The sequence below is a fragment of the Aythya ferina genome (genome assembly GCF_964211825.1).
Source record: "Aythya ferina genome assembly, chromosome: Z".
Taxonomy (NCBI): Eukaryota; Metazoa; Chordata; class Aves; order Anseriformes; family Anatidae; genus Aythya; species Aythya ferina.
In genome coordinates this window covers 1,912,015-2,051,554 of record NC_140299.1, presented here as the reverse complement: position 1 = coordinate 2,051,554, position 139,540 = coordinate 1,912,015, and the positions used below count along the sequence as shown (strand labels likewise).

Sequence of the window (139,540 nt, the reverse complement as noted above, 5' to 3'; positions counted from 1 at the left end):
GACGTTAGGGTCAGTCCCTATCCTCTTGAGCTCTTTGTCATCAACCTTGCAGAAGCCAAACGTGTCTGCAAGATGTGATTGCAGTCATCTGCGTGTGATTAGCAGTTGGGCAATGCCAGGAGCCATCACGATACCTCATCCAGCACGTGTTTGAGAGCCTTGAACGCTGGTCAGTGTTCCCCAGTTGCCATCAGCCCATGGCGAGGAGATGCAGCAAGGCAGCTCCTGCACCTCGAAGCCTAACCACCTCCTTATGAGCTAATACAAAAAAAAAAAAACAAAAAAAACCCGAAACAAACCTTTTTTATCTTAAATGTAAGTACCTTATCACTGATTACCAGCGCTATCTTCTCAGGCCATTCCCTGGCTTTGATTTGCTGTAATTCACCTGCGAGATAAGTCGGTCAGGGAGCTGAATCAGCTAAAAGGTATTATACACCCATGTGCTTTTGAGAAAAAAACGAAACGCAGGTGTCTCAACCAAGGTCAGGCTTTCCAGCATGCACAGATACCATAAGGCTATCGGGCTCCTGAAGGCAGTGTGCATTGCAGGCTTTCCTAGAAGCCTTCTCCTCGAATTTGGTTGCCGGGCCATGGCTATTTCTGGCTGTTCAATAGGAGACAGATAGAAGCAGGAAAGCGCAGTCTGGATTTCATCCTGATCAAGCACGCCGCGTTACCACAAGCTTTGCCTGCTCGGTTCACTTCAGAGAGGCTGCGAGGGAGCGATGTGCTTCAACACAGGCAGTGGTTTTTTCATAAAAAGCAAGTATTTCAAGGAAACCTTCCAAGGCAGCGAGCTGGACATGCCAAAACATGAGGCGCGCTGGACACCGCTCCCCGCTGCGGCCTGCCAGCTCGCTCCTTCTCCAGCCAGCTGTTTTACGAGATGACAAGTTTTTCCAGGCACCAGGCTCGAATTTAGGAGCAGTGGTCAAGCAGGCAGCGAGACACACAGCTGGTTTCATTGTCAGGATAGCAGCAGACACACATCTTCCTGCCCGCAGAGGCTCGGGACCCACGCTGTCTGGGCCTCAGGTCTCCCCATTGACTCAGACCAATCGGCCTCGTTCCTAGAAAAAATAAAAATACTACTAATAATGAACTTTGATGGGATTCAGAAAGGAAGAGCCCACCCCAGAGCTTGAGAACTGTAAATAAAGGTACAAGAGGGAAGAAATCCTGCTGATCTAGGTGCATTTTTTCTACCAGCCCACCACCGCACAGCAGCTCTGAGGGAACTCCCCTCCGCCTCAGGATGGACCCTTTCATCCCTCCCACCACGTCCACCACCCTAAATATTGACTTGTTCCTCAGGTGTGGCTGACTCCTGGCCTCTCTGGAGAGCCACCACGTGCTCCAAGAGCCGTTGGTGACCGTTGCTTTCCAGTCATTACGCTGGCAATAAAAACGGAGAAAGCCCATAAAAGCTGAGGGGAAAAAAAATCCACCTCGAGTGCTGGCTCAGCCCAGGAAGGGGCAGGAGTTATATCGGGCTCAGATCTCGGCCCAGGCTCGCTGCCAGGCACAAAAAGCTTCCTGCAGACCTAGTGTGGAGATAAAACTTCGTCATGGCTTGGGCCCGGGTCTAAACTACCTCCAAAGGGGCCTCAGGAACCCCTGTGCACTGATAGGGGATCATGGCTGGCGTGAGGTGGGCCAGGCAGCCAAGTGTCTTCAGGCCCCAGAGTTAGGCAGCAGCTTGTGGGGGCTGAAACTTGTAGGATTAGGCTCTGAAGTTCACCCAGATCCCATCACAGATCCCATTGTGGTGGGTCGCTCTCTGGAGCAGGACAACTTCGGGCTGACCAGCGTGTGAGCTACAAAAATCGGTCTCCACCTCCAGCACCCAGCCATTTCCTCACCTCAAGCCAGGGACCTAGGCTGGGTGCCTCAGTTTCCCCGCCTGCTACGGGAGCCCAGAAATCTTCTGGCGAGAGTACTGCCACGCGTGAGAAGCAGGGATCGTCGCAGCGTAAATATAATCAGTGTAAATAAAATCATTTCTCATATCACTCGTGGCTTGCTTCCTCTGGTTGGCAGGAGGTGGAGCCTCACCGCGGGGAGCCCCGCTCACGCCACTGCTGTTCTGGGACACGTCGCTCGATTCGCACCAGCCTCCTACATCGTGTTTCTTTCAGGACTGCAACAAAAAAAGAGCGTGGGAAGCACGGAGGGAGCAACCCACTGATCTACGGCGCTCCGAAAAATCCCGTCGTGCTTGCTCCTTTCTCCCTTGCCTCTGCTCCTTTGTAGTCGTGACCTCCCCCCTGACGAGGCCAAACTTCTCCTTGATGGTATTTCAGAGCTGACCAGGGCACTGCATGAAGAATTAGCCAGAACACAGCATGCTTTGTTAAAACACTGATTTTGACGTCTGTAAATGGGGCAAGGTTCCTGCTCAAACCCCTACACCCATCAGCAGGTACGGACCAAGCGCACGTTCCTGTGTAACCCAGGCTGCATTCCTCCACCCCAGCCTTCCCAGAGAAATTTAATTGTGTAAAGTGAAAAATCAAACCATATTTTGCAGGGCAAGGACTCCTTTCATCCCTTCCAGCAGGCACGGGGTTTTCATGCTGTCTCTTCTTACTGCCAAGGATCCCAAACAAGGCCCAACATCCCACAGCACAAGCTGGCAGTAGCTCCAGACCCCCCAAATCTCATTGCTCTGTTTTCCCTGATGTTCCTTGGTCCCTTACCTTTTCAGAGGTGACACTAGATGGTCTGGATGAAATTTAACTGGAAACCTTCAGGAGAAGGTAGCAGTGACTTGCAGATCACACCACTACTTGGGGGACTTCGGTATCTCCTGTCAGCATCTTGGTTGAGGCACCAAGCTCTTTAGATACCACCTGGTGCATGAGGTGGAGAGAAAAAAAAGGGCAGAGAGGTCTCATTCACCTCTTGCTTTCCTGTCGAGGGTAAAGCACTCTTGAAAAACACTTTTCAGACACTGACTGCTGCTATCAGGGTCATCCTGGGGCTTTGTGTACCAAGAGATGGACATCTTGCATGTCCCATGCTTGGGTCAACCACATCCTCAATGCAAAAAGAAAAATCAAGGTTTGACCTGAGGCAGTAAAGAAGAAAGCAAAGGAAATATAAAAAAAATGAGGGGGAGGGGAGGAGGATCAGAGGCTAAAGGGCAGCCAGAGCCTCGTACAAAGCACTCCTCTTTCTTTTTGATCTTGTTCTTGGTCAAGAAGATCCTCCCCACTTCTGTCCAGTCCCACATCACATTAGGGTCTCCTTTCTTGAGGGGAAGAAACACAACACCAGACATTTGCAGGGGAGCTCTGCTCTCACACAAACCTGAATAAGGGGCACATTTTCAAAGAGGCCAGCCCCTATTATGTCCCGAGCCAAGGATGCGAGAGGGCCCAAAAGATCTGAGGGCTGCCTGCAGCTCTGCAATACGCTTTCCGCGTAAATATAGACGAGCAGTTTAGGGCCCCTCTCGTTCCCACCACGCCCCGGTCTCCCCGATCATATAACAGTGCACATTCCTTCCTCATCAAAGAGGTGTTTGCAAAGTTTGGGACCAGAAGTGTGCTCAGCAAAGCGCCGGGGCCGGTGGGTGAGAAAATCTGAGCACAGCGCACAGGGGTAACGCTCCTACCGTGCCCAGAAAAAGTTTCCCGTATCATGTATCCACCTGACACCTTCGTACAGCTGGGGTCTTACTCTCAGATGGGGTTTTAAGTGCAATACTAATCGAATTTCAGCTGTTTTTTTTAGGGAAGGGAGGCTTGCAGGAGTAACCGAGCACATCTCTGCTTTGGTCTCCTTAGTTTGAGTCTGTAGTCAGCGTTGACATCTCTTTCTTGGGGTTCCTCATCTTATCAAGACTTATAAACGGCAGACATTTACGGTGGACTATGGTTTATGACATTTTTATTTATATTTGTATTTATACCTCACGTCCTGTGCCATCCTTCAGCGCGCTCAAGTCCTAAAAAGATGCTGGCAAGACCAAACACATCTTAAGAGTGGTTAGTAGGTTCAGATGAAAAACGTGAGCCCCTAACAACTGCTAGGAAGCCACGAGGTCCTGCCAACTCCAGTGTTTTCACATCCTATTTCCTTCATTACCTACAGATTTGCATACGTATTTCCTGCATTCCTGCATGAAGAGTGCCCGTTTCCAAGAGCTTTGACGCACGCTTCGTGCCACGGGGTTAAAGACGGCAAGAATTAAGGAGTTTTAGGTCCTAACACTTTGTGCAAGCAACGACGAGATCCAGCTCTGCCCAACGTTGGAGCAAGCTTACTTATTAAAATTCGGATCTGATTAGAAAATGGATCAATGCAGGCCGTGACCTCTTACTTCAGACACAAGACTGCAAGGTGTAACTGTACAGATGGGTAGAAACTGGGGATAATTTTCATTCCTGTGTTATTCACTGTCTTGTTTCCCTCTGTGGTTCATGCCTCAGAGGCAGCAAAGGCGACTAGTACATGGGATTGTTCTTGTTAATGAGTGAACGGGAAAGAACCCGGAACGGCGCTCCGCTTCCAGACAGAGCTGCAGGGATTGGCACTGAGAAAAACCCTCTTTGAATTCGCTTTGGTTGAGAAATCTCGTGTAGACTCAGCTTTTATCTCACCCAACAGTGCATTCGTCATTTTAGCAGGCACACGTACCTGTGAGAACCAAGTAGGGTTGCGAGCACGCCGCCACTAAGGGCCTTATGTCATGTTGTGATGCTCCAACCCGTCCCTTCACACAGAAATACCACGCTGCTGACACACATCTAAGCCCAAGGCATCCAGGATCACTCGGAGATCTTTCCCTTGCAGTTGTGATGCTCCTGGCAAGGCGACTCAATGCTCTGCTCCATACCTCCTGGTTGTGGAGATGTGGTTTGGCTTCCTTTTCCGAGAAGCAGCGACGACGAGAAGCTTGCAGATTTCCTGTTGGGGCATCTATCAAGAAGGAGTGACTTGTTTCCCTTCCGTATTTTCTCATTTATTCACACTGAACACTCCCCTGCGCTCTCTGTCTCTGCTCATTCAAAAAAAGACCATCACGTGCCATCAAAGTGGCAGCCCCGAGTTACATTTGCATCATTTTAAACCAAAATAATCCTGCCTGCTGAGAGGAGAGTTCAATTCTTTATACGACTTCAGGATTTCTTTAGGATCCTATCGTTACCATCGATAGTTTCTGAAATTATTTCTATTTGAAAATAGTACACGTAAGAAATCACAAGTCACACTCCGGGCATTATTAGGAGGTCTCATTTGAAGCACGTACCTATAACAGTCCTAATAAAAAAAACCTTTCATTTCCATGAAGAGATTAATTATTTCTAATTATTCCAATTAATTATTTCAAGTTGAATTCAGTTTCACTTAACACACAGAGTGCTTAGATACTACAAGGCTCGATATTTTTAGCTACCTCTTTCTGTCCTGTCTTCATTCCTTTTTCTCCCAACAACCCTTTTCTGAAGGTCCAGGGCCAGAAAGATTTCTCTTTCCTCTTCGTTTCTTCAAACAAGGCAACTTCGTGCATCATTTGGCAGTTCGGCGCAAGCATTTTGTACTTGGATTTCCAGAAACCGAACGTGTTATTTACATTGCCAGTTGCAACACATTTTCTGTGTAAAAGCTCTTAGGTTTCACCAATCACCGCCCTTTTTTTTTTTTTTTTTTTTGGATAAACAGGCGCTGAAGGCAAAAACACTGCTGGGCAGAAAGAAATCGCAGCTGCTCTTGGAGATGCAGATGGACACCGATGGCTTCAGCTGCTGAACTTGCTGGGATTCTGCGATCAGCCCCAAAATTTCAGCTTCCCGGCGACAATGCACAAATTATCTGTCTCCTGGTGGACCTTCGTGGTATCTTTTAGCATGATGTGTTGATTAACCACCAATTTGGTCGGAGAATTAATTGAATTTGGTCCGTTCTGACCGTAGCATTCGGGTGCCAAACTTAAATAGGGGCTGAAACGAACCCAGGGCATCCTCCAGCCTGAGAGCGTTTTTCTTTTGGGGGCCTCTGCCGTGGATGCACACAAAAAAAAAAATACAAAAGACTCTGCACAAAGCTTCTCCTCCCAACCCAAGCACCCTGCAGGACCCCCCCACCCTCTGTGACTTTTATTTGGGGTCTGAAGCATCACCCGTGGGGCCGGTGCTGCTCAGCACCAGCCTGCAAACAGCAGTGGGAGCCCGCAGGTGCCTGAAAACCTTTCGGGCCAGGAGACAGATCTATGGGGCACTGTGGGGTTAGCACCTGGGAGGGAGAAATCCTGGGAAGGAGCCCCAGCTTTTATTTCTGGAGCCTTGCAGAAGCCAGCGTAACGCTTCAAGTGCTTTGTCCGTGTCGTATTTTTCGCATCCAGCTGTCAGGGGAAAGCAGCACACGAGGAGCAGAGCAGGAGCACGGAGGGGAAGGAGCTCATCTGCTTTTTTTTTTTATTATTCTTTTTGCATTATCATCTCAGATGTTGATTTTCCACGCGCCTCGCCAGCTCCACGCAAGCTTTTTTTTTTTTTCTTTTTTTTTTTTTTCCTTTCCCCTTCCAGCGTTTCATTGAGAAACAAAGCTCAGCCGCGCAACCCTGCCCCTGCTGAAGCGTGGAAAGAGCCCGGGCTGGCCGCTGCTGAGTGCTGCTATTCATCTGACTAAGCAGCGTTTGACATTTCGGGCTTGCTGGGTCTCAAGTTTCCCTCTAGCAAGATATGGGCTGACTCGGCAGCAGCCAATCTCGGGCGGAGGCTGCGGATGATGCCGGAGGGAGGAGAGGTGCACACACATCCCGACAGCAGGGCACGGCCAGGCTCCTCCAGGGAGCTGGGCGAGCGTAAGATCCAGCGAGGCTGCCCTCAGTTGCACCTTTTGGGGAAGTTCTTCAGTTATTCACCCTCATTTTTTTTTTTAATTATTATTTTCTCGCTCGCCTGCGCTGGGTTTTGCTTTCCTTCACCCATTTTACCAGAGCCGTTTCGAGCCGTGTGACAAGGGCAGCGCTTTCCCAACTCGGCCCGAGCTTGGTGCAATCTAAGCGGCAGCATAAAGGGAAATCCTTTATGCGAGCCGCTGTTTCAGAGGGAAAACCATCAGTTAAACGGGACCTGAAGCTGTCCCAAAAGCCACAGCTTGCTGAACTGGCTGAGCAAAGAGGCCGAGTTGAATCCCCGACTCACAACACGATGGAGAAGGTCTGAGCAGACACCAAGACCCCAATTCGAGTCTTTTGGGAGGTGTAAACCACCAAAAAAAAAACTCCTCTCCGTGGATTTCACTACCCAAGCACGATGGAGCCAGCTGGGAGAAGCTGGCTGTGAAGTGCTCATTGCCTAAAGCATTAGGTACAATTTGACAGAGAAACTTGGTGGTATTGGGAAGATCTATAAAAATCCTAAAAGCTTTGCATCCTTTTTCTTAGCCCCGTCCGTTTTCCTTCTCTCTGAACAAGCCCAAACCCCAAACGTGATCCAAAACAAACCAGGGGAGACTCCGCTTCTCCAAGAAACAGTTTGTTCGGGTCACGCCGTTGAAGCCTCGAGCAACGCCTCCCTAACCCAGCATCTCCACCCTCTCAAAGGCTTCGTGCTCACGGGGATCAAGCACACGTCTGAAAGGAGAAGGAAGAGGTTAAACCCGGGAGAAAGAACGTGACACACAAGAGTGAAGTCGATCAGAGCACATCGGGCTCAAAATTTGTGGCTTAAGTGGTCACACACCAGTGAGAGGAGAAAAAAAGGAAATAGGACATTTTTACGTGGCAACGACGCCGAGCTGCTTCTCCTCCATCCCACGGAGTCACCGCCACTCCCCCTTTGATCCCAGGAGAGTCACAGCCAAATCATTCCCACCCCCAAGCCAGGGATTTCGGCTGGAGGTACACAGGTGGGAGCAGCACGCCTCAAACGCTTCGGGTTTGATTGGATCCCAAATGAGTCTCGGGGCATCTCTTTTTAGGCCCGCGCTCGTGGTTTTCCCGGCGCCTCGGGTTTTCACCTTGCCCCAAGCCCCAGAAACTGGGCAGAGCAGAAAGGGCAGCCACTGGGGGCTGTTTTCTTTAAAAAAAAAGCGTAATTTTAGCTTTGCCTACGTGGGAAACTTCAGCCTTGCGACTCCCGGCAGCACGATTTGATTAATGGTCAATTTAATCCAAATATCCCATAAATAGGGCTTCTCGGCGCTCTGCTCTCTCTTATTTCAAGTTTTTTTTCCTCTGTTTAAATTATCTTCTGCTTCACGCTCTCTCTAGACCTTGCAAAGCCCTTCTCAAAACGCCAGAAATTAAAGAATTAATGAATTAAAGAATTAATGAATTCACATGGGTTGTCAGGCAGCAAGAATAAATAAAATCAACAGATTTTTCCCCTTCTTGCTGCTTTTTCCTCCCCCACAGTGGACAGACCAGAGGTACCCCATGCCCCACGGCACCGTGCTCTGCAATAAAAGGGGAAAAAAAGGGTTTTTGGGATGCTGGCTCTTGCTCTACCCATGAGAGGTGCTGAGCGATTGCATCACTTGTTTTCTTTGACTCTTCTTCTGCTTCTCCTTTGCTTGTTAAAGGATTTTTATCTCAACCCACGGATTTATTTTTTTTTTGTTGGTTTTAGCCTTCCGTTTTCTCTTCCCGCATCCCACAGGGGGCAAGAAGGGAGCGAGCGAGCGGCGATGTAGCGCTTAGCTCTCTACCGAGGTTAACCCACACCGCTTCCCTCTACCTCGAGACAGAAATTCAGCCTGCCTGTTGCTGATTTCTAGCTTAGGGACCGCAAAAAACCCACGGGCTGGCACAGAAGCTGTCTTCAGCTTGTCATCTCGAGCTTCCGTGCAACACCTCCCCGCCTCGCTGATCTTCCCGGCGATTAAAGCTGCGGTTTCACAATCCCGAATGCCCCATTTGGGCAACTCCCGATCTCCCAGAAAACAGATCCCGGCCAGCTGGGGTGGGAACACGCAGCCCTGCTTCTGCTGCAGCCGTGTAAAAAGTGTGCCCACCGGAGGATAACCAATAGCTGCTCCGCTGGAACACCTGCCGAGATGAATTATCACGCTGGCATTTTCAGATAGCTGAGGTTTAGCAACCCGAGCTTACACCCGATCCACCCTGCAATTCGTTTGGCTTCGTATTTTCTATTTGTATTTTGACCTGGCGTTGCTAGACTTGCATTTGGATTTGTTCTTATAGCCTTAAGAGGCAACATTTTAAACGTCTTTATCTTTTTAGCTCGCTTTCTACAAGAAATATTTCTCCGTTATAAAATTAAAAACGACGATCACGTGTAATTCACATTTAACTCGCCTTCCCCTGTTATTAAACCCTCAGTTTGTGAACTCAGAAGGATTAATTTCCCCTCAGACCCCTCCTCAGCATCCTCCTAGCCCGGTCAGGCTGGAGAGGTGAGGAAGAGCCCTGCCCAGCATCACACCAGACGGAAAAATGTCTGGATTTAGACTCAGGACAAGATCATGAGGAATACTGTCACAACGAGGTGAGACCTGCCTGAAATCGTGCACTTAAAGAGCCTCGAAAATCGATCTTTAGATCTGTCGTGTCTAAAATGCACCACCCAGCGGCAGAAAGCTGTAGCTACATTCATCAGGAAATCACATTCATCGCAGCTTTCCCGACAAACGCTCCCTTTTCTCACTCATTTCGAGGATAAAAATCAGCGTTTTCGTTACAACTCGCCGCGCAGACTACTCACAAAACCGAAGAATCTCTCTTCATCTCTCTTCAAACCGACACTGAGCTTGAAAATCTTGAAGCTGTGGAAGAAGTTGAAACGGATTAGAAATATACCACACATTAAGTCCCAGGAACTTCATGGGAAAGGATTTCACTTTCACTTCGGTGTGACAAAGCCCCCCGCAGAGGCTCTTCCAGGAAAGGGACGGGATAAAAAAAGAATGATATGGGAATAAACAGCGGGCTTACGCAGCAAGGAAAGGGTTCCAGCAGGATGTACGATGATGATCTGTGCTGGTAACACGCTCGTCTTCTGGAAAATGGAGTGTCGTGAGCCATTTGGGAGGAAAAAAAGACACTGTGTGAAACGAGGATCTGGTTTGCTGCCTTCTAGCAGCCGTTTTTTGGAATCCACGTAAACAGCACGGAGTATTTCTAGTCGTTAAAGAAACTGGATCCGTAAAAAACCTTAGGAATGGGGATCAGCAGACTTTTAACTGGTGCCCACCAATTCTACCACCACTTGCCTTGACCCGAACTTGCTGCTCGTCCAGCCGTTCTGCTTCTGAATGGCCTCAAATCTTTCCCAAGGCAGCGGAGCGGCAGGAAGACGTCGTATTTCAACAGGGGGTTGAGGATGAGATGAGCTAAAATAGTAGCAAAGATTTTAGTTTACGTATCACAGGACGGCGATTTGCTTTTCAAACAAATTCACCAACACACGCTGAGCCCTTTCTCATTACGTTTATTGTTCTTTTAAGAGGCACAGTGACAATTTCAGCTTCCCCTCCTTTTCTTTGACCTTGCAAAATAGCAGGGTACAGCTTAGAGCCATCGATCTACCATCAGGATACGCTTCAGATGGTCTCCAATTAAATTTTCACATGGCCTGATGATAAAAGAGGCACACGTGCCAGACAGCAGCAGCAGCTGAAACAAGAAAAAGTTAAAGCAACACCGGCTTAACAAAGCCGCACTGCTATTTTAAGGCAGGTTTGGTGAAAAGTTTGACAGGCGATTTCCCCAGGAAACGAAAAGAATTTTGCCTACGGAAATCGAATAAACTTGATTGAAAAGTGGCTTTTAGAAAATACTTCATCAGTGCGAAATTACACGGGTACTACACTTTCTTTAGGTACAAAGACACGACTGAGTCTTCTCGTTCCCAATCCAGACTTCTCAGCTGTTCCTCAGTCTTGCAGGAATACGTGAAGGGAGGCAGCGGTGCTTCGCTGTCACAGAAGGCAGAAGTTTTCCACTGAATTCGTAATTTGGGCGACGCCGAAGTCCCCAAAATCCCTCAGGCGGTGTTCTCAATGAGCAGGGCGATGCCTTGTCCACCTCCAATGCAAGCTGAGCCAACCGCGTATTTCCCACCACGACGCCTGGACAGAAAACACGACGGTGAAAATGGCTTCCATTTAGGAAACCACGGTACCTGTGGTCCCCATTTTACAAAGAGAAACCAGCTACCAACTTTTCAAAGGCACTAATAACGAGATTTTCCAACCTTCTTTTTCTAGGGAAATATTACAAAGCCTCAGCTGCTACTGAAATATTTCCGTAGAAAATATTTTCTGCATTTTTTTTCCTGTAGAAAATATTTCTGGGTCTTTTCCACCTAAAAGACAGCAATATTATACTGCTCTTAGGCGATTTTTACTGCGTGTTGAAACCTTAAGTATCCCCTAATGCCATTCCTTTCTGTTTTGTATTCCTAACTCATAATTTTATGGCCGAGGTGGTCTTTGAAAGCTAAGTTTTCTACGGCCAAACTCAAAACGTTTTTTTGCAAGCTGTAAATTAATTCAGGTTTTGTGGTTGAATACTAGTGTAGGTACCAGCGAAAAGATACTGGGATCTCTGCCCTGAAGGGAGGGGAGGAGGAAGGAGAGAAAATAAAGGGAAAATTCAGATTAAAATGGTATTGAGCGTATCAAGCAAGCCAGAAGAGTCAGCATTTCTGAAAAATGGGTTAAAGGAGAAGGAGGGCGATGGCAAAGCCTCTTAAATGTAGCCCGTTAAGAAAGGGACAGGCTTTGATCGAGGCTGTTTCAATAAGGGAAACGTCCCCACTGACTGCTGGAGGCTTTGGATCAGAAGTAGAGGAAGGAAAAAACCAGCTGCAATGATGAGAATGGAATAGGAGGCTGGACTTGGACTGCAGGACACAGGCAACAAAGAGGTACACACTTCAGCGATGACAATTTTAAGCCAGTGGACTGGAAGATTTTAGTCACGCAGTCAGCATCTGTGCTCCAAATCCCTTGCAGGCATGAATACACCAGCCCTGCATTCGTTACCAGTAGCTGTGGGCTACACACGCACCTTAATTCATGCACCAGGTGAGCTGTGATGCGTGCTCCCGAAGCACCCAAAGGATGACCGATAGCGATGGCGCCTCCGTTGACGTTGGTTTTTTCAGGGTCGAGGCCCAGCACTTTCTCGACAGCCAGATACTGAGGTGCAAACGCCTCGTTCACCTAAAAGAGCAGAGGAACGACAAAATCGCTTGGATCTGTTCAACTGGCCACTTGTACGAGGGGAGTGTTCCTGCTGAAAAGATCAGTAACCTCACCGTTCACCTTAAATCCTCTTACCTCTATCAAATCCATGTCCTTCAGGGTCAGCCCTGCTTTCTTCAGCACCTCAGTAATGGCAGGCACAGGGCCTAGTTGGAAAATCAGGTGCATAGTTAATTAAATTAAAAATAAATAAAGCCTCATAAACATGCTGTATGTCAGATAGCTTCACAAAGCCTCATCAGATTCCCTCCCATGAGCTGCTGTGGGGCCAATAAACCCTAGATAAGGCACTCACCTGCTTTATTAGGTGGCAAGAGAACTCCAAAACCTAAAAATTATTTGGCAGCCTCTTCAAGAAACTGCCAAGGAAAGTTAGGAGTGTCACTAGGGCTGCACAGCCACATTGGTGAACGTGTGCTGAAGTTTCAAGTCAAGAGGACAGCATCCCATGACAAATAAAACAACTTTTCCAGGTATTTCTCCTCTCCAGTACTCATGGCTTCAGTTTTTTCCTTCCTCAACACTTCAGTCCCCAAAAAAAGAAAAAGGCAGGCTTTCTGGGGCTTGGTGCTCATGTGTTTAGTGATGCTAGAAGGGAGCTGATCATTAACGAGTAAAACCCATCCTAAAATGCTTTTTTAAGTATCTCACCACCAAGAAATGGCGCTGAAAATTCATAGCTCAGGAATAAAAAAAAAAAATAAAAAAAAAAAGGGGTAAAAATGAGTAAATGTTAAGAGACAGAAAGGTTAAAAAGAAGAAAGGGCCCGGGTCAAAGCTCGGTGGATCATTAGAAAGACTCCGGCTTCATGCTAGACCCTGGATGTGTTTCATGGGTTGATTTCAGGATGCTCATTATGTGTGAGAGAAACGGGAGGGTCTCATGTGGACAACACAAAGATTCTTAATGACAGCCGAGGAGACCAAGCTTCCCACCCCCCAACCTCCCCTTTTTCTTTCTGAAATAATGAATTCTCTCCGAGATTGTAAGGCCGGGCTCCCTAACGCCATCAGTATGTGCAAAGGCAGCCGCTCAGTCTGAGCTCCTCTGTTCTCAGATCCGTCGCTGTCATGGCTGTGAATCTCTTCTGGCCTTTTTTGGGTTGCTGGGGACAAGCCGGGGCGTTAAGCAGCGCAGATACGAGCTGTTTCTCCGTCTGATTTATGAAGTTTTTAAACCGGGCTAAAAGAGTCGCCTGACCTACCAAGAATGGCCCGGTTTCGAAAGCACAATGACAGCATGAAGTCGAGCGAGAGAAACCCTCCCTCTACATTTGCTTTGAAGGTTGGCTTCGTCAGATAGCCCGAGCGAGAAAGCAAACCTGACAATGCTTCATTTGCATCTCTTCTGGCACATGAAACCAGCCAACAATGACTTCTCTGCACAGAAAGGAAAAGCAGTGCTGGGATACAAAGCTGTCTACAAACTGAACAGAAGGGAAGAATCCCGGCGTGTCTGGCTCAGCTTGGAGGGTTTGTTTGCGTTAACAGCGACTTGGTTAGAAAAGAAGCCTTCTTAGGATGCCCAGCGCAAGAAGAGCTTGCTAGATGCTGTAAAAAAAGGAGAAAATGTGTTTTATTACAACTTACCGATGCCCATTATGGAAGGGTCACAGCCAGAGGAGTGATAAGCTACAACTCTCGCCAGAGGAGTGAGACTGTGCTTTTTGAGGGCCGATTCGCTGGCAACGATGACTGCGCCGGCTCCGTCACACACCCCCTTAGAGCGAGGAGAGAAAAGCATTTTTAAGGGAGAAAGCACAAATTAAAAGAAAAAAAAAAAAAACAAACACATTTTAAACTAAATATGCCCCTCAGAGAAAAAACAAAACCCACTTTCCGTCTACAAGGCTATTATTAACACTTAATGCACAATTATTTTAGTGTTTATTCAAAACATACCACAGTCTTTCACTATTCTGCCGACTGTCAAAGCAAAGTTGATTAATTTTATTAAATATAGACGATAATTTTACTATTTCAGACAAGTAAAATACATTTTTGCCACCTCAAGTCTTCCTCATACTGGAAACATCATTCTGTAGATTTGCAGGGACCCTATTAAGATTAGAAAACCTAAATATCATTTCCTATTAATGATACGATGCAGACACCCATCCTTACTGTGGCCACCATCTATTTTGGGCAGGAATTGGGATTATAATCTCACTGTGGCCCAAAGAACATTAATCAGTTGATGAAGGTAATGACTGTAAGAGGAGCTGTTCCTAATGACACGCTGCTAAGTTCTCAGTCTACCCTGAGTAATAAAAAAGTGTGGTTTGGGCTGGAGAGGATCCTAATTGTGGCACGAAGACAAGCAGCAGCGTGCCCTGGAGGATAGTGGCTGGTTTTTAAAGCAGATGTTCAGCAAGCCTCGCCCCGAAAAGAAAATAAAATGGCTAAACCCACACAAACATTGCAAATATAAAAAAAAAAATCAGAAATCCTTTTCACCAGGAGACACTGCTGCGGCTCAGAAAAGACACAACGACAGTGACAACAAATTTGGAGCCCGCTAAAGGTGACACTTCCTTAAGCCAAGGCTTGGACGTACTCACTGAAGCATTCCCAGCCGTGACCGTCCCATCCTTTTTAAAGACGGCCGGGAGTTTTGCCAACTGTTCCAGAGTGGTCTGGGGTTTCGGGTGCTCGTCCTTTTGCATGCTTTCTTTCCCTTTCTTTGTTTTCACTTCCACCGGTGCCATCTCAGCGTTAAAATGACCAGCTTCTTGAGCTGCGACCACACAAAGGAAAATAAAAGACTGATAAAAAAAATGAAGGATATGATTGCCTTTTGCTCTGTTTCAGCCAAGAGCTCAGGGAAGCAGATTTGTGCCTTATTTAGTTTAAATAGGCCAGCTGGGGGGTTATTGCTTCTTTGTATTTCTTGGAAACAGGACAAAAACGGTACAAACACATTCTAAAACCTCTCCAAATAAAACCTCCAATATTAAAATATTATTTCAGGTTTCACAGGTACCTAAGATGCCCATAAGAGCATCTGGCCACATCACCTAAGATTTTATTTGATGCCAATATTCAGGCTACTAAACACTACCTTTTGTTTCCACGGTGTTAATGTGAACTCATGGATTTAAAAACTCTCCAAACTGAGCCACGATTCACTTCGATTCATCCCACAGAGGCAACTCTAAGGGATTTAAATTGCCATTTGGCTACCTCTGATTTTTTTTTTGACAAGTTCTACAAGGTCTTCTTTCCCAACTAGCCACAGGACCTAAAAATCAGCACTATTATCAAAAAAATTGTTAAAAATCAGCACTATTATCAAAAAAAAATCAAAAAAACAAGCGACACCAATCCGCACGAGCTACATAAAACTTACAAACAGGCTGAATTGTTGCTAAAAACTCTCTGAATTTGAGACTGGGATCACAGAAACGCTCCCGTTCCTGAATTTACTAACCAGCTTTGCATCTCTGCTGCGTTTTGAAGGCGTAGCGGTCACAGTCCTCCCGCGTGATGCTGTACTTCGCAGCCAGGTTTTCGGCTGTAACTGCCATGGGTATTTTCACGTGCGTGTCCGTCAGCCCTTCCCACAACGTGTCCTCCAACTGCACGGAACAGCGTTAGAAGACAACCCGAAAGCACAGCAACATTAACATTTATTAATGAGTCTCTTAATTAGCCTGATTTTAAGCTTTTATATTATATAGAGAGCTTTGAGGGGATACACCGAGTGAACTAAGTTTTTGGTCAGAGTTTTATTACGCTTACCTTGGAATAGAAATTCTAATCTTGTTCTGAAAAAGCTACAGAAATGGGATTCTTCACGAAATTATGCAACCCTACTGTTTTAATGATGGAGACTACTGGAGAAATGCTCTGAAGATCTAAATCTGGATAGAATCTCCAGTGATTTCTTTTAGAAGAGTATGGTGTCTGATAACGGCTGATAATTTACATTAATTTAGCTCTAGTGGCTGATAATTTACACTCCTTTTTAAACAAGACTTCATTCACAGGAAAATAAACGAATAAATAAGGTGTTAGACCTTGAGTTCTGCTCCCAATCTGGTTCCGAATCGAATGTTTCGAACTGCGTAAGGAGCCTGGCTCATGTTCTCAGCTCCACCACACAGGACCACTTCGGAGTCATTGAGGCAAATTTCCTGGTAAGAGAAAACCCAAACAGATTTAGGATTTTAAAGTGCCACAAGAAACACCAAACACACACTAATTCACCCCCTGCGTAGCCCATAGAAGCCTTACACTGACCACTAAAAAATTCTGCTTCCTTAAAGTCCTTCACTCAGTTGGACAGTTACAGATATTTCTGTACTGAAACAGAAGCAGGTGAAATTATCCCAATATGCTCTGTAAGTAACTTGTTAATAATTAAGACTAATTGGAGGTAATTTGGGCTGAGATGCTTCCTACAGTTTCTAAACACCCTGTGCACACGTAATCAGTTCTGAAAAGCCTTGTCGTGTGCCAAAAAAACACAGGAACAAGCACCACTGATGAAATACCACCTTGGGTAAAGATCTCACAACCATGCTTGGTCAAAATCTCCAACTGATCTTTTCAGGGTAGCGTGTATAGACCTTCCAGAAAGCCCTAGAAAGAACACTTCGATCGATATTATTGGGAAAAAATCACTCCTCTCGTAATGATTCATTGCTATTCAGACAAAAAAATGTTGCTGCTTTTCTAAAGGAAACTATGAGAAACTTGTGATTAGGTAGAGAGTAAATACTATGATAAAAAAAAAAAAAATGAGCAACACTTCTACGTGGAAAAGGCCTTGTTTGTTAAGCAGAAAAATGTCAAATGAACAATGATGTTTAATTATTTTGGACAACAATCAAGCGTATTTGTTGAAGGAATGGAATAAATAAAGATAAAAAAAATAATCCCCTGGTAAAAGGCATCACGGGAAACATTCAAGGCACACGTTAGGAACTGTGGCAGAGTTTCATGTTTGACAAAGGGTATCGAGTAGTCCAGCAAAAATAAAGAGGAGGTGGATCAGGAGATGTGATTTCAAGCCACTAACGGCTCTCTCATAAATCTCACGCGATGGTCAGCTGCAAATAAGTTGATTTTTTTTGTCTATTTTAGAAAAATGATGCTATAAACTACCTAACCTATGAGATTATGAAGATCTTTGAACACAAACCCAATATGATGCCTCTATCAGTGGTAGCCAGGAGCCCGTAACTCATCTCAAACACACAATAAATGCTTTTACGCATCTCTCAGTTAACAATATGATAAAAGTTACAACTAATACAGAAATACAGGAGAAAACAAAAAAAAAAAAAAACAACACAATTTATACCTGACATCCATTGGCGATGGCTTGGAAACCAGAGCCACAAAGTCTGTTGACGGTGAGGGCTGGAACGGGGACAGGAACTCCCACCCGCAAGCCGACGTGTCGCGCGATGTAAATAGCGTCCGCAGAGCTCTGCAGGCAGAAGAAAATTTAAAAAAATAATTAAAAATTAAAAAAAAATAAGCTAACCTGTGTTATAAACACGTGGTTCTGTGCACAACGCTACCTGATAATGGAAACTGGGGAAAAAACGTGGAACTAAGCCATTTCTGCTGAAGAAGGGGATTGAAAATAGCCCGTTCACAGTTACTTGCACTTAACCAAGTAGAAAATAGACTAAAAATTGAAAATTTACAGGTGAGGGGGAGATGGGGAAAAGAAATATAACTCCAGTGTGAAAAGACTGCTGTTCCTTGTGTGAAAATTAATTACATGATGAAGCAACTTGCCTGTTTTTTGAGGAATAATTCTTACAAAAGCCCAGAAATTTGAGTAAAAGAAACCGAGATGGTAGCCGTGGCTGATAGAGGAATCAAAAGCCACTCTTTTGGCTGCAGATCCTGCAGCCTCCACATCGAAATCTCCTTGTAAAAGCTATGGCAGAGATATTTGGACAGTCAGCCGAGGCGTGCGCCCTTCTAGCTGAAAAGTAAACTCATTCATTTTCCAAAAAATCTCTTCAGAAAGCTCGAGGGAAATGGGCCCAAATCAGTTCCAGCCTCTCGAAAAAATGGGATTTATATAATCGAGTGTAAATTCATCAATGATTTAATGATTTAAGTAATTAAAACAGGAAAAATATAACAGGGATTAGCATCTAGCCATGTAACGAACCTGTATTTTTGGTACAGCCTCACCTGATTTCAACTATTTTTGTGGAACTGAAAGAAATCTAAGCCTTGCTCCCAGTCACGTCACAAAACCATGCAGGGCACGTCCCTAAAACACGCACAGGAAACGCTCCACTACGAGTGCTACTTACCCCTTCCATTTCCACCCCTGTGGTTTATTCTGGGCTGCAAAACAGAGGGAGCTATCTATAGGATCACGCCGAAGAGGACTGAAATAAACCCCGGCTGGCGAGTTTTCCCCGCTACCCACCTGCATGACGCTGCCAACGATGACGCTGTCGATGATCTCAGGGGAGACCTTGCCAGCAGCCAGGGCAGCCCGAGCGGCATGTTCGGTCAGATCGGTGGCCGTGAAGTCCTTGAGCAAGCCCCCGTAGGTCCCGAAAGGAGTTCGCTTCGCCGCAACGATGAAGACACCTGCAAGAGAAGAACGGTCCAGGATCATAAATCCTATCGATATCCTAATCCTACGTTCATCCGGAAAGACAGCATGAAGCCAAGCAGCTCAAGACAAGTAAGATACTGGAGGCAGCAAGACTTTAGACAGGAAAAATATGCCAGAAAAAAAAAAAAAGCTTGAAGACTCCTGGAACACCTCCTTTCCAAGAAGATACTTGGAAAAAGTAAATAATTTGGATATGGGGCAGACAAAGGAGGCTGTCACACTCCACCAGGTATTAGTGACAGGGCACTAAAAGCATAAAAGGAACTTCCATGCAAACCCACGCTGGATACACGTGAAATAATCCGTCCGATGAGGAACTGCTCTTTTACAAATAAAAAAGGCCGTTTCCTGTCTTATAAAAATCAGGAAATTTGGGGCTTGTTGACTGAAACCGTGTCCACAAAGTTGAAAAAAAATAAATAAATTATATTTGTTTTGAATTTGACTCCTTTAACTCCAGAGAAAAAACATTCTCTTACCAAAAACGCAATATTTCCATGATTAATATAGGTCATCTAAGCTGTGTTAGCACCGGCCTTCCAACTTTTAAGTAAATCCAGTTTTAAATGGGAAGGGGAGCCTGTGAAGGAGCACAAACACCTCGGCCAGAAGGAACCTAAGAGGATTTGAGCCCGAGCAAAGCCCTGCACCCTACAGAACGTGGCCTGAGTGCTCGGCACAGCAGCTCTCTGCTTCCACGTGTCGGAACAAGAGGGAGGCAGGCTGTGAACTTTCCCCCAGTTGAACGCCAGAGCTCACGCGCCTTCGCTGCAGCTGCCACGAAACACCCACTGTTATTTTCAGCAGGGCTGGAAGGACACGTGCAGATTTAAGGATGAAGGCAAACAAAAACGTGTGTTCTTTACGTTGCCCGTGACCACCGTCCTGACTGCTTTCAGGTTTTGGTACAGGCTGCACGATCTTTGGCCGGTTTGGTGCTCCCCCATCTCTTGCGTCCGTGGATTATGCAGACCCCAGGCTGCATGATTTCCAGGGAAGGACTTCCAAACTCGTGAAGGTCAAGCTCACTCCACTACAAGGACCTGAATGCAATGCTGGGACCCGAAGCAGGCAGTGCTTATGCTCTGAAAACCAGCTGGGCAATCCCCTGAGCAAGAATTGCAGCTTCAGGGATAAGCATCGATGCCCGTTGACCGAAATCCATTGCCCCCAAGTTTTTTTACTTAGCTTGTACACGTGGGTTTTATTAAAAAAACTACTAACAGATGGAAAATGTGAACTCCCACAGGTGTTTTTGTTCTAAACAAAGATGAGGATGCTTTAACTGATTTATCAGTATGGAAAACAGCCCCATTTGGTATATTAGTGCTTAGCTGCAAGGCTTTGCTGTGAACCAGGTCAAGGACCTGACCAAGCCAAAGAGTTATTCCCCTCCCTTTTGACCAGGAGGTCGGCTGCCCGCTTTATCTGCTGAATCACACACGGACAGCTTTACAAACAGGCCCGGGGTGGGGCAGAACTTTGCCCTTCAACCCTCAGTTGACAACAACAGCGTTTTCTCTTCCAACCCGACCGCTCGCCGCTGCCCACGTTGTCCCCACAGCACCACGGGTCCAAAGCGGGATGGCAAGGGGTAAACGAAGTCCTGTGAGAAAGAGCCCTGCCTTTCATTAGCTCTTCTTAAGTCCCCGTTAATTAGCGCTGTCCTGCATCACCACAGCAAGACTGCCACTCTCTGCTGTTTCCCAAGGTGATAAAAGCGTGATGAAAGCAGAATATTACCAAATCCGTATGGATCTGGAAAGCTTTGGGACTAGGAAGCGAAGGCAGCCAGGAATTCTTATCAAACACTCAGTTCAAGAGACATGTTTTAATCTGGTTTTGTTAACAACCCTCTGCCAAAATCAGACACAGACCTGAAGCCTTCTCTAACCCTCCAGCACTTCTTAAGTGCACGTGGTATGAAAATATTTCTTCTCCAGATCCTATTCTGATGGCCTAAAAAACTTCAGTTTGAGGCTTTCAGCACCAAAACCTCAAACTATGGCTTACCTGTGTGTTATTATATAAATACAGCCACCAAGCAGCAAAGCACTGCCACACAGCCTTATTTCAACACATTTCAATTCTGTTTTTAAGCAAGCTTGGATCCTACAGGCCTCGTTTACCTTATTTGTGGAAGACGTAAAGTTTAAACTACACAGAAATAGTTATTTACACAAAACTCTCGTCAGAGCTGCGGGAGCTTACAACCTGCGCTGTTACTTCATGGACCTCCGTGTATGTTTGTGTGCTGCCTCCACACAAAGTTAAACGTGGTATAATTCTGCCACGGGTCTGCAGATCAGCAGAATTGTGCCAGCTCTCTGGGCTTTATTTGAAATATTAATGTTATTTCCAGGCGTTTATCCACGCTGACACAGGACGGGCAAGACAGCGAGGAGAAAAACTGAAGAAACCATAACAAACCCAAGCAAGACCCACAGAACAACCAACACCCACAACCCCACCACCCCCTCCGCACACAGAAAGGGGCTCAAAAATGCCATTTTCCCTTTTTTTTGCCAACCCCACAACCCACCGAGGGGCTGAGGGACCCAGCCCTTGCTGCACCCCCGCGCTGCCCCCTCGGGCAGGGCAGCGGGGCCAGCCGGTGACACCGACCCCCAGACCCTTTTGGGGAGCCCCCCCAGGTGGCAAGGGGCTTCCCCGGGCCGACACGACCCTGAGGGGACCCCACAAAGACCCCACAAACCCCACTCACCCCTGAGCAGCGCCATGGCCGCCCCGCTCCGCGCCCGCCCTCTGGCAGCGCCGCCCCCCTCGCTCGCACTTTCACCACGCCAAGAGAGGAGGTGCCTGGATGGATTTCCGCGCAGGCGCCGCTTTTTGCTGATTTAATTATTTCTTTAGCTTTATTTGACTTTTCCCCTCCTCATCGTCCCCACGCTTAGGAAAAGGGGAGCGGGGGGTTGCGACCTGAGGCGAATCGGCGGCGGCACAAAATGGCGGGCGGCCCCGTGAGGGGCCCCTAGGGCGCTGCCATCTCTTTTAGCCCATGTTGGTGGCTTTACATGGAGAATAAAGGGTTTTTCCTCTCGGTTTTCTCCCTTTCTGCACCTCGACCTTGCCACTTGGGGTGGGTTATACCCACCGAAGCACCTCACAAATTTCTAGTATTTAGAAAGACACGCTGAGGTGTAAAAAGTGTGGTGGTTGGTGGAACACCTCAGGCTGTCAAAGGGAGGATCAATAAAAAAATGCTTTATTACAAACAAAAACACACCATATGTTCCTTCAGTGAAGGGATTTAAAGCATTTTTCTTCTAGATTTTTCCCATGAAAACTGCGTTTTTTATTCAAAATGTCCTTCTACTGCTTTGCTGATGTAATTCAAATGATTTAATGCACCTGGAGACCAGTGAATGTACCTGTAACCTAACCTTAAAAAAATAAAAATAAAAAAGGGGGAGAAAAGGAAAAAAAAAAAAAAAAAAAAAAAAAAAAAAAAAAAAAAGTTATACTTTACTTTCTGTCTTTGCCATTGATTTGTCTCACTTCACATACAAAAGGGCTGGCACAGCCTCAGCTCCTCTGCATGGGTTTTCAAGGCCATAATACTTCACACTCAATTGGTTTCTAATTACCTCAAAATATATAAACATCTCTAAAGTTGTCACAACTTCTAAACCTTTTGAAGTTGTATGTAAAAGGTTTTAGACTCTTTGTGTTTGTAAATTAGAAATATCAGTTTCCAATGTATGAAGCAAATACCGAAATGTGTATTTAACACAGCCCATTTTTGACCAAGTCACGATTTCTTCAAAAGTGTTTATTTCACATTTTTTTTCTTATCCACAGCTGAATATTACAGTGACTATTACAAGCATTTTTCCTATAAACAAAGGTGTAGTTTACAGATTTGTTCAAAATGGAAAAATATTTTATAAGCAGTAGTATTTCATCGCTCCTGTATATCATTCAACTTCTTTTAGAGCAGCCATACCTTCTGCTTGTTAAGGTAATTAGACTTCACCCCAACCCCCCAGAAATAGATATTGCACTATAATAAGAAGAAATATTTTTTATAATTTGTTTTCTTTTAATTTCAACTTAATTCGAAAGCCTTAGTCCACTGGCATTTACCTTTTGAAATAAATTGTATGCTTGTCGGGGCATAGGTCCTCTGGATTATTTTCATGAACATCTACAGTGCTATAACTTTTTTTTTTTCTGGAAAAAATAATTTATGGCTGTAATAAATATGAATCAATGAAGCTGAAGGAATAGGTTTCATGGCAGTTCATGCAATTCCTTTTAATTAGATTATCATACTTAGATGCAATGGTAAAATGTTAATTTTTCAGTTAAACGGTCTGGAAGAAGGAGTTTGCATAACCTTGCTCATTTATGGTTGAAAAGAGGAAAAGGACCTGCTGTTTCAAGTGCATCCCTGACACTTGCATCTTTTGTAAGCCACAAATTGAGGGGTCAGATATTGCAAAGGCTTTAGACAGGTTGTGATTTCAATGTTCAAGTCACCAGGAAAGGTAGCAGCCACTGCGTATGCTCAAACTCTGCAGCACACCCACATTTTGTTGTTTCACTCGTAGAAGTGCCGTTAGATAAATTATGAACAAAGTATGATAAAGCATGAACAAAAAATGTTTGATTTACACTTGCATAAATTATTTCGAATAACTTAATTCTCATTAAGTTTAATGGTCTTTTCTACAGTCAACTACTACAACAGCCTTACGAGCTGAAAGATAAGCAGCCTCAGCTACAGAACTGCCAGTAAAAGAAAAAGTAAAAAGAATAAAATAAAGTCGAGTTTCAGCTGGAAATGAAATGTGTATTTTGTCCTAGACACTTCACAGGTCAGACAGCACAAAGCTGAACTTGGGTTTGAGGTGTTGGTTCCGTGGTGGTGTGTGTAGTTTGTATTTTGTTTTTAACTTTTTTTTTTTTTTGACTGCCAGTAGTGGTTTTTCTGAGGTACATTATACATGCAAAAAAATCAATACGGTTCAGTATGTCTTTTCTCAGGAACTTTTTAAGTGTTTTTGTCGACCTTCTCAGAGAGATTTTAGAAGTGGACTTCTAAATCCACAGAAAACTGTTTGTGGCAGACTAATAATAATAATAATAATATAAAAAACCTCCCACAGTTTACCAGTGGTTGAGAAGTCAGTTACCTTAGTAACAACTAAAGGCACACAGTAGGGAAAATGCTCGACTTCGGAATCAATATTTCAAAATGAAGGCGGACCTGGAAAGCAGCCAGCTTTCTGAAAGCCGGGCTTTGCATTGGACGTATCCTTTAAATAAAGAAGCGCCCATCCGAAGAAAAGAAAGGCATGCTCGAACACAATGATTTAACAAAAATCAATATTTAAAAATAAATTTTAAAAAGTGCAAACTGAAAAAAAAAGATAAAAAATATATTCAAGATATTTAGCGGAGTCCTCTTCCAGATGGATTTTAATGGGTAAGCTACGTTACTACAGATCAGGACATCAAATCCCAGTTCCTATCTGTACATAATAAGAGTTGTCGTTGTTGTTTGTTGTTTTTTTTAAGAAAATCTTTGTTGTACATATAAATTCTGGTCCTGAAAAAGCCAGTGAAAGACCGCTATCCCCTAGAAGAGCATTAACCATGATTGTGACTGTGCTCGGTAGCAAAATCATTGCAGGAGAGGATGCTGCAGCAACCTGTCATTTAGTCTGAATGATGAACACTGGTTTAATCAGGCTGTTGGGAATCGTACCCTGAATAATTTACAGCAGAGAGAGGTAGAGACCTGAAGAGTCTGAGAGGAAACTGCCGGCCTAAGGTGAATTCTGAGAAATAGCACTGATGGAAAGACTAAATTCTGCTTTGATTTTTTTTTTATATATATATACACCGTGATTCCGAGGATGGAAAAAGGGATAAAACAGCATTAAAAATTAAATTCAGAGCACTGGAAAAAAACAAAACAAAACAAAACAAAACAAAACAAAAAAAAACAAAACAAAACAAAAAAAACACATTCATCTGAAAAACGTGGAAAGAGGTAGGTACAATAAATAAAAATGTTGTAGGGGAGATGAAGGCACTACTGAATAAACGTCGTAGATGCAAATGCTCAAGGGCTGTAGTTTGGAGGTAGTGCTGGTAACTATCCAAGCAATCAATTTTCTTCAGTAATTAGCTGGGTGATGGTTAGACGGAAAGATAACTTCTCCCTAGAGAATGACCTTAAGTCTGTCCTTCACTGGTAACAGGCGTACTAAATCATCATCCATCTGGAACAACACAGGCATAGACCAATGTATTTCTTAACAGCACTCAACTTTTCTTTTTTTTTTCCTTTAAAAATGTGCTTTTTGATAGTCATATACATATATAGTACATACAGCTCTATTACAATTTGTATATACATCGATTATATACACGGTGTTTAAATCAAAACACACACCTTCTCTCAAAAGGTGCCTGCAGCACGGCAGGTTTCGGCGTCGTGAATCTTTAAGAGGCTTTACATTCTATTTTTAATGCTCCCAGCTGATCAGAAATTCGCTGTTTGGATGTGATTTAGACCAACTAAACGCAGTCGGGTGCAGAGAGGCTTTTTGAAAGCTCTTAAATCGGGCAGAAGTGCTGAGACTACAAAAACGGCAACCACGAAAGCAGAGAAGTTAACATCTACGTCGATAGATGGAAGTGGAAAGGCCAAAAATGCTCACGACATGAAGACGAGCAGGGCTTTCGCTGCTTCCAAATCTCCTGGCTGCGTTTTGGCACGCTGAGCTATGGCAGAAGGATCACCCCACAGACCAGTGTAGTCCTAATTTGTGGACTGACTGCAATCAGGATTGCTCTACGGCATCTCTCAGCCCCAGGAACCCAACTTGAACCTTTTTTTTTTTTTTTTTTTTTTTTTTTTTCTGAAAGCCTGGTGGTTTTATGCTTTCTCGTACTGAGAAAAATTCAATTGCTGCTTTTGGGAGTAGCTGTCCCCTCTCAGTGCCTACCTGGGGATGTCAGAGGGTTTGCTTGTTTTAATTTCTAAGCCACACAAACAAAACCTAATGGTTAGAATTCAGATTGCTTGCTGTTTTGATCAGTTTAAGGCTATAGGATCAAAATCTTCTTGTTTAAATAATTGGCTTACATCACTAACGTACCGGTTTACAATTATATATATTTTTTTACATTTTACTCTTTTTTGTGTGTGTTAAAACATTGCTTGAATCACACAGAATTTTCCCATTGACTGCTATGGCTAGGACTAATCCACTGAACATGATTTAGGACCTAATTATCAAACTGGGCTGCATCGGCATGTCTTATCTGTGCAAAAAATGCCACACTGCCCATTTATTTCATTCCTCTGAAGCAGGTAAGTCAGAGATGCACAATACGGAGTCCGACTAACACAATTTCTCAATCTTTGTGACAAATCACACAGCAGTGGAAACACGTGCGACCTCAGCCTGCGTCACTGGTATGTATTTGCACCTTCTGAAATCACTTTTGCCACACAGCTCCAAGCAAGAAGAGACAGAGTTGCGTCTCTCCGTTATTAGCACATCCACCCCAGCTAGTTATTAGGCAAACCACGCGTCCTTGAAGGCAGCCTAAGTGTCTCAGATTTAGTTTTTCACTGTCATTCCTTCACAGACACCTATGAAGAGCAAAATACCTTGTCTCCCCCTCACCGTTCTCTTTCTCAGGGGCTTTTGGAGGTTGTTACGGGCTTCGAACTATGCCAACATAAAATCGAGCAGTAAAAAATAAATCTACATTTCAAGTATCCTCATTCCGAGCTGTAAATTACCCAAGAAATCATACAGATCGGTCTCTTTTTTTTTTTACTGTACACTTTAGCATCCGTTTATTACTCTCTTGGCTCTTCCATAAACCTGTTTGGTCCATATTTAAAGAGCTCCTCGCGTTTCTCCTGCGATTTTTCCTTCTTTGCTGGAGGCCTCTGGGTACGAGCGAAGGCTTTAGGTAGGCTTTCTTCAGACTTTGTTGAGAAACTCCAAGTTGAGAGAAGCCGGAATGTGAATGGTGTCCATCGTTATGGAGGAAGGGTTGAAGGGGAACGAAACGGGGAACATGTGCTTGAAGTCGAGCAGCAGCTGCGGGGGGTCGTTTCGCTCTTGCAAATGTGTCTAGGAGGGGGAAGAAGAAAACAGACGTTTAAAACCTTTAAAATTATAAATAAATTCATAATTTCTAATTTTCTAATTAATTCTAATCGCACTGGCACCTCGCTCTGCCAGTAAAACTTCTCGTGGGCCCGTGCTGTTTGCTACCACGCGTCCCAGCGTGCCCCAAAATTGCCTGAGCTGGGAATTTCGCTGCTTATCTTGGTCTTCAGCCCTTCGTGATTAACAGCCCGGATGACCCTGAAGCTGGGCGTTGCAAGTGAGCAACGCGGCGCTAAGTTCAGGACAACATTCAGCAGGCAGAGCTGTTACAAAACACCCCAGTTATTCCTAACGACACGTATATTAAATCATTCTCGTCTCCTCCATTTCATAGCCTTCTGCTTTACCTGTATGTCTCGTATGAAAGCTACCGTCACCCGTTCTTCAAACTCATTCACAGGAGTGTAGAGATTCAGGATCTTCACAATCTGTCGGAAACAAAATCGGATTACAGGCAATGGTAAGAAGCCGAAATTTTCCACCACTACCATTTTGTCCGGGTATGGCCGGAGCAAACCTCCCGTGACCTCACTGAGGAGCAGAATTGGGAGAAGTCTGCCCAGAAGTGATGAAATACGGTATCCAAATCTGTATGGAGGAGGAAAAATGGTTTTCTCTGCACATTTTCTCTTACAGCATGCCTGTTTGCCTAGGAGGCAGCACAAGTATCATCGTGGTGGCTCGGTAAACAGATGCTTACAATATATTCAGCACGCAGCTTATCTCCACTTGCCAAAAAAACAGAGGGTTAAGGCAGTGTTTACTTCACACTGAGAGTCAGCAGAGCTTTTTTTTTGCCTAAGAATGATCTCCAGGTGTTTTCCCACTACATCCCCAAGCTGCTGGATTATCCCTGTGGTTTCTGCAGCAGATCACTGGCCTCGCCCTGGTTACACCAAACTCTACAAGGCACAAAATGCCCAGCAGGGCGCTCAGAGGTTGCCTCGCAGCATTCCCACACCAAGGGCTCCGTCCTGCTCGCAGGCAGGGTACGAGGAGCAAACTGGAGGCTGGTTTGTTCGGGTTTGCATCTTCCCTGATCCCTGCACCCTCCTGTTCCCCACCTGCTGCGTCGTGAGCGCTGTGCACAGGGAGCAGATGGCCTCGGCGTCCTCCGCCGTTTTCTTTTTCAGCTGCAGGAGCTGGGCGGCCTGAATCAAGGGCTCCAGGGTCTGGAGGGCTCCGCTCTGCTGCAGGTTCTTGCCACGCAGCCACTCCTCCAGCTGGCTGATGTTAAACCTGGGGGAATGCAACAAAGATAAAAATCAAGCTGAAGGATGAGACGCAGCATCTCAGAAATCACTCACAAGGCTTAAGGGTATCTTGCAGTGTTGGCATATCGGGGTTTTGGATGCATGTTTGCGATTCACGTGGCATAAGACAACCAGAGCAAAGCTCAATATCTGTCTGCACCCACTCTCGGGCTGAAAGGCAGCACGCCAAGAATCCCCTGCTGGGTGGGGAAAGGCTGGCGAAGGAAAGGTTTAAATCATTTACAGCGAGGAGGAAGCTTTATTACAGTGAGAAGATTTACGCTAATAAATATTGATGAGCTGTTCCTGGCAGGTTTGCAGGGGTCAGCTTTTAGCTACTCCTGCTTATTCCTTGCACTTCGGCCAACTCCAGAAGCCCCCTGCTGAATGCGAAGTTTCTCCCTTTACCAAATCAAAGAAAAAATCAACAACATTTTCTTGAGCAGAGCCCTCGGCCCACCTTAGCTGCATGCCCGTGCTCCAGGAGCAGACGTCCTTCCGCAGGAGGAGGTTGTTCAAGGCAACGGCGTTGATCATGTAGAAGAGCTGCTTGAAGACCTGCTGGATGATCTCGGGGTCCAGGCCCTGCTCACACACGGTGGTGTGGAAGGTGTTGAGCTGGCGAACGATCGCCTCTAAGCTGTAGGAGTTGTCGCCGTCTTCCATGCTGGACGAGCGGTTGCGGTAGCCCATCGGTTTCACGCCCGAAAGCCCTTGGATGCTCTCATATTCCAGCACCCCAGACACTGAAAAAGGGGGAAAAAAACAGCAGAGATGAGCATTTAATCATAATTTAATCATAATTCAGACCTAGAGGTCTGAAAGGAGAACAGATCCACGTACTGCTAGCCTGGCTAGCTGATACGCGAACACGACAACTTTCTGCAAGGAGCAGGGAATATGCAGATGTTGGAGGGCAAAGAGAAAGAGCCCCAGCTATGGAGGGGTCGAGGCTGTGAGCTCGAGGAAAATACCAGCAGCTGTGAGCTGGAAAGTGCTGAGAACAGCCCCCGCCACGAGCTCAGCGAGGAGGAGGCCAGATTTAGCTGAGGAGATGACTCTTCTCATACTGATTCGCCCTTGCAAAGCAAACCAGATGTTCTTTATCCTCTTCTTTCATTTGTTTTCCTCTCTGCTTTTAAGTATTTCCACCCACAAAAAGCTCAGCCACAAACCTGCAGGGGAAGACCATTCGCAGAGAACCACCAGCGCTACCTCCCCTCTGTCCCTGCCTCCCGAACGGAAAGAAAGGAGCAATTTTCCATCACTGGGGGATAAAAATAACTCCTCCCTAGTGCATATTCTTATTTTCAGGTCTGCTTCTTCCACTCCAGGTCGCTGCAAACACGAGGACCTCCTCCAAACCAAGGCTTTTTTCTTTTCCCCTTCCCTACCATAGGCCTCTGTTGCCTGCTGCAGGCTTTTCCTTTGGGGAGAAGTCTTGCTAGCACCACACAAAGGTCCGCAAAACACTCGTGGGGTATTTAACTGAAGCAAAACAATCAAACAAACAGAAAAAAGTGCTCCTAAAAGCTAACGTTTTGGGGAACTTACCGATCATGGGTTGCAGGATGCCCTCCGCCACCTTGATGAGCTGCTGGTAGATCTGGGTGGAGAGGTGGCTCAGCACCTGGCGGTACTCGGTCAGGTCGAAGTTTTTGAGGCAGTGCTCGTTCTGCTTCGGCGTGTTCTGCGTCATAAAAACCTGAGAAGATGACGAAAACAGCCAGTTTTGTTATTCCAGCCCTCTGCAGTCCAATAAAATAACCGTAAATATTAAAAATTAATGAATACAAAACACCTCAGAGCATAACACGTCCAGATGTGTTACCAGAGGGCATTTCTAAACTCAATTATAGAAAAAAAGTAGAGAGTCATAAATCACGTGTGATTATCTCAGTCATAAATTACAACTAGAAGGGCCAAAAAAGCATCGTTAAATGGTACTTTTTCATTTTACCTTTATCAAAGAAAACCACATCTGGATTAATTTCAATACAGAAATGAAATTAAAAGCGACTCTGCAGTCCCCTGAGAAACATTTTTTCTAATCCATTTGCTTCCTGGGAGTCGCAATTATTTGCGAGAGACTGATTATTTTGAGGTGAAAATTTTGCAAAATAATTCAAGAAAAAGACAACCAGGTGCTGTTGTTTATTGACAGCATTTTCAACTGTTTTGAAGCTCCGAAATCTCCCTCGTAGCTGATTTTTTCCCTGCCTTTTGCCGAAAACACGGCAGATTTCTGATGCCACAAATGGAAGCTGTAGCCTTGAGTTCTGGGCTTCCACGTTAATGCCAACTCTGCTGGCAGAGGCACGTGTGACACAGTTATGCAATTAACACAGCCACTGTAATTGCCTGTTTATGTGCTCTTATCAATTTTGGGGTCAAAGCAAGAGGTATGCAACCGCTTTGTTGCTTGCTGACTGGCAAAATGCAGAAATACAATATGCAAATGCTAAAATCAACTCAAAACACATCAGTTTTCTTCACTAATAAGAGTGCTTTTTTTAAAAAAAATCAGGTGGATTTCAAACTCAGGCTTATACTAAAAGGATTTGTAAATAGCTGCTTCAGCTGACCCAGCAAATCATGGCAAAAATGTGAAATTTAAAGTGTTTTTTTTTTTTTTCCCTGCTGTTTTCTGGAACAGGATTTTGTTTAAATGTCATGTTGTTATCTAGGCAGAAGAGGGCAAACTAGAGCATAAATTGAGTATTAACTAACGAATTTCACTCTTTCATTTAAACCTCAGAGGCCCGGAGGACTCAGAGGTCATCATCATGTGAATGATCTGACTTTTTCATTTGGTTGCATGACAACTTTGCTTTAAATTCTCAATTTATCTTTATTCTTAAAGCTTGACTGCTCAATGCATCATCTAGCACGAGTCACGACTGAATGACAAACTACAGCACTGGGGGATGCTACAAATTTTAACACCAACAGCGCACGGCTATAAGGATGGCGGCGTGTAACGTACCACGAGGCCTGTGATGATCTGATTTTGTCAGAAGGGATCAGGTATGGCTATAAATAAAGGAAAGAACTGAAACGTGAAACACGGCGGTGGCAAGAAATGAGAGGATTTCCTTCTGAAACCTTACGGTGTGATTGAGTGTTGTTATTTTGAACCAGCTGAACAGGAAAAAGCAATAGAAACACTCAAAAAAATATTGCAAGATTGGGAACGTTTTTCCTCGTCTGAAAGTCTTGGTTAAAGAAAAGCTGTGGGACCTACCAAACTGAGGGAAACAGCCTTCAAGAGCAGCCTACCAGAAGGAAACCCTCTGTTCTGACAGATCAAATAGCACAACTGGCTTTGAAATTCAAAGTTTTTTGGGTATCGTCCTGGAAATGCAGGTTACGAGGTTGCTGGTTTCTTCTTCGAAACATCTTGTCCATGAATTTCTGTTAGGAGCAGCCTCGCATCATATCCAAGTAGAAGAAAGGATGGGATGACCCCAAATCGTTGCCAGAGCAAAGCCACAAGAGCCAGGGGACCCGAACGCCACCCCTGGCAGGAATGCCAAAACATTTCAGAGCAGCTACGAGCTCCTTACCGCATCGCCGCTGTACTGCTTCAAACAGTGCAGGAGGCGACACGTGTTCGCCAACCAAAAGGACGTCATCTCGAAGTCATCGTTGTGTTTCTGGGGGAGCAAAACGAAAAACACGTCAGAGCCTTCTTCAACGGGGGCAGCTGGCATGGCAAGCCAAAACAGCTTGGGGTCTCCCCACCTAGATCTTGAAACTATCGTTTCAAGCGTGACTGGATCTCAAAACCACAACGAGAGCTGAATATCCGACATTTTGACGTGGTTTATAACCATTTTAAGACAGAGGAAGCCAACGCCTACCTTCAGCACCTTCTTGATGCCATTGATGGTGGAGGTGAGCAAGGAGTGCACTTTCTGGTCGTCGTTGATGTAATCCGCGTGCCTGATGCACATGTAGAGGATGTAGGCAGGAAGGCAGGGAACGGTAGCAGACACTGCTTGGGGCTTGAGATCTAGAAGGTTTGATAGTGATTTTTAAACCCTCTTAAAATTCGCTGATGCCAGGTGAAGCAGAAACACCTGAGCAGATGATCCCAGGCAAACTCTTCTTCCCCTGCCCCGAGGAGGCTAAGATTTTGGCTCTGCAACTTGCATCCCTCTCTGCTGCTCTCTCAAGCTCACCAGCTGCTGCCCACTCTGAGATCTACAGCCTCCTTTTTTTTCATTTTCCATTTTTTCTACCCCTTAGGATCGTATCCATGCCAGTGTAACTGCTTGGTAAAGCAACACACAGCTTTGCCTGCCAAAACTGTCATCACCATAAACACACAGCCCTGGGAAAGATTAACTGGGGAAAAAACAGGCCAGTTTTGAGATGTCAAATTTACAAATTCTCCCTGGTGAGAGCAGGAGGAGCCAGACAAGAGCAAACTCCTCACCTGTGATGAGGTTTCGGATGAGGAGGGGCTCATCTTCCTTGTAATATTCCAGCATCCCCTGAAAATCTTTCTCCTTCCTCTGGACAGCAACCTGCCTGTTACGCTCGTGTTGTCTCCTCTCCTCCGGGACCATGGCTTGGGACGCTGCAAGGAGAAAGGAGGGTGAAATGAGGGTGAAACATAGCATCTGGTGACCGAGGACTAGTTGTAAAGCATCTTGGCCCAAGTCTCCAAAATTCATTGGCCTTAGAGCAGGCAGCAGCGTGTTTTATAGAAAGCTTCCAATAAAACCTTTAACTCAGACCTATAAAAATTTAGAGAAGCGGGTCCTGACTTACAAAATCTTGAGTTACCAGTCTACCGAGCGAAAGAAAAAGCCCAGAAGTCAGACCTAAAGTGTAAAAGATGAAGTCAGTTGCTATTTTCCAAGGCTGCAGTTAGAAGGTGGTAAGCGGTAACCCCACGGGAAACTTTTTGATGCATCATTTTCATGGAGGGGGAGGAAAAAAAAGGGCAGGCAATGAAAAATACCTAAGCATCTCAGCTTCAGGCTGGCTGTAAAGCCAAACTAAGTGCCACAAAGGCACAATATTAAGCTCTGTGCACCCATAAAATGTTAATAAAACGGAAGAGACCAGCACGCATGTATATGAGGAAACATCAGCCGGCTGCATGCAAAGCACACTGACAAAGAGCAGCTGTGCCAGCTGTGGAAATTTGCCAGTTTTTCAGCTTAATTTCCCTTAATGCCTCGTTTTCAGAGATGAGGGGTTCTGTGATTTATCACAGCATCAACAGAGAGCGGGGGGAAGGAAAGGGAAGCTGCAGCCTCCAAGGAGCCAAAGCAGAGCGCTGTTCCCCCCACCCAATTCACCTTCAAAATCTTGGACCTTCTTCATGTAAATCTTCAGCTGCTTCTTCAGCTTCTTTTCATTCTTTTCCAGCTTCTCCAGCAGCTCTTTAAGATCCTGGAAAACGGAAGACGCAATGGATTTAAAAATAAAAATCAAAAGAACAAGCACAAGTCATCTGAGGTGAGTTTGAGGCTGGAGTCACTAGCAGCCAGGAGCTCACAGGCTGCTCTGTGTATCAGTAACACACGATACGAGTGTTTTGACAGAGGAAAATTGTGTTGCTAGAAGCAAAAGGAAAGGCTGACGTTGCCTTAGTGCCTAATTACAGAGCGGAGGGGCCACCAGCAACTTCAGTGGTGTCTTTTGGTAGGCAGTGCCACACGGAGGCAGGCTCAGAAAAAAAGAATAAAGGACACAGGAGTGACAAAAGCCTTGGACACCAAACAGCTCAAGGGTATGGATGCTCCAAAGAGCACCAACAGCACCAGGGGGAGATGCTGAAGGAGCCTGCAGAGGGTTTAGGAGGGTTGGAAGACCCCCAGGTGCCTCCCCTTCGTGTTTCGTGTCTCTTTTCAGCAGTCTCTTACCAGGTTTTCGTTGGTGAGCCGTGTGATTTCCTGCTGGAGTCCAAACTCCACCTGAGCCTCTGGAGAGAGCTGCAGGGTCTGCAGGAAAGCCTGCTGCTGTTTCTCCAGCTCTTCTTTCATCGCCTCCACCTGGTTTTGCAGAGCTTCCACCTCCTCCTCGTGCTCTCTTCTCTGATCCTGGAGCTGTGCTTCCAGCAACCTGAGAAAAGGACCAAAGCCATCAGGGATTTATTTCGGTATCGTGGCAGTATCCACTGTTTGAGTTAAGATCCTTCAAAAATCAGCCAAGATGGGAGATGTTTCCAGTCAACCTCCCTATAAAAATGACACAAAAGGGGGCGGTATGGCTATAACTCACAGGAATCTGTCATTTACTCGACGGGAGATTAAACAGTTTTGAAAGAAGATGGGAAATGGGGAAAAAAAATCCCAGAACTTCCTTATTAAGCGTGTTTCTTTGTAGGGTTTTATTACACTTGTTGTTTTTTTAAAGCCAGTTGCAACCCCCATTTTCCAGCCAGAGATACAAAAGGATCTTTTCCAACTGTGAAAACAGAGACAATAACGCACCCAGCCTTGCAATCATGTTGTCAGGATTTATGTCCTTAATAGGCTCGGAAAATACAGGCCCGCTATGGAATAAGGATCAAGCATCTAATTTTCATTTTATTTCTTCGTGCGCATTCGGATTAACCATGAGCTACCCTCAGGAACGTGTTCCTTCTATGAACTCGGGCTCCTCCTTTGAAAAGTAAAAAAATCATCGCTTATTTTTCCCGTTATTGCCTGCTTTTACCCCCATCTCTCTAGATGGGACTGCTTTAGATGATATACAAAAGATTATTACGACTTTTCCTCTAAACAGTGTTTTCAATCAGCTCGTTCAATGTTTTTTATGAAAATCATGGATTTGGAGCCCCCTAACTGCCCTACAGACTGATTAACAGCTAATTATTAGCTCTTCGGAGCACCGCATCGAACCAGAAGAAGACCCCATGAGTCCTCCTGCCTTGCTTTAATTACCATTTGTGTTCCCAAACATCCATCAGCTTGGGTATAAGAGATCCTTTGAGAAGCACCAGCATCCCCAGGAGATGTGGAGGTTTCAAGTCATGCCCCAATGAGTCCAACTGAGAGCTCAGCCACCACCAGGAGCTGTGCCCAGCCACAATCTCCTCTTAAAAATTAGAGGAGGGTCTCGGATCCTCCCCCTTTTCATATATTCCCCCTCTAGCTGCTCCCACAGAAGGCAACAGGCAGAGGAAAAGAAAGAAATGAGACGGAAAGAGAAAGGGGGGAGAGGAAGAAGAGGGGAAAAAAAAGAAAGCGGTTGACCTGGCAACTTGCTTTAAACCTTGATAAGCCAAGCCGAGCTCTCCATCTTCATTGAGATAACCCCAGTCCTCAGTCTTGCTAGAAATAAAGGACAGAAAAAAAGGGAACAAGAGGACAGAGAGAGACAAAAGGTCAATTGAAATAGAAGGGGAAGAAGAGCAGAACCCTTGTTTTTTTTTATTATTTTTTAAGGACACAATTTTTTAAGGAGCCAGGTTCAAAATCACCCCAAAATAACACCGGCTGGTACTTCTACACCACTTCAACTCTTGCAGACCTCTCCACGGGTCTGGCAAAGCCAAACCGAGGACTAAAGGGACGGGTTATTTGCTCATGTACCTCCTAACATATTTTGGGGTTTTTCACTCAGCCCTACTCAAAACATCTCACTCATAAGTGGGTACCTCACCCCTTTTCTCTTCCAGACCTTCTGTACCCTAAAATAAATTCTATTCCAGTCAAGGGTTTTCTCAGTCATCAAGCCAAACACATCAGCCTTTCTTCAGGGCAGCCTTGGATCCAAACCTCCTTTGGATATTTGTTTCCCCAGCTTCTCTTACATCCACTTTCCCCACATCCATCTAGGCAGAAAGGCAGGGAACTCATTTCTCTTTTTTTATGAGGCGTCGAACGCATTTCAAATAAGTGTGGTTGGGTGAACCTGTCCAGGTGCACTTCCTACACCAAGATTTTGCTCGGTTTCAACTCCAGTTTGACAATATTTTCTCTTTTTGGAAATAATAATAATAAAAAATTGCTTAACATATCACTGAGATTTCAGAGAAAAAGAGAATTGAGGCAATACACATCTCCTGTTTTGCGAAGAGCTGTGGTAGGTGCCATTCCCTGGCGAGGAAAACTCTGCCTTTAAACCCACACTCACTGATACAAAACTCAATAATGGACATTAATCAGCCCCATATGGGGAATTAGAAAGGTTTTGGGGTGTTGCAGCACTGCCACAAAAGGATTCGGGAGGTGTCTCGCTGCTGCTGTCCTGGAGTGGCAATTCAACACCAGCCAACTCTTCTGGCCAATCCAGCTGGTGAAGCCATATGTATGAATTTTGATTAAAACCCCATTTTTCCCCATACATCGCAGGTTTCCGAAAGGATCTGTGGTCTGACAGATATGGGGGGGAAGTTTTATTGGTCTGGTTTGCATTAATCTATTAGCCAGGTCTTTGGTTGTCCAGATGATCCTAACAGAACATGGATTTAGACACGGAAAACAAGCAAAAACCCAGGAAAAGTCCTCAGATTGCGTTACAAGTCAGCAGCCTGGGAATTCAAGAGAGTGCAATTATACTAAGATAAAGCTGCCCTGGGAAATAAGCTTTGGTTTGTATTCATCAACGTGGCACTGACTTTGACATCCTTGAGATTCCCTTCTCCCAGACGTTCGTATCGACTGAGGCATTAAAAGTCATTAGGGGTCCTTCCTTGCTAACTGGATTAATTAGTGCACGTGCCGTAATTATTTCCTAAAATGCTAAATGCTTCGCTCAGACGAGCCTGAACTGAGTTGAAAGGATGCAATTCACAAAGCCTCATTCCTCCAAAAATTTCACAAAGCCTCTGTGTGGCCTGATGCAAGTAGCTTGAAGGAGATGCGAGTGTACCAAACCCCAGAGATGTTCGTTTTTATCCTCTTCAGATCATGATCACCTTAAGAGGAAGGGGCATTTCACTTGAAAATGCAAATTTGTTTTGGATTGAACAGAAAAATAGTGCACGCTGCGGTTATCTCTAACATCATCGCCTGGCCTTTCGGAGGCTCCCTGTTTCCAGCGAGATCAAACAGCCTTGAAAGAAAGATCCCAAGAACTAAAATGGGGGAACAAAGGGACTACGGAGGTTTGCATTCTGTCATTAAAGCAGAAAATTAGCTGGAAGCTCACTTGGTGCTTTGTTCTTTAGCTGCCGAAAGTCAAAAAAAAAAAAAAAAAAGAGGAAAAAAAAAGCTGAGTTCACTGAATTTACAAAAGGCTGCTTTTAATTCAAGGTTCCCCTTGACCTGGCATCAAAGGGTTTCCCTCGAGAGCAGCAGGGAGAAACAGAACCGCTCCACGGGCTGGGTTAGCAGCACCTGGCAGCTCTTCCCCTTTTCCTCCTGCTGCATTTAAATTCCCAGATTAATCAGGCATTCGGTGAATTCAGTGAAATTTGGCATGCTCCCCAAAATAAAGTGTTTTTCCCAGCCTAAACAGCTGAGATATGATGACTCCAAGCTAGGAGTGACCCACAGGTTTGCCCCAGTGGTGAGAGCATCCCCTTTGGTTAGGGGTGAGAGCAAGAGGTTAAAAAAAAAAAAATATGGAAATACTCACTGAAAAAGTGGCTCTTGCTCATCAGTCCTACTTCAGAATTGCAATCCCACCAGAAAAGCTTCTCCTCAAAATAGTTATTTATTGATAAAGATTAAAGAGAAAGCAGTTGTGTGTTGTTTTTTTTTTTTTTCTTCCAGACTGGTGCTGGGGGGAGGGAATGTTAATTTATATCCCCCCAAAACAACAGCCCGTGCTCCCTGAGCATTTGTTTTCGTCTCTTTTATTGCCATCAGCTCCAGCCTACAGCTTACAAACCTACCCAATATCCAAACAAATGCACAGGGAACCGTACCACGGGGAAGCTGGTGATGATTTACAAGCCGCTGGATAAATCACCACCAAAAACCTCGCTAATCATACCTCGAGCTACTGCTACCATGTTACAGGAGCTGTTTCTCCAGCCCAGCTTCACATTAAAGGCAAACGAGGGTAATAGGAAACTGAGCCTGGAGACTGCAGATTTCCCCTCCGAAACCTCAAGAGATGAAAAATTGCCAAGGTCATCGCATGAATTTTTAAATTGCAGCTCACTCGTGCACTTGCAAGGAAAAGAGATTCTTAGCATCGTGGGAAATCAGATGGTTTGAGCATTTCGGGTGATTTCTGAGCTTGATTCCATCCTCACTGCAGCAGTCAGGTCTGCAAATTAAATCAATCTCACCATCCCGACTCCGCAGGAGGCCTAAAAGATTGCTCAGCAAGTTCACTTTAGGGAAACAAATATTCAGTAGCAACAAAGTGGGGGGAAAAAAAAAGACACAAACGATTCCCCGTCGCACTTTTGTGTCCACCAAGTTCCAAAACCATTACGCAGCTCTTCATAATTGTTCATGTCACGTTCATAGATGGCGCGTCTCGGCTCATATTCATACAGGCACGAATACAATCCTAATTAAGTCACGGCCTTTCCCAGCCTGGTGTGCTAACGACCTACTGCAGCCAGTTTGCAAAGTGGCAAAGCATCCTGCGTTTGTTAAAAGCCATTCATCCACAACGGTTATGTCCCCCAAATACCTTGCTGAATGCAAATTGGGTAGGAAATATCTGCATTTGTCAAAGAAAAGGAGATAAAGATTCAATTCCCATGCAGTAAAATAAACATTTACTTTACGTATGACCTCGCAGTTTAATCTAAGTAATTTGGCTTTCTTGCAGGACGTTATCTTTTTACTTTATATCCTCCTGGATGGTGGCAGGGATTGATTTAATGCCTCGCAGTATGAACCCTCTGGTACCATACAGACAAATGGTGACAAATTCCTTCCCAGCACAGCATGAGGAATTGCTTGAAATGAGTAAATCAAATTTTCCAAATCCTCCTTCTTGCTACTAATTATGCAGTGGAAGAGGAGTTTTGGTTTTTACCTGTTGCTTCCTTGACTTTTTCAGCCACAGAAGCAGAAGAGTGGGAAAGCTCAGCTCTCCCCACATCAGGGCTGAGCCAGAGGGATAGGAAAGAGGCTCAGAGACAGGGAAATTTTCCCTTAAAACACCCACTCAGGAGCTCTTCAAACAGATTCCTAACCTGGCAGCACAATCCCTGCCTTTGTTCTCCCCCTGTACAAGCCCAAATCCAGTTTTGCTCACTTCTACGTTGGCTTTTCCACCCGTCCCACACCTGCCTTCCCCTGGGGAGGCACTGGCCCAAAGATGAGGGCACCTCACCCATGAGGAGACCGGCATCTTCAGTCCCATCTTTACAGCCTGTCCTTGTCCCCAGCCCCAGAACAGAACCCAGAAGCTGCTAACTCTCCAAAATATTTTGGTAATTTAGGACCAGATCCCATCTCTCACGCTTTCCTCAGTCCTCCAAACTGCTGGAAGAGTTTGGGCCGCGCTTACCGGTTCGTCTCGCATATCCCCTGGTAGGCCTCGATCACGTCCTCCTGGTCGATGTGCTTGTCACTGTTGGGCCAGCTGGCAGGGCTGGTGATGGTCTCCTAAATTCAACACGAAAAACACAGCAGTGTGACCTCCTGAACATCCCTCAAGGTCCCCAAAACTGAACAAGTCCCACGAGTAACGGAGCTCCCTCGGGGCATCCCTCGGACTAGAGGGTTCCTACAAATTCGTACGTGCAAGCGGACAACAGCAAGGATCAGAAGATGGAAGGAGGATGAAGAGAACCCAGAAGGGAGATAAGGAGTGCCCGTGTGTGGCCCGAAACACAAAAACACACTAAAACCTCAAGGGAGGATAAAGTGGTGAATTAAAAAACCCAAGTGAGAGTTTCAGAAAATGCACCCTTCGGTCAGAGCAGGCTCTAAACAAAAAAACCTTCATGAGAAGGGTCAAACTCTTCCCTTGCCTACGTGCCAGTAGAGACACCACAACTGCACCAGCATCACATGAGCAGAATCTGGTCCAGAAACCATTTTCCACCATCCCGTTTCCTTGCGGAATAGGTTGGCTGTCACAAAACATCACCGGGATCACCTCAATGTTTCCCGGAATGGGAAAAGGCAAGAGAAATCCCGTTATCCTCTCCTTTACCATATTTTTGCCCGGCTCTTTCTGCTGGGCCGCCTTCATTATCTGCGACCTCAGGATGAGCACTTCTTCCTTCCGCACTTCCAGCTCCTCGTTGGCCGACTTCAGCTGATTCAGCAAGAGATTATAACTGTCCTGAACATCGTTGGAAGAGTTGTTCTGGGTTGCTCGGTCTGCGATAGCTTTCCTCAGCTCGTTAAGTTCATTTTTCAGCTTCTTATTCTCCGACTCCAGCTCTTGCCTCTGGAAAACACCAAACCATCACAAGATTGAGCGAAACTGCCGAGCAATGGGTTGACTGCCTCATCTGCTTCTAAGATGCCTCTCGTGCTGGTGATCCCAGCTGACCCATCAATTCCTGCCCAAATCAGCCTTCAGAAAAGATTTTTGCTGCAATCAATAGCCTGGTGCTATTTAATCTCATGTGGTGACACAGAGGAAAATTGGCATTATTCATTGGCATTATTTCTAAACACAAAATCAACCCAGTAGAGAACCCAAACATATTTTTTCCTCTCTACTCCTTTTCTTTCTTAATCAAGAAACCACCACAAAACCCCACAATGTTTAATTCATTTCTGGCTGTCCTTAGATAAGCCGCAAGGTGCGGTCTTACACGGCCCTTCCCATTGCCAACATCCCCTCGGGTTTGAATTCCCACTGCATCTTCCTCTGTCACCCAGCCCGTAATTTTCCCCATCACATTTGCAGTTAAAGGATTTTCTCTCCCTGCTATCTTGTCAGCTGCTGGCATTTGACAGACGGGGTCGACGCCGTGCAGGTTTTACACCAACCGCTCCCCCCGAATAAAGATGCGTGAGCGCTGATGTTTTGCTGAGACAACTGAAGGGCTCCTTTGCTTTTTGTGTCAGTAGAAGAGAGAGGAATAACAAATTCGGGCAGCTAGACAGCCTCTAGCTCGGTGTCTGGCGTGGATTCCCCTTCCCTAGGGACCAAGCTCCGTGGGGATTCTCCAGCGTCTACAACAGCACAACCTCTCCCCCAGGAGATTCGGGTTCCTCTCTCTCCCCTCTGCCTTCTGGCCCATCCCACAGCTTTCTTGTTAACTATGGGATATCTACCTCATTAGCAGCTTTGGCTAATGAATCTGAAAGCCACTGAGGGGGATGGGGGCAGTTCATGCAATTTATACAGCGTGTAGCTCGCACAGCTGTGCAAACCTTATTTCCATAGGAAACGGGTGTTATAATTATAAATCCTTCCAGATTATAAATAGCAGCAGAGGTGTGAACAGAAGAGCTGATCTGGCATCTGGACAGCCAGCCCTCTCCTGGATGAACAAACACCATCATTAACAGAGCACATTCAGGTACTTAAAGCCATCTGTCATTTAAAAAATTGTAAGAAATGCGTTCGATCCAGCGATTCCTCCACGTCCACATCAACCACGGCTCAAGCTTTTCAGTTAAGTGTTTCTAAAAGAAGTTTGGAGAGCGTGTACACGATGGGAAATCTTCACCAAGAAGGGTTTAACTCTTGCTGGGTAGCTCAAGCTTTGACTCACTTTGAACCCTTTTCTGGTCAGGCCAGATGAAGGGGAAGAAGCAAGGCATCAATTGATTTTTCTACCCAAATGGTTTTTGATTTTTTTGCTGGAGAAGCCTTGCTTGCTTTTCTTGCAGGTCAGCCACACTCCTAACTCCAAAGGCTCGTTGTAGGCATCTAGGAAGATGCCTAGACAGCAGCGCTAGAAGGGTGAACCTCCATAAATCCGAGGTTAGTGCTGCTGTGACAGCAATTCATTCCCTATTCTATTTCTGGTCCTCGATAGAAAAAAAAAAAAAAAAAAAAAAAAACACAACACCATCTATAGAAGCTTATTTAATGATGAGCTTACAAATTCAAGAGCATCCCAGCTATGTGAGGAGAGAGAAATCAAACTAGGCTTTCTGCTCCTGGTAGGAGCACAAAGTCAGTGCAAGGACTTCTCAGTGCTTTTGTTCCCACTCCCCCAGCCCCAGAAAACACATTTTTCACTGATCTTTTTGTTGCATGTGCATAACTCAGAAACACACCTGCCACCAGGATCTCCCCAGGAGAATAAACAAGGAGTTTCCCATCCTCCAGCCCTATCTTACAGCTGGCTGGGCACATTTTAGGACAGCAGCAACTAAAAACTCTCTTTATCCATTATAAAGGACTCCTAATAAGGGGGAATTCACCACGTGCAGCTTTTACACACCAGCTCCTCCACGTAACAACTTTTTAAGCTGGCACAAGGGAAGAATAAATTTGATTACACATGACCCTCGAAGGAGCCATGTATTTCAACTCATCTATAGGGAATGGAAAATCCTCTCCTTTAGGAAGACATTTCCTGCCACAATGTCATTTGAAGGAACTGCTCCTGGCTTTTCTACAGTTTCTCCTAGACCTGAATTCACCCCAAACCCCACGTGCCACTGCTGGTCTGAATTTTTTCGCCAGAAAATCACCCACTTGCCAGAAATTGCCAGAAAAATCACGAGTGGGTCCAGCAGAGTCTCTTTCTCTTGCTGAGCACTGTATGGATTTAAAGCAAGCTCTTAGAGCTGGTTGTTCATTTTTGCCACCTTCAGCTCATTTTCCTACAGCCACAGTGAGAACATCACGATGGAAATCCTTAAAAAACACCGTGCTGGAAATCCCTAAAGAGCTCTTGCAGTGCAACGTCAGGGTTTTCAACCTTCCAACCTTCAACTTCGCTTTGCTTTACAAGGTCAAGTCAAAGATCAGACTTAAAACCTTCACAGCCACGTTTATCCAACAGAAAGACACTTGGGCAATGATCCTAAAGCTCCTGCCATGCTTCTGCTCAAGCGGGCTGTGCAGAGGTACTAATGAAACTCAACAAAAATAGCACGTTTAGAGCCTAAAAATTGGATGGACTAAGTGCCAGAAAAAGCTGCTGCTAGAGGTATGCTCTCGAGTATGAGCCCCTCGCTCACCTTCAGACTGTTGTAGGCAAAATCTTCGTGGTCCGAAGCCATTTCGGTCTTCGTCTCGATTACCTGCAGGGGTTGAAGAGAGAAATTGGTATTAAAGAGGAGCCAGAGGAACTTATCGGGCTGAACCAGCCGGCTCAGCGAGAATAATGTTATTAATTGGCGTTAGATGGAGTCCCAGCTCCACGTAGCTGGGGCTGCTTGGGGAGAAAATGGCTTAATTTCTTGTTAATATCTTGAAAACCGTGGCTTATTGCAGCTTTCCCATTTCACACATCTCCTGCAAGCTGCTAGGGAGGATCAGTGGGAATATCTGGTGAGCCAAGTGAATAATTGCCACTGAGGCTTTTGTTGAGCCTCCTATGTGTTTGTTGACAAATGCAATAGATCTCACACTGAAGATAAATAAAATAATTGCCAAACAAAGCACCAGAAGCCCTGGATGCTTCCATTATGCAACCAAGAGTGAAGGCATTTGCTTAGGGTTTCATATAGTAGCACGTTTATTGCTTCAGGACCCTATAAGCACAGACCCAGCGTGCATCATCTCCCCACACACTGCCCTATAACGAAGCTCGGAGCTCTGGTTACAGATGTCAGGGGAAAACCTACACACAAACTGCCATCAAAAGCTCCCTCCGTGCCATAAATGAGCTCGCTCATTTTCTAGAGAGATGAATTTTCACATTTCAGTGACAAGACAGGGCCGAGTCCTGCCTCTCAGTTACCATCAAGCTGTCCCTAACAGCAATTTTATTTGTTTTAAATGGCTTCCAGGCAAACTACCCAAAATACAGAAAGAGCTTTGGTTCCATAGGGAAGAAAGAACATATCAAAGGCAGCCCCTGTCCTGCAAAACAGAGGAAAGCTGCTATCAGAGTGTATTTTTCCTATCTTGTTATTTCTGATTTATTGTACTGTTTTAGCCTGTGATGAATCCCTGCCAGATGTGGTCACAAAAGCCACAGGAACTGGGATTTGAAATGTGTTTTGGGTTTCCATCGCCTCCCAAAGAACCCTCTTGAACCTTTTCCGTTCTATCTTTAGGCTCACTTGAGATACTGTCCTAAATGTGTTAAAATAAGCATTTTGTCAGAAAAAAAAAAAAATCTGTTCTCTCGTCTAATTGCCATCAGCTGCCAAAAAAAAGTTCCTCTCCGTTTCCTCGATGGATTTTCTGCCTTTTAATGTGACCTTGGTGCTCCTAAAGCTCAGTTCCTATATTGTGTCCTCAGGCAACCAAGGCAAGCCAGTTATAAACCTGAAATATTCCTACCAATTCAAAGGCATCCCTTACCTGGGCTTTCTTGCTTTCTTGCTCCTTCTTCTCCAGCTGGGTTTGCAGCTTCTTCCTCTCCTGCTCGAGGTCCCTCACTCGCTTCTGTAGCTTTAGGAAGAGGCTCATGTCCATGGCTGCTTTATCCGTCCCAACCTCCTGAAGAAGAAACTCTCTTTAAACAATGACTTTTAATGTCCCAGTCGACCCGTTTTAATAAATTATTGATTATTGAACGTCCATTAGATAAGCTGGCTGCTTGAGGCCTAGTTAAAAAGATAAATACTTGGCTAGAAGGGGATCAAGCATTTTTAATTAGTGGGCTTTTTTTGTTTGGTTGGTTTTTAATTGAACATTTAATATTAGAGCATGGCCAATACTGCTTGCCTTGATATTATGCTAAAGCCACGGTTTATAAGATGAAGTTGGCTTCACCAAATGCTCTCAGAGCAGCTCAGAAACACAAAAATAACAGAACAGCAGCCGTACCTCCACCTGCTGCATCACATCCTCGGTGTCTCCGATCTCAGAGGTGGAGATCGATGGATAATTAGAGTCAGACTCCAAGCTGCTCTGGTTGGATGGGTTCCTCCTGTGCCCCGGTGCTTGCTGTCAAGGAGCGACACGGATACACAACGCCTTCAGTGTTTAAGGAAGGATTCCTCACAAAGCACTGGTTCTTAGAGCAAATATTTGTGTACTGTAAGGTTACCTTCACGACAGGCTGGACTGTCTCTATTTTCTAATTTCTGGCTCCTGTGCCCTACCATAACGCTCATATTAACACGTAGGCATACGTTAAAATAAAATATAAAGGGATCCAGAAGCTCGCTTTAAAAATCCTGCATGAATTACAGGCTGCTCATGACACCAGATGCCTGTTAAGTGAGAACATGCAAAGCTGAGCTCAAGATTATTCTGTTCACACAACCCCACGGGGCTCCCTTTACACGCTCAGCCTTCCACCTAACCCAGCAGCACTCTAACCATCAGCTCTTTTTCAGCAGTTCTCCTAAAACTTTAGCAAAGCTGAATCTAAAAACGCTGCCCTTTGAAATTCTCATGCCTTGCTTTTGTTTTTTTTTGTTTTTTTTTTTTTTTTTCCAAATTCAACACCCACTTGGCACGTGAACATCACTGAAACCAAACGGAAAACAAGATGCAGGTGCCAGCTTCTGCTGTGATTCACGGGTTTCTCCAAATTGTTAACAGACAGTGTAAAATATCAGCATCCTTTTGCAAGACACACACATGGTTTGGCTTCAGCAATAACATTTGGTCCTAGAAACCTCAAACCCAAACCACACAACAATATCAGATCTGCCACGTGTTTTGGGGATGAGTAAGCCACGTTATCCAAGCACCAACACGATGGCCAGGACAAAAGAGAATAATTTCAGCTTCATTACCTTTATAATGGTCATTTCATCCCTCAAGTTGTCATATCTTTGCTCCAGCCTCGAATACTCTTTTATCAGGTTCTGGTACCGAGACCTCTCCTCCTCCAGCTCTTTCTTCATCTGGATGTTTTCCTCAGCTGTGCTTCGTGCAAATTCATCTTCAAAATAAGAAACACCAACAGTGAATCGTGCTCTTCATCTCTGAAAGGAACTTCTTGTAAACACGTGCAATAACATTGACTAATTAACAAAGCACTCTCTGCCAAGAACCTTTAAAATACATATGAGCATTTGTTAGTCGTTAAAGGCTTATCATTTAGATCCTACTCCTTGCTATTTGGAACAGCTCTGGCTCTTCTGCAAGGCTCAGGCGTGCCAGCTCCAGCTCCCACAGGCTGGCCATAAACCCACTTGCAAACAGGCTGGCACAGAACAGAAATATATTGATGTTTAAGAATTGTCTTTGATGGTAACTGCATTTAAAGACTTCTCTGCCTGCTTCTTCCCACCACCAGATTGGACATAGGAAGAAATCAGCAGCAGCATCTTTTTTATTTTATCATATAATCATCAACCACTTACCCTGGTAAGGCTGCAGGCTTAAGAGTGTTTTATATTAAAATTAATTTCTTTCTTTAAAAACTCCCCTTTGGAAGGAAATCTGCTCCTCTCCCCTTTTTGAGAAACCAGGCAAGTGTAAGTCCATGAAAACCAGTAAGGAGAGAGCCACCAGCATCTAACAGATGGCACCGTTTTTACTGAACACATAGGAACCCAAAGCTAAATCTAAGCCAGAAGCATCAATGCTCCCTTTCCTGCTCTGCTGGGATCAAGTTCAGGTCCCTAATCATTTTCAATGTTCGTTATCCATTTCAAAACACCCACCCTCCATGAAGCAGAAAGGTCAGGCTTCTCCCTGGGAGCACTTCATTTCATGCACCCGATCGAAACCCCAGGTATTGGGGGTGATGAGGTTCAGCTGTGCCCACGCTTGTCAAAAAAGCACTGGAAAGCTTCAGCCAGCCACTGCCTAACTCTGAAAGGTGCCTTCCACATCCAGAGAAACACACACAGGAACCACCAAGCCATAAACCTTTCTTCTTACCTTCCGATTGGCAGAGGATTCTGCTGTTAAGCTCCTCTTTCTCCTGCTTCAGGAGGGCATTTTCTTCTTCCAGGTCGGAGATACGCTGCGGAACAAAGCAAAAAAAAAATCACTTTACACCCCTGCAGAAGCTCCAGCTCAACGAGGCAAGGTGTGTGCTTTGTATATCCACTATTAACACCCCCAATTGCCTAGCAAAAAGTAACGAAAACTTGAACTGAATCCTGCTAAACAGTTTTTGTGCTTCTTTTACCTTTTTTCTACTACTTCTTTATTTAAAATGAAGAGAAACAATACCACTTGTCACCTAACAGCAACACTGGGCTGAAGCTGACAGTCTCCTATGCTGTAATTTTGTTCGTCCTCATGAATTTTGATCCATTCACTAGTGTCATCCCACTGCCCCTTGCTCTCTGATCCATTCATTTGCTCTGTGACTACGATTTCACGCATCTCTATGTACAGTAGGAGAGCTGGAGACTGAAAATACAACAAGAAAGTGAAGAAAAGATGTTTTAAGGTATGCAAAAATCCTGTTTTTTTAAATGGTGGGAACCGAGGCATGATTTGAATCATGATTTTTGCACCAACAACTTAACTCTATCCCCTCATTCTTGTATCACTTCGAATAAATGCCCTGGCAGACATTAGATCAGCTTTGATGCCTTCAAGTTCAGAAGAATTCTTAAAAGAAATTAAAAAAAAATAATGAGAGGAACCATAACACAAAGGAAAGGAAAACCTATGCTGCAATAGCACAGAGAAGAACTCGATTCATTTATCCCAGCAGGGAAAAGATAAGGGATGATGGGATTATTCTATAAGTGTTCTTTAGTAGGTGCTGATAATGAACTCTCTTACCCAGAAGACAAAGTTATGATGGTTGGAAGACAACACTGGACAAAAAATTGGACCCTTTTTACAGCTTTGCCCCAGAGCCCTGCTGCGACACCGGTGCCTTCTGCACCTCCTGCCCATCTTTCTATGAGAAACCGGTCACTGAAGGTGATAAAATTCCTGAGCAGGTTTAAAACCATCTCTCCTCCAGGGTCTGGACCTCCAGCTGTGAGATCCAGCCTCTGAGCATCACTTTTGAAACTATTCCAGCACAGGACCACAAACCTGCTCGCCCCATCTCCTGCTGCCAGCCATTTCCAGGGCACTTCTGGCACGAAATGCATTTCTTTTATCAAAGCAATCACCACAACGTTTCCCTGGCTTTTTCTCAGGTCTTCCCACTGCTGAGGAACTGAAGGGAGCAATTGGAAGCTCACGTCAAAGCTGGGAGCCTGCACTCCCCGTTAGAAATGGAAACAACCGCTGTGGTTTATAATTAAACCATTTATCAACGTGGTAAGCTACACAGTATTTACTCAGCCATAGGCACTGCTGCAAGAAGGGAAAGCTTTTGCTTTGGTTTTCTGCTTTTTGAAAGCGTTTCTTGGGTTGTTAAAACAACCTTTCTTCTGAGTGCTGGAGGGGGATTTGCAATCAAGAACAGAGAGAAGCCGGTTTTCCCCAGCGCATCACCTTCAAAATAAAACATCCTTTCAGGCTTCTCCTGGTTTCAGCTAGGACAGAGTTAATTTTCCTCCTAGTAGCTGGTAGGGTGCTGTTTTTTGGCTTAGGATGAGAAGAGTGCTGATAACACCCCGATGTTTTAATTGTTGCAGAGCAGTGCTTACACCAAGCCAAGGACGTTTCAGCTTCTTGCTCTGTCCTGCCAGCGGGCAGGCTGGGGGTGCAGCAGGAGCTGGGAGGGGACAGACCCAGGACAGCTGACCCCAAACTGCCCAAAGGGGTATTCCATCCCATCTGGGGTCATGGGAACAATAGATAGGGGTGAGGGGTGGCTGCTCGGGGTTAGGCTGGGCATCGGTCAGCGGGTGGTGAGCGATTGCATTGTGCATCACTTGTTTGTACACATTATTAGTAGTAGTACTATTATCATCATCATTATTATTATTGTTATTATTATTTTTCTGTCTTAATAAACTGTCTTTATCTCAACCCACAGGCTTCACTTTCCCGTTTCTCTCCCCCATCCCAGAGAGGAAGGGGAGAGGGTGAGCAGGCTGGGTTAAACCACAACAAGGCTCTAAAAGCCTGAGCTAACAAACTGAGCCCCGGGACAAAAAGGATCCCTTTGCTTGGGGTCAGAGAGACGAAAACCACCGAGTCCACATCCTCCAACGTGGGGGCAACGCACAAGCACACGTGCAAAAAGTGCCCTCAGACAGAGGGAGGTGATCCCTAATCCCAGATCTTTTTCCCCTACCTCAAAGCGACTCACCTTCAGGTTGTCACAAGAAAAGCATTTGTTCTGGAATTACAATTGCAGAAGGCTCGTTCATTTAAATCGAGCAGTCACAATTATTTCCAGCAGGAAATTAAAGCCACACCTCAGGTGACAAGCATGGGTGTGAAGGTTTTTCAGAAAACCGGTGAAGTAATTCAGGGTAAAATGTGCATTTGGACTTTTTGCTTGAAAAAAAATATATATATATATATTAAAAACTCTCCACACTGAATTCTCTTTCTCCCAGTTGAAGGATTTCTCTCCTATTTGAAGGACAGAAAATTAAGGCTCTCCCCCTTCAGATTTGCAAAGCTTTCACCTGCAAGAGACCTACACGAGATAGGACATGATTAACACACGCACCTTTCTGAGCAGGTCTTTCTCCTTCATGTAGCTGTCTTCCACCACCTTCCTCTCGCCGTGGGCTTTTTCCAGCTCCAGCCGGAGGTGCTCCATCTCCTCCCGCAGGCTGACGAGCTGGTTGCCATCGCCCTGCTGGCTCTGCTGGTACTGCTCCAGCTCCTTCTTCAGCTTCTCCACCTCAGAGGAGTGGGCAGACGTGAGGGTAGAGAGCTGCTCGTTCAGAAGTTTGTATTCCTTGTTCTGCGGCCCAAAAAAGAAGAAAGTAACACCGTAAGCAAGATCCAGCCAAAAAAAATATAACCAGTCTTTTAAAGTTTTGTTTTTGAAAGGTTTCAGTAATTGTAAAGGACTGGGCTCAGGCCACTGTGTGGAAGGCTCGTGCCACGTGGAGGCGAAGTCAGAAGGCAAAACAGTTAAAAATTGCCCATTTGTGACTTTTTTTTCCCCTTTTCCCTCAAAAAAATAAAATAATAAAACTCGATAGACTAGAGAATTCCTGACATACATTTTTTTTTTAACTGGTCAGGCCAAGGAGTAAAGCAGCAAAGACAGATCTTGAGCTACCACTTCGTCCTCTTTCAAGGTGTTCATGGGGTTCAAATAAGCAAGAACACAAACTCAAGTGCAAAAAGCACTCTGCAACAGAGCCAAAGGCCCCCATTAGTCCCAGCACAACAGAGTTTTCCAAGAACTGTGCAGCCTGGTTAAGAAAAACAAATATGAAAGTAGAGAGTTTTATCTTCCAGGTCTACGTAGGGTCTTCTCCTCATCATCCATATGTGCTTCAGTCCCTGTCCCTCTCCTTAAGCAAAGGGGATTCAGCAAAAGCCCCTTGGCCCCTGGAAAACATCCCAATGTACCCCCTCTCGCTGGGATATTCTCTAGGAAAACAGATTTAATCCTTCCTCGTGTGTGCAACAGTCCCTCTCGTGATTTAGAAGCTGAATTAAACAGGCCCAGTGTGCGAGCAGCGGCTGATATATGATAATAGGTTTTAATGTTTGAGAAGAAGGATCTTCTCTTCTTCAGGGACGCACTGAGCACGGCGTATCTCTACCCATGCGTGAGCTAAAGAGGCAGAAATAGAAACGTTTTCTTCCACGGCTAGTCAGATAAAGGTGCAACTACAGCTCTGCGGGTTACCTGCGATGTATTTTCTTAAAAGCTAATGGCTATTTGAAAAGGTCGTGTTTATAGATCAGCAAAGACTGAAATAGGGGAAATTCAGGGAAAACATGCTACAACAAAACTCGCTGCTGCCAGGAAACAAAATCCAGCGCGCTGATGTTAAATCCTGCTGCAACAATGCTCATTAGCACCTCCAAAGCATCGCAGGGAAGCCTGTCATCCCTGAAACGAGGTTAAAATTAGCTCGCTGGACAGGCCGTCGGGAGTAATACTGAGCTTTCCTGCAGAAGTTACGCAGAAAGCATCAAAGTACCTCCTTCAAAACCATCTGCAGAGAGATTGAGGGAGATGGCGAAGAGCCCCAGCCTGTTATTTCTGCCTGCTTAAAAGCCCCCCGTGCCTTCTTCCCTTTCTGCTGCTTTCACAATTTCCCCCCCCCCAGGAAAACCAACCTTAACCAAAGATTAAAAGGTAATTAATTCCACCTATAAATGAAGCAGAGGCATATCAACGAGATTTCTGGTCCATAAGTGTATAGCAAACCCTCTGCCCAAGTTTTTTCCTCTTCTTAGCTACAGTTCTGCAAAGCCTAAGCAAGCAAGCAGGCATTTGAAAATTAAACCCTGCAGTTTAAATGTCAGACTACTGCGGCGCACACGCTGTGGCCAATTAATACAAGCAAGGAAAGCGGCCAGAATCCCCCAAGTGGCTTGACTCTGCAGTATCCGAGCCAACGCACAGTCATTTTTCATCTTCTTCATCGCAGGACCTCAACTGTCATACGGGGATGGGAGAGATTTAAGGCTGCAAGGAAACTGAGCGTGATGGGTGTGGGTTCCTGACACATCCTAATTGTCCGACGTGTTTCCAAGCTGCTGGCTGGGCTTTTCGAGTGATGGTTTTCCAAGTTTCCTGATTTTATCTTCCTTCTGGGCAGCTCACACAACCATTATCGCACAACTTGTGCTCTTCAGACACGAGGTGGAGACCCAAGATCTAAGAGGCATTCGTGGTGGCACCCTACCCTTACAAATATATGGCCAGGAGAAGGCCGCTACCACCACGTTGGCCTCCCCAGACCTTGTCACAAGACAAAATCCTTCCCAGAAATGGAAAAACGGAGAGGCACAAAGTGGAAGCAGGCCCACGCCAGCCCCAACGCGGCTCGGGACCTACCTGCTCGTCGATCTTCCTCTGAAGCTGGACCACTTTGTTCTCCATGCCAATGTTGAGCTTCTTCAGGTGCTGCGCCGAGCGGGCCTCGATCTTCAGCGCCTTCAGCTGCTGCCTGGCCTTCCTGCGCCGGTAATAACACTGCAGGACGATGGTGGCACCTCGGATCCGTCGGAAACGGGTGCGGGCCAGCCAGCCACGGGCGTATTTCTGGAGGATGGTGGCTTTGTGCTCTGCGAGGACCTTTAAAACACAAGCAAGGAGAAATCAGGGGAGAAGGGGCACCCGCAAGGTGGCAGCGGTCCTTGTTTGGCTGCCACGCGGCACCCAGCACTTCCCAAATTCCTTCAAAAGGATTTGTCCTCCAAGTAGGAGCATCCCGGTAGGTGCTAAAGGTGGTGGCTGGAGACAGGAGCTTTTATTTTGCATTTTATTTTATACCCAGGAAGGGATACTTCAATTTCTGTGACACTGAGTCTTAGGAGCCACCCTGCTTGAACGACTCAAGACCCTCTTGGCCTTGAAACAATCATAAATAATCATAAACAAGAGGGTAAATAGGATCCTGGTGGGTGACTAGGGGACATCTGTGTAACCCCATCACCTCCAGGACCAGGCTCTCCCCTCCTGGCTCATCTTGCCTCTGATTTCAAGCATCCCCGTGACCCCCCACTCAGACATAACAAGACTCGGTGACAATCAGCATAAAGCTGGATCTGGAAAGTGGGCAGAGGATTTCCCAAAGCTGTTCTCAGTTTCTGTATAGAGATGGGCTGTCACGGTAACACCAGCTGTCATTAAACTTCTACTGCTGTGCTTCCAGCTCCTGGCTAAACGCAGGAAGCTAATGGAGAGAAACAATTAAAGAGGGATTTCTATCAATAAACGACTTGTCACCTTCGATGACAGACCCCACCAGTCTTCCTGTCGTACTGGAAATGGCACCTGCAGCACGGCTCCGACACAACTTCTGCTTGACAGGGAAGTTTTTGCCGAGCATGGGTTGGACCGAATGACATTTCCAGCTTTCCACAACGCCTTCTGGCATTTGTGTGACTAACTTCATTTAGCTTCTCCTCGGAGGTGCCGCTGCCAAAATCGTTTTCTGCTTTCCCTGCTTTAAATGGCAATGCCATCAACGTGTGCGCTCCAGAAACACCTGAGGCGGTCGGCTTATTAAAACATCAAAACGTTCACTGCAAATGAATCGCTGTGCAGTGCCGTGGAGGTAAATATAAAGGATTTTCCTACTCGTTTCTAACGCAAAGACTGTCTGGGGAGCCCTACCTGGCGATAAATCCTCCTGACAAACATGCCCCGAGCAAAAGCCTGGATGGTGATGGTTGCCTTGCGGACCCTCTGGAAAGCTCGGCGGATGCGCAGCATTCGGTATTGCTTCTGCAAGGTGATGGCAGCTCTCGTCCTCCTCAGGTGCTCTGCAAGCCTGCAAAGCACGGGGAAAAGGTTAGCAATCAAAAATAAACTCCCTGTATTGTCACAACGAGTATTAAACCTTATGGTGAGGAAAACCTTTTGTCCCAAAGTAGCTTGGTAGTGTTCAGGAGAGACCACCCCAGCAGTAAGACTAAGAAAAGAGAAGCTGAGAGCATGTCTTCGTTAGGGTAATGGGAACTTGTATGCAATCAGACAACGTTCATGGCTCCTGGGTGCACCAGAACCAGAAATCACACACCTCTTTATTCCTCAACAGCGTTAAAAACAAACATTTTGCAGCTTTTCCCTGAGTTTAAACTCTCTGCATGAAATACTCGAGCCGATCAATGCCCAGGTTGGCTCCGCCACTTCCAGAACTATAAAACACGCCGGGTATCTACCAGCTCCAGGAAAAGTGCAGCAAATTGATCTGACATTTAAGCCGGTGTGCACTGGTTTGGCGACATTCAAGAGCAGAACCCCAAGCAATTCATACAGAGTAAATAATGAGGGATGTGGTCAGCTCAGCGACACGCTGCTCCCCTTCTCCGACTGAATTCGTGTTCAATTTGCTGTTACACAGCTTAATAAACGCCCATAAAACCTCCGTTTAATCCGATAATTAGCTTGTTTTGCCGAATTTATGATTCATTTACTGCTCTCAGCATGAAGGATTTTATAGGCATTTGAGCCACTTTTTGTGGCTCCCCTTTTTGCCAACCTTCCTCTTACTGCTTGGGACTCAATTGCTTTAACTTCAAAGTTAAGAGCTCTTTAACCAAGAGGTCCACAAGCCTTGAGAAGCACGTGGACTTTTAGGAGCTAGAAACATCTCTGCTCAGCTCTAAATAAAGGTCATCAAACTGCCCAGCTTTGCTCATTTGAGACCTTCTCATCCCCAGATTCTCCAGTCCCTTTCACAAGCACAAATAATAGAGCAAATTTAAATGGCACCTCTGATGTTCTTCCAAAATACAGAGTGACTTATAGGAAATCTTTAAGGTCTCTTCTAACCCAACCCATTCCCTGAATCCAATCTCCCTGTTCCTATCTGAAAAGTGCTGCTCTGGATGTGGGAGAAGAGCAGTGCTTGATGCGAACGAGGGGCACGGATGCCCAGTGACCCATGTGTTGGGATGCTAAAAAAGTGCTTGATTGCCTCCTCACACCCACCCCACGTTTGCTATCAGCACTACTCTCCAACACAGCATTATTTACGGAAACCCAGCACTAGGACGCCTGAAATTCCTGCACACAGAGAGTTAAACTTCCAGCTCTCTCATGCCCTACTGTAAATAGCCCCGTCGCCAGTGATTTGGAGTGATTTTTCTCATTACGAGGAATACAGTAAATCAATTCCGAGAACTCCCCTTGGGTACCAAGGAGGCACAAGCCTGGTCCCTGCAGAAGATGAGCGCATACCAATTAGCAAAGTGCTCGCTACCCAGTCCAAATGCCATTTGCCAGTGGTAGTTCCAGAAAAAAAAAAATATTAGTTCTGTGAAACACTCCCACCTAAATATCTCAGAGTGCTTTAGTCATCCAATTATAACCTAGCTGCCTCCGTTATTACCCTGGCCCAGCACCCAGAAATTAAATTAATACAGTTGGAGGCTGGGAATTTTGATCACTGGCCTTTAATAAGAGCAGAAGAGGTTGAGGCCAGGAGTGTGAATTTGGCACGGCAGCTTTCACCAGAGTGGTACCTCCGCATGCCACACGAGTGCCCAGAAATGTTTTCAAACCCCTCTTTTACCAGGGAAGGTCCCTGGAGGGCTTCCTAGGACTCACCTCCGTGCCAGGTGCCCGCGTGCGTAGCGCTGGATCGCTATTGCAGCCCGCCTCAGCCTTTGGTACTTGATCCTCTGCAGCCAGCCCCGCACCGTCTTCTGAATCATGATGGTGGCAGCTCGGAACTTATCCGCTCGCAGTTTCTCCAGATATGCCACCTGGCCTGCACGGAAAAAGATCTTGGTACGTCCAAACTGGAACTTGTCTGGATCCTTTTCAAAAGCATAAAGGAAACTAAATTTAATTAAGGCAAACATGATTCTTTTTCTTCTTTTTTTTTTTTAGTCTATCTTGCTCATTAGATACAGGTTACAAAATCTGGAGTCAAATTTATCAGCTAATTTCTCTTCTCAGCTGGGTAACAAACATAATATTAGACTCCAAACAATTTCAGCTTCCAAAAAAACCACTGAGAAATGAAGCACTAGGATTCAATCTTAACTTCCATAAATTTTGAATGCGTTTATTTACACAGCAAGGCAAGTGCAGGAGACTTCAAGAAAAGGTTTATTTTACAGAAAAAATTAGGGCTTAAATCTGCAAAATTCTGCACATGCTGCAAATGACTCCACAGCTGAGAAGCCAAGCGCCCGGCGCATAAGGCGAACAACCTCTGCAGAAAGAGGAACCTAAGCGAGTAAATTCCTCAAAATCCTATGAGGAAAGCAGGGGTGAAAAATTAAAACCTGCCAAAGGTCCTACGTGCATTTTGGGCCAACAGTCTGCACGTTTGCAATTTAAAATAATACACGTGAGTCTGAGTAGTAAGGTGTTGGTGAGACGTGACGATAACTTTTTTGGTTAAATATGTAAAGTGAAAAGGTTCCAATTGATAATTATTATTTTTTTCAACATATAAGTGGCTATTAGGAGTCTCCCATGCATCAAGATCAAGAAGTTATTGTGTGGCGAGCCACATACAGGAGGAGAGGTTGGGGGGATGAGATTTCTGGAGATGGGCAGTGGTTCACCTACAGTCATGGCAGACTCTGGACTCCCCCAGCCCAGAAATACCAAAGCCACAAGCTTCTGTGCTTTAAAAATTGCTGCTAAAGACTCAGTCCCAGCTCACCTTAATGAGGTCTTCCAGCAGGGTCTGACAGATCTGCTTCTTGTCATTCTTTGAGAGGTCTCTCTGCTTCATTAGAACACGATACCTATTGAAAAAGTCGTGATAGGTCCACCTGAAAGCAAGAGATAGGCAGGATTAATCTGTGCGACAGGCATCGTTTCCTACAAAATAAAGCATTTGGAGTCAGGGTTGAAACTCACACAACCCCGTGTAATTAGCAATGGAGAAAGAAAATTAATACAGTGAGTTATGGACCTCCAAATTAACACAGTGAGTTATGGACCCCTCAAACCCTGAGTTTTTAATTAAAACGCTAGGTGTTTCCAGCCCTGTCAAGTACACCCATGGTTATTTCCAAAAAAAAACACGCAAATGAACGTTGAAAGGAGATGGGAGAGAACTGCAGAGATCTTGATTTGTGCCCTCACTCAATGAAACCACTCGTGTGCCTGAACCTCACCCTCATGGCCGCAAAAACAGCATCACCAAAATGAGAAGAATACACAGAAACATCTCCTCCTCAGCCCAGCAGCCCTGGCTATGCATTTATTTGGGGGTTATTCCACCTAATTCTATTTTTTTTTTTCCACTTCACCAAAATAAAATATTCTAAGGATTGAGAAAAGGGGGGATACAACACATATTTCAAAACACATAGCCAGTAGTTTCACATTTGTCCAGAAAATTCAGCAGGGAAGGAAAACCAGACTGATAAAAACAATGAATTTCCTGCACAGGGACACTGCAAAAAAAGCCATTTTCAAAGAACATGGCAACAGCAAAAAGCTAGAGTCCTTCGCATCGTACCTAAAGCACAAGGTAAGAGACTGGAGTAAGAGGGGAGTTGTGATGAGCGTCAGAAAAATGAGGATTTCCCAACCTCAGAGTGCTCTGGGTAGCTCTGGCATAGCCAGATTTGGAGGTTTCACCCTATTCTGCATGGGCAAACCCCCAAATGAGGGCAAGTATTGAGTTTTCACTAGCCAGAGACCCATAACCCAAACTCAGACACCTGCAGAAATTCCTCAAAGCCAGTTCATAAATCACCATAGAGAGGATTTGTCTTCAGAGCTGCTCACTCTTGCTTCACGTGGTGATCAAAAGTGATTTTCCACTCCTTTCCATCTGTCACGTTGGCCCTGTAACTCACTTTTTAAGACTGCCTGGTAGCATCCTGCGGTGCCCTACCTCACCCCAGCCACACGTCCCAGAGGTTTGCTGCCACACGCCGTGCCTCCGTGGTGTAAAACTGCTTCTCTCTTGCTGCAGCGAGGCTGCTCCTGCCATCCCAACTGATTTAACAGGAGATGACAGTCCTGAGTTCCACATCATTTTAATTAGTGTCTACAGAATAGCAAGGGAAAAGCTCTTGTGCCGGGCTCAGGTGGTCCATCAGGAGCTGCACCACGGTATCTGCAGTCCCAGTTAATGAGCAGAGGAAAGCTGCAGAGGTTCACAGGAGCTGTTTTGGGCTCTCCCCGCAGAAAGAAACAATGAAAGCACTTAGGTTCGATGCAACGTGGCTGGTTAAACCATTTCTGCTTCAAAGCAGCATAAAATCACCTTACAACTACGTGCTTCAAGGAAAACGAACGTGATCCCCCAATGTTACGAGAGGTTTCTCTTGTGCAGAAGTATTGAAACTTGCTGCTTTGGGTGATGTGGACTTTCTCCATGGTCTTCTGTACATATTTTTACATGTTGATTATTTTTTCCCTCCTCTTTTTTAAAAGGAATGGAAGGACACAGGAAAATAGCTTAAACTTGAGAAAAAAACAACTCTTTGGGGCTCGAGCAGCGAGGAGGCTGTTTGGTTTAGCCAGGAGCTGGAGCCTTGGTCAACAAGCCCAGCAACGTCTTGGAATTAAACAGATGAAATAAAGCATAATGCAAGCCACAAATTAAATCCTGTATCCATTGGCTTGAAGAATGAGACTTGGAGGCTTTACGGTGAATTTCAAGGGGGTGCAAAGCGAATGGGCTGTTCCTGGGAGCAGAGGGGCTGAAGGGGTCAATAGGGGAAGCAGCACAGGAGGTGGCCGATATCTCAATTTCTGTAGGAACTGAAGAGTGTTTGGGGGCACGGGGGTGGAATATTTGAGGCAAGACTGGACTCAAAATTATTTTGGAAACCGATGCAGGGACAAAATTTCTCTTGCCTTGTTTACTGCAGCGGAACAGATTTGCCTTTCAATTAGCTCTAAAGCATGCAGGCTGGCATTGCTTGAAATTATCTGGAAGGTATTCAAAGAGCAGAACGAGGAAGAAAAACACTATAGATATTACCTTTGTTGGGACTGGGGGGAGTGTGCAAACAGAACTGCTGGTGGCCAAAGTCATTTACAGGATTTGTTTCCCTGAAAAGACTATAAAGTGGCTAAAGGCACATTGTAAAAAAAAAAATGATTTTGTGTACAAGGACGCCCGTGAAACATTCCAATTATGGCTGTTTAATGTTTGCAGAGTTTAGCAGCTGTGATTTCCTACCGAGCTCTTACAAAGACGCAGCATCTGACAGGCAGCTCCAGCGACCAAAGGAAGCGGCCAAGCGCCAGGAATCCTTGAGCAATCAAGATCCTACCTAACGAGTACGATACTGGCATCTCCGAGAGGCTGCGATGATTCAATGTTATTCAAAGCAACTCTTTTTCCTGTAGCACTGACGAGAAACCAGCAGGAAGATTGAGAGTTCTGCTAATAAGCAAGTGAAAAACACGTTTAAAGGAGTATTTTGCTCTTCATGGAGATCTGCACCAATTCATTTTCGATAGACTGATCTTTATGTGGCTAGTTTTTCCTACAAAAAGAAGACAAATGGCTTATACTAGAGACATCTTCCATGCTTTGCCCCTGAAAGATGATGACAGATAGACTATCTACACATCCAAGACAGTCCATTCATCAGTGTCCTATCTCTGCATGCTAACAAATGCGTTTCTTAACTGCTGCGTACCATTTCAAGCCAAATAATACATTTGCAATTTACTTGCGATAGCTGCCGAATGCAGCGCACCGTGGAAATGAGAAAAGAAAGCCAGGCGAGCCCAAAGTGGAGAGCACGAGGCTTCGCCTCTCAGAGGAGCTTTGTCACATCTCATGCGGGTTGAGGAAGGCTAAAAACTGTATTAAAATATTGTTGGGTTTGTTTTTCATCAAAGGAACTGGGTAAAAGATGACTGAAGCCTCAAAATATTCAGCTCTTCAACCCATAAATAACAGTGATGGAGAAGTAGGAAGTAATTAAAGGAGGTGGCTTTGTCCAGAGATCTCCAACCCAAAGCCCCATCGATCTCAGAAGTCACCCGTCACTTGGATGTAAATACTCCAAGACAAAAATTAGACGTTTTATCCCATTTCGCCAATAAAACTTCTTTAAAAAAAATATCTCTTGCTCTGAAAGTGATTTACAGACACCTGAGTGAAAGAAAATCTCACAACGGTTTCAAGTTTTGCAGGATTATTTTAAGGAATCTAAATGTATAGCCTTCACAGACAAACATTTCAACGTATAAACTCCTTGTTTGGGCTTTTCAAGGCCAGAATTTGATGAGCAAGCAATTACCAGAGCCCAAAGTGAACATTTTATGTAGCGTAGAGCTGTTTCCGTGTACGATTATGTTGCGGAAACAGGGAAACAAAGAAAAATCTTTCCTTGAGGCATCCCAAACACTGATCTTGAGAAGGTCACGCCAAAAAGCTGAAATAGCTATTTACACCTTTTTTTTTTTTTTTTTTTTTCCCCCCCTGGAGAAAGAACAACAGCTGACAAGTTGCAGTGATGGAAGAGTTTTGTACTCGTAGTGTCCTGGGAAAAAAAAAAAGACCCCATAGCCAAAATCATACAAGCGGACCCAAAAGCACACAAACAGCTCGCACTGGAGGTCCCTTTTGAATTTTTCTTCACAGTGGTCAAGTATTTGTCATAAATAGACCTTGGCTGGTCTCCAGGTGCTGCTGTATTCTCCTTTCCCCCTTTCCAGTTACTAACCACACGTCGAGTTTAGCGCTATAGGGTCTGAGCTACCCGGAGTTTCGTGGCAGAGATGGAGAAATGCTATCAGTCGTTGGGAAAATTAAACCTAAAGACATAAAACTGCCTTCGTGGCCTCTTCTAAAATAAGCCACAGCAGTCTTAGGGCTTTCACCGCAAGAGGACAGCCAGCCAGATTTGGCCCCACAGCTACTTTAACGAAGGATGGAATAAATAAATTAAAAAAAGAAACAGGAGCTCAGAGATCACATTATTTAGGATCATATAAATTAATAGCAACTTCCACAAACACCTGGAGGGTTTCAGGGCTCAAGAGACGATCCCCATTGCTGTGACACTGCGGGAGATGGGAGGCAATAGTCATGCTCCTTCCTAAATCTGGGGGTGGAAATTCTGGTGGCACTCACCATCACACTCAGCTCCTTGCCAGGCGTATTTATAACTCTTTTATTCCACACAAAAGGGCTGATGGCTCTGCTGACATTAACACAAAGCTGCTTGGCACTAAAGTGCTACTGATGCATTTTTAGAATTATTCACCCTTGCCGCTTTCAGGCATTATTTACAGTTTATGTTTTTCTGATTTATTAGGCCCTAAAAACCTCTCTCGAATTTCACATCACAACCAGCAAGAGCCACACTTCCCGTAACCTTTCTTTTTGAAGACGCAAGGCTTTCGAGCCCGATATACTTTGGACGTGCTGTGTGAAACCCTGCAATAATAATTGTCAACCCTTATTTTCTTTCTCTGCAACTCTAATCAATTTTATTTTTCACTTCTTTTTTTTTGGATGAAATGACTATGGTAGCAGATATCTGAAGCCAGAGAAAAATATAAATATTCCTGCAGACGTTTTCTGCTCCCTTTCCCTGGATAAATTCGCTGAGCAAAGCACTCCAACAGCCCAGCACCACGTCGAAATCCCAGCACGGTACCTGGAGGGGAAGCCCGCGGCGCTGATGCGGATGGTCTCCAGCACGCCGCAAGCTCTCAGCTGCTGCACTGCTCTCTTCGGGTCAAACCTGCAAAGATATGAAGGACAGAGATGAGCATGGTGAGAAGGCAATCCAAGCCATCAATCACAAAAACATAAATGTTGAAATACAGAAAAAATAGAGAAAATACTTTGCAATACGTCAAATTTTGAGCACACGGTGCACATTAGGAAATTCAGTCCTTTACAACCCATTGGTGCATTATGCCGGGAGAAAAAACTTACTATTACTTCAATCAGCTTGACACTAACTCTTTAGAGGACATGAATTAGTTTCCAATTTGTGGAAGAAAGCTCTGCTCTCGTCCTCGGTGTAGGGGCTGAAGAAAACCATGCATCTGTGGATAGCTTTTGCTATAAGGACGAGATATTTCCAGAAAGAAAGCCAATTCAACTCTAAAATAAATCGGATATATTAAATTCCAAATGAAAAACAAGTAGGTAACAGGTCCCATGGGTTTGGAGACTGTTAAGTTTTCCAAGAAGAGTGATTTTTATGTTCTAGACTTGGGGCTTTGGTAGGGGTCACCTGAAAATTCAAGATATTTCGGCCCTCAGAGCTGCACTGGGTCTCCAGAAGGAGGGTGAGGATCAGAAACGGGGTTGCTTCAGGATTTATCCAGGCAAGGACTGAAAACTTCAAAGGATGGAGGTTGCACAAGCAATTTTTTTTTGTCTGAACCTCCAATCTCAACCTCTTATTTCAATTTGTGGCCACTGCCTCCTGGCCTTCCACCACAAACCTGGCTGCTGTTAAATGCATTCTCTTCTCCAGGCTCAATTATCTCATTTTAGAAAAAAAAAAAAAAAAACATGTTCCCATGAGCTCAAAAATGTTGTGCTTTAGTAAGATAAGAAGGTCTCCATTTTTGCAGTGAATAATGAACATATAACATCAAGTGCTCTGCGAGCTACAAGATAGCTTCAATGCTAACTCAGTGCAGCGACGCTGATGCTTCATTTCTCTAATTCTTCCTGGCACCGTGTATTTTTCAGCACAAGTGCCTATGAAATGCAGAATCCTTCACAGCCATCCCAGTATTTGCCAGATTTTTCCAGGCGTGAGTTTTCCGTCCGAACAAATGGTTTTATTCCAGTCATGCGAAGGATGCAAACTCCTCAAGCTGGTGGCAGCGAGAGCAATGAAGAGTCAAGAAGCAAGAGTCAATAAAGCAATCCAGGATGGGTGAGGAGAAGAGCTCTGCCTTGAAGAAAAGCCCCAAGGATAAGATACCTGCACTACTGTGTTCTGGCTCATAAATGGGGAAGGAATGACCCAGAACATCCTCCACCATTTCCAGCACATCTTGGCTTCTGCAATGACGTTGGCTGCAGACAGTCCCCTGCATGCTCCTCCTGAACAACTCCTGTCTGTATTTTGGCTTGCCCTTCGTTCCCAAAATCCTGAGCTTTGACAATCCTGACACATTGCTCGGATACAAACAGCATTATCCTCCTGGTGCTTGCTAACCCGAAGGTGCTAGAAGCACAGCTACGTTCATTCAGACAATTTATTGCACCTTGACCACCAGGAGCTTGTGCATTTACAAAGGGATACTAACGATATGATCTTGAGCATCAGGTGAAAAAAACGAATTGGGAAGTTAAAGGCAAAAAAAAATGAAGAAGGATGGGCTGAAAGTTCAGCTGAGTAAGGAAATTGAGTGTTTGAAACAACCCATGGAAAGGTTAAGCCAGTTCTCCTTGCAGAGCCTCTATCAAGCTTGGAAAATATTTCCTTACCTCACCTAAAGAAAGTAACTGGAGTAAAATTGGAATCCCTGACAGCTAACGCAGTGCTCTCCGGACCTGTTAACTCATCATCTAACGAGTCTGTTAACCGCGAGCCAGTTCCTTACCATCTTCTAACCATTAATCCTGCTGCTTTTGCTGTTTGCAGGGGGAGAGGAGCCAAGCTGGGGAAGCTTCCTGGGGCCTGTCTGCACTCCAAAGTGGCTCCGTGCTCACTGGGAGCCTTCAGGCTGCATTGCATCAGCTGGAGGGAAATGCCTTCCTGGTTATGACTTAGCTATAACCCTGCTTTCTGAAATGTCAGCACCTGCAGTTTACGGCAGCGCCTTTACAAGGAGATATATGAGGTCCCCGCGTACCAACGGCCAGGCTTTGCTGCACTTACAGGGAACAAAATCGGGTACAAATCCATTATCTAAGAGGTCAAGCGGGGCTACCAGCCAGTTGCTCGCAGCATTCACGGCTTGCAATGCGCCTCTGAACTGCAGAGAAAGATCAAGAGCAGCTTTCTGCTTCAGCTATTCCCTCACCTGGAAATCTGCCTGAAGTTGATGCAAGTCATGTTTTTTTTTGCTTTGGCCACGTTTATTTTGGAAGCACCGAGACGTTTTTGCTCACTTTACAAACCAGTTTGCAAGCACACCGCTCGTCCCCGCATTTTTATTTCTTTTCCTGTTGTTTCCCGGTGTTTGCTCCTATTACTATTTAAATCAAAGCAATTTGAAGATGAAATTGCAAAGACCCTATGATTGCAAAGCGAGGATGTGCTGCAGCATACCCAGTATCTACAGAGCGTAAAAATGAATTCCTAGGATCTGTTTTAGCCTCCATTTCAGGGGCAGGAGGAACACCCAATGCTTGATGAAATCCAAGAGGAGAGATCCCAGCAAACCGCTGGGACCTTCCAGTTACAGAACCAAATTACGAAGGGAAAAGAGAGCCCAAAACACTCTCGTTGCTTCACAGCTGAGCACGTTTGCCCATCCGAAAGGCCACTCACTTGAACGGGAGCTTCTCGTCGTTCGGCTTGATGCAGCGCACGTAGTGCGGGGTGGTGGCGTTCAGGGTCTCCATGAGCAAGTGCAGCGAGTTGCGGAACTGAAAAAAAAAAAAAAACACGCACTTTTAGGAGGGATGAAGGCACCGCAGAAGCTTTTTCTCAAAGCAGAACCTCCCTATTCTTAATTTATGAGCACTGTGATACAAGTCCAGTGTATCCCAGAGCAGCCTCCTCTTTAATCAGTGTCTCAGCTCCTAGTCAAGATGTTTCAAGTCTGCTCTTCCAAGAAACTGCTAGAAAGTGTACAAAATAGGTCAGAGGTTGGACTCGATGATCTTGAGGTCTCTTCCAACCTAGAAAATTCTGTGATTCTGTGAAAATACGGCAGCCAAATGGATCCATCCTACAATATTGGTCACAGGAAAGTCTCTTCACTCGACCGGCCCGCTCACGTTACCTGGTGCCCCACCGTCTTCTTGTGCTCCTTATTGGCAGCTTTGATCACTGGTCTGGCCGAACGGACGTTGATTTTGGACGTCCCCTTCCCCACGGAGGTGGCGGACGCAGCATCCTTCTCGTCTTGGAACAAGTCTGCTACCATCTGGTACTGAAAGGCAAGACAAGGACTGAGCACCCGGGGCACTGCTCTTTGCTGAACAAACCCACCCGAGATGCATTGTTTGATGGGTTTTACCCATCTTAAAGCAGAAAGGGAAGGAAAAGCAATCAAGTGAAAGCAATTCTTGTATTCCAAGACTCAAAATACCTCCTCCATGCACAGCTGTGAGCATCATCCCTAGGGAAAAAGACATCGATCCAAAGCGAAAGGGACAGATCCTTCCTTCCCAACGGGCAGAGTCAAAAATGCTGGTGCCCATTCGTAATCACAGAGGACTGAAATATCTCCTAACAGCACGCCCACGTGCTTTCGATCAGTATTCACATCATTTTCCCTAATTCGAAGGACATCAACTCTCAACTGCTCTGGCTGACCAGCGCCAGCGAAACCAATTAGCTGCTGTATCAAAAGTCCTTTCTGCCCTCTTGTTGACTGCGCTAATTGCGTTCCTAATTAGCGGGATGCAGTTCCACCTTGGTGGGAGCTCCTCATCAGCGATGCGCTTGCTGGCAGGGAGGTGTTGAAGTCCTTGACAAGCGCAAGTGACTGCGCTCCCCCTTGCCTGCTCATCACGTTAGTGGGAATGCAAAGATAAATGCAGGGGGGAAAAAAAAATCAGTCAAACCCCCATCAGACACCACAGCAAGCTCAGCACTGGCTAAATGATTTATCACACAGCATTAATTATTCCCGCAGGTTACCTGGAGTTTCTAGGAAGCCCTAATAACGCACAGCTTTTACCCTGGGAAAGCTGTAAGCTTCCTGAGGAAAAAAAATCAAAGCTTTTGATTTGGGTATCGTTAAAGCCCAGTTTCAGCTTTAGAAGACTTGCATCTGCCCCCGTGGATGGGAAAAATGCACGTCTTGCCATCCTTGTATGAATTCATCGCTGAGAGCCAGGGCAAGCCGCTGACAACTCTCAATTTCCCATTCTCATTTCCCATTTCTCTTATCCCGACGAGAACCAACTCCTGCTTGAAATGCTCCTAAAAAACTCTTGTAGTGCAGGAGGGACAGCGAGCGTGGTCATCGATACGTGTAAAGCTGGTAATATTACTGATTGGGAAAAGCAGCAGCACCAAAAGCTTCAGCCAAGACCGCTGCCCCGACGGGCTGCACTTACCTGGCTGGCTTTCAGGATGTTGATCTGCTCCTCGTACACCGTGTCCCTGTTTTTCTCCAGAAATCCCTCGCACTGGTATTCCACCTAGCACGGGACAAAGGGAAAAAAAAAAAAAAAAGCCCAGAGGTCGCAATCTGCCCACCCAAAACCCGACAGCGCAGCGACAAGGCGCTCTGCCCACAGCCCACCTGAAAAACCCGAGGGCAGGGGAACGGACAGAACCTGAAGGTTGCTTTTTATTAAAGAAAATGGATCTGAATGACAACAAAATCCTCTGCACAAACACAGACTGCTTTAAGTCATCAAATTGCTCTGGATGCAGCTGCGCTTCCACTCAAGCCGGCGGTAGAAATGCAAGGATTATCAGTCCCTCAACAGGACGTTTCGTTTAAAAGGCTCCTTGCAAGTCAATCAATGAACCTGAAAAGATCTCCTAGCTGCGTTTCCCGTAGGTCTCTTGGTTTTCGGCTTGCAGAGGGTTGGGGGAACACAAAGGGTTTTGAGAAGGAAGAGGGAAACTTTTGTTTCCTTTTTAAAAAAATAACATTTTAAGTCAGCTGAAATAACTTATCACAAAGCTGACAGGCGACACCTGCAAAGAAATATTGGTTTTGAAGTGTATGTGTGCAAAATCACGTGTCTAAGGAAAGGAAAATAGGAGCCTTCGTCATGAAAAGTGCCCCTCGCATCCCCGGTGACAGAGAAGCTCCTGCAAGGGATTGCGGCACCTGCACATCGCGTGGCTCCTCTGGCACGTCCCCAGGCTGCTCTTTCATTTCCCTTTCAGACACGGGTGTGTTTGGATAACTCCCAGCTTCCAGGATTCTTCTTTGAGTGATTTAACATGCCTGGTTTTCAATATAGCTGGAGCCCGTGGATGAGACCCTAAAGCTTCAGCCCCTGGGATTTGGAGATGCACAAGGAGCATCTTCTCCTCCAAAGGGTGGGACCTGCCACATGGGCACCTCTTGCACTCCTCCCCACCACCTTTCCCCTCTGCTCCCAGCTCCAGCTCTTCAAAAATAACTCCCCCTGCCAATATAATTGCAGCGAAGCTGCCCTAACAGGAACTCATTTCACTGCAGCGTTGAGAAAGGGGATTTTCCTCTCCTGGAGAAAAACGCTTAGTGAGAGAGCTCAGAGGTTGAAGTCCTCCAAGCTGATCCAGATCAGCGGCGAGGTTACCAGCAACAGGGCATCCCTCTCACCAAAAAAAAAAGCATCTCGCTGCTTCTGTAATTTTCTTCTTTCCAGGCGTGCCCTTCACATCCTGCACCCCAGCACCAGCGCTTACCTTATCTGCAAAGTGCAAGACGATGAAGGAGATGTTGGACATGCGGGGCTTCTGGAAGTGCTGGCTGCCCCCGTGCCGGTCGTACAGCTTCTGCGCCCAGTTCTGGTCGGTGCCTTTGGGAACCTGAACGGGGATGGAAAAACCAAAATCTTTGACCCAAAAGCTACAGGGGGGCTTCATCCCATCCCTCCTGCCCCCCGCATCGCTGCAAGAGCAGTATTCACACGTATTTTTAATAAAAATAAGGTCCCACCATATTACTCATGTTAGAAAAAGCTGTCAGAAGAGAAGAGTCGGGCAACGTTTAAAATTGGATAGGACAAAGCTGATAAAACACAGAACAACTGCGCAGAGTCAGGAAAAGCTCTGATCATCCATCAGATCTTTATATGGACCTTTGTAAGAAAAATGACCAAGGAAATAGGAGCAGCAAGCAAGAAGGACAACTGGAGGCAGATGATGAATATTTCCTTATGCTTCTCTGAAGCCCAAACCTGCCAGAAGGGGACCCAGGAACAAGCTGTTCCTGCCCACTCCATCAGCGAGAAATGAGATCCCAGAACTATTTTCATACTTCCCAGTTGTAAACGTAGCCAATTGTTATGTATAGATCACATATAAATATTAAAAAACATTTATTTATGCAATTATGCGCGTTTTAGTGATGCAAGGTTGATGTGCATATTTAAACTACGCAGCTATATAAATGCAGATTTTTTATTTCTTTATCTTTAACATATTTATTTGCATTATAATTGATGCAAACACCCTCTCTGGAGTATTTATTAGGCTCTCTGGGACCGAGCCACGGGTGCAGTGCAGGGATATCGCAGCCACCTGAGCTGCCAGGCTCTGTGGAAAGCAGATTTACCTTGCTCCAGCTCTCTTCCAGGCCAGCCACTCTGCTGAGAAACCTGCTTATCTCAGAGACGAACTTCAAAAGCTTCCCTCCTGCCTCCTGGAAAGAGGGTTTCACCGCTTCCACGCCACTCCCTGCTCACCGTTGTGCAGCCTGGGTATTTTTAGCTGCCTGAGAAGCACCTGATAGGGGCCAAATCCTGGCCAGCATCACCTCCCGTCCTCATACACCATCCTCCGAGCTGCCTGGAGCTGGTGCAACCCACCCCAAACCTAGCCACTGAAGCCAGGGGCAGTGCCTAGGCTCGAACCTGACCCCTTATTTTCAGAGGCATCCCGTGGTTAAGAACCTACCCTGACCACGAGGCAGCTGAGGAGGTGTTTGGAGCTGCTTTGACTGCAAGGTGAGATTCCCACCACTACCACCTCCAGCAGGAGGACCAGATAAGCACTGGAGGTCCATTAAACAACATTTAAGTCCCACTCTTAAACCACAAATTCTTTAAATTTTTGTTTTTATCACTTCTACATATGTTAAATCCTGGAAAGAGCCTCCCTCTGTGCTCCGGAGCCACGTGTCTCTGCTCGTGGAGCAGAAATCCCCCCCGGATCAAACCGCCTGGTGGGGAAAGGCGACGTGCTGGTTTCTGATGTTCAAGAACCTAACGAGGCAAGACAAGGAAAACGCATTTGCTCAGATCCCCGAGTTCACAGCAGCACGGAAAGACAAGCAGGGCTGATAGCTGGTCCATTAGAAGCAGCCTTCATGCTTCTAACACTCGACAGAAGGACACGGGGAAGGTTAAAGATCATCTTTTGAGCAGAATTAGAAGACGCATTTGGGACGTCAACAGCATAATGCGATGGCAACGTGCCACAAAACACAAAAAGGGAGCTACAAGGGAGTTTGAGAACACGCAGGAGCTCACGGCTTTGGTTAGACACGTCCTCCTCTAGCAGCCTCAGGGTCACACCACAGCTCAGCAGAAAGAATTTCACCGAGATTCATCATAAATACCAGGATGCAGACATCAGGATTGACACGTCAACCTTCCCAACCAGCCTGCTCCTGATCAAACCCCTTTAAATGGGGTCATGCAGAATTTTTATCCTTGATTTTTTTCCATTCCCATCCCAACAGGATAGATAAAAGCAAGAAAGTAGGGGGACACCTTCCAGAGAAACCTGGCTACCCACAGCAACACCAAACAGCACTTGAATGATGCTTGGGAAGCGTGTGGAGGATGGATAGCACTCACAGCAAGGGGTTTCTTGCTCTTCTTAGCTTGAAAAGCAATAAACTTCATCCAGCTTTGATGCAGAGACCCTGCTGCATTTCTTAGAGAATTTTATATTTCCTCCAAGGATAAGTTAAGTCTCTTGAAAATGAGTCCAGACACAGCTCCTCCTCTCCAGGGCACTGAAGTCACTCTTCACATGATCCCTCCAACCTCAAAGCCTTCAAAGTCTTCCTGGGGAGTCCGCTGTCCTCTCCAAAGTCAGCACAGCGAGGACAACCAGGCACTAAAGCTGTCCCAGATATCCAGAGCAAGTCTTCTACATGCCTTCCTAACTCAAAAAAAGCAAAACCAAGAGCTCCTAAAAGCACCAGATCCAGGCAAGTGACTCTCCAGTGCATAAAATTGGCACAAGACTCTTTGAGGACTCCAAAGTTGCTTAACAGAGGAAAAAGGGTCACAATTTCATGGAGAAATAAGGCTTCCTGGGCAGACCATGGATATAACTGCCAGGGGAGGTTTAGGTTGGATATTAGGAAGAACTTCTTTACCGAAAGGGCTGTGAGGCATTGGGATGGGCTGCCCAGGGAAGTGGTGGAGTCACCATCCCTGGAGGTCTTTAAAAGACGTTTAGATGTAGAGCTTAGGGATATGGTTTAGTGGGGACTGTTAGTGTTAGGTCAGAGGTTGGACTGGGTGATCTTGGAGGTCTCTTCCAACCTAGACGATTCTGTGATAACTAGAGGTTGCACCAAATGATCTCCAGATGCCACCTCCAACACCAATAACTCTACAACAACTTCCAACTCATAAGACCACAACGTTGTCTCTAAAAAAAAAAAAAAAAAACAACAAAAAAAAACCCTAAACACTACATATATTAAAGCCCTCTGTTTTTACAGAGCCAGAGGGTTTTATCGGGTCCTTTCATGAGATAAGTTGAGTCCCTGTAACTCCAATTATGATTCGAGAGCCTTCTCTTTTCTTGCTGATTACCATTTCTATTGTTCCTGGGTCCCTTCTCCAGACGGTGACAAGTCTCTCATTACCCATCAAAGGTCTAGGACCTTTGTCAGCTGAACTTCTTCAGCACAGAGCCAGCCACCCCCTCTCTAACCTCCCATTAAAAATAAATACCCAAAAATCCATACAGCAAAGCAAGAACTCTAGCGACAAACCCTCCGCCTTTTGCGCTAATGCTTCATTATGTTACCAGGACTCCCCTCGATGCCATTTCGGTCCCGGAGTACATTTACAGGCTGCTGTACGTGCTTAACGAGGTGACTTGCAATTATCCTAATTGTAGCGCTGCCCCCGTCTCTCTGCAGGGCTGCGGCAGAAGCTGCCGGGCTCCTTCGCGACGGCACGGCGAGCCCACGGAAAGGTGAAGCGGTGCTGTGGGGGTGAAGGTTTCCATCTAGAAACCAGTGCTTTTGGTTGACAGCTTGTTGAAATTTTTATAAAGCTGGAGAAGGGTTGAGGGTTATTATAAAAGAGCCGATTAGAGGGCCCGTAATAAGTGCCTGTGACTAATTGCAGCATAACCCGGTGACAGGTAAATACCAAGATAATTGGAGTTTGATCTTGGGAGTGAGGAAGGGGGGGGTGTGGATGATGTGTTTCACATGTTTTTGGTCAAAAAGGCACATGTGAAAGAAGTGATAGGCAGATTTTACAGCAAAGTTGCCCGTGTTACTGCCATTGCATAGAAATTGCTGCAACACCACAAGCAACTTCAGAGAGCTGAAGAAGAAGCCTATGCAGCAGGACTCCTACAGGTCGTCCCAGGTCCCGTTTCTCTACCCCAAAGGAGCACAGAGGACATGCATTTTCCGTCTTCTGCAAAACAGACACATCGTCACCTTCAGCAAGTCGCTGTTAAGTGGCTGATGTCCCTCAAGGACACGTGGTTAACCAAACAGAAGACCCAGGTGCACTTTGCCCATGCACCAAGGGCCACAGAAACACAAATTCCAGAGTCTGAAGTCTAAATACCATTGCCTTTACCCAAATAGCTGTCACGAGAAAACTCGATTTTCCCTTGGGACAAGACAAACGTCGAGGCAAGGAGGAACTCCAGCTCCTGAACAACACTGAGGGAATAAAGAGTTGCAAGCAAAGGCTGTCCCTGGGCCAGGAGCATGAGCCCTGGCATCACACGGTGAGATCAGGCACCCAGGTTAACCAAATGGTGCTAAAGCAAAGCAAATGCCAGCAGCCTACCCAAGCCATGAACGCTTGAACACGTTCACACTTTGTAAAATACCATAGGTAAAGCCCTTCTTTAATAACATCTTATAAAAATAAAGAGGATTTGTCCTCTCTACCTTGCACTCTTCATCCAGTAGGTCCAAGATCCCAAGCTTTGCCTCTATGAGGTCTATGCAGGGCTGGTTATCGTAGAAGTCGATGAGAGTCCAAGGGATTCCCTCCTTCATGTACTCCTCTTGTTCCAGCTTGAACACGTGCTGAGGTTGGACAAACCACAGAGTTAGTGACTGTGACCCCAGCCCCTTCCCCCTTTGTCCATTTGTCCCCATCTGAGCAAAGCTTTCCTTCAGTGCTTTAACAACTCATGGAAACTAGCTTCTGGCAAGGAAAACCTAAGTATTACGCTAGGAAACCATGAGGCGGGAAGAAAAAAGCACTTTTTTCAGTTGAAAACTACTGAAACTCTCAGTACACTCAGGTGGAAGCCATATACGGGTATGGCATTGAAATACAAATGTTGGACTTCTCAAAATCCCTCTCTCCTGGTGCTCCACTGATGAAACCAGTGACCTGCAGCAGATTCACAAGCCAAGGCTGAGCACTTGTGCCCTGATGCGTGACCAGAGTTTCCCAAAATGTACCCATCGTCCTAGAGGAGATATCAGCATCGGTATCTGACCGTCTCAGGAACATTTCCACTGCAGATTATTTAAAAAAAATTCAAATCTTTGCCTGGCTTATATATCTCAGACCTCTGCACAAGCAGATAATTTGTCTGTGGCTATTTCTGAGATACTCTAAGCACATTTTAAAAAAAAAAAAAAAAATCAAACGCATTTTTTCTTCAAAGATAGCTTTTTAAAATCTCTTCAAACATATCATCTCTGAGTTTGAATTTATAAGCTTCAGAAGTGATCATTGGACATACTAAGAAAGATATGAATAGTGCAAATACAATCCCTAATTTACTTCTCATTTTTAGGAGCAGTGATCTGATGCATTAGATATCTCAAAAAATGTTCGTGTCTGTGCATATGATACAGGTCCAAAGCGCCAAACTACCCCCATAGCTGCTCAAACTTAACAAGTTTTGCCTCATAGCCTGAAAATAGCAGTAATTTTTTTCCCTGCTTACAGCAAAAGCAGACGACGACCCATTAATGGATTCATTTTCAGTGCAGATAGGTGCTCGTATCTAATAAAACAGAAGAATCTCAGGGGGTTTTGTGTCACGAGAAAAATGGGAAGTGTATCCGGTCCTAGAGTCTCAGAGTTTTAGTTGCAGTGGTTTAAGAGACACTTCATGGGACGGTTTCCACTGGAAATCCAACCTCGGCACAAGACCAAAAAAATTTAGCATGGGTGAGGACTGAAACTATGCAAAAATAAATAAATGAATAAGGGGGAAAAGCACAAACTTTCTATCTGTTCAAAAACCAGCGGAGCTCTGCAAAAGCCACTTACAAGTCTGCTACCAGTATCCATCTTATAAACCAACCAAGCATCGTTTTCGACTTGATCTGAATATTTAGTGCAATTCCTTAGAATAATCATTGCCCAGGAGATGGTATCGCAGGGACCGCACACATGCTGGCCATGAATTCTTGTCAGGCTGCAGATAAATGCCATTAAGTGGAAGCCAGCCGTGCCTTGATGAATTTTCTGCTAAGTTCTGTGGAAGGTTTCCAAGCCGACCTTACCGAGTTGAACTGCTGCTGGAGCTTCTCGTTGGCGTAGTTGATACAGAACTGTTCGAAGCTATTCACTTCAAAAGTTTCAAACCTGCAAAGCAATGAATAAATCAGCAGGAAGCACTGCTTCATCTAAAAATCTACTTTACTCTGCAACAGCATCATCTGTGTGACAGGGAAGGCCGGTTAGCCACCCGTCTCTCTTCACGTCGCTCGCATCCCAGATCTACATTTTAGTCCTCGTTCCCCAAAATATCGCCACAACTCAAGGGATTCAAGAGGTTTAAGGGTGTATCAGATATTTGGTACAATCATAGCCTCTTGCCCATCAGGCAGCAGCGCTGAAGGAGGTAAGAAATCTAACAGCATCTCTTGGGAAAAATAATATTAAATATCAAGTCCAAATATATTTCCTGCAAAAGCGACAGAGTGGCTGCTATTTTAAGGGAGCCAACACATTATTTTCTGTGTAATTCAATGGAGCACAGAAGATATTAAATTCATAATTATAGCCTCAGCGTTGCAGCCCTGGTAGCACAAACACTGGATACATGTGAGCAAAAGACCCCTCGAAGGCAGAACCGGAGCTTCCAGCTCCAGCTCCAACACGTTCTTCACAGGGCAGCTTGGGGGAGCTGGGCTTGCTGTTATAAAAGGGCATTTTTCAGCTACCACAGGGAATTATGTTATTTCTAAGGCGCAGTGGGGAGGAGAGAGAGGGGAGGTCTTTGAAAAATGCCTGTAGGGATTAACCTAAGGGAAAAAGTGGCAAAGCTCTCCGTGCTAAATGAATAAGCTGCTGCAGTGATTAATGTGCTGCGAAGTAATTGCTCAGGTAATAGGTGCTGTAAGAGCCAGAAAAAAAAGAAGTCTTAAAAGCACTGAATTAAGCCCTTTTTTCCCTCAAAAAATAAACGGTGGCTAGTACTTTCCAGGGCCAAGACCTGCTATCCCCACGAAGCAATTATCAAACAGTCATTGCCAGGTGTAACGTCCATAAAATGCATCAGCCCTTGGAGAAATGAAGTGCAAAAAAAGGGAGAAAGGAGCAGGGTTGTTTTTTTTTTTTAAGGACCTTTTTTTTTTTCTTTTTTTTTTTTCTTTCTTTTTTTTTTTTTTAATGTGGTATTTCATGCAGAGGAATTACAGTAACTCAACTGGTATTGCAGCCACAGAAGCTTTCTGTAGCTGGCCCAGAACCCCTTGGGCAGGATTTCGTTGGGAATTTCAGGTTTACCTGGGTCTGACAGACTGTACGAGGAGTCTGCAATTAGGTGATGTGGGGTTGAGAAAGCACAGCAACGGGTCAGGGAGCAGTTCCTGGAGTGGCTACAGCTCGTCCATCCCACCCCACCTCCAAAATAGGGGTAACCAAGCATCTCGGTATGTTAAGGGATCACAGTGGGTCACTACTGTCCCACTGCTCCCTTTTCATTGCTCCTCAAAGGGACAGAAAGGGGACAAGGTTGAAGAGGGAATAAACCCAGGAGGCCTCTTTCCTTGTGCACCCCACAACTGGAAAGTCCCCGTCTCCCCACAGTGACCCCAGCACAGGAGCCTGTCTGTCCCCACATCTTCACCTTCAGCCCAGCTCTTCTTTAGGCTTGAACATCATTGAATGGTGCAGGAGAGAAATCCTGAATGCTGAAGCAGGTCTAAACGCCCGCTTTTGGGGTCAGGGTTGCACAATCTAAAGCAGAAACAGGTGAAACTGCCAACTGCACTTCACGACTGTGCTTTTTTCCACCCCTTTCTATTATTCTTATCCCCTCCTGCAAGCCAAGGTCGAGGATGCTCTGCCAGAAGGGTGAAATACATCAAAGAGTGCTCATTTTGGGGCCTCGGAAGCGGAAAGCAGGCCTACCCGTAGATGTCGAGCACGCCGATGAAGGAGTGCTGCTTGACGGTGGTGTGCAGGGCCTTGTTGATGTGCTGCACGATCCAGCCGAAGAGCTGGGCGTAGATGTGCTTGGCCAGGGCGTTCCTGGCGTTGACCACCTGCTGCATGGACATGCTCTTCACGTAGGTCTCGGCCGTGGTGACCAGCTTGCGGTGGCAAAGCCAGTGCTGCATCTGGTCCTGCTCCACGCCCAGCAAGCCGCAGAAGTGGTTCAAGTGCTCGTCTTCGCTCTGCGGGCAAGCAGAAGGCAAGAGGAGCGGGGGCTGACTCTTCCAACCCAAGATTTGGAGAGGAGAGGCCACCCTCTGCCCACTGTACCACCCACACGCGCCTCCCAACCCAAAAACCATCCTTCAGCAAGCCCCCTGATAGGCCTTAGGCACACAATACCTCTTACGGATTAACTCAATTTTTGAATAACAAACCTGTAAAATTGGCATTACCAGAAGGCACCGTTTTACATGATCAATGAAATGAAAAGCAAACAATTTTCTCCAGTGCATTCTATTTTTTTCCCCCCAATAAAGCACGGCGGTGGGGAGGCTTTATTATGCTAAGGCGGCACTTTTGGACAAGGAGAAATCAATTTCCCTCTAACTCGGTGTAATAATATCTATCAAAAGAAAGGCAATTATCTCCCGTTAGATACTTGTTTGTACGGAAGGGTTTGAGAATGGGGAGCAAAATGCATTTTAAAATACCTCTGGGGTGGTTTTTTTGCTGCGATACATTTTGGACCCCGGATTCCAAGTCATAACAGGGTTCATTTAATACCACACAGTTCCATCTGAAGGCAATTAAACACCATGAACTCCATTACACAACTCAACCTCGTTGGAGCAGGCCAGTTTTACATATCCATACGACTAAATACCAGGCAAATTACCCCCAGCATCCCGCTAATTGCACGCCGCATTATCTCAAGGGTAATGCTAAAACGTGTGCAGAGCCCATTTAAATACTTTAATTAGGAACAAACGACCCAGTCTGGGATGCAATGATAATTGATAGGACAGTGCTCTCCGTATCATCTCTTTATTTATTTATTTTCAACCCTGAGCCAACACACAGAAAGGGAAAAATCCCTGCTAAGGCATCTTTAAACTTATTTATTCTTGCTAATTAACTGAAATACTTGGCAGCTTGTGCCACCCTCCCTTGAGTCCTGGATCCTGGTGGCTTTGCCAGTAGCAACGTGGTTGTAGGAAATTGATTTTTCCTTCCCAGTATGGCATGCACCAAGACTTTTAAGAAAGCCAAAAAGCGGATTTGGGACATACCGAGGCAAACAGCCTTTGTATTGCTTATGGGCAGGCTAAAGAGGAGAAATGAGGCACCATTTCCCAAGAAAAAACGGATCAGCCAGGAAATAATGCCAGGAGGAAAAGGACTGGTGACAAAAGGGCACAGCACACCCGGCACGGGCTGACGGACGAGCACACAAAGCTCCCCACTCCCACTGGTGACCTACCGACATGCTACAGGCCTCGCCGTCCCGCTCCGACTGAATTTCCAAATTTCCTAGGTGCAGGATGGCAGCGATTATCCTAAAAATGGCCATCTGGTGAGACTCCTTCACTCCTAGGGGAGCAATCGACAGCTGGTTTTCACGACAAAATGACACGAACTGCAATTTTCCGTTCATTTTGAAGCCCTCGTGGTGCTTTATTTCCTGCCTGGGCTACTGATTTTGTGTCCCAACAAACTCATCCTCACCCCATGGCTCCGAAACAACAGCTCAGATGCCAGAGGAGCCCCTCGCGTGCTGTTATTTCTTTACAGAAACGGTTGTATCAAAGCATTTCGGCCACTGTTGTGAACGTGCACAAAGCCAAAGATGCTGCTTGGCGTTAATTAACTGGAGGTGAGCCAGGCTGGGGCAGAGACAAGCCCCCAAATCTGACATTTTGGCAACACCTTCAGGAGTAGATCAAAAGAAAGATGGAGGAGATGGATTTTTTTCAGGCAAAATACCGAGACTGCTGCTGGGAAGCCTCCAAGCAGCCCCTTACCGAGCAGGGTGAAGGCGTGCCTGGTTTTCTCCAAGTCATCAGCATCGTCCACGCCGTCGATAGATGTGCTGCCTCCCTGAGAAGTGTAGAAAAAGTCTTCAGCACAGGCTAAAAGAGAAGAAATGAAAAAACCTCAGCGAGCAGCACTCGCCCACCGCAGCTGCTTTGCCTCATCCCCAGCCTGCTGGATCAAAGCTTTCATCTGACTTAGGAGCTGCCTACCTTTATCTCCTGCTTTTGATATATTTTTTAAATAGTTTTAAATATTTTTACCTACTCGTGACAGCTTCAAGTATTTTAGCACCTTCTCAGCATAATGCCTCGGACACAGGGGGCAAAGGGCATGGAGAGACGCCAGCAGAGTCAGCATCCGTGACCCCATCCAAGCATCTGTGCCCTACAAAGTTATTTCAGGGCAATATCAGGCTTGGAAAGGGCGCTGTGATGCACGCCAGCTCCCACGTGCTAAGTCACAGATTTACTTGCCAGCTTAAAATTCAACTCTTTGGCACATCTCGTGCATCGCCCTACCTGAAGAACCAGCTTACTGGATCGCTTTGCTGGGCTCAAGTAAGTTTAGAGACTCTTTTTCCAGCATTTTGCAGTATAAACCAGGGAAACAGCAGTTCTTTGTGTGTGTGAGACTTCGAGAAGCATCAGATCCCGCTTTTGATATGGGAAAGCAAACATCCTGCTCCGTTTAGTAAAAAGGGGAAAACACAAAGACAGAGCTTGATGTTTTTGCAGAGAATCATTTCTTTTTTTGCGTTTTAAGCAAATGCAGAAGCAGCGTGGAAAAGCACAGCTGGAGACTACACACACCAACATCATCAAATTTTGAGTAGAAATGATGCTAAAAGGCTTCTCCTCCAGACAAGTGCCCCGTGGGACAGCAGCCCCATGCCCACCGCCTCCTGCGGTGCCAGCTGTTGCCATTTCTCCTTCTCCCTTGAGAGCTGAGGTTGAGAGCTGCACAGCAGCATCAAGACCCCCTGGGTGATGCAGCAGGGAGCTCTCCTTTTTTAAAAAGCCACCTTGAAAGACTCGGATTTCTACCGGCGGCTTGTGCTTGTGAAATCACAACGGGGAAACGGGACAAAAACAAAGAAAAAAAGGCACAACAACTCGGGATGTGTCCCGGGTTAACCATTGACAGCGGATCTGGGAGGTTAACAGACTCAAAGGACAAAAGTGCTCCTGCCAAGAAGCCGGCCGGATCAAGCCACGCTCAGGCTTCATTTAAAACACAGATCTTTAAAAATTTCTAACCCCACCGTGCTTTCCTGTCGCCCTGGGACTGCACAGGGAGGTGGAAATACTCACTGAGTCCAAGGTCTTTGAACTCTGGGAGACTCGCCGAGGCACAAAGCTGATAGAAGATGTGGTAGTTGCGCTCGTCCTCCGCCTGTGGGGGGAAAACAATGAGTTAATGGGGGGAGAAGAGGTTGCAGCTTTTTTTTCCCAACCTTCAGGATGAAGGACAGGGGCATTCTCCGCTGACTGACATGTTTATGAGCATTATATGCGATATCTGCCTGCAGTAATGCAAAGCTGGGAGGGATGTCTTGCATTAATCCCACCTAACGAATCCATAGAGCGGCCTCTGGGAAGGTGTGGAGATGAAAGATTGGAGGAAAAGAGAAAGAAAAAAAAAGAGCAGACTGGCTTCTGGGATTGCTTGCGCTGACAAATGGGGCTATCAGTACAACCGTGGAGCTCAAATAACTTCTGCATTTCAAAGAAGGAATGCCATGAAATACTGATTGTGTGAAAAACTGATCATTTCAGGAAAAATTAACCCCAAAAAAAAAGTCTTGGGACATTTTGCTGATATCTCACAGTTGAATTTAGACTCCAAAACCGACATGCAATCAAATGTTCCCGCAGCAAGGTGACTTGCTTAACGCAAAGAGAAGACCCAGACTATTGAATTCCCCGAGCACAGCCCCCGAAAGAAAGGTCTCCTCACCTGGAACACAACTCTGGATTTTTCCAACAGGTACGTCCTCATGTTGGCACCGATGATGTGGTATCTTTTATCGAAGCCGATCTGAATGTACTTCCCAAAGCGACTGCTGTTGTCGTTCCTCGTTGTTTTTGCATTCCCAATTGCCTGCGTGACACGAAATTAAACGTTAATTTTGTAATCAGCTTTGCATAAATAGTCACGGGAGGATTTGAGGAAATCCCTCTCCCAGCAGCAGAAGGAAGAGCACTGGGAGCTGATGAAGGAGCGGTGTGGCTTAGGGGAAGACCTCGCTTGCTGTACAAATGCTCATTTTTGTCACTGTGTGTTTTAATTCCATAAAAATCCTGGCAAAACCACGTTTTCAGTGATTCCACCACCAACATCCAAAGAGCCACAGCGCTCCTGTTTTGTCTTACAGGACACCCACGCCCTCTTTCACCACCAGCTTTATCCAGGCCCTCTGGAGTGGCTCTGCAGCCACAGGCTGGGCTCCTCCCCAGCAAAAACCAGTGGCCACGGCCTCTCTGCACAGTTCTTGACATTTTAGAGACATCAGGAGAGAAACGGGGATCACTACGAGCAGCACAGAGGGAAATTTCAGCTTTTACCTCCATAATCGGGCTCGACGCGAGGACTTTGGCTTCAATATTGGTCTCGCTGGCAGAGCCACCGACGGTCGCGAAGAAGCGCATGGCATATTTGGCAGACACCGTCTTTCCAGCACCCGACTCCCCGCTCACGATGATGGACTGGTTCTTCTCGTCCCTGTGGCAGCAGAGAAGAAAAACTTTCGTAAATCAATCTGTCCTCGTGTTGATAAAACATTCACATCACGCCATCATCCTCCGTCTTCACGTGCCTCCGCCTCCCTTGCCTTGAAAATTGTGATGCCTCTCAGCTAAAGCGTAAAAGACACCCTAAACATCTCCAGAACATCACCAAGTGTTCACAGAGACACCAGGAGATGAAACCCTGCACCCTAAAATTAGGAAATAGCTGAAGTCATTTGATCCCCTGTGCAATTAAATAAACAGGGAAGTCTGGACTCTTCCAGTGCTGGACTTCTTGCCTAGAAGTCACTCAGTAATTATTGCTTCTTACCCTTCTCTGACATCTCAGCAGGACTGCCCAAGTTCGCACATTTCGGGGAACTTGGCCCCAGGCTTTTTCCTTTAAGCCAGAAGATGAAAACCACACCAGGCAGGGAGTCTCTTCACTTGAATGAAGCCAATAATGCTCAAAAGAGCAGAATTATGCATTATTTAGCATCCAATCAGCACTGCCACCAGGTAACATTTCGTACCCCGGGCTTTTTTTTAATCTAGGATTCATAATTAAGGCCTTTTGTTACCAATTTTGACATTTTTCCATGCCTTTTCAGATACAAGAGCATGACTGGTTGGAGGAGGCCAAGATCAGTTCCACCTGGGGAGCTCGTTCAGCGGTGTGGCTCCTTCCTCCCTCTGGCTTGTCTCACTCAAAACTCAAAACATTCCCCAAAAGACACCAAACCCAGTGATAAAACCCATGGCCAGGACGTTGTACAAGGGTTTGAGCCCCAGGACAGTGATGCTTTCTACCACCAGCAGCACTCGACTGGTGAGAAGAGATGGAGGATATCTTGGTGCACGTGGATGCAACCAAGAGCCTTTGGAAATATTTCTGAAGTATTCTCCAGACCTAAGTCATATAGGAACTCTTCCATTCTTGTCTCCATTCTTTTCTCTTTCGAAAGCCATCGCTAGAGCTTTAAGCCAACTGCTGAACAACTTCATCTCAATCTCAGCAGTGAGAGCAAAGCCACTCACACTAAAAACCTTAAAGAGGGAAAAAAAAAAAATAATATCCGAAGCAAACGAGGGCAGAGCCAGACCCCAGGAGCAATTATCAGGGTCAATCCCTGCCCGACACTAATTCTCCGCGTCGCGGCGTGAGTCAATGACTCGCCGCATCTCCGCCGGAGAAGTGATGTTTAACCTCCTTCTTCCTGGATGCTCCGAGGATTAGTGGCCATAAAGCAAGGGGAAGATTAAAAACGTTTTAAGTACGCCGTTCAAATTGAGCCTGACCACAACAAGAACACCCTTAAAGCCCCGAAGTGGGGACTGAAAGCACGTGTCAGTGTTAAATTGCATGGATAGCAGTATATAAAAATGTAAGGATTGAATACAATTGCATTGCACTTCCCCAAATGATAACAACAGCAAGGAAATAAACTGAGATCGCCAACCCTGCCTTCAAACAAAAGGACAGAAGTTGCCCATTTTTAAGATAAACAGCCCCCAAAGATCCTATGCATTCACCTACGTCTTTTTTTGTGCAGTATCTTCAATAAATAGCATGGGTTACCTCCACAGTTTTTTATTTTTTTTATGTTTTGGGGGGTAGATAACCCTTTTATACAGTGCTTTTTGCAGATGGGGGAGGAAAAAGAATTTCCTCCATCGGCAACCCACACCCACACAGGATCTGAAATCCCTCGTGGCTCGTTTCAGACCCTTCTCCCCAGGCAGCTGGAAATGCAGCAAGGAAAATCCTGCTTGCTCCAGCTTGCTGCGTAGGAATTTTCTGCAAAACGCCGACCTGTCTCCACTCTGTCCATGAATTCCTGGGGGCACACAAGGAAGATGACCTTCTCCCGGGATTTATGCTTTGCAAGAGGTGTTGGGGTGAAGAACGCAGCTCTTCTTCGTCCTCAATGAACAAGGTCTGCGGTTCCTCGGTGTGCAGTCTCGAGTGAGTTGCCAAAAACTCACCTTTTATCAGCTACCTGATACCCAGATGCTCTTTCTTGAGTTGGGATTGCAATGGGCAGATCTCTCCTTCAGTCCCTGGGAAGCATTACCTGCAGTCTCTCCTTCTTCATACCCTACTTGGATAAGGTGCATCCAGCTTTTTCTGCAAATCCTGTGGTCCTACACCACTCCTGTGCTTGTGGGACAACTCTCCCAAAGCCTCACCCCCTCCTCCCCGTCCCACCTCTAACCCCAAGCAGCAGACATCCCCCTTGGTGGACATCATGTAATCACGTGAAAATTAAGACAACCCAAAGAAGTGATGGTTTCACACCAATTTAACACGCTCAGAGGCCTCAGTCCTGCCCAGGCACTCATAGTCCCACCATGTTCACGTGCATCCCAGCTGCCTAAAGCAGATCACGGCTTATCTGATAAGAGCAAAATCCCACATCTGTCCTCAGCAACACGATAAATACGGAAATAAAGCAAAACACTGCATCCATCTGGGGAAGGCGCTGCTTTTGCAGACCCGTAAATATCTCCAGGTACCACCAGAGGTGCCTCCTAACTCAAAACCGTGCATTTGCCACGTTTAATTCCCTAGTTTTGATCCGACTGTGGGATCTGACTGAGCAGCCCTCACCTGGCCATCTGCTTATAGGCTTCCTCTGCCACCGCGAAGATGTGGGGATCCATGTCCCCCATGTTCTGGCCGCTGTAGGCATAGATGACATCTTGCTCGTAGATCGGCAGCTGCTCATAGGGATTGATGGCCACGAGGACAATGCCTTAGAAGAGATAAATACACAGATAGGTTACAAAGCAAGCCTGGAGTTAATGCTTCAGGCTTTACAGGGCTTGCCTTAGTTGTTTCAATTGATTTTTATTTTTTTTTTTAATATGATGCTTGGGGAAAAGAAATGAGAAAGGAATGGGAAAGACTCCTAGTTCTTATCTCGGCATCTCCGTCAAAGTGCTGCGGTTTGATAGCAAGGGAATAAGCTGCAGGATAGCTACAGAGGAGGCACATGAAACTGGTGAGAAAGATGAACAGAAGATAGAAAATGAATAGAAAATAATCTCCATCGTGCAAAGGCGGACTTTCCCCTGGCTTAACGTCTTTTCAAGGGCAGTGCTCTACAGAAACGTGCCAAGCATTTCCTCAACAACCCTACAATGCACCACCTCATGACAGCTGTACATGCCCTGCCACGCAAACTGATTCTTGGGCAATCTTTAATCTGCAGCACTGTGAGCAAAATGATCTCAAGTGCCAGCAAAAGTGTTCAATATTCAATATTCTCCTGCTTAACTGCAGAAAACTGGCTGAGTCAGCTTTTTATTCCTAATTTTATTTTTATTATAAGGGTTGTGAGCTGTTGCTATCCATTCACAGGTAGCTGCTGCCTCGAATGATTTTGGCTGGCCTCTCTCCCCAGGGATGACAAAGCCAAGTTTGCAGCTGGCCTCCTCGTGCTCTGAATTTTAGAGTCTGATGACCCCAAAAATCATCAAGAAAAGGTGTGTCTTGCAGTCTTTTCCACCCACACGCTGCTAACCTCTGCCATCAACACTCATTTTCTTTGGAGATCACAAATGTTGGATGGAAAGGTCTCCAGAAAGGAGCTTCTCTTGCAGAAAAAAAAATAATGCTCGGCAACGCCGCTAACTGAACATCATTATTGCCTGCTCTTCCGTAACGTAATTACAGAATTGCGTTCTGTAATTCTTCTCATGACTGGATAAATTGTGCAATTTTCTGGGACACCAAATCCCATAGATCTGGTCCCCGTTATAAACCCGTTACAGCAAGAAACTCTCTTTTGGGAGGAAAACACGCCATGGACATGGAGTTGGAGACATCTTCCTGGCACATTGCTGTTCTCCTGTGGTTTGCTAGGTCCTACTTTTTCTCCACAGACCTCTAATTTGGCCTCAAAGTCATCTGATAAGGCTTTTCCACCAAGAATCGTGTACTATGTCCCCTGTCCCCAGATATGTATAACCCAAAGCTTGTTGGCCACACGTGTGCTTCCCACCCACCCCAAACTCACAGTCCTGGACCTTACTCATGGCACAGCCTCTTGCTCATGGTGTGAAGAGGTTTCTGAGTAGTTGTGCTCTAACCTGCTGCTTTCCAGGAGATAAACACATGGTCTGGACACTTGGACGTCCTCAAACATCAATTTTCAGAGAGCAGCCTTCACCCCAGCGGGGCGTTACGTGCTATATGACCAACTTATCCGAGGAAGAAGAGTTTGGGAAGGAGCCTTTAGCCTACAAGACCTGGATACGGCCCCACCACAATACTCACCACAGTACGTGTAGATGTGGTTGGACTCGAGGAACCTGACTTTGAGGTTGTGGAGGACCGCAGGCTCGTGCAGGTAGCTGAGGGCCGTCAGGTCATTCTCTCCCACCAGGATATCGGGGTTGCGGAGGAAAGGCAGCTCATTGCCTTGGAGGTCAATGGGGTACTCGTAGAGCTGAAGAGACACGCACGAGGGACGTGAGAACAAAAAAACCGACAGCTCCTTTAATATCTTATAATTTATCCAAGGATAACTCCAGCTTGAGAAAATGCAATGCCTGTACCTTCTACTTTAACTGTAATTAAAGACTTCCGATGTTAAACGCTACAGGGACCTGGATGATCCAGAAAAGGAACCCCTTTGCTAAAGAGCTTGGAGATGACCATGGCCAACAGATGGTCTTAGGAGACAGGGATGGTCCAGAAACTCCAACCCAAGCACACCTGGGTTGTTTTCAGGCCAGGCTTGGGGCAAAAAGCCTTTGGCCAGTAACAGGAACCATAAAGAAAACCCCAGCTGATCCAAGCGTCTTCATGCTCTTTGAAGGACAGCCTCATTTCCGAGTAAACCACATTCTTCCCAGCAGCATGATTTCTCAGCTCATCTTTAATTCAGGCTACGTTAATACTCAAATCCTTGCACCCCTTCAGGCGGAGAAGGACAGGGAGAAGCAGAGTCCCTGCTGCTTGAATTTCTGCAGAGCCGGGTGATAACGTTGAAGCATACGGCTGCCCATATGCCAAGTACTCCTGGCCCAGCCCCAAACGAGCAGCAGAGCCACCAACTAAAGAAAAAAGTGTATTTTTTTTTTCTCCCTTTGCAGTGGAGTAAATAAATCAGTGTCTCAAGAAGGGGTCCCCACGCTCAGCTCCCAGCCAAAGGGAGAAATCCAGTTTGCAAGCAGAAGGAAACCACCACTGGATCGCTGCCTATGTCAACTGCACAAGGATCACCCCACGTGCACAAGGACAGGCTCACACGACGTGTTTGAAGATCTCAGGCTGCTTTTGTACTCTAATCCCACGCAGCCGAGGCCAATTTTCAAGAGTTTGCACTCAGCCTCCCATCTTAATGGCAAGCACACCAGGGATCCCCTGTGATATTTAAAACTGAGCTCGTCGTTGGGAAGGAGCACGCTGTATGCAGCCAGCAGCCACAAAACGCGTGAAAATTCACTTAAAATGCAAGGACAAAAGGGAAGCATTAACCCGTTGGGTAATGCACATTGGCTGTCAGGAACAAAAGGCTTGCTTTCAACAGCTTTGACTCCCCTGAAGTTATTTATACTCTGAATTTTTTTTTTATCTGACGCACACCTGCACGGTTCCCCTTCGGTGATGCTCTCTAGCCCAACTCGATGTGGATCCAGGCAGGGCTTTGTGGGGAAAAGCATTAAGAAGGTGTTGCAGGAATTATTAAAGGAAATAGCTCCTGTATCCCTTCACATCTTGTTTGACAGAAACAGATGTGATCCAACCAAAAAAAACCTGCTCTGACTCAAGGTACAACACAACGTCGAGTGACAGGTACAAGGTTTAAAACAAAAAGCTACGTGTTACAGTTGAAAACCACAAAATAACTTGGAGGGAAGACTTCAATTTAATAATCTAAACTCAACTTCAGCTCTAAAAGAGATAAAGGGGACAGGGAGCTGAACTGGCACGTGCGGATGCTGGGCTTTGACGTGCTTTTTTGGTTGCAGACAACCCACCGACGTGCCTCCTGCTGGAAAGAGAAAATGGGGAGGACAACGAGCACGGCAGGGACTGACCCCAACAGAGCCAAAGCACGCCAGGCACGCATTTCACCACAAATCCCTTCCTTTTCAAGCCCAGCGCGCTGACGTCCTGCAACTGGCCCGCGTTTGCTGCTCTGAAAGCAGAATTGTTTTGAAGAGCAGCCTAATCAAGCGTGCCTCATTCCTGCTCTCCATCTTCCCATTAAGTCAGAAAGAAAAAGTATTCCCCGCGTGGAAACGGGTGGCTGGCACAGGACATGAGTTGCTCACCATCCTCGGGGCATTTCCAAATTGGAGAAAGCAACCTCTCTCTTAAAATGTTTTAGCTACAGAGCAGATCATCTGTTATATGATAAAGGAAACCCTGCTTGCTCAGTGAGGAAAGCTGGTTTAGGTGAGGTTCTTCACGAAAATACTCATTTTTCTTCATCCAGGTGGGATGCACCTCGTGGCAGGTGCATGGCACGGCTGCTCCCTTCCCAAAAAACACCCAAATCCCCCTGGTGAACTCCGCGTGCAGCCCCTATAATTATAGGATGTCCCAGCCCACGAGCTCTGGGAGGTGGACAGACAGCAGCCACTGTGCCCCAGCCTCTCTCCTGCTTATTTATTTATTTTTAATGCACAAAGAATAAATATAGCCCCCAAAAAAGTATTTTTTAAATGTAGGATCATGTCCTGTTTGATTTTCCATCGGTAGCCAGTCTCAAGGAGGTGCCACCAGCCTCACTCCTTCCAATTTGCTCAGCAGCAAAACCCCAGAGCCTGATATTCCTAACAACATCTCTGCCGCTACATAAAAATAAAATTGCTCTGCTATCACAGCTTTGCCAGAGGCTGAAAGGAGTTGAGGGGGGTCAAAGGCTTTTCTCGCAGCCTCCTCTAACACAAGCAGGGGAGAGCTTCAAGAGATGAGGCAGCGAGAAGCATATAAAATGTTTTCTGAAAAATGTGAGATGGCTCAGGCTTTTTTTTTTTTTTTTTCCCCACCCATTAATTTGAGAGTTTCAATTACCGAAGAGAATAACAACGTTCAAAAGCTTACAGTTTCATCTTCAAGCTTCAGCTGGAGGCTTTTATCTCCCTCTTTGTAATCCTTGATAATTTCGGCCGATTTCCAAACTTCGTCGGGGTCAGGAATCCAAACCCTGGTGTACTGCGGAGGGGGAGAAAGAAAGAAAAGCTCAAAGACGGGGAAAAAAATAATAATAAAAAAGCTCGAAACATCAAGAAATTAAGTCAGAAATAAATTAATTCCCCACGGACACAATCCACCACTCATTGTAAAGTCAGAGCTGCTAAAACATTGTGTCAGCCTGGAAATAAAAGTCCTAATTTGAGGTTTGGGGGTAAATTATAAGCCAGCAGTCTGATTTCCAAGCAGATTTTCAATCAGGTCTCTCCCGGACAAGGTATACAACTGGCTTGCTACCAACAAAGCAGGGTACAAACTCAAGGTAAGCAGGGAATTTAATTTCCAAGCCCCTTTAAGAAGCTTTTTATGAAACGCTGCAATTCCAACTTCAATAAATACTCTGCCCTGGCAGCCTAAAAGTTCCCCCCTGTGCCAAAGAAATAACCAGTGGGGGGCCGAGACCTCAAATATTTGCTCAAAACACAAGAGTTTGGGGCAAATCCAGGCGATGCCGACAGTGTTGCAAAACAGAGGGGTTTGGTCCTTGTCTTAAAAAGTTAAATAATATGTAAATATAGCAAATACCCCCAGGTGGTATGGCCAGGAGCCCTATTTTTCACCTTGCTAGGGAGAAAGGAGCAGGACAAGCTGGGCACAGCCTTTCCTCGTGCCCTGCTCCTCGCCCCAGTTTCCCCGGGCTGATCTCTCCTCCTGGCGCCCCGGAGATCAAAGGCGTTCCAGAAATGCCCGAAATAGTCGGGGATCAGGACGTACCCGCCTCGAGGCAGCCACAAAATCAAAAGCTTTGTGGGTTTCGTATCCCTTTGTCCGCCCGGATGGCAAAACTACGGAATGTCAATAATAAAAGTGCTTTTCCTCGTGCGTACGCGCGGCCAAGGGATCGTGCAGAGGGGAAGGCGTCTTCGCAAGCTCGTTCCCAAGCTGGGAAACCCCAAAGCCTTCCCACCCTAAATGAATAGCCGCTGGGGAGAAGAGGCTGTTATGACCAGAGCTGAAAGCATTTCCTCAAGCATCCATAATGCTGTGCAAAAAAAGGGAGCACTTTTTTTTTTGTGCGTGTGCATTTGCAGCATCCTCCCCTCCGTCCTTTTTCCATCCCCAACCTCCATCCTTTCCCGGCACCGATACATCCCGAGCACGTTGAACCTCCCACCATCACCAGCTCCTCACAGTTTTCCCCAAAAGCTCTTTTCCAAGCCAACCCTGGACAGGACGAGGAGCTGTTGGGGAAGATGGATGAGCTCAAAGCCACCGGGTGACCAAAACCGAGCCCCAAGTCCCCAGCCAGTCTGGAGAGCCTCTACTTCTACAACCTCACCTCTGGCACAAGTGTCCCACCCTTGGGGACACTTTTCCAACGTGGTTTTTGCGTTATTTGTGCTCGGCTTGGTGGCTGGCTCCAAATCCTGGCTCAAGACCCAAGGGGGAAAAGCAACATTTGCACCCAACCCAACCACAACTGGAACAACCCAACGCTCTCGGAGCCTTTCGCGCTATTCCACCCAGATGAAGCAGAGGTTTTGGTGACTAAACTCAACCCCTGCCTCATGATTTGATTTGGATTTCAGCAGGAGGCAGATTAGGAGCAGCATTACACAGGAAGGGACGGGATTTGTTCGGCTGCTGGGCGCTAACGCAGCCTCCCGGGCAGCTAGAAAGGCTCACACACAAACGTTGGCCAACGACAAGGTGGGCACCAGGACAAATATCTGGGTGTTTTGCTTCAAAAATGAAAGCATGCTTCTATTTTTTCCCCTCTCTGCAGTGGGCTTCGTGCCAGTCTCATTACACGTGGCTGGAAGAAATAGGATGGTCCAGTATTTCCGAACGGTCTCGAAGAAGACACACCAAAAGAAAATCTGTTTGGAGACCTGTGGATCGCTGCCTTTTAATTATTATGCTCAATTCCAACAGTGGCAGCCTCTCAGAAGGAGATTTTCACAGCTGAGATCAGGGCCACCACCCGCCTGTGCCACCCCAAGGGACTGCGGTGTCCCCAAGCTGGCCAGAGGACACCCGCCTGCAATGGGGACCCTTGGGATCCCCACTTCTTGCTCACCATAAAACCCCAAAAGGCAGAAAGGAGAGGTCGTGCAAATCACTGCATCCTTCTCAAATCGCTCAGCTTCCCAAAGCCTCTCGGAGCCTCACTTTTGCACGTGCTTAGCCCAAAGGAGGTTTGAAAAGGAAATGAATTGATTTCATTTCTTCAGCCCTGTCTAAACGGAGCTGGAAAGGCTCAGGGGCCACCCCGGAGGCTTTTTCGTTGCTAAACAACTGGTGGGAAACGCATCGATCGCTGAGGAGTCAAGCAAGAGGCGTTTTGGTAGCGATAATTAAAGAATTCCAGCAGTAAGGTAGAAGGAGAAATTGTATTAAAGCTATTTTTTTTTTCCACTTAAATTCGCCCAAGGTGCCTCCAAGAGCTCTCCCTTGAAGCGTTGGCCCTCCATCAGCGCGCTTTCGTCCACCAGCCCACCTTTCTCATCCTCCCCACCATGGCAAAAGCCCTGCCATGGGCTGGGAGCTTTCAGAAAGGTATTTCTGGGTGTTTTCTCGGGACGAGGCACTCGTTTGCCCTGCCCCGAGCCTGCCCCAAGCCTCTTGTGTGGATCTGCAGAGACTTGTCCGCCTCGTACCTGGTTTTCTTGCTAAACGACTGCTCGTAGGGCACCCACCAGCACCTTCGTGTCCGGCGGGAGGATGGAGAAAAAGCCAGCAGCAGGACGCACGAACCAACAGATAAATACCCCCAAAAAAACATGGGATGTGAGAGAAACTCGGGGCAGTCCTGCAGAAATTCAGAGAAAAGCCCACCATGTATTTATACACTTCATTTATATATAAAATATATGTGATAGAAGGCTGATAGAAAGAATATAAGGCTAATATAAAGTATAAAATAACCTCAAACCAATGACTAAATAATTATAATAGCCGCTGAGATTCAGTTTTGATGAATAATGCACACCCTGGCCTCTTTTCCTCACGGGATATTGAGACGGGCAGCGCCCAGGGGCTCTCCAAATTTAAGCCCGTGCCCAGCCTTTTCGCCTCCCTCACACATTTCGGCTGCCAAAAGACATTTCGGCTGCCGTCCCGGGGAGAATCCCCAAGGGACGGCTTTGCACAAGGGCTCTTTTTCTCCGGGAAGCAGCTCAACCTGATCCCTGGCCCCTCCAACCTGTTCTCAGAGGATGAAGCCAGGTGCTGCTAAAACAACCCGGGGAAAGCGCTGCTCTGCTTGGTAAAGCTGCTCGAAGCTTTTAACCCGGCTGTCGAAAGAACGGGGTTCGGGAAACCCGTCCTCCAGCTGGAATAGGGCCAGCACAATTAAGAGGAGGAAATCCTAATTCCTCCCCAGCGAAACGTTTCGCCCTCCCCCGTCGCGCGGCACAAGCTCCGCGGTCTGATAAAAAAAAAAAAACTTTTCTCCAAAAGTGGGTCACGTCTCCCGGCATTACTGAACCTTCCCAAATTTCCCCCGCTTAGTCCAAGGCAATATCCTCGCTGACATCTGAGTGATTGAGGCGGCGTGTAATGCCATTTTTCCCCTGAATGAGCCACATCAAAGAGGTTTCTCAGGCGAGAGATGGCAGGCTGGATAAAAGAGTTGCCAAGCGGATTGCCCCCAAAATATTACCGGAGAACACGAAATGGTTTTATTATTATGTTATTTTTTTTAATTGTTTTCGTTCCTTTAGAAACGTTCAGACTTGATTCTGGGAATGCGTAACGATGAGAAACCACCTCCAGAGGCCGAAACCTCACCAAGTTATGAATGGAAAGATTCAATAGTTAAATCCACGCTCGCCCACCGAAGTCTCGGGGATTTTCTCGCTTTCCTCCACCAGCTACGACATCCAGGCATCCCCTAGCACAGGGACAGCAAAAAATGGGTCACCCTGGCCATTATTTAAAGCCCAAATGAGCGATTAGATGAGAGCCGGGCAAAGTTTAGCCAACAGCAGCCGGGCTTGCCTTCTGCTCATTCACTCCACGTGACCCCAAACTTTGCACCGGGCTGCGAGCATTTTTTTTTCCAATTAAAAAATAAAAATACCACCGTGAGAGCGCGGAGAGCCTGGAAAATCAAACGGGTTTCCCCTGAGCAAAGGGATCCTTTAGGGTCCACAAAGCCACTCGCCTCCATCCAGCATCGCGGGACCGTGCCCCTAAAACCTCCGAGCACAGCGGGGCTGGAGGGTGGCTGCTGTTGAGCTCTGGAAAGCACCAGAGCTTTAATTTCACATGAAACACGTTGATATTTGGATTTACATGCTTAAAACACCCTGTTTTTTAATTATTCATTTCCTTTTTAAAAAGAAAGCGGGGTAGGGGGAACGTAAGGGCTCGTCTCGCCACTGCGCAGGGAGGAACCAGTTGTCACCCCACCTGGGATGGGTCCAAATGACAAGAGGCGTAAAAAGGAAAAGGAAAAAGAAAACCGAGCACATTTCAACCCCGGTATTTCAGCCTTCCTATCCCTCTGGCCAGGGCGTTTGTAAAGCCAAGGGCCATAAAAACCCTGCAGGAGAGCTCTCGGTGGGTACCGCTCCTCCGCCCCGCTCCCTGCCCCAAAACCAGCGCAGCGCCCGCCTTAGCAGAGCTCAGAGTTTAATTAAGAAGCAGAAACCCACCAGGGAGGCACTCGGCTTAATTAGACTGAATTAGATTGAAAGTCACCGCTCCTACCAGCTCGGTATCTCCGCATCCCCTCGCTGCCTTGCGGTACCTTCCACTCGCCGGGGACGTCAACTACAAAATTCAGCACATGGGCAAACCCCTTCCCACATCCAAACCCCATCTCCAGGTTAAATAGCAAATAAAAAGCAAAGCAGCCTCGCCTCGTGCTTTCCTGTATGCTCCAAGTGCCACCCCACACCTTTTTTTATTCATTTTCCACGTTTTTTTTTGACACCGATTTGCTCAGAAGCACGTCGGCGCTCCGGCTCCCTGGGACAAAAAGGCAGCTAAAGGTTTGCCTCGGCCCCAAGAAACCATCCTCGTGGGGTTTCTGCACCAAGCTGGACGTTCCCAGTGCTGCCCTTGGACATTTGGAAGAGGGACTCTAAAACATATCCGAGGGTCTTTGGGTTTGAAGAGGCGCAACCCGTTAGGGCGCATTCCTGGGATGCAACATGTCATTCGGAGCAGCGAGGGCTGTGATTCAGCCACCAGACAAGCCTTTAAACGCGTTTAACACATCCCAGGAGCACGTCACGCCTCCGGAAGGGTATGGAGGGGCAGGGCGAGGACACAGGTTCGCCTGGGTGCCCATCCCCAAGAAGACAAAGCCGGGCAACCCCAAGCGAGAAGCCCCGTCCTTGGCGAAGAGCAGAGATCTCCGCTGCCTGCCAGGGCTCCGAATTTTGCTGCAGTCCTTTTCCTGATCCCAGCCGTGCTGTTTGCAGAAGAGGTCGAAGAGCAGAGGGTAACCCCCCGCTATCGGCCGTTTATTGCGCCTCGGAGGGTGCAAAGTCCACCCCCGAGCTGAAGCCGGGCTCTTTTAGGGCCGTGCTTCCAACAACCACCCCAAGGCCAAGCCCGGCTCTCTGCTCCTTTCTCTACAACCTCATCCACGGGGTGATTCAAAGGAGTTTCGACGTGCTCGGCCCTGCAGTGACCGCGAGCCCCACGCCGCAAATCCGAGCGTCTCTGGAGGCGAAGCTCGCGGAGGGAGGGACGTTTCCCCTCTTATCCCATTATGGGACAACGCCGGCATCTGCCCGGGCTTAGAGGGATTGAGCTGCCTTGGCTGCGTTTTAGCAGCATCAGCAAGAGGCCAAGAGGAAGCCGGGGCCGCGGTGGGAGCGCGCGAGCAGCCCCAGCACGGTGCCGGCGCTCGGTCCCGCAAAGCTCCAGCCCTTCTCCACCTGGGACACGTTTTATTCTATTTCTTATTTCGTTATTTTTATACAAAAGGGAGCCCTCCGTGGCTCCACGCCTCCCCTACTCGCTTCCCTCTTCCGCTAGGGCCCAGCGGCACCGAATTCCTGTGGGGCACAGGAATAGGAGCAAGCAAAACCCACCCGGGCTCTCCCCCCAAAACTATTTACCAACGCGGAGCCCCACGTGCTTGAAGCTTGATGCACACCGGCTGCTTGGGAGCCACTCACCTGCTCCTAATTAGGCACAGCTGCTAATTATCTCCTTATTAAACCCCAGCCCTGCCTTCTGAAGGGTCATGGGATGCAAAAAGGGCCTTCCCCAGGAGTTCACAGCTGCCGATGTTTCCAGGGCAGGTTCCTCTCCTGCCTGCTAAGCTCCTCGGGGTAAAATGTTTATCAGCGTGGCTTAACGAGCACTAAATGAGCTCTACTCATCCCACAAGGGCCCAGGAGACCTCCTGCGAGCTTCACCTGGAAGCTGAAGGTCTCTGAGAGGTCTCAGCCGAAGCTGCGCCCCGAACCACGCACGGCTCCAACCTGCCCCGCTGATGGGCAAGCGGCACGGCCAAACCCTGCCCCAAAACCTCCCCTTGATGCCCTGGATCAGCCCCGAAGCTCATCAGGAATCTCGTTATGATTAAAAATAAATTGAAAACGGAGCACAAGGGTGGTTACCGAATCCCCATAACATCCCAGGTGCCTCGCAGGACAGCCATGGGATCACCCACTGGCACCTCACACCCTTTTAACACACAAACCTAATTGAGTTAGAGTAAAAATGCACAACCCGGGCTAATTAATCGAATGATCAAGTTCATAATCAGCTAACCCGAGCATTACAACCTGCCCACAGATAGGGACAGAGCAGCGCTCGCGGTGAGCCTCCTCCCCGGGGCCATGGAGATGCATCTGATCCCATCTCCTTTTGGGATCCCCCCGGAGATTTCTCCGTGGAAAACCCAAAATTTTGGTTCAGGAGGGCTCCCGAAAAGGGAGTAAATCGGTCAGCTGAATCCACCGGGGATTTTCACGTTCACAAGGGGTTCAAAGGACGAGCCGCCAAACTCACCATTCATCCCGCAGCCGTGCCGCGTGGGCAGCCCCGAAAAGAAACCCGAAAATAAGCGGTGCCCGACCCCAAATTACATAAGGGCTGCCTGAGCTGGGTGCAGGAGCAGGAACCCGCAGCGAAGTTGGAGCTGGGAGACCGAAAACCACTCCTTGAAAGGGCTGCTGCCAGCCCAGCAGCGTCCCCCCATCCACCCTGACCGCGCTCAGGGGAAGAAAACCCTTAAAAATCCTCCTTAAAACCCTAAAATCCTCGTTATTACAGCAGGCGATGCTGGCATCTCTCCATCTGCCAGCATAAAAAGATTTTAAAGCCAAAAACTTTTCTCTCCTCGCACGTCCCCACAGCAGTAGGGGACCCCACAACGGTGGCTCCACGGTACCAGGCGTCACCCCAAACCCTTTGCAGGTCGAAGGGGCAATCCCAAGGGCACTTTTTTTCCCCCTTTTTCTTCCTTTTTTCTTTTTTTTTTTCCCCTGCACCTCACCTCCACCCTGGCATGCAAATGCCATTTGCTTATCCGGAGCGGTGACCGACCTGCTGGGAGCGAGCCGCGAGGGGAGAAACAGGGAAAAAAAAAGAGAAAAAGAGAAGAAAAAAAGAGCAGAAAAGCCCCAAAAAATCCAAGTGCCACCTCTCCTAGCCCTAAAAGCAGCCCCCGGGCTGGGTGGCAGCCTCCCGTGGGGCACAAATCTGGGCTCCTCTCTCGCCCATCGGCCATGTTCCCCTCCCTGCTCGCCAGGAGGAAGCGGCTCGGCCTCGCCCGCTGCTGAAAAAAAAAAAAAAAAGAGGAAAAAAAGCGAAAAAAAAGGCAAAAAGGAAGCATTTGGGATTTGTTGGGAGTTGCCAAAGCCGGAGGGAAATCCACCGAGGAAGCCGGGAGCGCTCCGCCGCCGGGAGGTTTCCTCCTTCCCTCTCCCCAAGCCCCGTGTTTCAGGCAAGGAGGGGAAGAATTCCCCTAAAAAAAGTTCCCGGACGGGAAGAGGAGAGGCTCGGAGCCGCACCTTTCGAGCCCCTTTTGGGATCGACGGCGCCAAAATCGCCTTTTTTGCCCCCAAAAACCCCGGCGAGCCCCGCGGGGAGCCGCGCGTCGGGGCGCGGGTGCGGCGCAAGGGGAGGGATGGAGAGGGATAAAGGGGGGGGGGGGGATCTATGGGGCAGGCAAGTTGCTGCCCCCTTTTCCCCAGAGCGAAACGACCCCAAAAGCCACCGATCTTCCCCCAAAAAAGCCCTCGGCTCACCTTGGTGTAGAGCTGAGCTGCGGACATGGCCGGGCACGGGCAGCGCTAGGCGCGGGGCATGGGGCCGGCAGCTCGCGGGGGCTTTTTAGGGTTTTGGGGGGGTATGGGGTGGGCTGCCGGCCCTATAGGGCGACAGGGCGACAGAGCGACCTTTACACCCGCAGCCGGAGAGGGAGGAGGAGGAGGAGGAGGAAGAGGAGGAGGAGGAGGAGGCAGCACCGCCTCCGCCGCGCCCCGCTCAGGTAAAAGGCTCGGCTGCTCCGCAGGACTTCCTGGGTGCCGGCTCCTCGCCCCAGCCCATATTATGGGATGCCACCTTGGTTTTCCCCACTTTTTCATTTTTACTTTTTCTTTGTCGCAGCCGTTTTTGTCATTTTCACCGTTTTTAGTATCATTTTCACCGTTTTTATCATCGTTATCAGCGTTTTCATCATCAGCATCCCCCTTTTTAGCATCACTCCCCTTTAACTATCACCCCCCCTTTTATCTCCGTCCCCCTTTTATCTCCGTCGCCCCTTTATTTCCACCCCCCTTTAACGATCACCCCCCCCCCCCCCCCCCTTTTACCGTTTTCAAGCTTTTTTCCCCCAGCCTCTCCCTCCTCCTGCCGGAGGTTATCCCCTCAGGAGACGGAAACCCCTAATACTGAAGGGGAAGCGACCCTAAAACCTCTCCCGTTCACATCAAAGGTGTGAAAAGGAGCCAGATTCCCTCTTTTTCCCCTCAAAACAGAGCCAGCAGCTTCCTGGGAAGCACACAGGAGACGCGTGCCCTCCCCGGGGTGGCAGGGAGCAGCTCGTCCTCGCTCACCCCATAACCAGAATCCGTTTATTTGCCATTATTAGGGGGCATTAAAGGAAGAGCTGGGGGTGACGACGCAAAATTTCCAATTAATATCATCCCCCTGGGTTTTAGGGAGGTGTAGGAAGGCTTTTGGGATGGATTTCTGCCTACAGCCACCTGAAAAATACGAGTCCTAATTCAGATCCCCCCTTTGAAACCCCAAGCAGCCCGGGAAAAGTAAAGGAAGCAAGACGAAAATCCCTTTTTTTTTTCATCTCATCGCCTCCGTAGCGAACGTAAACGCGTACAACCCCAAAATTTGGCCCCAAAACTTCACAGCAGGAGAAGTTTTGTTTTGTTTTTTGTTTTTTTTTTTTTTCCAAACACGGGGCAGGGCAGTAAATAAAATCTACATCGCTTATGCGGGGCCGTAGCAGTCCAGGAAATTAATCTCTTAATCATCCTGCCAATTTGAGCTAGCGGTGAGAGCGGAGACCTGTGGCTGCCCGGGCTCTCTGGATTGATGAAACTACCTCAGCAGGGATTCCTGAGCTCTAATCCCAGCTATTTTTCAGCTCCTCCACTCATATCCCCACAAAACAGGCAGCCAAGTGTGCTGGAATTCACCAACAGGCAGCTAAAGCCTGAAAACAGAAGGTGAGGAGGAAGAAAAAGGTGGAAGAAACGTTTAAAAAACCACAATCTGGCCATTAATTAACTACTTTTAAGGCTGCTTTGCCTTAAAAGATGACAGAACGTGGGACCGAGCACCCGTACGTTCAGACTGGGGCACCGGAGGCGATCCAAGACAGTCCAAAGAGGCAGAGTTGCCACCAAAAGGATAAATAATCACCTTTTTTTTCCAAGAAAAATGATAACCTCAGACCTACACAATGATATCTGCCCAAAAAGAGGTTTCACAGACCAGTTTTGGGACTCTGATATTCCACAAGTCATCCAGCAGCTGTCAGAATACGCACGAGGCAGTATTAACCCTCTGCTGCCTAGCCAAAATAAAATAGCTCCGTAGATTTAACAAGGAAAAGGAAGATAAAACGCCGAGCACCTTTTGTCTCGACACAAAAAAAAAAGGTTTTGCCAATATTTGCAGCTCGAAAGGTGTTTTAATAAAAGTTTGCTGAACGTCCTCTACAATTTTTTGTTTTTTTTTTTTAATTTTAAATAACGCCTGCATATCCTTCACGTCATCATCATCATCACACCGCAGAGAACATGAAGTATTTTTGTATTAAAACGTCACACGCTTTGATTTTTATTTTTTTTTTTTAGAAAAAAGCACAGTGGGGAAAAAAAAATTTAAAAATATATTCCTTGTATTTGCCAGTGAAATATTCTGAGTGTCACAGCGGAGAGGGGTCAAACCCAAATCGGTTACAAACACGCCTAGAAAAGGTTTTTAAAGGCAACCTAGAGTGAGTTAAAATGTCATGGTTAAGTGATCTTGGGAGGTAGACGTGAGTTTTCTTCTCAAAGGGTGAATTTTTGCTAGTTTCTCGTCAGGCCTTGAGAGAGCGTCCTGGATCCTTTCCTGGTAAGCTCGCTCTTCTGCTAGGCCCAGCTCGTATTCTTGCTTCTTCTCTTCTTCCTCAGCATCACGGGCCCGTTGCTGATGGGCAATCTGAGCCCTGAGCTGCTCTTGGTATTCTTTTGCTTCCTTCAGTTTCCTGGAAACGACAGGGAAATAGATTATTTATGAAGTGTTGGGTTAAAAAAAAAGAAAAAAAACATTTTTTTTTAATCTGTTATCATTCAACCTCGGACCAAAGGAAGGTTCAAAACTCGTCTTAGGAGTTGAGAGCTCACTTGTGCGACTACAAGCAAATTAATCGTTGTTCAGAGCACAAATTCTGTCGTATTTTACAGAGCAGACCGCAAAATTCGTGCTTAATGAGAAATAAAAGAGCAAGAAGCACCCCTTGCCATCAGCACGCCTTCCTCCGCCCCTCGCAGTGGCAGAAAGGGGAGCAAATGCGTCAGGTTTCAGTCCTCCCCGGGCTCTGGCTCACTGCTGAAGCAGCCTCACGCCCAGTTTCCACTCCCTCGTGGCGGAGATAACAACGGGTTTCTGCCAACAGGCGAGGCAGGGCGCAGGCTCGTTGTGCTAACGCCGTGGGAAATGGCTGGCAGAAGAAATCAGGGATGTTTCCTGGCAGAGGGTGAGGTATCTGCCACATCCAGGAGATGTGTTTTCAAGAAATGTATCAGTTGAGGCAAGAGGTATTGGCTCTGGAAGGAGTTTACCCGGTCACGTCCCGTAAACGGGTGTGGAGAAAGGGCAGAAGTCCAAAAAGGGAAACGGGAACGGGAGAAATAAAGCCCTCGGTGCTGGGTTTTGCACGACACCCAGAGGAACGTTGCGGCTACTGCGAAATGAAAACGTCCTCGCCCCGAGGAACTGCAAGGGAAGGGGAAAGCCACGCAGCTGGGCGCTGGGGTCTGGTGGGTTTTTTGGTGTTTTGCTGCCTGACGCCGCGGTTGTTGAAGGGAGGCGTGTGGGTGAGGTTTGGCAATAAGCTGAGGAGGGTAAGCAATGACTTAACCTTTCATTAAGCCTCCCTCCTCGCGTCTCAGCGGCTCCGAACGCGAGGGGACCCGTTTGATAAACAGAAAAACGCAGTCGGGAACCGATAGGGAAAAAAAGGGAAAGGAAAAAAAAAAAAAAACCTCCCCAGCGTTCCTACAAAGCTAATTACGAACGCGAATTCTCCAACCCACACACTTCAAAAAGGTTGATCCGCAATGCACCGAGCCAACGGGCAGAAGGAAAAATACCTGGCGTGTTTTTCTTCCTCCACGCGTTTGAGTTCTGCCACGGCCTCTGCTAGTAACTGCTTCTCCTGAGCGAGCTCTTCCTGCTCCTTCGCGTTTCTCTGCACTGTAAAAAAAAAAAAAACAAAAAAAAAAACACAAAAAGACTTTTAGAAGATAAAAGTCTAAAAAGTCTCAGCCTAAACAGCAAGCCTGAGCTTTGTCCTTTCCGAGGAGGCACCCAAAAATATGGGAAGCTTCACATTTATGCAGTAATTTTGGTGTACAAGCAGCTGTTATCACTTACTCTTCTCCTCAATCTGGAGCTGCCTCGTATCCAGGACGTTTTTCAGGAGCTGCTCTCTAGCCTCCTTTTCCAACCGCGTTTGCTCAGCCTTCTTGGCCCAAACCTTCGCCCTCTCTTCCTCGAGGAGCTTGTCCACTTCTTTTTCTCGCTCTTTTTCCTCCTCCAGCTGCTGAGCCAGGTGCGCCCGGTAAGCCTGTTGCTCCTTGAACAGCTCTTGCTGCAAACACACGCACACATTTGCAGATCTGAGTTCAAGAATTTAAAGATACACTTCAAAAAAAGTGAAGAGAAGCGGCGGTTTGTGGCCCCTGTGGGAAGCAGAAACCTCGAGCTGCGTTCCAAGCCCAGAAGAGCCGTGCAGAAATGCGTTTTCTGATCACAGAAAAAGTTTATAAAACATCCCTAACCCACGTGAGCTTCCAAATACCTCGTGCAGAGTAAGGAACGCAGCACCCTGCTCGGTCTTAGTTACTCTGAAATCATTTTTCACCTCCAAGTTGGGCAATCTACTTGTTCTAGGTGCAAAAAGTGAGACACGTCCATGGTTTCGTAGCCTCCCCGAGATATTCCACGGGAAATTCTGCACTTATATATCCAGCTGATAATAAAACATTTAAAACTGTTTCTTGGCTGTCTAATAAACCAGAACGTGGCAAATATTTACTTTCCTCTGCAATCACAAATATTTAATAAATCAGGTCCGGGAGACAGACAAAATCTTCCCTAATCTCCCTTACATCCATGCAGCGTAAGGACTAAAAACCTCACGTGGTTTATGCAGAAGGAAATCAGCGTGGAGGGGCAGGAGGCCAGGATTTGCTATAAACCCCCAATTTTTCATCAAGCCTGGTAGCTTTGCTGCCTGCAAGACGGGATTTAAAGTCCTTGCTGTGATTTTAAGAGATAATGGGGTTTTTTAGGAAAGCAGAGTGCTGGCAGGAAGAAAGGCAACAGGTTATGTGACAAAAGAATCGACTTGATCACAGAAAAGGTCTCGTGTCTGATCTCGTTTACACTGTGCGGCTCCACAAAGAGCAACAAAATTAGTCCAGCTGAGGTTTTGTCCCAAAAGTTCACAATTCAAACCTGTAGCCCTTACTTTTCTCCTGGTTTTCTCCTCGGGGTCTTCCTCAGGTTTCCAAGGCGATTTTTCTAAGGTTTTCATCTCGAGGGCAAGCTCGCCTTCTTTTTCTTCATTAAGCCGCTTCCTCCTGTCCTCTGCTGCGCCGAGCAACATCTCCCTGCATTCCTTCTGCTTCTGTAATTTCTCCATTTGAAGTTTCTCATTTTCAAGTTTCAGCAGCTGCTGCTGTTCTTCCTACAAAAGGGAAAAATAGCCAGCTTCAAGCAAAGTGACTACTAGGATGAGTTTATTCGGAACACCGAAGAGCAAAGATAAATATTAAAAACCATTTATTTCTAAGAAAAAAGAATTTTAGAGAGTGTCGTCCATTAAAGTTGTTAAAACACGAATGTTTTACCACGTTGCTCCTTAAAAATTCAGGATTTTCTCTTTTAATTATCACAGGAATGCCTGACAACCACACTCCAAATACTTCAGGCAGGCAGACAGACATCTCTTCGGAGAAATCTGTATCCCTGCAGCACGTTTAATCTACATCCAACTCTTTAAACACAGCCACAACCTCTACCCAGTAACAGAACCGCGTGTTCCTCCCATTTCTGGATGTTATCTGCTCAAAGCACATTTCTGTTGGGCATAAAGTGAGTAATTGCTTCTTTTTATTATGATGTAATTAAATAACGGGCAGCTGTTGAATTTTCCTGGCCTCAAATCATTCCGCTTTATACAGGAAAGAACAGAAAAACGGACAATAAAGCTCAGTTCTTAAGAAAGAACCAATGAAAAAATAAAAATACAGACTTGAGATCAAACTTGTGTATGCGTATTCAAGATTATTTAGCTAAAAAAGTCCCAAAACAGCACCAATAAAGTAACTTAATCATGAATACTCATGAATTATGCTAAGTTTACAAGCATGAACTGCGCTCGAACAAGCTGTTAACAGCACATGTCCGTCATTAACTTAGCTACAGGTGTCCAAAACAAGGCCTCAGCTTTCTCCGAGGTATACGCTGCTTTTTCTTAACCTCTTTTTAAATATTATGGCTCCTTCAAAGCGTAAATAAATCTCCTAAAACGCATCAGAAAAAAGCTTTTTGTTTCTTCCAGAAATTAAACCACTTCACCAGAAACTTCTGTTCTTGATGGAGCTCAAGACAGCTGTCTTCAGGGGAAGCTACGAAGTCTCCTATTCTAACTTCTTTTTCTATTTCTGTTTCTTCTATTTTTTTCTCTCAAAAGGCCAGTTAAGTAGAAGTGGTTTTAGTTTCGGAGGATCTGGAAGTTCCTTAGAAGTCGTTACAAGAAAAGAATTTTTTTCTGCATCATTTTAAACGAGTGAAACATTGCAGTCGAGCTTGGAATAAGAACTTTGATGTTTTACAACCAGGATTTTCAGAGCTTCCGATTCCTCACTGTCATTATTTTTTAAAAAAGCAGTGGGATATTTATCTTTCGGTGCCCTGCGTGACCAGTCAATTGCTACGCACCGATAGCTGCAAAACGAAGATGAAATTTGAAATAAATCACGAAGTCAACGCTAAATGCTGCTCCGCCGAAGTCGGCTCAGCTACACTGCAAGCTCCCCCTGCAGGGGGGAAAGGGATTTTCAAAGAGTACTGAAAAGGGATTTTCAAAGAGTACTGAATTGAGGGTGATCTGGAAATTACCAGCAATCGAGCCTCTTCTTCCTTCAGCCGCTTCTCCTCCTCTTTCTGAGCGCTGAGCACCGCTACCTGGGCGCCGAGGACGTCCAGGATTTCCCGCTTCTGTTTGGATGATTTCTGCATATCCACCGCCTCTCGCCTTTCCTTAGCCAACCTGTCCTCCTTCCAAAGCTCTGCGAACATCTCCTCCTCCTCCTGCTGCTGTTTTTTCAGTTCCTCCTTCAGAGTCAGCTGGGCCAGCCGCTCCGTGCACAATTCCCTCTGATGCTGCTTCATCCGCTGCGCGCGGAGCTCATCGCATCGTTCTCTGGAGTCAGAGCATGAATTATGTGGGTTTTTTATATGCACATGCATATTTTTAACGTATAAAACACACTTGTTCAAACATTTAGGTTGCTCTTCATTCAAGTAAAGACCTAGACTAGTTTACAGGTCGCTTGAAAGCTCAGTCCCAACCTGAAAACCATTTAAGAGCAGAAATTTAGGTTCCACTGTTGAAGAAGAACCACTAGAATTGCATTAAATCGGAAGTTTTGTGGGATATTTCGTAGAAGCTGCAAGAAAAGAAACGACCAAACTAAATTTAACATGAACAACCATTTCTAAAAATGTGGTTTTAAACCCATTTTAAACCCATTTTGTGTTTTTAATGTGTTTTTAAACCCATTTAATGTGTTTTTAAACCCATTTGATGTGTTTTTCAAACCGTTTTCAAACCAGGACACATTTTTAACCCTGGGATCCTTCTTCCGACTCCCAGGTAATCGTTAATGGTGATTACGGACCACAGGACTAATTGGTATTCATGAAAAATGTTTTTCAACTGTTCTGAGGAAAAACATTGCCATAATTAAGATTGGAAACGCATCGTTAGAAAGAACTGTGTCACCTGAACGCAGCGGGTTCAAAGTTCTCTCAGCAGCGAAAGGATAAAGAATGACTTCTTCTTTTTCACCTTTCTAAACTCATCTGAATTTAATTGAATTCTCGGAGAAGAAGAGAAGTTCAATCAAAGCTTGGCACGGGTCGAATTTTTACAACGAAATCCCTCTGGAATTGCTCGATTTCATCAAAAGGAATTCCTTTCGAGCGGCTTTGAGAGCGAGGTTTAAACATCTGCTCTCCCAGATGGCTGCTTTGCTTCCTCACTTTGCTACCCTAAGCTTCTTAACGCCCCAATCGTGCCCGCCTGGAGCCGCTTCCCAAAGACAAGCTGCGTTTATTCCCCACCCCTCCCAGTTATTTATTCATTTTATGGCTGTTGTATAAAGCCGCTGCGATAACAACGTCCTCTGCGTGAATGCTTCTGATGTAACCACAAAAAAAAAGGAGGTGCTGGAGGTTTTATGCCAGTTTTAAGATGTCGCAGGTTGGTTTTTGTTAAAGATACCAACGCGGGGCAGAGAAAAGCCCGCTCAAGCCCACGATGAAACGCTCCACCCCTTCCCACAAGGTTCAACGCTCAGTTTTGCACAGGAAAAGGGCAGGCTGGCGTCAGGTTCCCTATTTATCTGGCTCCCAAGAACGCCAGCAACAAGCGGCGCCACAAATAGAGCAGATTTCGGTCACAGCTGGCACACAAAGCCCCAATTTTTAGGTGAAAAAAAAAAAAAAAAAAAAAGCAGGTGCTGCAGATTTCCCTACCACCGTGGGAGACTCGGAAGCGACGTTTCAAATGATTCCGCTTCCATTAACGCGATTTTCATCCCTCAGCCGAGCAGATTTCCAAGAATTGAACGAGTCAGACGGGATGCCAAGGCCTCGGGACCCGAGGAGCACCCGCGAATCTCAACGACTTCAAAGGTCGTTGCCAAACTTGGCATCCAGGAGGATTGGGCAGGGAATTTCAGGTTGCACTACAGCTTTATTCTGGAAAAGCGGGCAATAAATAAAGCCAGCAGCCTTGGGCAACCCTAACTTCCCAAGGGCTTGCCATATATGAGCTTAAGAAGCAGGATTTAGGCCAAATAAATCTTCCAGGAACTCTTTTCATACCACTGAGCTAAAACTCTACCCAAAAACTACAAAAACATCCAATTTGGCAGGGGATTCTCACACGGGACAAGGATTTCTGCGCTTTCTGTCACCTTCTTGTTAAATTGCCTTTTAGGATTTCCTTCCCCCAACTCTGTTTGATGTTGTTCTGGACCCACCTGAATTGCTGCTCCCGTTTTTCAGCCACCAGCTGCTGCCTTTCCTTCTCCCTCTCCTCCCGCAATAATTTCGCTCGCTCCCTCATTTTCGCTTGCCTCTCCAGCAGGGTTTCTTCAAACGCCTCCATCTCAGCAAAATATTTATTTTCCTCGGCCTCCAGAAGCTCGCGAAGCCTGAAGGGAAGAAAACCCTCGAATAAAAACCAGAATAATTTATCTGTGGAGTGATTAAGTAAGGAACCGCGCTCTTCCACTCGCATTTACGCCGCCCTTAGGCGAGAATGGCCCCACACAGCACCAGGCTGCCCCGAAATTTCGTGCCTGGAGCTCACCAAAGCCCGGCAGGGGACGCAGTGCTGAGCAGCCCGCGCTAGGTGGCCCCGCTGAGCAGGGCCAGAAGATCCCAGCGGCTTCCTCGCAGCTCACAGCCGCTTGCTGTCAAAAGAATAACGGAGAAAACTTCTTTCCGAAGCTCGGCACAGCGCAGTGCTGTTGTGGTTTCGGTTTTTAGGGTTTTGTTGTTGTGAGTTGTACTAGTGACAAGAGCCCAAAAGCTCCTCTTCGTTTTATGTTGCTTAATAACACAGACCATGCCGTAACACCTGGGGTAACGTCTAAAATCAAGCTCTGCCGAGTGTTTTTCCCCCCATAATCACCCCTCTAAGCACAGAATTAAGTGGAAAACAGCCGGGCGGACACGGATTTGGGCTCATTCCTTGCTACCTCTCTCTTCTGTCATCAATCCCTGCCTGACACTCCTGCATCGCCGCCTCGACCTTTCTCTGCACGGCTCTGTGCAGCCATTTCTGCTCGTTGCGCTGCTGCCACTCGTGGACGCTGCGGCAGCGGTTGTAGAGCTTGAGGAGAGTGGCGTATTCCAGGAGCTCCTCTTCTCTGTCTCTGCGGGCCAGGACAAAATTGTCATTTCTTCGCTCTTTAGGAGGCCTGGCTCTCTGTAACAGAAAGAATGGCAGTGATGAAGTTACAACCTTTTATTTTTTTTTAATTGAATTGGGGACCGAGTACATAAGGGTGTCCTTCTTGTAGCGAGGGGCCCAAAACTGAACACAGTACTCGAGGTGCGGCCTCACCAGAGCTGAGTACAGGGGGACGATCACCTCCCTAGCCCTGCTGGTCACACTGCTTCTGAGACAAGCCAGGATGCCGTTGGCCTTCTTGGCCACCTGAGCACGCTCCTGGCTCATATTCAGCCAAAAAACAGCACAAGAGCGTCACGAAAGGCCTCGAGGAGCTCCAAGCCGCCCGTTTACCCACCTCACAGCTTAAACCTCAACCTGTCCACCTCAGCTGTCTCCCCCTGACGGCCTTACGCCCCTTCGACCTGGCCACACGCCCTCAGCCCGAGCTCGGACCCGCCTCCTGCTGGCCCCACGGCCAACCCCAACACCAAGAGGCACCCGTTTGGAGCCTCCAAGCCCTGTGGCGGCTCCCGGCCGCTCACCAGCGCCACAGAGTGCGGGCAGGGCCCCAGCACCTCCCGCCGCCACCCCGCGCCCCTCCGCGCCGTCATGGCCGCCGCCGCCTCTCCCGTTGCTATGGTGAAGCGGAAGTGACGTCACGACGCAAGGGACGCTCAGAGCGGGCGGGAACCCTACAGGGGGTGCGCATGCGCAGTGCGCCCGCGCCGCCTGAGGGGGCACAAAATGGCGGCCGGGGGTGGGGGTGTCGTCATGTCGCGATGTCGCGATGTCGTCTGTCGCCACAACGCGTTGCGAATTGGGGCTGCTCGGCGAGAATGCGGCTGCTGAGAGGGGGTGGGGGTGGTGCGCGGCTCTCGGCAGCGCCTCAGGAGCTGCGGTCGCTTCAGGGTCGTTGCCCGCAGTGAGCTCGCCTGGAGGCCCCGGGACAGGGCTGCTGCCAAGAGCTTAAAGTGCTTTTTCTTTTTCTTTTCTTTATTTTTTTTTTCCCTGAGGTGAAAACCCCTATTTACGTGCTGAGAGGGCTAAATCTCTTGGTACGCTGTAGTTTTGAGTAATATTTGTGGGAAAAGTAAGTAGGAAATGCCTTAGTCAGCACTTAACACACACAAAAAAATCCATTTTATGTATAATACAGTAGAGAAATGTGCAGCATTTCATCTCTTTAAAATTTTCAACAAACAATGGAGCTGTGGAGCCTCCAATCCCGCTATTAATTCTTTCTTTAAGCCCCTCCACCACCTGTAAAAAAGATTTATTCTTAATTTTAACGTTAAGGCATGGGTAGATAGTGATTTTATTCTTATTTTATGTTAACATTTGATGAGAAATCAGATTGTTTTTAGCTCCCATGCCAAAGGGGGTCCTGGTCAGTGCATTCTGCAGGACTTCCCCAGGGTGGGGACATATATAGGATATATATAGCATATGTTGTCTTTTATTTGTTGGCTTGGATCCCTGAGGGAGTGTTGTAACTGCCTGCTCCGGGGTTGTGTAAACAGTTTGGGGGCTTTTTTCTGTTCCAGCAGGAGCCACCCCCTTTTGTAATCTGACTGGCACTGTCAGAACGCCTTTATGGGGTCAGGGCAGTCGCTTTAATGGGTTAGTCCTAACGAAACGGTAAAAATCCCTTATAACTACACAAGCCCTGAAGCAAAAGGGGATGTTGTGGGGACTTGCTGGGTGGCCAAGTTCCCATTGGGCAGAAATTACGCCCAAAAATGTTACAAATCCTGTAAAGAGTAGATCTCAGGAGACGTTCTGGTCCTAAAACCTGCTCGTTTTCAATCCAGACCCCACAGCACAGCACCAACTCTTGTCAAAGGCACTGAAGAGGAATCCTGCTTGCTGAAACACCTCTTGCTGAGAACTTTATAAGAAAATAAAAACATTTTACGCTCGGCGAGGGGCGGGTAGGGCAGCACCACGTGGCAGTTACTCGGCAAACGGGATTCTGGTTTTAACCGGCGCCTTTTTGTACCAGGAGGGAAAACCCAGGTGAAGCCCACAGTTCCTCCCAGGTTCTGAATTTCTGAATTCCCCTGGCTTTTCCTCGCTGATCACACTCCAGACCGTCTCCAGTTCTTCCAGTCACGCTTCCTTTTAATCCCTCCTGCCGGAGCTTCCAGGCAATCTTCAAAATCCGTGCTCAAAAAAATCCTAACTCCTTTTTTATTATGTTTTTTTTAAGGTCCAGCAGGTTCCTTTATTAATCTCCCGGAGGGATTTGCTGATCGCTCCCATCCACATGATCGTGTGAGTCAGGGCCAGAAGACACAACCACGCCGAGCACGAGCAGCAGAGATCACAACTTTTACTAGCACGCGTTTCAGGAGCAAGTTTAAAATCAAACCTTTTTTTAGTCCCAAACTACCAAAATGTCAAGTTTTGCTGCTAAGAATTCCTGCAGCCCACGAGTTCTGCAGATGTTTAATCGTGCAGCTGTAATTAGTGTCGGTTCTCATAATTATTCAGGGATATCTTTACTAAAACGCTTGTTTCTTTCCCAGATCTGCCTCCCCTTGGAATCGCACAGGACCTAGGAGAGGTCTAGGACAATTTCCCTAGTGTAAAAAGGAGAAAATGTCATTTTTTATTGTTGAAAAAATACCATTTTTAAAAAAAAAAAACTACTGGGACAAGATTTGAGCCTTTAACCCAGCTGAAATATTTAAATAATATTTAAATAATATAAATAATAAAGAGGAACTGAAACTAAATTTGAGTTTTGAGGCTTTTTGCTAATTAAACGATCATCCAAGGGTTCTTTCCCTGTAGCTAACAAGCTCTCTCCTCCGCATTTTCCTCCTTGATGCTTTTTACGTGAAGGTTTTCCAGAGATTGAGCTGTTTTAGTGGATTTGAGAGAGAAGATCACGCTTCTTTTGCATCACCCTCACATGCCAAGCGCAGGAAACTGCCCCCAGCCGCCCCCGTTGCGACAGGCAGTGTGACTTTTGCACCGCCAGTCACCAAAATGTCACTCACAATCCAGCAGCTGGCACGAGAAGTGCTGATAAAAGGTTAGATCCAAGTGGAGCAGGAGGAAAGGGCAGGTTCCAGGGAGATGGGTTAAGGTGGTGATGGTCCCGTGAAGTTTGATGGGCTTTGTGCTAGAAGATTGAAAAAGTTGTTTGCAGGGGTGGCAGGGCTGTTTGGTGAGGGGTTTGGGGAGATTGGAGTGAAAGGGGGCGGATATAGGATCGAGGAGAGGAGAGGCGAGGAGAAAAAAGAATAAAAGAATAAAAGAAAAAACAAAAAAGCAAAAAAAAAAAAAAAAGCAAAGAAAAAAAAAAGGAAAGGAAAAGAAAATAAAAGAAAGAAGAAAAGAACAGAAAAGAACAATAAAAGAGGAAAAGAAATGGGAAAAGAGAAGAGGAAAAGAAAAGAGAAAGGAAAAGGAAAGGAAAAGAAAAAAAGAAAAGAGAAAAGAAAAGGAAAAAAAGGGGAAAGTAAAGGAAAGGGAAAAGAAACTAAATGAAAAAAAGGAAAGGAAAAAGAAAAAAGAATAAGAAAAGAAAGGAAAGGGAAAAGAAACGAAATTAAAAAAAAAAAAAAAAAGGAAAAAGAAAAAAGAACAGGAAAGGAAAAGATAAAAGGGTAAGGGCTTGGAAATTGCAACTCAATTTCCTTCAGCTCCTGAAAAACGACATCAAAGAGGCCATGGAGTAGGTAATGAGAAAATCATTTGTAAGCAACTAGAAGGAAATAGGGAGAGGAGTACCAGGCGGCGTAGATTTGTCGAGGACAAATGGTTTTACTCTCATCTCATTTCCTTCTGCGATGGGTAACAGGCCCTGGGGGGAAAGAAGCAATAAATATCAGCTGATAAAGCTTTTAACACTGTTTTAGACATTTGCTGGGCGACAACGCTTGCTGCAGGTGCCTGTGGCATTTTCATCCCCACTGTGGGTGATCCCTGGCCCCTGGGGCTGTCACCTGGGCTTTTTTTTTTTTTAATCCTGGGATTTTTTTAAATCCAACATTTAAAAGGTAATCTGGTGATTCTAGGACTGATCCCGTGGAGAATGATCCAGAACCTGAGGTGGTTACCTGAGAAGTTATCCTTGTATCCAAATTACTTTCCAGCCCACCTTTAATACAAAATTGATTTTAATAACATTTTGCTCCAAAACAAACAGCATACATGCCGTAACATCTTGATTAACACTATTTAATTTCTCGTTGTTAAATATCTTTAGATCTTTTTATTTTTTAATAAAATAGAAGGCTTAACAAGCAACCAAAAAGGACACTATTTAGATATTAAACAAAGTTTTGGACTGGCTGGCTGGTGAGGTTGTTTCTTTGGTCGTTTTTTTATTCCTCTACATTTCACTTCAAGTGCATTTTGCCCTTTTCCCTTCAAAATTTGCCCTTTTGTTCTAATCTGAAATACTTTCCCCAGATTAGCGGTCATTACCACAGATCATTACCAAGCTAAAAGTTTTCCAGGCCATTTCATGTCTTTATTAAGACCTCATCTGGCCACACTACAAGGACGAGAGACAGATGATTTTGTAGTTTGTTTTTGAGGAAGAAAAAATCCATATTTACAGACTTTGTTAATACTTACTTCTCTAATAGAAATCATAATGTGGCAGCGATGGGTACGGTCACCCATGGGGTCTGTCAGTGCAAACGTGGGTCCTTCTGCCAATGTTTTATCTGGGATAGACTTCTGGGCTAAGAGCAGACTGCCTATGATTCCTGCTCGAGCACCAGTCTAGAAAAAAAAAAAAAAAAAACCACCTACAAAACTGATATTCCCAAAGGAAAGTGGTTAATGACTATTTTGCCAAGGAGTTTGCTACCACCGTGTGCTGCAGCCAAGCACTGGGTCATCTTCAGGCTGCCACACGTCCTCTGTACAAAACAAACGCCTGCCTCGCCATCCTACACTTTAAAACTTTTTAAACACTTTAAACTTTTCTTTTTAATACCGTGAGGCGGGGAAGACGGAAAAAGGAAACTTTTCTGCCCTCTGCAGCCACCACACTCGAAACCTCAGCCCTCTGCAGCCGCCCAACTCGAAGCCCGACCCCGTTTGGCCGCCCAGCCTGGCCTTTTAGACCCTCTACTATCTCTCCAAAGCCACACCGTGGCTGTCCCCAAACTTTTTGGGGTGTGGGACCGAGGGAAAAGCCCAGCCCCGGGTCCACCCCATCCGTCCCCTCAGGGCCGGGCTCCGCCGCCTCAGCGCAGCCAGGGCGGGCTCAGAGGCTCGGTGCCGCCCCGCTCTCAGAGGCTCCCGGCCGGTCGTGGCCATGGACTGCGGCGTGATCACCTCCAAAACCGTCTTGCTGCTGCTCAGCCTCGCCTTTTGGGTGAGCAGGGGGGCGGCGGGAGGGCTCCGACCCCAAATTTTTAGGGGCGAACCGGGTTTGGGGCGGGGAGCCGGGACCGGAGCCCTCAGCGCCTCACGCCTGGCGGCCGCTTAGCTGCGCGGAAGGGGGGGGGGGTGGGAGTTTGTTTTTAAGTTTATGAGGGAAAAAAAGCGCTGTCGGAGCCTGTGTTTTCTTCAGTGGTCTTAATCGCACGTTATTTTGTGGAAAAAAAGCAGGTTTTAAGTTAATTTAGTGATTGCAGACCGTTTGTGGGGGATCATCCGGGGGCTGCTGCCAAGTAGTGTGCTGAGGAGGGCTTTCTTTCAGGGAGCAAAATGCCTTAAACAGGGATTATTGTAGAAAATCGCAGCTGGGAACCTGGTTATAGTCACCTTTTTCCAGTCACATCCTATAGGACAGCCTCACCAGCCCACAGGGGGACGTAATCCCTGGCCCCATAGGTTTTGGGACACATAAGGTGCCTGCAAAACCCTGTTACCAGCCAGGGGGTTTCAGGCTGGGACAGCGAGGAAGAATGACAGAGAAGAACAAGAAATGCCATAAAGAGAAGAACAAGAAGTCCCGCAGAGAGAGACGCGAGGGTAAAAATAAAAAAAAGGAAATGGAAACATTGAGTTAAACCCCTGAGTTTTCACGGGGTGTTGTGTCCCGGGTTGTAAAGACCTCCCACTGCCGTGCTGAGCCGTGTTGATTGCCGTGCTCTCACAGGGCTTCTTCATCGTGTGGTGGTTTTCTGAAATACCCGCAGAGAAACCCGGGGACGCCTCGCCGTGTGCATGTGGAAATTCCCCCGGCTTCAGCTCGTGCGGCTCACGTACAACCCGGCTTGGCATCACTGCTGGGACTCGGGGTTTTCTCATCAAACAACAACCTTTTGTCCATCTAGAAGTGTCTCTCTGCCTTCCCTTCCACCCTCGGGAAGCTCTTTGCCCACGATTGAAGCCATTAGGTCATTTGGCTCCGCAGACCGTCCGTAATTACTCCCCTGCCTCTGAATTTGGGGTGACCCTTGCCAGCCCTTTGTTTGTTTTCCTAGGAAGAGCAATGCGGCCCCAAAAGCCCGTGGCATTTATGCACTGGAGCACCCATTAACACGGGGTAATTACATTCCTGCCAGCAGAACCTGGAATTCAGGTTTTGAAGAGGGTGGGGAAGAAGGAGGAACCGACTTGGGTGCCCTTTCCGATCGTCTCTTTTTCTTTATAACACTTGGGTTTCTACCAGCACGGAGGCTGCGGATCCTTAGCAAAACACAAGATCTGCTCCGACGCTCCCCGAGGCTGCCATGGATCCTCGCGGGTTCTGGAGCAGCTCCGAAATGCAGCCGGGTCTCAGCCAGGCGACGACTCCATGCCTGTGATTTCAGCATTAAAGCTGCGTTTTGGGACAGATGAGCGGGATCTGCCCTGTTACAAGACGTTTTCCCGATGCTTTGGGATTAGCTGGGCTGCCTAAATTCTTTGCCACTCGGTTCACAGCTCGGCAAGTGGAAGCAGCAGGAGCCAGGAGCGGAGTGGCGAGGAAACAGGGCGGTCCTGCAGGCAAATATTGAACTAGAGGGTGTTCTGGAGCGAAATCCGGAGAAAACAGCCTCGGCAGCGGCTGCTGAGCCATCTGTGCGCCTCCAGCTGCCTTGAAACGAGGGGAGAAACAACCCAAATCCCGGGATTTTCTTTTCATAGGGATAAAAACATCCTCCGGACGTGCCATGATTCTGATTAGCAGCACGCAGTGGCGGGCTTTTATGACCTCGTGCAGCTCCAGCCTGTTCCGTGGGGACCGGGAGCGCTCGTTGCCCGCATGGCCGCTTGGTGGGCGCGCTGGCAGGGCCGCCGGCCATCCCAGGAGGCGCCCAATCCCTCGAGCGTGGCAGTAATCAGGAAAATGAGTAGTGTAAGTGTGAAAACGCAGGGAAAGAGTCTGAGCGAGGTGGGTTGAGGTTGCCGAGCCGAAGGATGCTCGGAGGAGCCTCTAAAAACACCCACGAAACTCCCAACCTCGGTTCCTAAAGCCTGGATGATGCCCTGGCTTTGTCTCCGTGTGGGGTGTGTGCGAGCCTGAGCTTCCTTTAAGACCGGTTTTTACCCCAAATCTTTTAGTTTTACCTCGTTTCGCTGCCTGGCTGCGTTTCATCTCCGACCAGAAGGTTTTCCTCCAGGAGGGGAAGAGCTAAAGGCAGTTTTTTAGGGCAGTCACTGAGCTTTTTGGTGCTTCGGCTGCAGCTAAAAACCTCAAACAAAACAAAACAACCCCGTGGTGATAAATTCTCCCTCCTTTGGGTTAAAGCTTTGATGTGTAGCAAGTCTCAGATGCACACACACATTTTTTTCTGGATCTGCACGTCGCCGTTGTTAACTTCTGAAGCTGAAAACTCGCTAAATCAATTAAATCTTTGCTGCTAATTTCTTGCATTGACTTTCAGGCGGCGGCGGCTGGCCTCAGCTATGTCGGGGGCTACGTGATGAACACCTACAGGAGCTACGACAACTTCCTGCAGGACAAGTACGCGCTGCTGCCCGCCGTCATCATCCTCTGCGTGGCGGCCGTGATGTTCATCATCGGGCTCCTCGGCTGCTGCGCCACCTTCCGGGAATCTCGGGTTGGCCTGGGGCTGGTGAGTGCGGGGCCAGAAAAAAAAAAAAAAAAAAAAAGCCAGAAAAAAAAAAAAAAAAAGAGAAAGGTTCAAAAACAGCCTGCCGAAACCCCACGCGATGATCTGGGGGTCCTAGAACTCTTCTCACGAGTCATAAAGCAACGTGGTGCGAGTGTGCAAAGGAATTCAGGTGCTGTGGACCTCCTCCTTATCCCCGTCTCTCTTTTAATTCCAGTTCTTGGCCATTATCCTCATTATCTTCATCGCAGAGGTTTCCGCTTTCGTCCTGGCGTTTGTTTACAGGGAGAAGGTAAGCAAAGAATTGGCATCTCAGTGCTAACATAAAGCTAAAAGCCAGACCTCGTGTTGTTACAGCACTCCAGTATATCCATTTTTCTCACTTTTTTTCATTTTTTGTCCTTTTTTTCTGACTTTGAGGGATACAGATCCAAGTTCTCACCTTAAATCTGTCTTTTCTTTTTTTTTTTTCCCCTTTCTAAACAGGTGAAAAGTGACGTTCAAGGCACGATGCGCACAGTCTTCGAGAAGTACGACGGGAGAAACTCAGAGTCTGCTGTGATGGATTACTTGCAAGAAAACGTAAGAAAGCCTTTAAAGCCTCCTGAGGGCTGCTTAGGAAAGAACGATTTGAGGAATTGGGGCTGGGGAAGAGGAATTCATCAGATCAGATCTCCGAGCATTAGATCGAAGGGGTGAGATCGCAGCTTGTCTTGTCTTTGGCAGCTTCACTGCTGTGGGGTGAAGAACTACAGCGACTGGACGGCCACGCAGTGGTTTAATTCCACCGGGAACAACAGCGTCCCCCTGAGCTGCTGCAAGCAAAATCTGAAGAACTGCACGGGGAGCCTGGATCAGCCGCAGGAACTCAACACGCAGGTGAGGATAAAGGGCCTAGCTGCTCATTTCCACGTCCCGCTGGCACCCAGGTTATCCTGCCTTTAAAACCCCGTCCAGCTGAATTGTCTTTGATTTGTTTTCGGTTTTCTCTTCCACGCCAGGGCTGTTTAGGGGAGCTGGAGGCCGGGCTGCAGAGTGTCATCAGCTACGCTATGCTTGTAATCCTGGGCTTTGCCATTGTGAAGGTAAAGGTTTCCATCTCTTTCCCCGTGGAAAATAATAATTTCCTCTTTGATCGCAGAGCTTTTTTTTCCACAGTGTCCCACTAGCCTAAAATAAGCCCAGTTTTATCTTCCTCGCTGGTTTTCTGCCAACTCTTCTGCATTTCATTTGCATGACAAAAAGGGGAGAGATCCGAAAACTAGTTTGAAACAGCAAGGAAATGAATAATCCGTTTTGGTCCTGTAGTAGCAAGTACAAAAAGCTAGGAGAGCTAAAAGGCCTAGATCTAGAATTTGTTCAAATTTATTATGAAAAAACAACTTTTCTGTATTTAACTGGGGTTTTTAAACCCCTCACTGAAGTTTGTTTGAGGTACAAGTCAACGAATAGTCCTGTGCTAGGAGACCTGGCGTCAAAATGGGCTAGGAACATGACAAGGAATGAAACCAGCCAGGCTATTTATGGAATAACAACACTGAATTAAATGAAACGTGAAAGCAAATCATGTAGGGGATGAAAACTGGATTTGAAAAGCACTGATATAAAACTTACAACATCCTTAAATTGCTCAGGGAGCAATTTTCCATCGTTTCCCTTCCCTCAATGAAGTGCTCAGTTGTGCACTGTGTTACAGGTCCCATTTTAATTTATCTAGGATGAATCTTTTATTTCCTTACTTTATATGCTTAAAAAATGCACAGAACTTCTAAATCCGGAAAAATCTGGTGTTTTCACTGAATTTTTTCCTGGATTAACGTAACTAAGAATTAATGTGGATGTATAAATTAATGGGGAAAAAAAAAAAAAAGAGGAAAAAGTTGAACTGAAACTATTATTGAAAAGTGATAGGCAAAAATAAAAAAATATTTTCCATAGATTTATTTTCATTTTTTTAAATATTTTTTAATATGAACAGAATGTCCTTGCTATGATGAAAAATTAACATAAATGTTGGATGCGAAAAGTGAAATAAAATGCAGCAAAACTCAATTTCTTGTGTTTCTCCTCTTTTTCAGTTCTTCGGCATGCTGAGCGTCTGCGTGCTTACTTGCAAGCGAGAAGACAGCGGATACCAGCCTCTTTACTCGGGGGTGTTCGCTTAATAAAATGCAAAGATCCCTCTTCTTCTGCTTCCTGATGATACAATAGCTTTGTAAAGATGAACGCTAAAGGACGATTTCTTGACCTTGTCCAATGTTTGACTTTATTTACATGAGAAATGGAAGGAACGTTTTGTACTGATTGGGAAAAGTTTCTTGGGGGTGATGTGAAATGGCAATTCCGATACTCGGTACCCTACGGTAACTTAACCCTGGTCGTACATACCACAGCTTTTTGTAAGGTTCTTGTGGATTTTGGGTTAGGTAGCACCACGTGGCGTAAGGGGCTCCAGAAAGAAGCCTACTTCTGCAGTTCTTTCCCTCAAAACAAGCAGCAGAAATGTTATTTTTAATCACTAAACTGAGACTGCAGGAGCGGATTCAGTTGCCTGCGAAAACACCAGATCGTTCCCCTGATGTGCTTAAGAAACAGCGGGATGCAAGGTTCAAATATTCTTCATAAGCATGGGGAGATGGAATGTGTTTTCTCCGTATCTGATGGTGGTTCAATTTTTTCTCCTTGTCATGGTCATATGTTGAAATCCAGTTTACTGCAGAGCTTGTTAGAGTGAGACAAACGCTGTGAAGTCCGGAACAGAAATCTGAGTTGTCTGGTGAAGCAGCTAGCAAATGTGAACACCACCAGGCCAGGAGGTGATGCGTGTTTGGGACATGTCTTCTTTTGATTCACTTTGTCTTTTTGTTTTTAATTTGACAATAAAAATTGCTTATGAAGCAGGGCTTTTTTTTTTTTTTTCTTTTTTCTCTACCCAAAGACAGACCGTGTCTCTGCGAGAGTGATGCAGATGAATGCAGGAGTTGGAGGAAACGTTGGATCAGCGTGGTTATGCAGAAAGGATGACTGGAAGGGCTAGTGCAGAGTTCTCTGTGTGACTGAACACATCTGGCTGCTTTTCACAGCTAAAAATATTAATATAAAACTTTCTTGTACCCTGTTAGATCGCCAAGCAATGTTGTTAACCTGTTGTTTGTTGTTTGAAACTGATTTCTTTCTTTGAAGGTCTGGTGAATGTGGTCCTGTCTTGGATTGCACCACTTCTTTACAAATGGCCCTTCTTTAACACGTCTGTGTGCTAATCCATGTCTCGGTGCTTTAGGGTTTTTAGAGCTGTGATACAGGGAAGGAGAAAACTGAGCTATTCTTGGGTAGGGAATTGTGGAAAAGGAACAGCATATTTGGATATTTGCTCTTTGGAGAGATGAGCAGTCTATTCGGAGCAGCAAACCTTTATATCTGTAGCTATTAAAAAAAAAATAAAGCAGTTTGGGGTAAGTGTAAGCTGTTTATTTATCTTTTTTTTTTTTTTTTTTCTGAAAGAAATTGATGTGTAGGAGAAACCAATAGAAGAATGTATATGTTGAAGGTGATTTAATTAATATGAGGGCTTTGTCTTCTGTTTAATGCCAAAAATAAATCTTAAATTCTTTAAGTAATTAATTAGTGCTGGGTTTTTATTTATTTATTTATGTATTTATTTGGTGGAATCCCGGTTGTTGGACGTGGCATACACGACATAACCACAGCAGCTTGGCAGGGGAAGCAGCGTGCCCTCGCTGTGGGGTTACAGCCCACCCCGGAGCAAGGCAGAGGGCACCAGAAACATCCAGTTCTCCCTGGCACTTGGAGCTTTCACCTCCAGCTTCACGGTCTGAGAAACAAACAGCAAACAGAGGCAAACCCTGAATAATTTGGGCCAAACCCCAAGGGAGGGTGGAAGCGCTGTGAGGGAAGGCTGGCTCTGAGGTGAGGCACAGAGGGGGGCTGTGTGTCACCAAGTGAGGCGGTTGGGCTGAAATCCTGCAAAAAAAAGTAAGCAGGCAGTGAGCAGACGGGTATATCCTAAAGGGTAACAGCTTTAAGCTAAAAAAGGGCAGATTTAGGTATTAGGAAGAAATCCTGCACTTTGAAGGCAGTGAGGCACCAGGACAGGTTGCCTGGAGAAGCTGTAGCTGCCCCATCTTGTGAGGAGAACCTGACCTGTGGAAAGGCTTTAGGGCTAGGTGAGCTTTAAGATCCCTTCCACCACAACCCCCTTCTGTGCTTATGAACCCTTTATTTGTCCCAATTTATCCAATTTCTATTATTTAACTTAAATTTTCCCTGGTGGCAACGGGGCTGGGGGGGCGTTACAAAATGGCGGCCGCGCATGCGCCGTGGGCGGGCGCGGCGGGTTTGAACGGGGCTGAGGGGAGGCGGCTCCGTCCCTTGTTGTGCTGTGTAAGTAACTCGGTTTCCTGAGGAATCGCTGCACTAATATTGCTCTGTATTTGTTTTTAAAATTCAGGAGATTGCCTTGTTTAGTGATAGTTACTTTGTGCTTCCTGCCCCGTTCTTCGTTTGGTGGAATAAGGAGCGGTTGCTGCACTTACTGCCTTGTTTAAGTTCCCTTTGCTTCTCTGACAGTTTATTATCCTTCTCAAAATGCTGCTTGTGCACTTAGAGTTTACTTAAAGTCTTCCTTTTCAATGCTTTTTGTTTTTTTCTCCCTCAGTGTGACAGCAGAGGACAATGGCTTCTTCGGATCTGGAGGACTTGTGCTTTCACATCAACATGAAGATTTCAACTATTAAAAAGACTCTGCAATTAAGAAGCATCGGTAAATTAAGGCTGGGTTTTGTCTTGGTTTGGGCTCATACCTCCTTGCAGAAAATCAGTGAGCTGTGGGTCAAGCAGGCTAGAGGATGCTCCTCTGAGATACTTGTAGGCTGGTGGTTAATACCCCATATATCTGTCCACCTGGTGGGAAAAGGAGAAAAAATACCTTGTTAAGTTAGGCCTAATTACAAAATAAGTGAAGCCTAATTACAAAAATGTGCAAAGGAATAGCTGGAGGTGAATACCAGTGTCTTCTCCAAGTGTTACAGGAATGCATCTCTGTGGTGTAAATGTGCTGTGGGTAACAAACTTATTTAATCTGCCATGGTGAAGCTGATATAAATGTTTTAGGCTCATTTTTTATCCGTTCTTAAACACAGATGTTACAAAGAATTGTAGAAATGGCGTTTAGAGGGGTCATCTGGGCTAGCTTTGTGTTTGAAGAGCAGAGGGAGATAGTGAAGGGGATAATGTTGCTGCTTCTCTTGGGAGGAGATGCTGGCTGGGGAGCATAGAGTAAGGAGAAAATCACTGTGCAGAGAGGAGGGAAATTGAATTTTGTTTTTGTGTCAGAGATGTTTTGTTTTTCTGGAGTAACGTTCTCACATTCTCTCTTTGACAGGTCAAGAGCCATCCTTCAAGTCTATGCTCTGCAAAATAGGACAAGAGATGGTTCTCTTGCACGATCTCCTGAATAAAATGGAAATGGAAGTTCAACAGCAAGAAAAACTGAAGAATTTGCTCAAAGTAATTGTTTTTCTGTTTGTAAAATACTGAAAGTTTCAGAGGAATCCTTGTGCTTAGTTGTTACTCTCGAGATCCTCAGTGATATTTTTAGATGCAAGAGGCTACTTCTCAATGAAAGGGCAACAATCAAATACTTTTAAAAACTTGTGAAGCAATGCGAAGTGTTAGCTGCTGTTCTTGAAACTCTTCCCTGTCTCCGGTTGGGGTTGAGTGGAGGTTAATGCCTTGTTGAGGGTGTTGCAAAGGGAGTATGTAGTGATTTCTGTTCCTTATTGCTAATTCAGAAGGCTTGAGAGAATCAGAAAAAGGATTCTCAACAGGCCGTTGCTTTTTCTTCTTGATCAAAAATCTTTTTCCCAGATGAGAATGGGATTCTATCCGCAATACTCCTGCAGAACCTGTTGATATCGACATAGCTGGTGTTAGAGGGTTAAAGCCAAAAAGAAATTTTAGTTTTCCATCAAATTTATGAGTAAGAATCTTTTTATAAAACCAGCAAATGAAGCAGATTTGGTTTATCAAGGCACAGAAGATTAAAAATGCTATTTTTCAAGCTTTATACGTAGCAAGCATGCCTTTATCAGAATAGATTTTGCGGTGTAAGGAATAGTTTTATTTTTACATCCATGCAATAGATAAGCAAATGAATTAATTAGAATATATTTATCCGTTTTAGTGTGCGTTTTCAGTGTCTTCATTTGTTGTGGGTTTTTTTGAAAGTGTTTGAGGAATGTAGATGAGTTTCCTGTCGTATCTCTTCCTCTAGTCACCACCACCTTTCCCCTACCCAAACCTGCCATGGTACATTGTGAAATACTTCCTGCCCGCTCAAATTTCTCTGACACTTTGAGGGCAAGGGCAGGGAGATTCGTGTTTTCTCTCTCTTCGCTTTGTTTTTCCTGAGCTTTACTTGCTGCTCTTGGGAAACGAGGCAGTAAAGATATAAAACAACGGGAAGAGCCCAAAAAACACCTCTTAAGATTTCCTTTAACATCGTCCTCATAGTGAGCTAATTTTAATTGCACGACATTATTGAAATTTCACATTTCTGATGGTTTCCACTGTTAATTTCAGGAGCTGCAGAAGTCTGCTGAGAGAGACCAAAGCGAAGCCCAGCACCTCCGTGAAAACATTCCCCTCCACCTGCCTAAACCGACTCGGAGCTGGTACGTGGTGGGTGAGCGTGGAGATGTTGCATCCTACAGCTCCCATCCTTTCCCCAGGAGCTAATCCTGAACTTTTAGGACCCTGAGGCTCTTACGTATTGATTTTGGAGTCTGCTCCTGATTTTTATTTTATTTTTTCCCATTATTGGAAACAATAATGGGGAAAAAAAAATGGGAACAACACAGAGCAGAGCTTCTGTTGTCACAATTTCGTGTACCAGACGTTTCGGGAGTCCAGCAGGTGGCACTCACCATCCTTAACACTGCAGAGCTGTCCCGAGTTTCCTTGCTCCAAAAGATTAATGGCTGAGTCAGGCTTCCCAAGGCTTGAACTCGTCTCGAAGTGCTTTAAAGCTGCCCGTTAGGCTGGAGCTCCGCGCTCTGCTTCATCCCATACAAATCGAGGCCTCCTGTTCTGCGAAACGGGACAGGACGTTGACTTTTTAACTGCTTTGGGCTGCTTCCAATTCACTTGCTGGCGGCGAAACGAGGGGCCCTAATGAAGTCAGCTGAAGCGTGCCGTTTGAAAAGGGAGCGTGTGCTGTAGTTATTTCTTTTTCCTCTAGGAGAGATCGTGATTTGTATTCACCCAGCCTCTCAGATGGCTCAGGGCTGTGAATAAACAGAAAACGTACTGGTGTTCCCCTTACTACTTAGCTGCTATTTATGTGCTTAATATTAATTAATTTTCCAGTATCGCTGGGCCGGCTGCGAAAAGCGAGGACCAAACGAAAGCTGCAGAACCTGAACATGCAAAAAAACCTGCCAAGGAGCCAAGATTTATTAAAGAAGCATCTTTAATAACCACGGAAGAGTTTGAAAGCGTTCCCGCGTGAGTAAACACCTTTTTTTCTTCCTCCCTCGCACGTCAATTTGGCCAGAAAACAGAGGTTTTGGGGAAAACGAGCTGTTACAACTGACAGATGCGTTGAAATTTTAAACATTCCAGTGTGAAGCATCGTGGCGGTAGCTCCAGACGTGATTTTATGCCGTACGGCTACACAAAAAAAGCAAAAACGATGAAAAAGGCAGTTTTTAGTTGACCTTGACAATGGGTTTGTGAAAATATTGGTTTTTTTTTTCTTTTTTTTCGATTTCTCGGTCTGTTTTGAGAGGGGTGAAGAAATCCAGCTTTCGGTGGGTTTACTCATTGGGTACTTCTGATGGAATTTAGGAAGGACAGAGCTGGACCGTGACAATTTTTGGCCTTCCTCAAGGGCCAAAGAGAAGCAGACGCAGCCAAATGTTGCTTTAACCCCCAGTAAAAGCCGTTATCTTCCCTGATAAACTCCTGAAGTGCTTCATTATCCTTAAAAGCGGAAGCTTTGCAGCTCTGCTCGTGTGGTCTTCGGCGGCTTCGTGGCTTTTTTGAGCTCTGCAGCAGGTATTTAACAAAGGCACGTGCTGTGTTCAGGCTCACGCATGAAGGATCTTGGATCAAACAGAACAGTCTCGCACGGTGGGAAGCCTGCAAATTATTTTAGCCTTCAAATCCGTTCTTTTTTTTTTTGTTCTTTCTCCAAATTCTCACCGCCGAAGGTTTTTTTAGCACGTGTGCTTTCATTATAATTCCCAGACAGTAACTTAGGGGAATATTTCTTTTAGCCTGAACGTTTTTTTTAGGGAGCTGGCCGTCAGGAGCTCCATCTCTTTTTTTTTTCTAGCTCTATCTTTGTGGCAGACCGCTGGTAGGCTGCTCTTTTGAAGAACGCAGCCCTCTGCTTTGGGTTTTGTACCTACGGATTCAAGGCAGAAACAGGTTTAGGGAAATAAATCGTGCCTTTCTGCTGCTGCCTCAGGGTGAGCTGGGGTTTGCTGGCTTTTTTTTAGGGTATTTTATTGATTGTGGGAGCGTAGGAACTTGACTATAGGTGTTTTAGACTTAATTCCGTGGTCTTCGCAGCCTACAAATTCTCCTGGGACTTCATAAAAAGGCTGAGGGGTGCATAAAAAGCAAGAAATAGCAATTAAATGTCTATAGGCCGAGTGATTCTGAGGTAGTAGGCTGTGTTACACCACCTGTGACCACATTTCAGAGGCAGTAGGGCTGCTTTTGCTCAAGAAGACTCAAGAAAGTGAAGTTTAGGGCCAGGATATTTTTTTTTTTTTTTTAATTTCTTGATTTGGCTTTCTAATGTTCTTTCTTTCTGCTTCAAGATCTGTTATGGCTTTTTTTTTTTTTTCTGCAGCGTTATTAAGCGCTCTAACGAACCACCAGGTTTACTCATTAACACGGGGCGGCAGCAACTGCCTCGAACTAGGAGCAGCACGTTCAGTTTAGGCTGAATAAAGAGGAAAAAGAAGCGCAGAACTTCAAGTTTTTGACTCTCTGGCTGCTGACTTTGATTGATTGATTGATTTTTTTTTAATTGCAGGTACATGAAAGGCCGCTTGACCTACGATCAAATCAACGCCGTCGTTCAAGATCTCAACAAGGCCGTGGTGGGCAAGTACAAGATCCTGCACCAGCCTCTGAAATCCATGAACGCCTCGGTCAGGAATCTCTACCACCGATTCCTGGGAGAGGAAACGAAGGACACGAAAGGTAAATCTGCTCTGATTTATTCTCAAAACAGGAAAAAAAAAAGAAGAAAACCAGAACAAAACCCAACAGCTGCGGGCTTAGCAGGGTTTTCCCTTCACCCCCAGCACCTGGTGAGAGTCGAAATCAGATTTGGCCCCTTTAAAATCCCTACGGAGGCTCCTGCCGAGCTGAAATTTAGCAAAAAGAGGAAAAATTGAGCAAGCTGAAATTTAGCAAATCACTCAGGTTGAGGTGGCTTTGTGGAAGAGACAAGGCTGTCTGAAAATCTTAAGAAGCTTTCTCGTCTTCGAAGCACAGATGAGCAAAAACGCCCTGAGATGTCTTTGTCGCTCAGCTTACGGGCGAGCTTCCCCAAATCCCCGTGGCGCAGCAAATCTCTCATCTTAAAAATCTCCTTTTTTTGACGTTCCTTTCCTCTGGAGAGCAACGCCACGCTGTCTGCCTCTCCATTCCTGCCCCGGGCAGAAGGCAAGAACGTTCTCCCTTTTAAATATTCTTGGGTTGGGTGGGTTTTTGTGCAGCCCAGCTCTGCTCCGGTCTAACGGCGGCTCATTTTAGCCTGGAAATCCTCGCTTCATCTTCAAGTAAGAAGAATTTTGCCCTGAATTCTGGAAAAAAAAAAAGGGAGAAATTATATGCAGACTCCTTGTTTCATAATATCACACTTCCAACGTTAGGAGCAACACGTTATTTCCCCCTTCCTGCTTTTCTGGGCGTTGCTTTCCTCGGAATCGGTCTGCTCCTGGTTTCAGGTGGCTTTTATTTTATTTTATTTTATTTTTTTGCTGTTTTTCCAGGCGAGTTTTTTGTCGTGGAGGCCGACATCAAGGAGTTCACCCAGCTGAAAGTGGACAAGCGCTTCCACGGGATCCTCAACATCCTGCGCCACTGCCAGCGGGTCAGAGAAGTCCGCGGCGCGCGCCTCGTCCGCTACGTCATCTGCTGAGGGAGCTTCCTGGATTCTGCTCACCCGAAAGACGTGGAGGGCAGAGAGACGAAGAGATTTTGTGTGTGGGCACTCCTCTGAAGCTCTCATTTTCTAAAAACGCAATAATTCAGGACCAAAAAGTGTTTTCCAAGCATCTCCTCCACGTTCAGAGCAGCGATATCAAAGGGCCTGGAAGCATTTTGAGTTTTATTTCTGGAAACCTGGGAGGCGCTGACGTCTCTTGGTACCTTACAACCACAAACCAGCTGAAATTGGCACACCTCTAGTCGTAGGAAGCTGTAATCACCTTTTTAAGGTTAAATTCTCTGCCTGTTCACCTTCCTTTCGTGTTTACGAGGTGGAGACCGGAGTTACTACTCCGTAGAAACCCAAAAGAAGCACTGGGTTCTTTTTAACGCCTCAAACCAATTCCCAGATTTCCTTTCCTTAATCTTTTTATTTTAATTCCTATCCTAACTGTGCGTTTTGGAGTTCGAACAGGAAGATCTGAGGTGATTTAAACGTTTCCAGACCGATGCTCGGGTAGTTCTGCTGCCCATATGGTTTTTATACTTCATCACACAGCCAGATTTTCTTTTTTTTTGCTCAGACCAACACGCTAAAGAGCAGAACAGGAATCATTTTTGCCCTTTCGTAGTGAAAACGTTGAATTACACTTAAAAATACTGGCCAAACTCCGCATTTTTTGAGTTTTTTGAAAGGTTGTGATTAATTTCAACTCTGTGAGTGACGGAAATTGCTTCGATAAGAAAACTTTTAGTCTTTTTTTCCTTCCCTGAGCCTCTATCTGCTGTTATCCCGACAACTATTTGAAAATCCTTCTGGTTTTACCCTGTCAGCTGACAATTTAATGAGCAAATGATACTGAACTCAGAACCTGGTCAATAAAGAGATCCTGGCGAGTACCAAATCACCTTTTCTGGTGTCTTTTGCTCTGGGATGTCGTGCTCCGAGCTGCTGTCTCTGTGTAGTGTCCGATTTTATTTCATCTTCGGCATAGGAAGATGTGCAAAATGAGAATTTCTCTTAATTTCTGTAACTTTTCTCTTAATTTACAGCATGTTGATTTAGTTTCCTGGGTGATTTATATTGGGATCGTGCAGCTTTAACTTGAAAAACGTGGGGAAGAAGTAAAAAAAAAAGAGCCTGCGTTGCCCCAGGTGCTCGCCACGCTCCCGTCTCCTTCCTTGAACGCCACGCTGGTGTTTCCAAACTGTATTTCAGACAGCATTCAGCTCTGAGTCACCTCAAAACCCGGCTCTCCAGCTCCTGCCGCCGTGCTCTCGCTTCTTTTTCTTTGGCTGGAGTTTCCCTTCTCTCCCAGCAGCGCACAATTGGCAATGGTGTTGCGCAGCGCGACGCGTTACTAATACTCCCCCAGAATTTAGCGATCTCGCAGCTTTCCAGTGCGGGCTTGTCCTCCTCCTCCAAACATCAGCTTCTGTTTTTTTTTTTCCTCTTTCTGATGCTTCATCTCCTGCAAACGAGGAAATTAAAGCCGAAGCAGCGCGCTTTTAATTGATTTTTAATGGGTGAGAAAGGGATCGCACGTTCTCGCAGCCTTCAGTGAGAGGAAGGACTTGGAGAGAGCAGTTTTAGCTCAGAAAGCAAAGCAAAAAGGTCTCACGGGCGCACACGCCTTCCTCGAGTGACTCTCAGAAGTGTTTTTTGCAGCTTTAAGGGGATGCTGATAGTGCCAGGATGCTACTTGGCTCCGGCTGTTTGGTTCAGTGCTGCAGGGACATGGATGTCCCCTGGATTGTGATTATTTCCCGACACCCAAATATCCACACCACGAAATAAAACCAACATAGGCATCCCCAGAGAACAACGGGTGGAGTTGTGAGCCCTGAAAAAAGGGAAAAAAAGCTTATTTTAATCATTAAAATGAACACCTTCTCATCTAGATCCCTCCTACCTCGTATGATGGTGGTGGGAGCTCAGCGCCGGGGTTTTATTTTGCTCCCTGCTGTATTTAAGCAATTATTCGTCATCACGTTTTGCTTTTATAAGAGTTTTCCTTGAGCATTTTGGTTCTTATCGTAGCAAACCCCTTAAGGTGTGTTACCTGAAACCAAAAGCAGGAGCTGTGCTAAATTTGGGGCTCGTGTGTGACCACCAGGAGAAGATACCAGCAGCTGCAGAGCTTAATAATTAGGCTCACGGTTTTCCACAGCAAAGTACAGAGCCTAAACGGGGTTTTCTTACGAAACAGCTGATTTTTTTTAATAAAAAAGCAGCCTTTAAATTGTCGTACGGCCTTTTCCTGGGAATTGGGATGCCAATTAAAACGGAGAACGGCTTTTAAAAATAGAGCTGAGGAGGGTGATTCATTTCGCTCGCCCGGCCGCGCTTCTTTCGAGGCGGTTTGTTTGGGGGAAAACAGCCGCGAGCAAGGGTGGCAACGATTCAAGTGCGTTTCTATTAAATAGTCGCTATTTTCCTGGTTGATTTAAGTCCTTTTTTTTTCTTTTCGTGGTGTGTATAAGGAGGAGAAATCAGAGGCAGACAGAGGCTGAGCTGGCCCGCAGGGGTGTGGTAGAGGAGACCTGGCCAAAATGAAGAGAAACCAGAAGGGCAGGGCCAGCCAGTAAGGTTTGTAGGGGCAAAAAGAAAGGAATTGGGGTTACTTAATGTAAAAAATAAGGATTTAAGGAGAAACAGCGCTGCTGGAGTTGACTTTTCAGCCCTGTAGCTTCAAAATCTGCCCCTCAGCCCTTCCACCCAGAGCTCTGGGCATCCCGTCCTGCAGCGAGAATTTGGGGATAGCCCCAGAGGCAGAAGCAGCCCCCGTGAACCTTTCCCGTCTGTCTCATTCCTGCGCGACCCAGTTGGTGTTTGCCTTGCCGGCGATAATGACTCCGAAGTATGTAATTGCTAGACAAATGTTTAACGAAGAGCGCTTTTATCGCCCGTCTGCTTCCATCTGGAAGCGGCGTGGTCGCGGCTGCAGGCTTGGCAGCCTCCGGGGAGGCTCCGGTGGCCTCATCCTGCAACTGTCTCCCATTTCCAGCTCCTAACAGGATTTTTTTTTCCCCCTTTTTCCCTTCGGGTTAACCTTAAAACGGAGGCAGCATCCCTCTGCACCACCAGCGCCCCAAACCTCCCCCGCTTCCAGGCACTGAGGGGTCTTCCTCGCCTGCTTTGGCCACCAAATTCTCCACGTTTTGACCCAAAAAACACATCCTGGGCTTCCCAGCCTGCGGCCCCTCTCTTTTTCTGGCTCTGTACGGGTACACCCAGAAATCTGCTTTGTATTTTCTTCTTTCTCCTCGATGATTTCGCCCGGGCTGCTCTCTCTGTGCTTAATATCACCCCAACAGCTCGCTTCTGTCAATTAGCTTGATTAATGACAGCCCAAATACAAAGCTCCCGGCCTATCCAAGCCTTTTTATTAATTATTTTTTATTTAATTCCCATTAGAATAACACACTTTTTTATTTTCTCTTACCACAGCCAAGCTTTTGTCTCAGATATTAAGCAGGAGTCGCTGCTTTTCCAGGATGTGCACCCCCCAAAAATGCACACGGAGGGCTCGTGCCGATGAAATAAAGAAAATTTTTGCCAAAAACATCAAAATACGGATTAATTGGTTGCCTGTCCTATAGGACCCTCCTGAAATCTGCAGCGGGAGAAGAGTGGGAAGAGAGAGAGAGAGGAGAACGATTTCATCTAGTTTTGTTGGTGTTTTTTTTTCCTTTGCTTTGGCAGTTTTAGGTCAAATTAATGAAGCAGAGGGAAAACAAAATCAAAAATACATAAACCTTAAAGGAAATTAATGACAAACTGGTGGCAGTTTGGGATCTCGGAAGCTTTGCTCTCGAACGTTTTTGCTCCTGGGTCGATGGATGGAGCAGGGGTGCGATGTCCTCCACCGCGTCACCCAGCCCTGGGCTCAGTTCCCTTAGGGCCGTTTTGGGGTCAGGACAGCTCGCGGGCACTCCCAGCAGACCGGGGTTTGTTTGCTCTTGGCCGATTTGCTCTGTTTTTAGTCAAAAATGTGAGAAGTACGTGGGTGATGGCAAACATAATTTGCAGCCCACTGATTAATGATGCAGCTGACGGAACAAAATCGGGCGGCGAGCTGGAAGTGCTGAGGGCAGCTCAAATTTGGTGAGCAGCGGGAACGTGTGGGATACGAGAGGCGAGAACCCCCCTTTGCTTTCTTCTTGCTGTAAATGCTGTGATGAGACAGTAAAAATGCCCCGCCTGGAAAAAAGGACGCCTCCGCCATCATTGTGAGGAGGACACCTCCGTCATCATGAAGAAGACACCTCCGTCTTCGTGAAGAAGACACCATCATCATGAGGAGGATGCCTCCGTCATCATTGTGAGGAGGACGCCTCTATTATCATGAGGGAGACACCTCCATCATCATGAGGAGGACGCCTCAGTCACCGTGAGGAGGATGCCTCCGCCATCATCGTGAGGAGGACGCCTCCATCATCATGAGGGAGACAGCTCCGTCATCGTGAAGGAGACACCTCCATCGTCGTGAGGAGGACACCTCCATCGTCATGAGGAGGACACCTCCATCATCGTGAAGAAGACACCATCACCGTGAGGAGGACGTCTCCATCGTCGTCTTGAGGAGGACGTCTCCGTCATCATCGTGAGGAGGACGCCTCCATCATCGTGAGGGGGACGCCTCTATTATCATGAGGGAGACACCTCCATCATCATGGAGGACACTTCCTTCACCATGATGGAGACACCTTCTTCATTGTGAGGAGGATGCCTCCGCCATTGTGAGGGGGACGCCTCCATTGAGGGAAGGCCCCATAAACGTGTATAAATCTCTGAGGGGAGGGTGTGGAGAAGATGGAGGCGGGCTCTTCTCAGTCACACGCCGTGACAGGACAGGAGGGGCACAAACCGAAGTCCGAGAGGTCCCAGCTGGATATGAGGGGGCTTTTCTGTGAGGTGACAGAGCCTTGGGACAGGCTGCCCGGGGAGGTTGTGGGGTCTCCTTCTCTGGAGACACTCAAAATCAGTGGCAGCCATCCCGTACCTCATGGGAGGAAGGTTTGAGGGGGGACATTTTGTCCGGGGGGCAGCGACGGGACAAGGACTTCAAACTGGGAGGGGGAAATGGAGGCACGGGGAGGGAATGCTGAGGGTGGCTGCCCCGAGGAGCTGTGGGGGCCTCGTCCCTGGCAGCGCCTCTGTGGCAGGGGGTGGCACTGGGGTGGCACTGGGGGGGTGTCGCTGTGTGGTGGCACTGACGGGTGGCACTGGGGGTATTACTGGGGGTGTATCACTACGGGGGTGTCACTGGGAGTATCACGGGATGTCACTTGTGTGGTGACACTGATGTGGGGGTGTCGCTGTGGGGGTGTCACTTGTGTGGTGGCACTGGGGGTGACACCCGGGGATATCACAGAGGGTGTCACTGTGGGGATGTTGCTGTATGGTGACACTGATGGGTGTCACCAGGGGTGTCACTGTGGGTGTCACTGGAGGTGGCACTGGGGGTGGCACTGGGGATGTAACAGGGGTGTTGCTGGGGGGTGTTGCTGTGTGATGACACTGACGGGTGTCACCGGGGGTGTCACTGGAGGTGGCACTGGGGGTGGCACTGGGAGTATCACAGGGGTGTCACTGTGTGGTGACACTGACGGGGTGGCACTGGGGGGTATCACTATGAGGGTGTCACTGGGAGTATCACAGGGGTGGCACTGTGGGGGTGGCACTGTGTGGTGGCACTTGGGGTGGCACCAGGGGGTATCACAGGGGGTGTCACTGTGGGGATGTCGCTGTGTGGTGACACTGCCGGGTGTCACTTTGGGGGTGTCACTTTGGGGGTGTCACCGTGTGGTGGCACTGGGGATGTCACGGGGGTGTTGCTGGGGGGTGTTGCTGTGTGGTGCCACCGACGGGGTGTCACTGGGGGTGCCGCTGTGTGGTGGCACTGACGGGTGCCACTGGGGGTGTCACAGGGGATATCACTGGGGGGGTGTCACTGCGTGGTGACACTGATGGGTGGCACTGGGGGTGTCGCTGAGGGTGTGTCGCTGTGTGGTGACACTGCCGGGTGTCACCGGGGGGCTACCACAGGGGGTGCCGCCACAGGGGCTGCCTCAGGGCTTGCGTGTGTGGAGCGGGGAAGGGGGGGGGGCGGCCCCGGCTGCCCGTGAGGCCCCTCCCCGGCAGGTGGCTCCCGCGCGGCGGCTGAGGCCGGGGCTGACGTCAGCGGCGGGGGCGGGCGGCGGGTGCCGGTGCCGAGCGAGCCCGGCTTCATCCTCCTCATCCTCCTCCTCCTCCGTCTTCACCCTCCTCATCCTCCTCCTTCATCTTCGTCCTCCTCATCCTTCATCCTCCTCAGCCCCGCGGCCGCAGCCGCCTCCCGCCGCCCCTCAGGGGGCTGCCGCCTCACGGCGAGGCCCCCCCCCCCCCCCCCCCCTCCACACACACACACACACACCCAGGCGAGGAGGTCGGGGGCGCCTCAGGTCTCAGCCTTTGGGGACAGCCCTGGGGACAGCCGGGTGCCACCAAGCCCCTCGGAGGCCATCGCGGGAGACGGGAACGGGGTCGCCACCTGCCTCGTCGGCAGCGTGTCCGCCGTGGGGAAGATGTGAGGGCGAAGGGAGAAGCCCCTCAGCGTCCCCTCACCTCAGCATCACCTCAGCGTCCCCTCAGCATCACCTCAGCGTCACCGACAGCCTCCCAGGTAGGTGTCTGGAAGGGCTCAGCCCTCACGAGGGAGAAAATCCCAAGTAGGTGACCCCTGTTTAGGAAGGAGGACACCAAACCAGCATCCCACAGCGTCTCCAGGTTGCAGGTTGGCTGCTTGACGCAGGTACTCCCTCCTTCAGCTCCCCTCTGAACCTAAAACCTAGCAAGGGAAGAGCTGCGCCCAGGCACCGGTGGCAGGAGCCATCGTTTTTATTCCTCCCGGGCCAAAATGTGGCGTTTTGATCCCAAATTAGGGCGAGATTTTTTCCAGGCAGTCCAAGGGGCGTTGGTGGACGTGATTCATTGCCCCGTGGTCAAGCGCCCGAACGCGTCTGGGCTGAGCCGTTCGCCCTGTGGAAGGCCTGGACGGGATTCGTTTCGCCCCCGTCACGGGGCAGGAGGGTGCTGCTCAGGTTCAGCCCCCGATATTTGTGTTTCGGAGGTCTGAATTTAAGTCAGGTGAAGCGTCTCTGCCACCGTGGTGGAAGAAAATCGCCCACTACATCTAGAGAGGGAAGGAGCAGGAGGCTCGAGGAAAAATGAGGAAAAAGCTGGAGAGCAGAGCCCAGGTGCTGTTTGGGGGGCGCTTCCAGGGATATTTGGGCATCTTTCTGGGCACGCAGCCGCTCTGGAGCACAAAACTTCTGCTGGGATGGGTAGGAGGACGGCCCTACTCTTCTACCAAGGGTCGGGAGCCTTTCCAAATCCCCCCAAATCCTCGTGAAGTGGGCTCAGCCTCGTGTCAGGTCCACTCAGGAGTCAGCCGAGAGCAACCAGCCCCCGCCTTAATAACCACCAGGGTCCATCTGTCCCTCTCCGGTTTGCGCAAACACGTTCTGGGTGGCACCTGATTTTTACAGCCGCGTTAATTACCTGGTAACTGATAGGCCCGGAGCAATTAGCTGGGTAAAGCAAGGGGAAAAAGCCCGATCACAGCTCGTGATTCAGAGCTCTGGCTCCCGAAACCCCCCCCTCCGCACCTGGGCGTCCCCAACCCTGAGCGCCATTTGCCGGGCAGGGTGGTTATGGGGGAAAAAAGGGGAAAAATGAGGCTTTTACCTGCCGAGGGGCTCCTGCTCTGGGAAAAAAAGAGTGAAAGAGTTTGGGCAGCGTGATTATTTTTTATTTTTGTCCCCAGCATCGCCGTGGCAGCTCCCTCCACCCAGGTTATTTGGGGGGAGAAGTCACTGGGAACGCGTTCTGTTTTCCCTCGGGCTATTTTAGGACCAGGACTTACATTTTTTTTTTTCTTACAATTCTCCGGCTTGCCAGTGTTGTTTTTTTTGACAGCGCCAGCACATTTCATCCCCGGCCGCTTCATTCGGTTGCTGGAACCCCACAAAATGCACAACTTTTTCCCCAAAATGATGAGAGCTGCAGGTGAGGGACCCAAACTAACGCTGTGCGTGGATAGGAGAGGAACAAGGATCAGCGGGGTCGTTTTTGGGGCACGGTGCTCTGCCCTGTGTAATTTTACTACCCGGTGTGCATGCTGTTTCTGCCTCCTCCTCTGGGGCAAATTCCTGCTGTGGGCTGGAACGAAAAACCTCCGGGGCTATTCCTACCTTGTCGTTTGATTTTTATTTTGATTTTTTTTTATCCCCTTCCTGCTTTTATTTATCTCAGTTTGGCCCCGCCGGCGATAACGCAGGCAAAGTCCTGACCTGTGGCATCCCGGCGAGCGAAGGGCTCGCGGACGGGGTGCGGGCGAGCGCCGTTTATTTATTTCCTCTCTCTTTTTTAGGAGCCCGCCAGTGTTTGTTCGAGGCATCAGTAGCTGCTCCCCGGCTGGAAACCGCAGGGCCCAGGGCGGTTTTGTGTGCTCGGACCCGCTGGGAAAGCTTTCCCTCCCCTCTTGTCCGTGCTCAGCCACTCGAAGCCCCGGCCACGGCTGATTTAGCAGCGCCGGGGGCAGCCCAGCGCCGTTTTGTGCCCCGTTTAAAAATCCCAACGGTTTCCATTTGCATCCTGGCAGCCAAAACATCTGAAAAAGATTATTTTTTGGGGGGGAAAAATAAGTGTATAGTGGACGCCTGAGGAGGTTACGTGGCTCTCGGAGACCCCAGGTAGCCGTGCTCACGAGAGCTTCATATTTTTCAGTCCCTGGTGCCGGCCCCGCTGTTAAATCTCTGCTCCCGTCACTGCCGAGATGTAAAAAGCCGCCGGATCCGGCCCCTTCCGAGCGTTTTCAAGCGAGAGATGGCTCTCAGCCTCCTTTAATTAGCACCCGTGGTGCTCCCTTAATAACAGCCGGCTCGTTACAGCACTCGAGCTTTAATGAATTCCCCCTGCTAAGGGAACCAAGTCAGCCCTCAACCTAAACTGGGGCGTAAATAAATCAGACGCGTTCATTTTATCGTGCTTTTAGGCAGGTTTTCTCGTGCTCTGAACCCAAAATGGGGAAAAGCGGGCTGAATTTTTTTTTTAGCTGGGGCTTCTCGGGCTCTGGTTTTATTTTTTTGTCTCGTTTTCCGTGCCCCCGCCAAGATGTTGCCGGGACAAAAGTGCAGCTACCGTGCGCGCTTATCAGCCAGAACTTTCCTCCCTCCCGGTCTTACGCGGCGCATTTTCCCTTTTCGGCGCCTCCAGCGCTTCACTAATTATTAATAATGAAGCTGACGAAGCAAAACTGAGGGTTTCCTTCCACGCCGGGCGCAACGAACTTCCCAGGCTCGGGGTGCGGGGGCCGAGCTGGCACGCGGATCTCCCTTGTGCCGCTCCGAGCTCTTCGCTCTCCGTCGAGCTGGGGACAGCACGAGTCGCCCATCTTAATGAGGACGCTCTCCTCCTCTCCGGGAACACGCCGTCCCGTTAGCATTTTCGCAGGGGAAGCGTTTTGAGGCTCTTCGGGGCCGGGCTAGCAATCCTCCGGAGCGATTAGCCCAGCTGCACGGAAGAGGTGGCGGTGCCAAACTTCCAACCGAGCTCCGGGGCTGACATCCCAGCTGCAAAACCCTTTTTTTTTTATCTCCTTCCACCAGGAGGAAAGCTTTTACGCGGGGTTTGGTGGTGGTTTTGAGTGAATTCATCTTTTTTTTTTCAATTCCAGGAGCAGGGCTGAGAGCTGCCCAGCGCCGCGGACGGTTCTTGGACTTTATATCCTCGCCGGCCCTAAAGATCAAGGGAAAAGACGCGCGAGGTGCTGGGAATGCACCCGTGGAAACGTCCAGCGGGGAAAAAGTGAGGTTCGATGCACGTAGCTGGCTGGAGAAGCTCTGTGGAGACCCGCGGGCAGGAGGAAGGCTGCGGGGCAGCGGAGGGGCTATGGGGGCGCGCCGGGCTCTGCCCCGCTGCGGGGACATTGGCGCCGGCTGCTTGCCCCGGGACTGAAGCCTTGGGGACGTCGGGCAGCGCTTCGGCACGGCCCCGGAGGCTTTGGTGAAGGACGAAGAAGCCATGGCCGAGAAGTGCGACTGCATCGCCAGCGTTTACGGCTACGACCTGGGCTGCCGCTTCGTCAACTTCCGCCCTTTGGGTTTCGGGGCCAACGGTTTGGTGCTTTCGGCCCTGGACAGCAGGAGCTGCCGTAAGGTGGCGGTGAAGAAGATCGCCATCAGCGACGCGCGGAGCTTGAAGCACGCCTTCCGCGAGGTGAAGATCATCCGGCGCCTGGAGCACGACAACATCGTCAAGGTGTACGAGGTGCTGGGGCCGAAGGGGAGCAGCCTGCGGGGGGATTTCTTCAAGTTCAACGTGGTTTACATCGTCCAGGAGTACATGGAGACGGACCTGGCTCGCCTGCTGGAGCAGGGGAAGCTCGCCGAGGAGCACGCCAAGCTCTTCATGTACCAGCTCCTCCGGGGCCTCAAATACATCCACTCGGCCAACGTGCTCCACCGAGACCTCAAGCCGGCCAACATTTTTATCAGCACCGAGGACCTGGTGTTGAAGATCGGCGATTTCGGGCTGGCCAGGATCGTGGATCAGCATTACTCCCACAAGGTAGGCGCCGAGAAATCGAGAAATCGCCGCGGCCTCGCCCGTTGACGCCCTTCTTCTCGTATAAAACACCAGCTGCCGTTTATCCCCACAGGAAAAGCGCGTGAAAGGGTTCCTGCTTCATCAGCAGGCGTTGTTTTTTGGTTGTTTTGGGGTTTATCCTCACCTCTGCGCCCTTGCAGGGCCGGGGAGCTTGGGGTGCGGCGCAGAGCTGCAGCTCCGCCAGCAGTCAGTGGCAGAAATCGCAGCCTCGAGGGAAGAGGAACCGAGGAGCTTGTGCTGGGTGCTGCCCAGCTCCTGATTTGGGGGCGCCTGCTACTCGCCGTCGCAGCTTTTTGAGTGCAGAACGCCGGATTTTGGTGCGCTTGGATGCTTAGGAGAGGGGCTGAGGGGCTGAGCCAGATCCTGAATCTCGGTGGTTCTCCAGACGAGGCGAGCCCTCGCTCCCTCCTGCACTCGATTTTCTTCACTTTTCACTTTCTTCACTCTGATATTTGGGAGAACTTGACGCTAATCCTACCCACAGCAGGTTTCTCCCTTTTTTTTTTTTTTTTTAGGTCGTTTGAGTAGTTCTTAGGAAGCCTTCGGAACAGAAGCAGCAAAACGAGGCTTGAAAATGACCCCCAAAAAAATGGCACGGGGGCAAACCTTGGGCTTTTTTTTTGCATTCCGTCACGATTCCCTCTCTGCTCTTCCAGGGTTACCTTTCGGAAGGCTTGGTCACCAAGTGGTACCGCTCGCCTCGCCTCCTCCTCTCGCCCAACGACTACACCAAAGCCATCGACATGTGGGCGGCCGGCTGCATCCTGGCGGAGATGCTGACGGGGAGGATGCTCTTTGCAGGTGGGTCCCCATCCGTTTATTTCATTTTTTTCCTCTTTTTTTCCTCCTTTCTCATGTGTTTGGAGCCACGGAAAGCTCTGATTTGGGGAGATTTGGATGCGGCGTTCCTCTTTTATCGGAGTTTAGGAATAGGCGGGGAAATAAAAGGATTGAGACCCCAAATGTTCCTAAATCTGCCAAAAAAACGCGTGGAGGTGCAGGCATCGCAGCCCAAAAATCCTCCGCCTCTTTCCCTCCGGGATTTTGGGCGCCTCGGCTCCCCAGCTTCCTCTCTCTGCCCCGTTCAGGGGGACACGAGCTGGAGCAGATGCAGCTGATTTTGGAAACGATCCCGGTCGTCCACGAGGAGGACAAAGAGGAGCTGCTCAAGGTGATGCCCAGCTTCATCAGCAGCACCTGGGAAGTGAGGAAGCCGCTGCGCCAGCTGCTCCCCGAGGTGGACAGCCAAGGTAAAAACCCAATTCTCGTTACCTTAACGGGCCTTGAAGGGACTCTGCCACGCATGAGACTTAAATCAATAAGAAATACATCTTTAATGGCAGGATTTCAGCTTTTTTCTGTAGCCTGCGTAAAAGGAATCAGCAAAAAAATCCCTATAAATCCCGTGTTTAGGTTTAATTCTAGCCGCTTTCGTTGCACTGAATTTCTGCTTTCGTCATCGCTCTCCGCGGTCTTTCAGAATTAATTTCAGACGCCCAAGCTTTCTGAAATTTTAACTGATTTAACTAATTTTTTAAACAATTTCATAGCGTTTGTCGTGCCGAGGACTTAGCCACGTCCCCCCGAAGCAGGCAGGACGAACGTGGCCGCCTTAGACCGCCGACAGGACTTGCCCTTTAATTCCTTCCTTCCTTCCTTCGAGGGGGTTTGGGGTTCCCGGAGCTGTTCGTGGAACGAAAGCGAGCGGTGCTTTTGAGGATTTGAGGGTGTTTGCTTCTGTGTGATCCACAGCTCTCGATTTCCTGGAGAAAATCCTGACCTTCAACCCCATGGATCGCTTGACGGCCGAGATGGGGCTGCAGCACCCTTACATGAGCCCCTATTCCTGCCCCGAGGACGAGCCGGTGTCGCAGCAGCCGTTTCGGATCGAGGACGAGATCGATGACATTTTACTGATGGAAGCCAACCAGAGCCAGATGGCGAACTGGGACAGGTACAGTGCCTGGGGGCACTAGAGGGCTGCGTTAAAACGTATCTGAGTTGGGTTTTAAATGGGTTGAAACCTCTACGTGGAGGGTTAGAGCAGGTTTTCCCTGTCCTAGATGAACACCCCAGTTAAAAAAGTCCTTCCCGGGACTGGTGCAGCTGGGACAAACCCAGTAGCCACGACTTACCCACCTCGTGTCTTCCCCAGGTACCACGTCAGCCTCTCGTCTGATTTGGACTGGCGGCACGATAAATATCAGGAGATGGACGAGGTCCAGCGGGACCCGCGGGCAGGGTCGGGATCCATCGCCGAGGAGGCGCAAGTGGATCCCCGGAAATATTCGCAGAGCAGCTCGGAGAGGTTCCTGGAGCTCTCTCACTCCTCCCTGGACCGCGTCTTCGACGCCGAGTGCGGCAAATCCTGCGATTACAAAGTGGGGTCGCCCTCGTACCTGGACAAATTGCTGTGGAGAGACAACAAGCCCCACCACTACTCGGAACCCAAGCTGATTTTGGATTTATCCCACTGGAAACGAGCGGCCATCGCGCCCGAAAGCGAGCTGGCCCTGGAGGAGGAACCCTCCAACCTCTTCCTGGAGATCGCCCAGTGGGTGAAGAGCACCCAAGCGGGGCTCGAGTGTCCCGCGACTCTCCCGGAGCTTCGGGAGCCGTCTCCTCCTCCCCACCTCCGCCAGGAATCCGAAGAGGTGAGCGCCCAAACAGACGCCGAGTTTAATTTGGACGTCTTCATCTCCAGGGCGCTGAAACTTTGCACGAAACCCGAGGAGCTGCCGGACAACAAGCTGAGCGACATCAACGGGGCCTGCATCTCCGAGCACCCCAGCGAGATGGTGCAAAGCCAGGTGTACCAGAAGGAGCGCTGGTGAGGAACCCCGGCTCCTGCCCCTCCTCGAGCCCTTTTTTTACGCTGCTCCGAATGCCTTTTTTTTTTTTTTTTCCAACCGGGTTTTTCCGACCCCTTTTGATGCCGAAGAAGCGCATCGAAGGGGATCACCAGGCGTGAACGGAGTCTTGAGTTTCTTCCACTGCCTTAACAAGCTTGCCTTGCAATCTCTGCGACCTGTTTGCAGCTTCGACGTAGAGCTGAGAGGCGCTGGTCCACGCTAAGTTTGCAAACAGAGGTCGAATCGACTTCTTCTCCTTCCTTTTTCCATAGCATCTGAAAACGACGAGGGCAAAAATCAGCTTTTTATTCTGGTCAGGTCCTCTCCCGGGGCGACGGCTTCCAAACTTGGAGCTCGCGTGAGGCAGAAAATAACCCCTCAAGCACGTCGACGGTGAAGGAATTTGACCACTCGGGATTTTATTTTTCTTTTCCCGACGGGAAGATAATTTTATTATTTAATTTTATTATTATTTTTTTTTTTTTCTCCTCGTTGGGTTTCTCCTTCCCGTTGGAGCCGGGTGCTTCTGAACTCTTTTGGAGACACCACACCGGCAGGCCAACAAGCGTGGTTTGTAAATAGACACGGACACGAATGAATCCACTCGAACTTCTCTTTTGGTTCACACTTAACGAGCACCTTACTAATGAATCAGCCAACGAGGGGTTTGTCTAGGGAGGAGTTGTTCTGTACTTCTTTTTGACCAAACTCGGCCGTTTTTTAAAGCAAAAACCTGTAAAGAGCAGAGAAAACAGCCTCCATTCGTGCTGCTGTTGGGGCGCTGTGCCTCCCCGGCACGGTGGCTCGACTTTCGTTTGTAAAAGAGAAACCCCTGTATTTAAACCTCCAAGGTCCGTATTTAACTATCGCTCCCCAACCAATTATTTCTCCCCTTTTAACTCCTAAATGCTCTGAGCTGTGAAGAAAACGCGTGCGAGACTCGGGGGAAGGACTAACAGCAGCGCTTGCTGCGTTAACCCTGGTTTCTCTTCCTCGGGGGGAGGATTTAGGGACAGGTTTAGGTGTAGGAGAGCTTTTTCTAGCGCTTGACAAGCCAGCAAGCTGCTTCTCCTCGTGAAACCCTCACCTTACGCTGCCCGGATCCGCTGCTGCTCCAGCGAAACGGGTGAGACGGGCGGGAGGCAAAGCGGCCTCCGCTCTTCGGAGGTCCCCGGAGGACGTTCAGGCTGCTGCCCTGCAAAAAAAAAACGAAAAAAAAAGAAAAAGAAGAAAGGAGGGAGAGGCAGAGGGCCGGGTTTGCAGGGCGTGCGGCGATTTATATACCTCAACTAAAGCTCAGCACTTTTCAGCTCCGGGGTGAAGGGATCCGACCGCCTCGGTGTTTCGTCCCCGTGGGAGATCAGAAGCCTCCTGAGCACAAACCCCGGCGCCGGGGAGCGAATTTCAACAAATACGGTGATTTCTGCAAAAAGAAAAAAAAACAATTAATAAATAAATTATTCCATTGTCTCTCGGCTTGCAGCAGAATAGGTGGAACAAAAGGGTCTGGAAAGGGTTGCTCGGATTAATCGTAGAGGGCAAACAAGCAGGCGCTTTAGGAAGTTTGTGTGAATTTTTGCTAGGGTTCGGAGAGAATACACCCAATTACAGCTTGGACAGGACAGACTATCCCTAAAAACTATTTTTTCCCCCCTTTTATTTTTTTTTTTAATTAAAAAACGTGTCGCAAGGCCTACGGTGTTCGATTTTTTCTCCCCCTGCCGTTTCTCCTCCGCTGGAGGCTGAGGTTTCACTGCAAAAAAAATGCAGTTCGTGCTCGGTGCTTTTTTTTTTCCCATTTTAGATCAGCTGAAGGAGCAATCCCAACTGGTAGCGAGCGGTCAGGAGAGGGCAGTGCTTCCCCTCCGTGTTTTTCTGGCTTTGTGCTCGGCTCCGCACAGCCTCAAATCCATAAGTGGACGCTGCAGAGCTCCCGTTACGCCGGCCAAGATGTCAATCTATCGCCCACAGATGCAAATTTCCAGGTTAATATTAACAATTAGCAACATCTAATCATTAACAGATTATTCATGAGGTGCCTGTTTGAATGGCAAGCCTGAATTTTAGGGCTGTGGGGCTCGGCTGACCCCAAAAGTACGGCACATCTGTGAGGTTGTGTGGGTCCTCAGCCTGCAAAGAGATATTTTTACGCGAAGGAAAAGCTCGCAAAAAAGCATCAGTTGCGAATTTGAGCCTAACCTGAGCCCTCAGCCTAAAAACCCGCCTGTTTTTTTTTTTTTTTTTTAATTTTAATTCCCATTAAGAATGGGTGATATAAAAAGCCAAGAACATCGAGTCCAGCTCTGGTGCTTGCGCTTTAAATAGGCTGAAAAAATGGAGCTGTTACAGAGAGGGCCGCCAAAACGATCTCCCGGATGGGGAAAAAAAAAATAAAAAATCTTCCCTTTAATTTATCGGGGGGATTTGGGAAGGGGCAGTAAGGGAGATTACGGGGCAAATAAAAGAGGAAGAGTCGGATTTAGCAAAGAAAAACGTGCTGCTGGCCACCACGGAGGCGTGAAGCATGGTCCAGACCTTCTTCGGGCTATTCTTAGCCAGGCACAAAGCCATGACCTTGCATGGTATTTTAGCAATCTTCTTTGTTTATAGGCACAGCATCGCGTTATGGGGAAACGTTTCAAAGCCAGCACAACCGTGCTGACAGGGAGCAGGGGGATATATAGGATATATAATTCGCGACAAGCCTCAAAATCGTGATTAGGTGGTGAGGTTTTGATTAAGCGAGTGTCTTCTCTGGAGATATGCGGTGATTCTGCCAAACCTTCTGTTTTAATGAAACGTGCGTGCATTTTAACTGGTCCTGGGGTTGGTTGGGTTGGGGGAAACCTTATTGAGACCTTATTGATCTCTGCAGCTGCCTGAAGGGAAGGTTTAGGGAGCTGGGGTCGGCCTCTTCTCACAGGTAACTGGCAATAGGACCAGAGGGAATGGCCTCAAGTTGTGCCAGGGCAGGTTTAAGTTGAAAATGAGGAGATTTTCTGTCAGAAAGCGTGGATAGGTACAGGGACGGGTTGCCCAGGGGAGCGGTGGCATCCCTGCTGGAAGCATCTCGCCTCAAGTAACAACCCCGGGGGCCATCTTGCGCCCCAAAAACCCCCTTTTTGGTGGCTTTGGCTGTGCCTTTCCTTCCTCTCT

At 47.1% G+C, this 139,540-nt stretch overlaps 6 protein-coding genes across 10 annotated transcripts; 3 read left to right on the top strand and 3 right to left on the bottom strand.

Moving 5' to 3' along the window:
• Positions 1-10,390: 10,390 nt before the first annotated feature.
• Positions 10,391-22,208, bottom strand: LOC311427558 (3-ketoacyl-CoA thiolase, mitochondrial-like). The gene is made up of 10 exons (XM_084504995.1): positions 21,513-22,208; positions 18,593-18,759; positions 17,495-17,623; positions 16,206-16,322; positions 15,617-15,764; positions 14,748-14,923; positions 13,777-13,906; positions 12,262-12,332; positions 11,990-12,144; positions 10,391-11,046 (listed from the first exon to the last, which is right to left on the bottom strand). The coding sequence occupies exons 1-10, from the start codon at positions 21,526-21,528 to the stop codon at positions 10,962-10,964; spliced, it is 1,194 nt and encodes a 397-aa protein (XP_084361121.1). The 5' UTR covers positions 21,529-22,208; the 3' UTR covers positions 10,391-10,961.
• Positions 22,209-25,922: 3,714 nt separating this feature from the next.
• LOC311427556 (unconventional myosin-Vb-like) lies at positions 25,923-95,153 on the bottom strand. 2 transcript variants are annotated; one of them, XM_084504993.1, is made up of 40 exons: positions 95,029-95,153; positions 86,717-86,827; positions 83,936-84,107; positions 82,265-82,409; positions 79,492-79,648; positions 78,884-79,027; positions 78,238-78,319; positions 76,915-77,022; positions 76,374-76,483; positions 74,867-75,132; positions 73,012-73,093; positions 71,428-71,568; positions 67,005-67,127; positions 65,711-65,794; positions 64,426-64,575; positions 63,969-64,066; positions 61,158-61,244; positions 56,231-56,342; positions 55,159-55,370; positions 53,221-53,377; positions 51,937-52,176; positions 49,633-49,872; positions 46,971-47,055; positions 45,875-46,023; positions 44,955-45,074; positions 44,487-44,624; positions 43,193-43,255; positions 40,248-40,487; positions 39,597-39,694; positions 35,426-35,503; positions 34,091-34,289; positions 33,524-33,617; positions 32,650-32,793; positions 32,072-32,223; positions 31,775-31,864; positions 29,763-29,913; positions 28,669-28,954; positions 28,020-28,194; positions 27,303-27,383; positions 25,923-26,916 (listed from the first exon to the last, which is right to left on the bottom strand). In XM_084504993.1, exons 1-40 carry the CDS (start codon positions 95,053-95,055, stop codon positions 26,764-26,766), a joined length of 5,544 nt encoding a protein of 1,847 aa, XP_084361119.1. In that variant the 5' UTR covers positions 95,056-95,153; the 3' UTR covers positions 25,923-26,763. The 2 variants fall into 2 exon arrangements, with proteins under 2 accessions (XP_084361119.1, XP_084361118.1); XM_084504992.1 differs by lacking the exon at positions 35,426-35,503.
• Positions 95,154-96,915: 1,762 nt separating this feature from the next.
• On the bottom strand, positions 96,916-105,346 carry LOC311427028 (cilia- and flagella-associated protein 53-like). Its single transcript, XM_084503961.1, has 8 exons — positions 105,254-105,346; positions 104,515-104,744; positions 103,792-103,965; positions 101,642-101,945; positions 99,987-100,205; positions 98,888-99,104; positions 98,605-98,707; positions 96,916-97,496 (listed from the first exon to the last, which is right to left on the bottom strand). Exons 1-8 carry the CDS (start codon positions 105,320-105,322, stop codon positions 97,250-97,252), a joined length of 1,563 nt encoding a protein of 520 aa, XP_084360087.1. The 5' UTR covers positions 105,323-105,346; the 3' UTR covers positions 96,916-97,249.
• A 3,926-nt stretch (positions 105,347-109,272) lies between these two features.
• LOC311427555 (tetraspanin-36-like) lies at positions 109,273-115,589 on the top strand. Its single transcript, XM_084504991.1, has 7 exons — positions 109,273-110,055; positions 112,499-112,690; positions 112,905-112,979; positions 113,174-113,269; positions 113,414-113,566; positions 113,689-113,772; positions 114,766-115,589. Exons 1-7 carry the CDS (start codon positions 109,996-109,998, stop codon positions 114,850-114,852), a joined length of 747 nt encoding a protein of 248 aa, XP_084361117.1. The 5' UTR covers positions 109,273-109,995; the 3' UTR covers positions 114,853-115,589.
• Positions 115,590-116,416: 827 nt separating this feature from the next.
• Positions 116,417-123,783, top strand: LOC311427553 (SKA complex subunit 1-like). 3 transcript variants are annotated; one of them, XM_084504984.1, is made up of 7 exons: positions 116,417-116,614; positions 117,363-117,467; positions 118,089-118,213; positions 119,288-119,379; positions 120,074-120,211; positions 121,755-121,924; positions 122,722-123,783. In XM_084504984.1, the coding sequence occupies exons 2-7, from the start codon at positions 117,380-117,382 to the stop codon at positions 122,868-122,870; spliced, it is 762 nt and encodes a 253-aa protein (XP_084361110.1). In that variant the 5' UTR covers positions 116,417-116,614; positions 117,363-117,379; the 3' UTR covers positions 122,871-123,783. The 3 variants fall into 3 exon arrangements, with proteins under 3 accessions (XP_084361110.1, XP_084361111.1, XP_084361109.1); XM_084504985.1 differs by lacking the exon at positions 116,417-116,614 and adding an exon at positions 116,801-116,871; XM_084504983.1 differs by lacking the exon at positions 116,417-116,614 and adding an exon at positions 117,010-117,088.
• A 5,520-nt stretch (positions 123,784-129,303) lies between these two features.
• On the top strand, positions 129,304-136,373 carry LOC311426773 (mitogen-activated protein kinase 4-like). 2 transcript variants are annotated; one of them, XM_084503403.1, is made up of 6 exons: positions 129,304-129,546; positions 132,601-133,493; positions 134,189-134,333; positions 134,621-134,782; positions 135,285-135,486; positions 135,688-136,373. In XM_084503403.1, exons 2-6 carry the CDS (start codon positions 132,948-132,950, stop codon positions 136,364-136,366), a joined length of 1,734 nt encoding a protein of 577 aa, XP_084359529.1. In that variant the 5' UTR covers positions 129,304-129,546; positions 132,601-132,947; the 3' UTR covers positions 136,367-136,373. The 2 variants fall into 2 exon arrangements, with proteins under 2 accessions (XP_084359529.1, XP_084359528.1); XM_084503402.1 differs by lacking the exon at positions 129,304-129,546 and having other exon boundaries at positions 130,667-133,493.
• Positions 136,374-139,540: the final 3,167 nt, after the last annotated feature.

Bases quoted from the DNA above. Each gene is read 5' to 3' on its own strand.
- LOC311427028 (XM_084503961.1), bottom strand. From the start codon at position 105,322: ATGACGGCGCGGAGGGGCGCGGGGTGGCGGCGGGAGGTGCTGGGGCCC. The intron at 104,745-105,253 runs GTGAGCGGCCGG...TTTCTGTTACAG, and splicing joins GCCCGCACTCTGTGGCGCTG to AGAGCCAGGCCTCCTAAAGA. The intron at 100,206-101,641 runs GTAATTTCCAGA...TCCCTTTTGTAG, and splicing joins AAGAAGAGGCTCGATTGCTG to GAAGAACAGCAGCAGCTGCT.
- LOC311427556 (XM_084504993.1), bottom strand. From the start codon at position 95,055: ATGTCCGCAGCTCAGCTCTACACCAAG. The intron at 77,023-78,237 runs GTGAGTATTTCC...CTTCTCTTTTAG, and splicing joins GTTCAAAGACCTTGGACTCA to CCTGTGCTGAAGACTTTTTC. The intron at 46,024-46,970 runs GTAAGAAGAAAG...CTTATTTTGAAG, and splicing joins AATCCTCTGCCAATCGGAAG to ATGAATTTGCACGAAGCACA.
- LOC311427553 (XM_084504984.1), top strand. From the start codon at position 117,380: ATGGCTTCTTCGGATCTGGAGGACTTGTGCTTTCACATCAACATGAAG. The intron at 118,214-119,287 runs GTAATTGTTTTT...TGTTAATTTCAG, and splicing joins AACTGAAGAATTTGCTCAAA to GAGCTGCAGAAGTCTGCTGA. The intron at 120,212-121,754 runs GTGAGTAAACAC...TTTTAATTGCAG, and splicing joins GAGTTTGAAAGCGTTCCCGC to GTACATGAAAGGCCGCTTGA.
- LOC311426773 (XM_084503403.1), top strand. From the start codon at position 132,948: ATGGCCGAGAAGTGCGACTGCATCGCCAGCGTTTACGGCTACGACCTG. The intron at 133,494-134,188 runs GTAGGCGCCGAG...CTGCTCTTCCAG, and splicing joins ATCAGCATTACTCCCACAAG to GGTTACCTTTCGGAAGGCTT. The intron at 134,334-134,620 runs GTGGGTCCCCAT...TGCCCCGTTCAG, and splicing joins GGGGAGGATGCTCTTTGCAG to GGGGACACGAGCTGGAGCAG.
- LOC311427558 (XM_084504995.1), bottom strand. The intron at 15,765-16,205 runs GTCTAACACCTT...TGTTCCGTGCAG, and splicing joins GATTGGGAGCAGAACTCAAG to TTGGAGGACACGTTGTGGGA. The intron at 13,907-14,747 runs GTGAGTACGTCC...CCTCGCTCTAAG, and splicing joins TCACGGCTGGGAATGCTTCA to GGGGTGTGTGACGGAGCCGG.
- LOC311427555 (XM_084504991.1), top strand. From the start codon at position 109,996: ATGGACTGCGGCGTGATCACCTCCAAAACCGTCTTGCTGCTGCTCAGC. The intron at 112,980-113,173 runs GTAAGCAAAGAA...CTTTCTAAACAG, and splicing joins CGTTTGTTTACAGGGAGAAG to GTGAAAAGTGACGTTCAAGG. The intron at 113,567-113,688 runs GTGAGGATAAAG...CTTCCACGCCAG, and splicing joins CGCAGGAACTCAACACGCAG to GGCTGTTTAGGGGAGCTGGA.